Source organism: Anolis carolinensis, chromosome 3, assembly GCF_035594765.1.
Source record: "Anolis carolinensis isolate JA03-04 chromosome 3, rAnoCar3.1.pri, whole genome shotgun sequence".
NCBI classification, from domain to species: Eukaryota; Metazoa; Chordata; class Lepidosauria; order Squamata; family Dactyloidae; genus Anolis; species Anolis carolinensis.
The window spans coordinates 81,727,774-81,871,952 of record NC_085843.1 but is presented as its reverse complement, the minus strand read 5'-3'; the positions used below and the strand labels follow the sequence as shown (position 1 = coordinate 81,871,952).

The window sequence follows — 144,179 nt, the reverse complement described above, 5'->3', positions numbered from 1 at the left end:
TAAAACAATTTTGCAGAAAATTCACTTTATGCTTAGCTGTGCATTTACAAATATTCAGTTACATAGTTTAAACAGCACACACCACATCATCAGATGGGGTTTTCCCCTGTTCTTGTGCTCTGCCGGCACACTGCTGGGACGGAGTCCCCTGGGGCCCACAGGGCTACTTCTAGTGGGGCTCTGTTGGGCTCTGTGCCAGTAGCGTGGCTGCTGCGCACTGAGAGGGAGCCCTGAAGAGATGGATGACTACCCGTATCCTCATTGAAGATGCCGAGAATAGTGGGGAAATGTTATGGGATAGCAGTCCATGACTTATCACGGTAAGAGGATGAAGCTGGGCACTACCCCACAATTTCCCACAACTCTTGGACCTCCATGTGATGAGATCCATTGAGAATCCAGAAGTCATTCATTTACTTAAAGCTACTGCTACCACAGGAAAAAAAACATTCTGTAACAAATAAGTGAACAAAACATAACATAGAGAGAAACGCAGCATTATGGATCATCGTATATGGTTACCCTCCTGTTTCGTGGCACAAAATTCCTGAGGCAGATGTGGTGATTTTATATATTCATTATTTAGCCACTTCAGATAACAAACAATTTGATCTAAATATTAATATATTGTTAAATTTTTATTTCAAAATTATTTTCTTAAGGGAAGTATAGAGAGTACTATGAAACATACTACACAAAATGTTTGTCCTTATAAGTGAAGGATAGGTTAAGTATCTTCCCCCACTTTAACTATAGGGGACTTTGTAAATATGCAAAGTGTTAAATGTTTCCAGACAGATAACTGCAGGAAATAATCTGGTAGGCTAAAGTGTATCTTATCACGATGGTAAAAGGGGAAAAAAATCATGTGTGGCCTCCATACTGCTTGGCTGTAATAAACATTCTGCCCTTTGACTCTGTTTATAACACCTTGCCTTGCAGCTTCTCGGGGACTAGCCATGAATCCATGTTTTAAAAAGAGTATTGCATTTTCTAGCCCAAAATTGTGGTCACAGTGACCTACTAATAGCATGTTCCAAATCATTGTTTACACCTCCTAAGAAGATCACAAGCTCCCCAAATTTAGCTCTGGTACTCATAATAAACTCCTGGCATCAGAATTCTTTATTATTTTTTCATGGGTGTTTTCTCTGCTGGATGGCTGTCAAGGGTCTTGTGCCTGGATTAAAAAGAAAAATGCATTTTCGAGATGGAAGTCTGTCCATCTCTGCTGATCTTATTAAGAAACTGCTACAATAAGACCTCTAGGGAAGATAGAATTCCAGACATAATTAACATTTAGATAGAATGAATGGTCCTAGTTTCACAGTGTGGTCCTATGCATGCCAACTCAGATGTAAACTACTGATTGCTGTGTTTTTATTTAATACAATTTCTAACCATACACGAACTTACAGACCGAAAGGTCCCAGGTTCAAACCCGGGGAGTGGAGTGAGCACCCGCTGTTAGCTCCAGCTTCTGCCAACCTAGCAGTTCGAAAACATGCAAATGTGAGTAGATCAATAGGTATCCCTCCAGCGGGAAGGTAACGGCATTCCATGCAGTCATGCCGGCCACATGACCTTGGAGGTGTCTACGGACAACTCCGGCTCTTTGGCTTAGAAATGGAGATGAGCACCAACCCTCAGAGTCAGACACGACTGGACTTAACGTCAGGGGAAAACCTTTATCTTTACCTAACCATACACAACATTATTATTCAGGCCTCGTTCCTAATCTACTTCTAACCGAGGCTCCTTCTGCATTGTCCCTATATTCCAGGATCTGATCCCAGATTATTTGGCAGTGGAGACTCATACAATCCAGTTTAAACCAGATAATCTGGGATAAGATTCTGGGATAAAGGACAGTGTCAGAAGGGGCCTGAGAAGAGCAAGTGGCGTATGATGAGCAAATTAGCCCAAATGATGAGGTTGTAGATGTGCCTAGGTTTGTATTGCTAATAACTTAAATACTGGGCAGTGGAAAAATGCTGTCTTTAGTGAGGAACATAAGTTGTTGCTCCAAAATGGTTATGTACTTTGGGCTTAATCACTGACAATTGAGAGTTCATAATCTTTGCTGTCAGATGTATCTACATTACAGAATTAATGCAGTTTGATGTATCTACATTATAGAATTAATGCAGTTTGATGTATCTACATTATAGAATTAATGCATGGCACATTCACTGCCATGGCTCAGTTCTATGGGTTCATGGGACCTGTAGCGTTGCCTTCTTTGCCAAATAATGCTGGTGCTTCAGTAAACTACAAAACCCAGAATTCCATAGCATTGAATAATGGCAGTTAAAGTGTTATCAAACTGCATTATTTCTACAGCGTAGATGCAACCATCATTGCCTGTACATCAGCATCCAATCAGGATATGCTCTGTCATAATTTGTTAAGCCTGGAATCAGACTTGAGGTTTGATGAGTGTTTTATGATTTTCACAATGATATGTGCTTGGAAACTAAAATTTTAAATCATACCCAGGGAGTGAATCAGGGGTGTGTGTTTCATTGTTAATTTTACTGTTCTTTTAGAACTCGGGGCCCTTCCACACAGACATATAACCCAGAATATCAAGGCAGACAAAATCCCACAATATCTGCTTTGAACTGGGTTATCGGAGTCCACATTGCCATATATTCCAGTTCAAAGCAGATAATGTGGGATTTTATTCAGCTATGTGGAAAGGAGTTGAGGGCTGAGACACTACTTAGGGATTTATATGGCAATATAGTCAATGAGTCTTCTCTTCTACCTTCCAGCATTTCACAGATGAAAACTGGAAACGTGGCTGAGTCACATCAAAATGTGATTTAAAAGGGCATGGCCAGTCAACAAGAAGTAAACATTTTTACAGGTTGAGTCTCACTTATACAAAATGTTTGGGACCAGAAGTTTTTCAGATTCCTGTTTTTGAGAATACCATATTTGCATATACATGGTGAATGAGGGATGGGGGAAAGGGGGCCGATGATACCTTTAGGGCCTGTGAGTTGTCTTTAAAAAGCAGACGTCCTAGATGCTTCTCCAGCTATAAGCATCACTGTCTACCCTTTTAGCAAAGTAATTAGGAAAAGAGTAGGAAATCCTATCCCTGTGAGTCTTTTTCATTCTCTCTGAACTAGATACAGGCAGCAGGTCCTGCTCTCGGTCCTGCCGCTTTCGTAGGTGCAATTGGTGGGGACAAGAGACAGGATCTTCTCGGTGGCAACTCCTTGGCTGTGAAACTCCCTCCCCAGTGAGATTAGATTGGCCCCCTCCCTCCTGGCATTCAGGAAACGGCTTAAAATTTGACTGTGCAAGCAGGCATTCGACAAACGATATTAATACATAAGCAGCTAAATGAAACCACGGGATCGATGCAATGTTTAAATGCCTTCATGTTTAATGTTTAAATGTTTTATGGTTATGTTTGATTATTTATATAGGTTTTAATGAGGTTGGTTATATGATTGCTTTTAGACTTGTAATGTTTCTTTTATATGGATGTGAGGCATTGAATCCTTGCCATTTACTATGTTGTGGACCGCTTTGAGTCCCCCTAGAGAAGAGAAAAGCATTACAGTAGAGTCTCACTTATCCAACGTTCTGGATTATCCAATGCATTTTTGTAGTCAATGTTTTCAATACATCGTGATATTTTGGTGCTAAATTTGTAAATACAGTAATTACTACATAGTATTACTGCATATTGAACTACTTTTTCTGTCAAATTTGTTGTATAACATGGTGTTTTGGTGCTTACTTTGTAAAATCATAACCTAATTTGATGTGTAATAGGCTTTTCCTTAATCCCTCCTTATTATCCAACATATTCGCTTATCCAACATTCTGCCGGCCCGTTTATGTTGGATAAGTGAGACTCTACTGTATATAAATTAAATAAATAAATAAATTCATTATTTGGCTCCCCTTGCACATCATTGTCTGCTTTGCTCCTAGTGATAAACCTTCTTTTAAAGAAAAACACTACCTGAGACCTTTTCATCATTTTCAGTTTACCACTTTGCATCATTTTTCAAGACAAGTGACACTTTTGCTTAGAGAAGAATTATCTAAAAGCTGAATCATCAAATAGAATAGTTTCTCAACTGTTTTTGAAAAGTTCCAGCAAAAGGTAGAAGTGGGGGATTGCTCCTTTATGTGTTTTTGTTTGTTTGTTGTTTTGCCTTCAAGTCATTTCTGATTTATGGCGACTCTAAGGCCATAAGTGGTTTTCATGGGATTATCTCAGGCTGAGAGTGTGTGACTTACCCAGGGCCGCCCCATAGGTTTCCATGGCTGAGTAGGGAATCTAACCCTAGCCTCCAGAGTCATAGTCCAACACTCAAACCACTACATCATGCTAATTCTCTTCTTTACTACTGGCCTGTTTAAAAGATACACATAAGAAATGGAGCAAACACAAAGGGTTTTGTGATGACTAGAAGGGGAGAAAAACTTCAGTTCTGGAAAACTGCCAGAAGATCTGTTAGCTGTAGGTATGAGCTTTACCTTTGACCATTGCCAGTTACAAAGAGGTGTGTCTTCTCACAGCTTGTGAGAAGCCTGGTGTTTTAAAAAGGTGAACAATGTCAGCAGTGACTAAAACTGGAAAATACCTCGTTAGGTCCCTCTTTTGAATCAAGAGCTACCTGTTTCTATGTGTTCTTGATCTTTGACAGAGCTCGCCCTGCCATTAGGAAGAATGAGGTGGCTGCTTTAGGTAGCAGATACTAAAGAAGGAAGGAGGGAGGGAGCAAGATCTTGGTAGACAACACTCTCTGAGTGGCACATGCAAAAGTGAACTCCATTGACCATGCAGAAGTGAACTCCAACTGTAAAGCCAGTAAGCTTTGCCAAGTGGAGTGTTACACTTGTATATGATGCAAGTGGACATCTTGTCTGTATCAACATGCCTTGGGCATGTTGATCAGAATGCAAAGATACAGAATGGGGGACGCCTAGCTCGACAACAGTACGTGTGAAAAACATCTTGGAGTCCTCGTGGACAAGTTAAACATGAGCCAACAATGTGATGTGGCAGCAAAAAAAGCCAATGGGATTTTGGCCTGCATCAATAGGAGTCTAGTGTCTAGATCCAGGGAAATCATGCTACCTCTCTATTCCGCCTTGGTCAGACCACACCTGGAATCACACTGTGTCCAATTCTGGGCACTGCAATTGAAGGCAGATATTGACAAGCTGGAATGTGCCCAGAGAAGGGTTACTAAAATGATCAAGGGCCTGGAGAACAAGCCCTATGAGGAGCAGCTTAAAGAGCTGGGCATGTTTAGCCTGCAGAAGAGATGGCTGAGAGGAGACATGATGAAGGCCATGTATAACTATGTGAGGGGAAGTCATAGGGAGAAGGGAGCAAGCTTGTTTTCTGCTGCCCTGGAGACTAGGACATGGAACACAAAACAATGGTGTCAAACTACATGAAAGGAGATTCCACCTGAGCATTAGGAAGAACTTCCTCACTGTGAGAGCTGTTCAGCAGTGGAACTCTCTCCCCCAGACTGTGGTGGAGGCTCTTTCTGTGGAGGCTTTTAAGCAAAGGCTGGATGGCCATCTGTCGGGAGTGCTTTGAATGCAATTTTCCTGCTTCTTGGCAGGGGGTTGGGCTGGATGGCCCATGATGTCATTTCCAGCTCTATGATTCTTCAATTCTATCTCAGCAAAATTTATTTGCTCATAGTCTTTTACATTTTTAATAAAAAAATCTACCTAAAAAACCTATTAGGGTATGGAACATAGGGAGTAATTTTCAAATTGGTGATGAGTATAGCATTCATGAACTGTGTTGATTGGCTTTGAACCAGTCTGCTGTGTGAACTAATTATCTGTGTGTGTCCCAATGTAAGGGCATTGTCTTACTCTTCAATAAAAGGCCTATTCTCCCAGTCAGTTTTTCCTCCAGTCTCCTAATTTATAGTATTGAGACAATTCAACAATTCATACCTAGAATTCTTATATTTGCTGTGTTTCCCATCATTGGCTAATTTTGCCTGTTCCTATATTTCTAATGCTCAGTGAAGTTTTAAGTTACTGCAGTGCTTGTAATTTGCAAAATGAAGGAAAATGTCATTGGGAGTAACAGAATTTTTAGTGAAGAGGTAATGTCCCCATATCCCTCTATCACGCCATAGGTACACTCCTGGCCTAGGCACAATCTCCACCCACAGCAGGGATATCTAAAATGCAATTGGATTCTGGAACATGTTCTTGGTGATAACAAGTGATCTGCAAAGAACATGGAAAAAACGGTTGGTAACCTCTGTAGAGCAGAAATAAAAATTGTGAATGTCTGAGTTTGCAAAGCAAAGAGCTATGTTTGGTAGACGTTTTGCTGACAGGACAAGATCCAAGAAAGAGTGCATTACACTCTGGAAAAAAAGAATGATGTAGTATAATGAGCCATAGAACCAAGCCATAGGTAGAAATCGAGTGTGACCCTATATAATGTCTTTCCCGGCCCCTGTGCAATTGCGGCCGGGAAAGGAGTTTGCTGCAGATAGTAGTTCTGAACAGGACTTCTTTCTGGAGGGAGGGGTCTACAGCCGCAGTCTGCCCTCTTCTTCAGTTTGCTGCTGCAAATCATAAAGTTGCAAAGTTTAATTAGATAACGTTAATAAAGTTGCTCATAGTGAACTCATTTGTGTGTGTTGCCTGTTCATTTGCGGGGATTGGGTGGCAAATGCCCCCATTCTTACTGTATTACTTTGTAACTTGGCTCCCAGGATTTCATGGAGCCTTTAGTATGCTTGATGTACAAACTGGATGTACTGTACAGCCAATGCTAATAAGATTCCTAGCTTTGAACCACATGAAACGTAGGTGAATCAATAATAGCAAAAACACTGATGTGGTGATTAGTCTCAGCTAGAGTAGATCCATTAAATTAATTGAAATTTCATAAGTGTTGGCTCACAAAATCTCTATTGATTCAGTTAGTACTTGTGTTTACAAATAAATTCACTGAGCAGTCAAGCATTTCTGGTCTTTAATTATCTGGACTAACTGATGGTTAAAGTAAATTGAAAGATACGTAATTGAGCGATTTTATGTAATTTTTATTTTTGCATCAGCTTGACAGGTGTCTCTGGAAGAGTTCCATCTTGAGGGTGCAAACAGTACAAAAGACTCTACCACGGGCCTGCACAATTGGGCAGATTTTCCCCAGAACCCTTTGGTTCTGAACCCTTTCTCCTCTCCCCAGAACCCTTTCTCCTCTCTTCCCTCCCTCCTTGGACAAGTGTGGTGGGAAGCTGACGCCCACCCTTTCCTCAGCTTCACACTATTCCCATGGGATTGGTGTGAGACTGGGGATGTACCTCAGCTTCTCCCTTGGCAGACATGCAAAGGGCCAAGAGCAAAGTTTCCCAGGCAAATGGCACGAGGCTGGGGAGGGGCCCGAGGTTGCCTAAAGGCCACGAGGAAACCCAGCGTCTGGAGAACAAGCCCTATGAGGAATGGCTTAAAGAGCTGGGCATGTTTAGCCTGCAGAAGAGAAGGCAGAGAGGAGACATTATAGCCATGTATAAATATGTGAGGGGAAGTCTTAGGGAGGAGGGAGCAAGCTTGTTTTCTGCTGCCCTGGAGACTAGGACATGGAACAATGTTTTCAAGCTACAGGAAAGGAGACTCCGTCTAAACATTAGGAACAACTTCTCAATTGTGAGAGCTGTTCAGCAGTGGAACTCTCTGCCCCAGAGTGCGGTGGAAGCTCCTTCTTTGGAGGCTTTTAAGTAGAGGCTGGATGGCCATCTGTCGGGGATGCTGTGAAAACAATTTTCCTGCTTCTTGGCAGGGGGTTGGACTGGATGGCCCATGAGGTTTCTTCCAACTCTATGGTTTTATGATTCTACCCCTTATTCTATAGTGCAATCCACAGAATTTGAAGCAAAGGTCCCTCCAGAGATTTCCGTGTATGAAAGGAAACATCAGTTTGGGAGAAGTGATTCATAATGTAATAGAGGCTAAACTCATATATACCTTTAAAGATTACTGCCCACAGATTGAATTTTGCTTGGAACATAGAAAGCTATAAGCCTGAATGTTATTGGTTAGTCCAAAGTAGAGAAGACCTACAAAGTGTTGAATTTCCAGTAACATTCAGGTAAACTCTATTCTAGATGGGGTAATAAGAAGATTCAACACTTCATAATTCTCTTACCAGAAATTATGTGCTGCTCTTTTGGATTCATCCATAATGCAATGCTGCATAATATTGCATAAACACTCTTCAAAGTCCAACTCATAAAACATAAGAAATGTTCAGAGGTGATTCTCAAGGCATATATGAAGCCACTCTGAGTCCTCTTTGAGGTGAGATAGAGTGGGGTAGAAATGCAGTAAATAAATAAAAAATAAGATGCAAATAATAAAATGAATATAGTTTTCATCTAGCCATGTGGTATCAGCATTGGAAGTTACATGTGTCAGCCATTGCTAAAAACTGTTAGCAATGATAACACATTTACAGAATCATAGTTGGCCATGATTATGGCAATTGGTGGCAAAAGGCCCATCTGGCAACTAGCCGAGCGATAATCACTTGGCAGGATTTCGGTAATGTTTATTGCAGATGTCGAGACAGAATTGGGGGCATGGGAGCAATGATCTTACCCGTGAGTTCATGAATGGCCTGTTATTCGTGCCAATTTCCACATGGACTCAGCGCCTACATTGAGTTATACTTAAGAGCATCAATACAAATGGAAGCAAAAATAATGTAACAGTGTTTAGAATATGGGTAAATTGACACTCTCAACATAATACCTACAGTAATACTGATACATTGATCAGTTCTTTCAACTGATTCTATTTGGCACTGAAGAAAATGGCAGGTCAAATGCAAGGACATGGGTCCTCTCGAATGGCCTACAATCATTGACAAACACTATTCTACCATGCTACATGCTTTTCACTTTTTGAAAGGTACATTTGCTTAAATACACCACTATATAGAGTTGCCCTCAGTGGAAAGGTGAAAACAATGAAATAAATACAAGAATAAACCAATAGTAACAATGGATCAATCTTTATTGGCAGACACAACCACAATCAATAGCCAGAGTAAGTATCAAAACCAAAAGATAATTTCTTAAATTTGATACATGAGCAGACTTCTGTCAAAAACTAACAAATGTGTGAAACAATGTAAAATTACTTTATCGAACACATTGCTTCTCAGCATGTTAAAACTCCATTAGAGGGAGACGTTTTTCTAATTAAGATGTTAGACCTTCAAAGTAACATGACAATTGATTAAAGTTTTCTGATCTAGCTAAGGAGTCTGTAGAAGGCCTGGAAAAATAATTTTGTTCTGCTGTCGTCATGTAGTGAAGTCAATAACCAGGAAACACTTTGAAAGTAATAAAAGTTGGACCCTATTAAGTACATCAAATGAAACCTTCGAACTCAACCATGATGTGATTTACATAAAATAAAAGATAGCAGGGACCTGAAGGAGAGGGAGAAATGGATGATATAACTCTAAGAGCATATGAAGACGAGAACATTGCCACTCTCTAACAATCTTGCCACGTAGTACCAAAGAAGTGGGTTGAATATGTCATTATAAATTATTGTGTCTGTGCTTTCAAGTTACCTGTTCACTTATGGTGATTCCATTAATTCATTTTCTTAAGAGATGGTTTTACTTGTTCCTTCATCTGAAATATTGCCCAAAGCACCTGGCATTTCTTGACAGTCTTTCATCCAAGTACTAATTCAGGCTGGCTGTACTTAGCTTTCAAGATCAGATGAGATCTGGTGGCTTTACAGCAATATGGTTCCCAACTGTTTTTTGACCAGGGACCACTTGGCCAGGGGCCACTCTCCAACATTAGTACCAAAAGGATTACGAATCAGTTTTTGGTCAACTTTATATTCAGTTTGGTTATTTGAGGTGCTGATTCAGACAATTGCATTAGATAGACCACATCAGCTCTAGTTTATGATGCAGAACATATGCCATTTAGCAGTCGTCATCTGCTTGCCCACAGAAAGCCATATTTAATAAGCCTCGGCACTATAAGAGGGTTTCGCAAGACCAGATATTCTTGCTCTTGTTGCAACAGTGTAGCAACTTTGAGGACATGGACGATAGTTTAGTTCTTGAAGACTACTGGTGGTCCACAGACCACAGATTGGGAACCACTACTTTAGAGTATTTAGACTATAGCAGAAATTATGGGGGTTGGAGGTGCGAAAATGGACCAGGAAATTACTTCTAAGACACAGAGCATCATCTTGCTACTATTGTGTTATTGATGGTTTCAGTGTGTCAGTTGTATTGATGTTTTGTTTAAAGGAGCTTTTCAAGTGTCTAAAGGCAGCAGGTCCTATCTGATCCTGGAAGCTAAGGAAGGTCAATTCTGGTTAGTATTTGGATGAGAGACTGTCACTGAATACCAGGTGCTGTGAACTATATTTTAGAACAGTGGTTCTCAACCTGGGGTCCCCAGATGTTTTTGGTCTACAGCTCTCAGAAATCACAGCCAGTTTACCAGCTATTGCGATTTCTGGGGAGGCCAAAAACATCTGGGGACCTCAGGTTGAGAACCACTGTTTTATTCACTGGCAAAATTATCTTTGAGTATTCCTTGTGTATGAGGTTTGCATGTGTTGAAAGGCGACTTGAAGGCATGCCCCTGGGTAATCTTCAGGGGACAAACTTTCCATTTTCTATGATAGAAGGAAGTGGCATACAGGATGTGAGATTCTAAAATAAAGAATGTCTTGCAACCTTGTTTTGGAAACCCTATGAGCTGCAAAATTCTGACATTCCAATCTGGCTGCACTAGAAGATGGTTTAGGTTCAACACCCTTCACATTGCCTCTTATGTCACACAAGGGCTCATTAAAGTCTAAATCCAAGTTTCAGATTATAGTGGTTTACTATCATTTGTTAATCTTCCTTTGTTGTTTTGTGCCTTAGTTCCTGACCGATGGTTACCCTGTCACAGGGTTTTCTTGCCAAGATTTGTTCAAGAGAGGATTGCCATTGCTTTCTGCTGAGGCTGAGAGAGTGTGACTTGTTCAAAGTCATCCAGTGGCCAAGTGAGAATTCAAATCCTGATTTCCATAGTCTTGCCCAATGTTGTTGTTTGTTTGTGTGTGTCAGGAGCGACTTGACAAACTGCAAGTCGCTTCTGGGGTGAGAGAATTGGCCGTCTGCAAGAACGTTGCTCGGGGGACACCCGGATGTTTTCACCATCCTTGTGGAAGGCTTCTCTCATGTCCCCGCATGGAGCTGGAACTGATAGAGGGAGCTCATCCATGCTCTCCCCAGGTTGGATTCAAACTGGCCGCCTTCAGGTCAGCAACCCAGCCTTCAAGTCAGCAGTTCTGCCACCACAAGGGTTTAACCCACTGCTCCACCGGGAGCTCCAGTGTTGAAACTACTACACCACACTGGCTCACATTTTTCTGATACTTAGCTTGCCTTCTTCAAAACGTTATATTAATAAAAAAATTTAAATGTTATCATCCCCATCAATGAACTAGCAGTTAACAATTATAATTAAAAAGGTAACAAATATACCCAAATAATTTAAAAAACATAATGATCATATACTATATAGCAGACTAGATGCATATACTAAATACATCTTGTATCAAAAAATTGTATTTAACAATATGATTATGCCTTAGAATATAATGCAATACAAAAGGCCAACATAGAGTTGCAAGGTCATCAATGAAATTTTATTTTGATAGAAATATACATTGAATCACAACTAATTGCTAATAAAGTTCATTTTAGAGCATTTAATTTGATATGTTATGACTCACCAAAGTTTGCTGATGAACATGATATCTTTCCTATATTCTTATTTTAGCTTATGATGGCTTCTGTTTTCACATCCAACAAAACAATCCGAGTTTGTCCTTTCCTCAATGGAGAAGTGGAAAGCTCGGAAACCAAAACTAACAACACATGGATACGTCCCAATTTGGCCAGCAGATGTACATGGAAACCAGGAAAGTCCATCTCGGAGTCCCCTCATAGCTGTGTGCCTCTGTAAGTAGCTACTATTACTGGCAGTATTAAGCATATGATTTTTCTCTTTCTTCTACCCAGCTTATTCAGTAAGGGGTTTTTCTAAGAGGACTGCAAAAATTACAAACAGGGAGCTCATCAGGGGTCCAGTGAATGTATTCTGCTATAGTTGCCCTCATATGCAAAAGACTGTGGTTTCCAAGTTGCTGAAGTAAATGTTTGTACATTTGCAAATACTCCTGTGTGTAACCATTCAATCAAGCACAATTTAGACATCTGGTCCACATGGCAGCTTCTTATGCTTATCTTGTTCTGTATTTTTGTTATACCTTATCTACAATGCTTGAAACTAGAAGTATTCTGTATTTCAGGTTTTTTTAATTTTAGAAAACTTTCATATGTATAATGAGATATCAGGAGAAGGGATCAATGTCTTAACACTAAATGTACTTTTCATTTTACATCTTTATACACATAGCCTAAGGAAATTCTATTTCTAGAATATGGAATGCTCAACCTATACAACAGCCATCATACGGCAAAAAGACGGCAGTTTTTTACACTGGGAGATTTACATGAGTTCTTCTAGACAGTTTAAAAGAAATGTGACTTCTCATGATACAGGTTGAATAAACCTACTCAAAGGGATTGCAGTTGTGCAGAAGGTTAAAGTGCTGAGCTGCTGAACTTGTTGACCAGGAGGTCGGCGGTTCAAATCTGTGAGGTGGGGTGAGCTCCTGTTGTTAGCCCCAATTTCTGCCAACCTAGTACAGTAGAGTCTCACTAATCCAAGCCTCGCTTATCCAAGCCTCTGGATAATCCAAGCCATTTTTGTAGTCAATGTTTCCAATATATCGTGATATTTTGGTGCTAAATTCGTAAATACAGTAATTACAACATAACATTACTGCGTATTGAACTACTTTTTCTGTCAAATTTGTTGTATAACATGAAGTTTTGGTGCTTAATTTGTACAATCATAACCTAATTTGATGTTTAATAGACTTTTCCTTGATCAGTCCTTATAATCCAAGATATTCGCTTATCCAAGCTTCTGTTGGCCCATTTAGCTTGGATTAGTGAGACTCTACTGTAGTTTGAAAACATGCAAATTTGAGTAGATCAATAGGTTCTGCTTTGGGATGCCTGCCATAGATGTAGGCGAAACATCAGGAGAGAATACTTCTGGATCATAGCCATACAGCCTGAAAAACATACAACAACCCTGTGATCCCGGCCATGAAAGCCTTCGACAACACATTACTTTTAATTCTAAGACATTGAGGTCAGAACAAAATTGGTATTCTTTTATTTCCTTTTCTCTTAATTTCTTTTGTTATTGTGGAAGTACAAAATCCTCTTGCTTCCACCAAGAGGTCGGAACGAATATTAAACTTCATAACATGCATGTCCCAGCCGGCGTTTTAGGCTTTTTGGTTCCCCCAAAATCATTAAACTCTCATTCTTTTCTAAATATATGAGAGCTCTTCTGCAAAACAGGAAAAAATCTACTTGGACTTATGCAAGATGGCATAAATTGGTAACCTAATGCTTCTCATAATAAACTGAGTTAATGATAAGCAGAAAGATTTAGAAGTCATTTGTGAAACCCTGATGACTTTGTCCTTATAATGTTAGCTGTCTTTTAGAAGGGCCCCATGGGTTCAGTACAGTATGTTCCTGATTATAATCCATCATAAACACCCACTCCTGTTTGCCTAATTCCAGGGAAAAACTGTCTTAAGGAAGTGTTTTCTAATTAGTGACTATCACTTTCTCTGAGCATTCAACTTACAATATATTGCAGCTGAGGAAAATAAAGTTTTATTTGCCCAGAGGAGGCAGTGTGTTGAATGAAAATTACAATGATCTGTTGAAAAATTATTCAACAGTGGCCATGTTGGCAATACAGCAAAAGAAAATGTAATGTGGGGGCCTGGACAAGGGGCAATAAAACTGTAATCCCAGTAGTATCAGCAAAGTAACTGCTAATAGAGTTTAATTGTACTGTACTTTGTCACGGTCCCCGAATGGCCAAGAAGGAAGTGGCATTTGCCTTCATTGAGATCCCACTAGACACTTGGAGGACCACAGGTGGTTCAGGCCTAGACTAGCTGAACAATAACAGAAACAACATCTAATACAAAATGTAGACCTGTGACTTCAGCATTGCCACTTTTCTATTTATTTTTTAGCATCTTTTGAAGTCATTGGAGCTTTGAAAACTTGCATAATGTGCTTTGTGCATTTTAGTTGGCCAACTGAAGCATCTGTTGGATGGTATCTGGAATATCACCATCATAGCATCTTGTGAGAGTTCGGTGACAATAGTATTCAACCAGACAGGAAAATTCTGCAGGATTTGAAACTGTACAGTTCAGGATATGATGCAAAGAAATCCTCCTTTAGGCTGCAGGCTCTCAGGCCCCATCTTTACTGTCGTATAAAATCCGTATAATCTGTTTTGAACTGGATTATATGGCAGTATAGACTCATATAATTGAGTTCAAAGCAGATAATCTCGATTATCTACTTTGATAATCTGGATTATATGGCAGTGTAGATCCAGCCTCTGATATTCTTCAAAGGCCCCCTCTACGCTGCCATATTAAATCCAGATTATCTGCTTTGAACTGGATTATATAGCAATGTAGATTCATATATAATCCAGTTCGAAGCAATTATGTGGATTATCTGCATTGATAATCTGGATTATAAAGCAGTGTAGAAGGGGCCTAATAGTTATTTAGGGAAGTGGGGTCCAAAGAAAGCTTTTTCAACAAAGGTTTTACAATTGTTTCTTTTAGAAGCGTTTTTTTCACACCAGGGTTTTCTCTCGTTACAATACTATTGTTTCCAAAAACATTTTAAATGACAGTTTCCACTGACTATACTTTACTTGTGTGTGTAGATAAAATATGTTGGATTTTGTTACTCATGTATGGAGGTTGTTATATTGTTTATGAATTTTCATTTCATTTAATGAATGGGTGTTTTTGACATCTTGAGCCAAAAGTTTTTATAGAGGTTTCTTGTAAAATGTTATTTGTTATATATTCATCAGTACATAGACCACGATGTTTCTAAATCTTACCAGGTTCTCTTTTTGTTCTTTCCCCTACTGCAGTCCAAAAGAACCAAAGATTTTGTCAAATATTTTGGAAAAAATTGGGCACACCCCAATGGTTCGTATCAACAAAATTTCAAAAGCCTATGGGATTCAATGTGAGCTGTGTAAGTATTTTCTTGCCACAACACTTCTCTCAAAGTTTCTGTACTATGCTGTGGAAGCTAATTAAGGTGGAAACGGAGAAGTTAGAACACATATGCACTTTTGTATATTGAATGGGAGTGGGCACTATTATGTGGGCATACTATTATAGGAATGTATATGTGATAAGACTATGATGACTTTCACTTAATTCATACAGTGACATTTCATGGCTCTGAAGGTTCATCCTCATTGTTCATACCTCAGAAAATGTTTCATACATATTCTAACTGGGATTTGACTTGAAATTCTAGTGGCTAAGTGTGAGTATTTCAACGCTGGAGGGAGTGTGAAGGACCGGATCACCTTAAGGATGATAGAAGATGCTGAAAGAGCTGGGACCCTAAAACCAGGAGACACAATCATTGAGCCAACGTCAGGAAACACAGGTATGACAAAAGGATATCAAAAACTTCTGTGGAAGTTTTAAAAAGTTGCCTTTCAATGTGATGAAAGGTTATCTCAATGTTATTTTTATCATTCCACAGTATCTATATTGTGATAATTTACATGATGGAAGAGAAGAATTCTATTGTAGGAAGGTAGTTGAAGTAGATGTTGTACTCATCATTGCCCCTGTTGACCTTTATTTTTATAAAGGTAGTGAAAAGATGTCAGGCAGGGGGGAATCCTTTCAGATCCCACCTCTATCACTAAACTTAAGTGTTACACTAAATCTCTATACGCTGCCAATAATTATATACTGTGTGTGTGATTTATTCAATTAACTGCCACCAACGTGAGGTTTTGGAATTAATACTGATGAAACTTGGTTCCACAGACGTAAATGGAATGAGATGAGACAGATGTTAACAAATAACAACAAATTTATTTGTACAAAGCTTAGTTGAGGGTTTGGTTGATTAACTTATATAACTTTAAATAGACAAGTGGCTTAATAACTCTATAACCGTAGACTTTGGTGTAAATCTTCTTCCACTTTCTTACTGATGTTACCAAATTGTAGTGAACCCTAACCACAGTCGAGTTCCTTCGTGGACAATGTCGCCACTACAATAAGACTAATAATTTGATCCAATACCGATCAAATCCCAGATCCCTAGACTTTTCCCCACTAGAGATCTTACTAGATTCCCTTTAGTCTGTCCTGACTAAAGGTTTCTGTGCCAGGCCTATCTTTTCAGTACTTTCTGACTGAACAAGCCTACAGCCATGCACACACACACCCTCTCCTTCTCTCCCACACACTCTCCCCTCTCAACTCCCAACTCTCAACTCCCAACTGAACTGGCTTCTCTTCTTTTTAAAAACCGCTCTCCTTTCCTTGGCTCCGCCCACTTCTCTCTCATAAGCTAATCAGCTTCGTCTCCATGGCAACCCAACCACTGTGAAATGAAACAAAATGTCCGCTGCTTTACTCATGTTTCAAAATGGCTACTGTTAACTAAAACACAAATACACACTCCAACAGACAAAAATTAAACACAATAACTATGACTTCTCCACAGGTAGCTTTGCCCAGCCACGCGTTGCTGTGGCTTTTGGGAATCATTTGTTGGCCATGTGGAATAGCAGTGAATAGCCTTGCAGCCTCAAAGCCTGGCCGTTTTCTGGAATAGCACCCTCAATCAAAGAGCCGCTTTGAAGCCTGGCTAATTCCTTTGTAGGGGAATCATTGTTTGGCCAGTTTGAATAGCACTGAATAGTCCTGCAGCTTAAAAGCCTGGGACTTTCTACATAAGGCATCCTTGCTAGACCAGGTTGAATGGGACAGAGTAGCCTTGTGGCTTCAAAGCCTGGGGGTTTTTCACCTAGGGAAAATATTGGTTGGCCAGGTTGAATTGCAAGCCTGGCTGCTTTCTACCTTGCAGAATCTTTGGTTGGCCAGTTTGAATAGCAATTAATAGTCTTGGTGTGGCAGGTATGAATGCTGTAATTAGCCACCTTGATTAGCATTTAATGGCCTTGCAGCTTCAAAGCCTATCTGCTTCCTGCCTGGGGGAATCCTTTGTTGGGAAGTGTTAGCTGGCCCTGATTGTTTTCTTTCTGGAATCCCCAATTTCCCTGCTTTCAGAGTGTTGGTCTTTATTTACTGTCCTGGTTTTAGAAATTATATTGTTCTGTATTATTATACCACAGTAATTATTACATATTATATTTATAATCTTATATTATCTGCCAAAGTGCACTCTGCCTGTGCCCTGGGTGCCATCTTGGTTGAGGGAGTTGCTAGGATACAAAGGGGGAGGGGCCTAAAGGCAGCGGGGGGGGGGGGGGCTAAAGGCAGCAGAGCCGACCTTTCAAACTGGCAGTTAGGGGGAGAAAGGCTCTTCCTCATCCTCTGTAATTTGGACTATTTTTCTAGGTTTTTTTGATTGAAAGATATATTTTGGATGACTATGACTTTTGTGGCCAAATTTGGTGTGATTTGGTTCAGTGGTTTTGTTGTTTACTCCATAGTAAAACACACATTACATTTTGCTGTGGCTTAGTCTGGTGGTGTTGGTCAGTCTACATTAGGTTGTATTTATGCTGTGACCTCCACCTCCTTTATACGCACATTAGTAGTAGTATTTGAAGTCTGTTACCTTCTTCATTTTTTGTGTTGATTGATAATTGCTTGAGATCCCTGTTGTCTTTGGTTTGTTGTTAATTGTAAAGTCTGATTCTGCTAAGTGCGGTTTATATTTTTATTGTGGTACAATTGTCTTTTTTTTTTTTGCCTGTGTAGGTGTTTATTATTATTGTTGTTGTAGTGGTCATGAACGTTGGATAAGTTAGATGCTACTGTATTGTTTTTTGGAGGCCCAGTGTAGCACTGACTGGCCTCTCAGCCTCAGTGCCTGGCTGTTTCTTGCCTGTGATGGTGCTGATTCTTATTGTTGTTGTTGTTGTCATTGTTATTATTGTAATTGTTTTTTTGGAGGCCAAGTGTGAATGTAGGGATTGGGGAGGTGGATGAGTTGTGTTGTCAGATTTTGTATTTGTTATAGTCACAATGCGTTGTTGTGAGTTTTGTGGGTGCAGATTGTGGTTTTGTGGTGTGGTTGTGTTGTTACAACTGAGAGGCAAGGCTTTTGTGTTGTGTTGCCAAGTTTTGTATTTCTGGGGCATTTAGTTGTGCTGTTATAGTCATGATGCATTGTTGTGAGTTTTGTGGGTGCAGATTGTGGTTTTGTGGTGTGGTTGTGTTGTTACAATCGGGAGGGAATGCTTTTGTGTTGTGTTGCCAAGTTTCGTATTTCTGGGGCGTTTAGTTGTGTTGTTATAGCGATGATGCTTTCTTGTGAGTTTTGTGGGTCCGGATCGTGGTTTTGTGTTGTGGTTGTGTTCTTACAACTGGGAGGCAAGGCTTTTGCATTGTGTTGTCAAATTTTGTAGTTCTGGGGCGTTTAGTTCTGTTATAGTCACGATGAGTTGTTGTGAGTTTTGTGGGTCCGGATTGCGGTTTTGTGGTGTAGTTGTGTTGTTACAACCGGGAGAAAAGTCTTTTGTGTTGTGTTGTCTAGTTTCGTATTTCTGGGGCGTTTAGTTGTGTTGTTATAGTCACGATGCATTGTTGAGTTTTGTGGGTCCGGATTGTGGTTTTGTGGTGTGGTTGTGTTGTTACAACCGGGAGGCAAGGTTTTTGCGTTGTGTTGTCAAGTTTTATATTTCTGGGGCGTTTAGTTGTGTGCCAAGTTTTGTATTTCTGGGACGTTTAGTTGTGGTGTTATAGTCATGATGCATTGTTGTGAGTTTTGTTGGTCCGGATTGTGGTTTTGTGGTGTGGTTGTGTTGTTACAACCGGGAGGCAAGGCTTTTGCGTTGTGTTGTTAAGTTTTATATTTCTGGGGCGTTTAGTTGTGTGTCAAGTTTCGTATTTCTGGGGCGTTTAGTTGTGTTGTTATAGTCACAATGCGTTGTTGTGAGTTTTATGGGTCCGGATTGTGGTTTTGTGGTGTGGTTGTGTTGTTACAACCTGGAGGGAAGGCTTTTGCGTTGTGTTGCCAAGTTTCGTAGTTCTGGGGCATTTAGTTGTGTTGTTATAGTCACGATGCGTTGTTGCAAGTTTTGTGGGTCCTGTGTGGTTTTGTGGTGTGGTTGTGTTGTTACAACTGAGAGGCAAGGCTTTTGCATTGTGTTGCCAAGTTTTGTATTTCTGGGGCGTTTAGTTGTGTTGTTATCGCATGATGCGTTGTTGTGAGTTTTGTGTGTCTGGATTGTGGTTTTGTGGTGTGGTTGTGTTGTTGTAACCTGGAGGCAAGCCTTTTGCATTGTGTTGCCAAATTTCATATTTCTAGGATGTTTAGTTTTGTTGTTATAATCACTGCGCAAACAACTTTATCATTTTATATATATAGATAATAAAATGTTAAACAATTGTTTTCAAGACAACTATTTTTAAAAAGTGGAAATTCACAAATAGGCATTTGCTTTTACAGAGAATACTGTCCTCTGCATGTATAGATATCACATAGAGGTTGGAAGAGTTACTTCTTTGGTCTCCAACTCTGAAAATGTACAAGTCAGTATTGACTGGGGGGCTTACAGTGCAATGCATTATGTACAAAGTCAGATTCAGTGATTTTGGTTAAGTCAAGTCTTAGGTAATTAGACATAGCATCTCAGCCTTAAAGTACAAACTGTTAGATCTATATATTGAAGAAGAGCTGCTTGCTCACCTTGTCTAGAAGGAAGGAAGGAAGGAAGGAAGGAAGGGGAGGAAGGAAGGAGTAAAATCCTGGACAAATCTTTTGGAACCAGTAAATAAATAAAATGGTTTGAAATTGAGAGCAAACCATTTTAATACCTATTATTAAAAATGGAATTAGGTTGGGTCCATATGAAATTTTCCTAGTTACATCCTTCTGAAATTAATAGAGAAAATTAGTTTAAGGCTCCTAAACACTGAATCACTGGAACTGAAGAACATCCCATTCAGTCTGGATCCAATATACTGCCTTTATTTGTAAGCAACAATATTGTATTAAGATTCTTTGTGTGACTGGAAATATGGTGTCTAGAGAAGGTCTTAGAAGAATCAATCTCTTATTTTAGTAGTCCATAATGTGGGAAGACTCGATCGACAAGGGACTCTTAGTGCATCTCAGAGGATTTATATTCTCAATCCTATTTGTTTCATTCTTACCTGATGTGCTGGATTTTTTTGTTGGGAAAAAGTATGTCAGAGTTTAAAGCAAGGAACATGTCATCTAGATATGGTTAGACTACAACTCCAGCAGCGCTACCCAGCTAAAGAATGGTTGTAGTTGTAGTCTTGGTGGACCTGTATGTCTGTGCATTTCTGCACTCTTTTATCAGCAGTGCTTGCTTTCTAACAAAGATGAGCATTGCTGTTAATCTTCTCTATATTCCTGGATATAGTAGCTACCTTTATTTTAAAAACACCAGTAGAACCAAGAGGGGGCACTGCAGTCATTATTCAGTCATAGCTGGGAAATCAGTAACTCATTTCTCCTCTGCGAAATGCTTCATTCCCACTTAGCCTCCTCATTTAAACTACCAAGAGCATTCTTCATAGTTGTTCCTAAAGAAAGCCGAGAACCCATTGCACCTCCAGCGGCTCCGACAAAAATAGTATGTATAGATGACAAAAATGCAGTCTATTGGCTACAAGCAGCCCCAGCTACTCACCCAATATAAGTCTTGGAGTGATTTTTCACATACATACATAGTTCAAGATTCCCTGAAAATGTTGCAGATTGCTTTTTTTTACCACCTATAATCTCATCAAATTTTGGAGAAATTGACTCAAATAGAAACAAGAAGTGACATTATGTCATTGCAGCCTGTGGGGCATACAGTGGTGAAAACTGGCTTGGTCTTCCTGGTTTTTGTCCTCTCCTGTCCTACATGACTGTGTGCTTTAAGCTATCTGCTGTTAGAGGCTAGCAGAGATGTCTTCCCAGTGTGCCAGGAACCGACACACTTGTATCCATTCATTACTGAAAACCCATTACAGATTGATAGCCAATACTTATAGACTAGCTCCAGTCAAAAAATCCACCACTTGGAGCAGCACTGCTATAGAGCATTCAGTGGCCTAAACCCAACTTTGCACTAATGAAGTGAAATCCTGGTTAGCTCTGTTGCACTAGATGACACCTCTGAGCAAGCAATTAGAGCAACACCAGTTGCACAACCACTTCCTGCAAATGCTTCTGCAATAGAAATGTATTCGATACTATCTTTGGACTATGTGTTGTCAAAGGCTTTCATGGTCGAAATCACAGGGTTGTTGTGTGTTTTCCGGCTGTATGGCCATGTCCCAGAAGTATTCTCTCCTGACGTTCCAGAAGTATTCTTTGCTAATGTCAGGAGAGAATACTTCTGGAACATGGCCATACAGCCCAGAAAACACACAACAATCTTATCTTTGGACTTACTATCACATGCTGACATAATGATATAAACGAAGACATGGCCAACAGTTCTATTTTTCTTTGCTTTGTTAAAAAATGTTATCTTTCTATAAACACAATGCAATACATACTTTATTGTGATCTCATCAACTTGGTTGTTATTGTGTTCCTTCAAGTTGTTCCAAATTATGGCAATCCTAAGGCAAACCTGCCACGGGGTTTGTTTAGCAAGATTTATTCAAAGAGGGGTTTGTTTTTACCTTTCTCTGAGGCTGAAAGAGTACAACTTGCACAAGGTCATTCAGTGGGTTTTTATCACATAGTGGGGGTTCAAAGCCTGCTCTCCAGAGTTAGTCCACCACTTAAACCATCATACCTCACGAGCTCTTCCTCATTAACTTTATTCTCTGCTTACAGTCATGTCAAATTAGGTGATGGCTTTGTGCCTCTAGTTAATTCAGGGATTCTATTTTATCAGATCAAAGACAGATCATTTCTGTCCTCTAGAGAGAAGTGGTGAAGTGCTTGAAAAATCTATACGAGTCCCGCTCAGAACCCCAATTTGCCCTCATGATGTTCTATTGCCATTCATTCTGCATTAACAATGCTTGCTCGCTCTCTTTCTCTTTCTCTTTCTCTCTCTCTCTCTCTCTCTCTCTCTCTCTCTCTCTCTCTCGGGGCTGTTGTTCTCCCTTCCTTGCACTGTCATTGCTTGAGGGCAGCCTGCACCACAAAGTGCTATAATGTTGTACATCATGACCATTCTGCAGTGGCCACATTGCTTGCTCCACTTGGGCAATGTTCTTGATGACCCAGCTATGACAGTGCACAACGCCACAATTCTGAACTGTGTACTCAGAAACTAGTTTACCACACTGTAAGTTCGCAACAGGATGTCAGCCATTGTTTGGTAGTAATATCAATTTTTTATCATGTCAGAAGCAAATTGAGAATACAGTTAAAATGTATAGGAAAACCACAAACAGAGTTAAAACCTTGGCATTACACTAAATTTCCTTTGACCAGAAGTTGGCCACTTCAAGTGCCTCTGGTGTCGCTGTAATAAAGTCTTCCATTGTGCATGTGGCAGGGCTCAGACTGCATTGTAGTAAGTGGTCTGTGGTTTGCTCTTCTCCACACTCGCATATCGTGGACTCCACTTTGTAGCCTGATTTCTTAAGGTTAGCTCTGCATCTCATGGTGCCAGAGCACAGTCTGTTCAGTGCCTTCCAAGTTACTCAGTCTTCTGTGTGGCCAGGAGGGAGTTTCTCATCTGGTATCAGCCACTGGTTGAGGTTCCGGGTTTTAGCCTGCCACTTTTGGACTCTCACTTGCTGAGGTGTTCCTGCGAGTACCTCCGTAGATCTTAGGAAGCTATTTACCAATTTAATACCAATGTAGAAGGCAGAATGCTTTATTATTTATTACATATTCCTTAAAAAGGGTGTACCCTCATAAGTGAAAAACATCATTTTGTTATAGCATGTGGTGCTCCTCAGATATTTATTTTGCATTTAGAAAAAATGTTTGAAATTGATCATTGCAAGGTAAAGATATTTGAAGGTGATTGCTGATGAATATATCTCAAAGCACATCATGTTTGTGGGAGGTAAATGAGTTAATTGTGAAGGGTACAAATTCCCTTTAACATTTGACCCTATAATTATCTTCCCTTTTTGTTCCTTATTCGCTTACTTCCCAGGTATTGGGCTAGCCCTGGCTTCTGCAGTGAAGGGCTATCGCTGTGTCATTGTCATGCCTGAGAAAATGAGCATGGAGAAGGTGAGAGTCCTGTCAAGTTAGATGTCAATAACATGATATACATCTCTTTTACTGTTGATGGCTTCAAGATACTCTACTTCCTCCTTAGCAAAAAACAAAAACCCCCAAACCTTGGGCAGTTGGGTTTGTGACATTGATGAAGGTCACCTGCTAATCTCTAAGTGAACCACACTTTATATATCTTCTTGTGGAAAAGCAAAGATAATTAAATTCATGTCAGTCGACCAGACGTTTGTTTTAAGAGGTGAGCTTGTGGATATTAGAAGCATTATTTCAAGGTCATGTCTGTCAATAAGAGTCCTCTATGGAGTTAGCAAAAGTATTGAAAAGAGTTCAGAAATGGTAACAAAACATACTAAAGGACATATTAAGTCAATCAATAAGAAGCAAAAGCCCTCACTGTGCTTTCATACTGAGTTTATATCTATTTCTTCATAAACCATTGTTTCAATGCAAGGAGCAGCAAACATTCTGGATGCATAATACACGACCAGAGCATGCTTCTATGTAAAGCAGCATCCATGGCTGGCCTAGTTTTGCACCTCCATTGTGCACACACAACTGCTTCCAATGCTGGAATATGTGGCACTTCAAGAAAGAGGCCTCATTGAGCACTGAATCAGGCACACTGATTTATGAACCTGTAACATGCTGAATATCCCCATTTATTTCACTGGTGAAAGCAAGGTGCTCATTCTTTTTTGTGCACAAATGTGGCTCTACCGCCAAATTGAATGAGAACAGGGTGAGGATTTGTAAAAAGGCACCATGATGTAATGGGATGACTGGAAAGGAATGTGTCAGCAGCTGATTGGCTGAGCACGCTAGAAGCCAGAATTCCAATTGGTTACTCACTCTAGCTTGCTGCTGACAGAAACGGTTTAACTACCATTTTAACCTGAGAGAGTGAAGAAAGTGCTGGCTGGGCATGAGATGGCTGCCAACTCTCTAAAGCCTGATTATTTCTGAGGTAAATGAGGCATATTTAAAGACTGTTTATTCCCTCTGTTCTCTGAAGAAATTTAGAGAGACTGCTGTATATATTGTTGCTCTGTTTGATCTTTCGAACTGAAGTAAAGTTACTGTTACTTGTTACACAAACCTGAGTGACATTTTATTACACTGTGGGGTATATTTTGGTTCAGAAACTGTGGTAAAGCTTCTATTTATGTACACCTACAACTTCTAACAAACAGCCCACATAGAAGAACTTCATGATTATCCAGGAAGATGTTTTAAATTCTGTATTAGAATGGTCACTTTCTTTGAGGCTCCTTCTACACTGCCCTATATCCCAGGATCTGATCCCAGATTATCTGCTTTAAACTAGATTATTTGATCTCAACTGCCAGATATTCTAGGATAAGATGATAATCTGGGATCAGATCCTGGTATATAGGTGCAGTATGGAAGGGGCCTGAGAGTGAGGGTCAGGCTAGACCACCCCCAACAGTCAGTGCCACTCTTAACACATCTGAACTCACCTGAATTTGGAACCTATGTAGGCTCAAATCTGGTTTGGAATTGGAAGCAACAGCATCAGGGGATACCTGACTGAAATCCTGGAGAGTTTCTGCCAGTCACAGCTGCCTTCGTGAGCTAGATGGACCAAGGCAGTTTGCAATTTTTTTTTCCTTGTCAGGAGCAACTTGAGTCGCTTCTGGAGTAAGAGAATTGGCATTCTGCAAGGACGTTGCCCAGGGGACGCCTGGATGTTTTGATGTTTTTACCATCCTTGTGGGAGGCTTCTCTCATGTCCCAGCATTGAGCTGGAGCTGATAGAGGGAGCTCATCCGCGCTCTCCTTGGGTGGGATTCGAACCTGGCAGCTTTCAGGTCAGCAACCCAACCTTCAAGTCACAAGGCTTTAGTCCACTACGCCATCGGGGGCTCCTGTGTGTTACAATCATTAGACAAAGTCTAGAATGCAGAAACCTATTGTGAACCATGTCTTCTTCCAGGTGGATATCCTAAGAGCTCTTGGGGCTGAGATTGTAAGAACTCCATGCACAAGGTACGATGCTCCAGAATCCAATGTCCGTGTTGCTTGGAAACTGAAAAATGAAATCCCAAACTCGCACATTTTGGATCAGGTAAGCTGAGAGTGCTTTCTAAATATTATGAAGATAATAGACACTATTAGATTGTGGAAGCTAAGTGGGATCAGTCCCAGTTAATTCGTGGAAAGAACCATCTGGGAATGCCAGGTGCTGCAGGTTATATTCAAAAGAAGGCAGTGGCAAAGCACATCTGAATGGCTCTTTGCAAGAAAGATAGGATTGCCATAAATCAGAATTCATTTGAAAAAGCTAATAATGCTTATACATGTATGTTATTGTTTGTTGGATCATCTGATTTTTTTTAACTTTTATTCATCTGATTTCTTTGCAACAGCCTGAGGTTAGGAGGTGAGGAGTGACATTTGGTAAAGCAATCCTAATCCTCTGATGAGAGCTTACTGCAAAGGGATAGTATGGAGTAGAGTGGTGGGGAATAGCCAAATAGCAATTGATCCTTCATGTGGTTCTGCTGCCTTTCCTTGCCCTTTGCTGCTGCCAAACATATGCAATGATCACTAGCACTGAGAATTCTGCTATTCTCTTTCTGCTACTGATCTAATTGATTTACCAATCTTTATAAGCTAACCATGCAATACAGCAGCAGCAGCAGCAGCAGCAGCAGCAGCAGCAGCAGCAACAACAACAACAACAACAACAACAACAACAACAACAACACATTCACATACACACAAAAATATCCAGATTTGGCTCCAGGATATCCCATGGATGGCAAAAACATGATCGCAGCACCTATTATTAGTGACAACATGTACTCACCTGCATTTTATGGTATGTGCTGTATTGATCTCCAGTTAGTTGAAACTGTGATTTGGGAATTCACAGATTAGGAGGAGTAATTGTGTGTATTCACACACACACACACACACACACACACACAGAGCCAATATTCTACATCAGTTACTGTGAAGTATACTCCTGATGAATAGTGATGATGCATTTTTTTTTGCTAGTCAAATGCAGTACTCTAGATTATATTGAACTACAGTTATTATCATTCATAGCTAGTGGCGAAGAAGGCTGCCCACAACATTTACAGGGCTACTTACTGATTGCCTAGTTCTCTCATCTTTGTTTATGGGCTCTTTACAAGTGCTCTTCAGGTTCTGTGATTTGGGAGAGGTTTGGGCCTTGATCAACCATTGTTTGGCTCCAGCAAAATAATTTTCTTACATTTTGGAAGACAAAATTGTTTAATGCAGCCTTCCTGAACTTGGTACCTTCCAGATCAGTGGTTCTCAACCTATGGGTCCCCAGGTGTTTTGACCTACAACTCCCAGAAATCCCGGCCAGCTTACCAGCTGTGAGGATTTCTGGAAGTTGAAGGCCAAAACATCTGGGGACCCACAGGTTGGGAACCACTATTCTAGATGTTAAAGTATCATCCCTATGCACTGGTTGTTGTTGATGGCATTTGTAGTCCAAGATTCCGGAAGGACAGTAGGTTGGGAAAAGCTATGCCAATTTATCTCACTTTTCTCTAAGAATTTGACCTAGCTTCAATTTTAATAGTAATGTAGCCTTTTCTCTCTGTCTTTTCTACAATAGTACCGAAATCCAAGTAACCCCCTGGCACACTATGACACTACAGCAGAAGAGATTCTGGAACAATGTGATGGTATAATTAAGTCTTCCTCCTCAAATCTATTGTGTGTTATTACATTCTCTTTGACAGAAACCGATGCTACTTAGTTCACTTTGTGATACAAGAATGTCTTTAGAAACTATTGTCGTCAGTTTACTCCTGAATTGTAGATAATCATGGCATTATTTGTAGAAGAAAAAAACCACAAGGTGCACACCACAGGCCTATGGTTATCATCTTTCATATTAGGGCTTCTGTTGCATATTTGCTTGGTTACAATTTAGCATCAGACAATACATATTTAATGCTCATTTTTGTAATCCATACTTTTCATAATTATGATTTGGAATTACTATTAGCATTAAGTAGATCTGTAAATAAACAAGATGTTTGTAGTCCTCCTTATATGTTAGAAATCCCAGACACACATGTTAGGAGACAGCAATGGTATGGTTTGGCCAACATGACTCTTTTGGCCTTTCGCCTCTGATGGAGGGGAATGCTGTGCGTGAAATACAGCCTTTTCTGCATACTTTCTCTGTCCTCTGTGACAAGGAAGAATCCTCTCCCACTTTTGAGATAAGATCATGGTGACAAATTAGTTTGCTTCAAAAGGAATTGGGATATTGTTATTTGGTTGTGTGTCTCAAACAAACAAAAAGCAAAATAATTTTGATTGTGTTCTGCTCATGGTATAGATAAGAATAATACAAAAAGTCAATAGTCTTAATAATAGTAGCCCATTTGCAGCAGTTAGATTACACTGATTTTTCCAATATAGTGTGAAGGAGTGTTGTGCAGATGAAAAACTGATAATCACAGAAGTACATATTTTTAATCATCCCAAATGCCTCTTGTGGAATGAAAATAATACAAAGTTCATGTTTGACCTGTCCACACACTGTCTTGCCACACAAAATATATGCCACACAGGTGATCAGTAAAGAACAAGAAGTTTACTCATTTAAAATGTTTAGCAAATGTTTAGTTGCATTGACACACACAATTACCTTTGAGAGAGATTTAAATGGTCCTTAGGTGTCCATGTAAACGGTCTTCTCCCAGCAGCAAACCTCTCTTGGTAAACTCCTGCACACAAAATTATATGTAACTGTTGCCAAAACTCCCAGACTCAGTTAGCTCCCCAGGTGTAGCTCAGCCAATCAGCTTCATGCTTTGCATTTTCAGTTAGCACACTCACCAACTGATTTAACATGTTCCAACAGTTCTGCGTTTGCAGACATTTTTACCATGGGCACTATTGTCATGATTTCCAAGGAATATTTCCAAGGTATAGTTATAAGCTTTTTTTTCATCTGGAGATTTAGAGAAGCCAAATAATATGTTTGTGGGCTCCTCCCCTCCTTTCTTTTAACCACAGGCAAAGTTGATATGTTTGTGGCCGGAGCTGGCACAGGCGGTACCATCACTGGTATTGCCCGAAAGTTGAAAGAGAAATGTCCTGAATGCAAAGTAAGTGAAAGCCTTCTTGGCCTTGGCCTTGAGTATTTATTGGAAAATACTTCATATAGTCAGGGGCTTCGGGAAACCAGTCACTTAGCATCAGTCTTCCCCAAATTTCATAAACGGCTGGAATCCTGTTGGCTAGTCCCAACTTGATTAGACTCAGTGAATCAATTTGTTAAAGGATGAGTCAAGACATAGGGAAATCGAACTGATTCCATGGGTGTACTCTAGTCATGAGTAGCAATATGATTTGGGCCAATACTGAATGTGCTTAACACATGTTTCTATATGCAGCACCCCTGCTCTCACGCAATAGGATTAATATTCATGTGTAGCCCTGGACATCTAACCCATGGGTTTAATGTGGTGTGTAAAAGTCAAGCCCCACCCCTGAGGATTTCGTGAAGGGAATGTCTCCTCTCTCCAACCACTGAACAGATTATCTCATCACACTAGAGCTTGGATCCACTTTAAATCCATGTTAGGGAGGGGGATTTAAACAGCTCAGCCAGACAGGTCCTTGACCTCAGCAAACTACAAACCCCAGAATTCTGCAGGAGGCAGAAACCAAATTTAAAGTGGATTTATGCTCTAGTGTGATGAGGTGTAGAGAGAGGAAAATTTCTTTCCTTGACTTTGGTTCTCCTTTCTTTTGTCCACACAGAAAACATGTGGGAGGGGGAAGCAAAAGTAGACATTCTGAAATGGCACTTTCTGCAATCTCTTCTCTACACAGAGACCCATATACATTAGCTGGTTTCTGTGTAAAAATGTGGGGGGCACATTTAGCAACATAGGTGAACTCTGCGTAGTTTTATCTTCTTATATTCTGGAATATCTTGGCCTTTTCTTGTTGTTGTTGGTCCTAGTAAATGCCTGTGTTCCTACTTCAGGGTCTTTGGTCGATGTCAAATTCTTAGCAAGGGCAAGAGTCTCATGGACCTTACTTACTCTGGTCTAAAATTAACAATGAAGTGTATGTGGCATCCAAACCCATCTTGTAAGCTGTGGAGCATACCCTCCCCCAAATACAGGCCTTTTCTGCGTTGTCAAAGATCCAAGAAATTAGTGGCAACACATCCAGCTATTTTCCTTTAGCTTGACACACTGTGACAAGTACCTGCAAGGACCTCTGAGGGTCTTTGGACCATCTCTTCAGCTGACATCCTTGCAGCTTTTCCAGCTAAAAGTAAATGGATAGAAACATCACCACTGATTCCTTTGCTCTCTAACAGATGAGAAATTGCTATATTGAAGGGGACTGAATGGCCATCAAGGTGGGCTTTGGGAGTGCTTTGGTTGTTGTGTGGTTGGAATATAATTCCAATTTAATCAATAAACAAAAAGTGACTGTTGCATTATTTGGTAAATAGTAAGCACAAAACCATGTTGATTTTTAGTCAAGGCTGAATTATCAGAAATTTTAGTCTGATTAAATACTTCACCTTCCTCCACAGATTGTCGGGGTCGATCCAGATGGCTCCATTGTTGCTTTGCCCAGCTCCCTGAACACAGTGGCAGCAGAAGATACAACAATGGAAGTAGAAGGAATTGGACATGATTTTATTCCGACGGTCCTTGACCAATCTGTAAGTGGCAATGGGACCAATACCTGGAGACACAGGAATGAAATTCGGCTTGTACTTATTTAATGGACAATCGGCTTTACACTCGACCACAGGATTCATTTGGAATGAGAGCAGTTGATTTTTAACACATGGGGTCATCCAGCAAATGTAAATAGGTGTGGTTGTATAAGATGCAACACCATGAGTGTGATGCTTTGTAAGGTTTGATGCACAGCCTTATGCTGATGGAGCTGTGTCACTAACACATATTGTTATATTGCTTTCTTGATCTTATGTTGTACTGCACATTTTTATTTATTGTATTATTTAATTGTATTATGATATGATTTTTATTTATTTTTAATTTTTATATATTTTGTTATATTGTATTGTCCTGGGCATGGCCCTATGTAAGCCGCCCCGAGTCCCCGTTGGGGAGATGGTGGCAGGGTATAAATAAAGTTTTATTATTATTATTATTATTATTATTATTATTATTATTATTATTATGTAACAGTGTTAAAGAACAGCAACAATGTATAAGACAATGTAGGATGGCACATAATAAGGCTTCTCACAATATGTTCTGTTGCACAATGGGCTCACACAGCAGAATGGAATACTATGAATGGGTTTAGCCAGGGCACCCAGGATTTCCCATTACTCTCTCTTCTGGGTTAGCAGCATCCCATGGCTTCGTTAGGGGCCACCGCCCCACCTTGTGCTGTCAATGTGTAGGGTGATCTGTGCCACAAAGTGTCATGTCGTGTTACATTGGACCATTGTGCAGTAGCTGCACTGCTTTCTCTTCTTATTCGGGAATCTCAATGGCACAGTTACAACACTCCCCTCCTGGGAACAGGGGCATTGTGCAATGCTGTCATTCTAAATGGTGCTCTTGTACATTGGTTTACAACATTGTAAGCTCCCAAAAGGATGCCACCTGCCATGTCTCATCAACTGGTGCAATTTAAAAAACTTAATCAGAGTAGAAAATGGAAATCAGCTGTAGCATCTCATTTAAGTTGGCTTTAAATCTAAAATTCATAGAGAAAGATTGTCTAATGTGGATCACAGCAGCACATCTTTTATCTGAAAGTTCAAAGCAAACATCATGCCATTGCCTTCCTTGGAGGCTGAAAGAATGTGACTTGACCACAGTCACACAGCCAGTTTCCACAAACAAAGATTTGAACCCCGGTTTCCAAGAGCCTTAGTTTGACATTCAGGCCACTAGACTATGGTTAAATTTATATTGACTGGGAACTAAATTTCACATTTTCCCACAGATTTTGCTCCTGAGGACATGCACATAGGATTGCAATATATTACCTTGAGGGACTTCTCATAGTGTACGCTTATATTTCTTTTGTCTCTCTGGTGTGAAAAGTTTTTGCAGATTTTTGAAACAACACAGTTTTGTAAATCCTCTTTAGCAACAAATGGAAGTTTGCTTGTTTTTTGGTTGTTGGACTTCATTTAGACAGTTATATCAAGATGAATAATGACAATTCATTCAAAAATTTACTGAATTCTTAAAGATAACATATTTTATTTTAAATCTTCTGTTAACTCTCTGAAAACACTTTCATTTGTCTCCAATCCCAAGTGTAGCAGATAGACCGAACCCAAGAACTCCATCTAAACGCCTTCTTTTGCCTCCTTCATAGGTGATTGATGAGTGGTGCAAGAGCAATGATACTGAATCCTTTCTCATGGCTCGTAGACTGATTAGAGATGAAGGTTTGCTTTGTGGTAAGCATGGTGTGACAAATAACTTTCATTTGGATGTTTGTAATCCAAAAGAACATTCCTTGTGGCAATGTTAACCATGTGACTTTTGGTCATATTATCTAGGGCAGTGGTTCTCAGCTTGGGGTCCCCAGGTGTTTTGGCCTACAACTCCCAGAAATTCCAGCCAGTTAACCAGCTGTTGGGATTTCTGGGAGTTGAAGACCAAAACATCTGGGGACCTACAGGTTGAGAACCACTGTTCTAGGGGACTGTAGTAGTTAATGGCTATGATTCTATATTTCAAATGGGGCAAAAGCAATTCTGTGCCCTCCTCTTGTCCTGACAGTTGTCAAGGCCCAGGAGAGAGCGCTGCTGTTCATTGATGGGGAGGGAGGGGATTTGAGGGGACAAGAAGAATCTGGTCTCAGCTTGGAAAAGAAACTGATAGATTTCTCACATGAGGCAAACTGCAGTTATAGCAGAACATCAGGATCTTCACCTTGGACTTATAACATGACGTTGCCCCTTTCTTGCTGCAACCATTGGAAGGTGTTTCTTTTACCAAAGGAGGATGTTAACAAATTATTTGTGTCCATAAAAGAAACACCTTTCAGGCTGTTTCCCACAAGAAAGTTTCAGGAAAGGAGAGATAAGCCCAAGGCAAAGATGCTCTTGTCCTTCTGTGATTGCAATTTGCCTGCTTCATGTGATGGGATGACTCCCATCACAGGAATGTAGCCATTGAAGGCTATAACCTCTTCCACAGAAACAGAACAAAGGGGAGAGGAGGGGGAGTAGCCCTATATGTCAAAAACATTTATGTTGCAGAAGAGATTCAAGACAGCAATCCGGAAAACCAGCTTGAAAGCATCTGGATAAGAATCAAGGGAAACGGGACTCAAAAGGATCTTGTTGTGCATGTCTACTACAGACCTCCGAACCAGGATGAAAAACTTGATGAAGCTTTCTGTCAGCAGCTGACCAAACAGGCACAAAGAACAGATATAGTAGTCAACTATCCTGAAATCTGCTGGAAAACAAACTTGGCCAAGAGTACAAAATCCAACAAATTCCTCACTTGCCTTGCAGACAATTTTATGGTCCAGAAGGTAGAAGAGGCAACAAGGGGATTGGCTACTCTTGATCTCATCCTAACAAACACGGAGGACCAGATCAATTCAGTTGAAGTGGTCGGATCCTTAGGGACAAGCGACCATGTGCTCCTGCAGTTTGCGATACAGAGGAAGGCCGAAACAAAGACAAGTCAAATCCGCACTCTGGACTTTAGGAGAGCTGACTTCCAAAAAATGAAGGAAACAGTGAGTGGCATTCCATGGATGCCAATACTAAAAGACAAGGGGGTTAAGGATGGATGGGAGTTTTTCAAAAGTGAAATACTCAAGGTGCAAATGCAAACAGTGCCAACAAAGAATAAAAATAAGACAAGTACAAAGAAGCCAGAATGGATGTTCAAAGAACTTCTAACTGGGCTAAGACTCAGAAAAGACATACACAAGAAGTGGAAAAAGGGAGAAATCACCAAAGAAGAATTCAAACAAATAGCCAACTCCTGCAGGGAGAAGGTTCGCAAGGCTAAAGCGCAAAATGAGCTCAGGCTTGCCAGAGACATTAAAAACAATTAAAAGGGCTTCTTTGCTTACTTTGGTAGAAAAAGGAAGAACAAGGAGGCCATAGGGCCTCTGCAAAAAAAAGATGGGGAAATTCTGACAGGGGATAGGGAAAGGCAAAATTATTTAATGCCTTCTTTGCCTCCGTCTTCTCACAAAAAGAAAGCCAGCCTCAACCTCAGGAACATGGAGTGGATGAAGGATATGGAGAAATCCAACCCCAAATAGGGAAAGAAGTTGTCCAGGAACACCTGGCCGCTCTAAATGAATTCAAGTCTCCAGGGCCGGATCAACTACACTCAAGAGTATTGAAGGAACTAGCGGAAGTTATTTCGGAGCCACTAGCAATCATTTTTGAGAGTTCTTGGAGAACAGGAGAAGTCCCAGCAGATTGGAGGAGGGCGAATGTGGTCCCTATCTTCAAGAAGGGGGAAAAAGGATGACTCAAACAATTACCATCCGGTCACCCTCACGTCGATACCAGGCAAGATTCTGGGAAAGGTCATTAAGGAAGTGGTCTGCGAACATTTAGAAACAAATGTGGTCATTGCTAATAGTCAACACGGATTTACCAAAAACAAAACAGGCCAGACTAATCTAATCTCTTTTTTCGATAGAGTTACAAGCTGGGTAGATGCAGGGAATGCCGTGGATGTAGCCTATCTGGACTTCAGTAAGGCCTTCGACAAAGTCCCCCACGACCTTCTGGCAAATAAGCTAGTCATTTTGGCCTGCATAAATAGGGATATAACGTCTAGATCCAGGGAAGTCATGCTGCCCCTCTATTCTGCCTTGGTCAGACCACACCTGAAAGACTGTTTCCAATTCTGGGCACCTCAGTTGAAGGGAGATGTTGACAAGCTGGAAAGCATCCAGAGGAGAGCGACTAAAATGATCAAGGGTCTGGAGAACAAGCCGTATGAGGAGCGGCTTAAAGAGCTGGGCATGTTTAGCCTGCAGAAGAGAAGGCTGAGAGGAGGCATGATAGCCATGTACAAATATGTGAGGGGAAGTCATAGGGAGGAGGGAGCAAGCTTGTTTTCTGCTGCCCTGCAGACTAGGACGCGGAACAATGGCTTCAAACTACAGGAAAGGAGATTCCACCTGAATATTAGGAAGAACTTCCTCACTGTGAGAGCTGTTCATCAGTGGAACTCTCTGCCCTGGAGTGTGGTGGAGGCTCCTTCTTTGGATGCTTTTAAGCAGAGGCTGGATGGCCATCTGTCGGGGGTGCTTTGAATAAGATTTTCCTGCTTCTTGCAGGGGGTTGGACTGGATGGCCCATGAGGTCTCTTCCAACTCTACGATTCTATGATTCTGTGATGAGCTCCATGCATACTCAGATGGGAGCATCCCTCCTTTTCTTTTCCCTTAGAGCCTGTACCAGCCATGTCTTCAATGTCTGAACATGTTCTCTATCCCTTTCCATCCCATTGGTAAGCAGAAACAATAATGGGTCCTCCTTGGCCTTGAGAGATGCCAGGAGATGGTTTGAGATAAGGTGCAAAGGGCTAGAGAAACAGTCATTCCAAAAGAGACATGTATGCATATAGGAAACAATTACTCATGTGTATTTCCCTAATAGGATGCTGAACAATGTGCATAAATGTGATTTTTAAAAAAGCTGTACACAAATATTTTCTTTTTCAAGGGCCAAGTTCATTTTTGTACCTCTAGCTTGTATCTTGTGTTTGGTGCTCTACTGCAGCTTTCTAAAGTGCATTTTCAATGCACACTGAGTAATGTAGTTGCTCTCTTCTTCATTTGGTAGGAGGCAGTGCGGGCAGTGCAATGTCGGTGGCAGTGAAAGTTGCCAAGGAACTAAAAGAGGGACAGCGCTGTGTTGTCCTCTTACCTGACTCTGTGAGAAATTACATGTAAGACAGTCTTTGTTTTTCTTTTCATATTTGGATATCCCTGACTTTACACCATTTAGTTCAAATGTGAGTGAATGTATTTGTGTTGATTAAAGGGCTAGAGATTTTACATCATATTAAAGGAAAGGTGGAAATTAATTTAAAGGTTGTATCTAGAGCAACAAGAAATTCCTTGGCACTATTCTTACGAGATTGTTTTATCTCTACTTCACCGGGCTGTGGCACAGCTGGTTAGCAGCCAGCTGCAATAAATCACTATGACTGAGAGGTCATGAGTTCAAAGCCAGCCCAGGTCAGATTGAGCATCTGAGAATTAAAAAAAATAGCCCAGCTCGTTGTTGACCTAAGCAACCCGAAAGATAGTTGCATCTATCAAGTAGGAAATTTAAGTACTGCTTAGGCAGGGAGACTAATTTAACTAATTTATGACACCATAAAAATCATCCAGTGTCAGGACCCAGGCTACAGAGCACCAATAACCATACGCAGAGGCCAGATTCAATCTAATATCTTTATTAAGGAAATATATAAGATTAATAAAAATAAATGTAAAAGTTAGTTCAGAAGCAGACCTTTCAGGAAAGGTCAAAATTAGTCCAAAAAAGCAATGTCCAATATGAAATATTATGATCCAAAGTTGTAATCCAATAACCGAAACACTCACTTTGCCAGGCAAAGTGAGGGGAGATGACAAGGTCCTTTAGTCCATAAACTTGAGCAAGGCTAGGAAATAACTTGATACTTGAAGCAAGGCTTAAAACGTGGAACAAGGTAACAAGGAACAAGAACAAGGTCCGTGGAATAACTTGGTAAAATCCGTGATACAAGGCAAGGTATAGTCCCGGGAAACAAGCAAGGTCCGTAGGTAAACAAAGGCTGGAAACTGGAGCGAAGGCTGGAAGGCAGGCAAAGGCTTGAGCGGGAACGAGGCTTGAAACGGAGCGCGCTGTCCAGACACAACTCGCTCCGGAGGCTGACGAATTGACTCCGCGAAGTTACTACGCGGGTAAAACACCTATATAGAGTCTAACTTTCCCGCCAAAGCAGTTCTCTGGGAACCAGAAACGAAAGCTAAACTCTGGGACCAGATGTTTGACTCCCTAAAGGTTCTCACGGAAAGCAGTCTTAATTGGCTACATTCTTAGCTGCAATTCTAGCACTCCTGCGCGAAGCTGCTTCCAAACCCCTCTGTTGTTTACAAAACTCACGGCGCAAGAACACGGGAGATGTGGGCTCTGGGTTTGTTTGACATACTTCTGGGACACAACTTTCTTGCAGGTGCAAGGTTCCCAGATCTGCCTGGGAAAGATCTGGCTGAGAAGATTCCAGTTCTGACTGGGAAGGTAAAAAACCCAAGTTTTCTTCTTCATCAGGGATTACAATGTCCTGAGCAGGACTACAAGGCCCATGGGTCATCACACTATCCCCCTCCTCAAGGCCCCTCCCAAACTGGGACTCTCTCCCCGAGGCGCGAGGTCGCGGCTTGGCGGGATAGGTCTGATGGAAGCGACGGGTTAGATCAGGAGCATGGACTGTGGAGGCGTCTTCCCAAGAGCGTTCCTCAGGGCCAAAACCCACCCAGTCAATGAGATATTGTAGGCGGCGGCGGGGAAAACGAGAATCCAAAATGTCCTCAACCTCGAACTCCTCCTCCCCATTCATCAAAACAGGAGGGGGGGCCGGTTGGTCTGTATCAGGACGCACACCATCCGCCGGAAGGAGCAGGGAACGGTGAAACACTGGGTGGATGCGCATTGAACGCGGAAGTTGGAGTTTGAAAGTCACGGGGTTTAATTGCGCCACCACTGGATAGGGGCCAATGAAACGGGCATCTAACTTCCGGCAAGGGCGGTGGGAGGGCAGAAAGCGAGTGGACAGAAAAACCCGATCTCCTACCTTGATTTCGGGGCCCGGCTGGCGATGTTTGTCAGCGTGGCGTTTATAGTCCTCCTTGGCTTGGTCTAGTTGCTGGAGCAAAAGTTGTTGTACCGCTGTGAGTTCCTGCAGCCAATCCTCTGCTGCGGGAACTTCTGAAGTTTCAATGACAGGGGGAAAGAAACGTGGATGGAAGCCGTAGTTTGCAAAGAACGGCGTTTCTTTTGTAGAAGCTTGAACTCCATTGTTATAGGCAAACTCTGACAGTGGTAACAGAGAAGCCCAATTGTCCTGTTGGTAGTTTACATAACAGCGAAGATACTGCTCCAAAGTGGCATTGGTGCGCTCCGTTTGTCCATCTGTTTGGGGATGATGAGCTGAAGATAAGCGAGAGTCTATGCCCAATAGTTTTTGTAGTGCCTTCCAAAAACGAGAGGTGAATTGAGATCCACGGTCTGTGACTAAACTCTTGGGCAATCCATGTAGTCTGAAAACATGTAGAAGGAATAGATCTGCAGTCTCTTTGGCCGTGGGAAGACCTTCACAGGGAATGAAATGGGCTAACTTGGTGAAAAGGTCCACCACCACTAGGATCGTGGTGAATCCACAGGAAGGTGGTAGGTCAGTGATGAAATCCGCAGAAATTATTTCCCATGGTCGAGATGGGGTAGGAAGGGGATGCAGAAGCCCTGAGGGCTTCTCCCTTCTTATCTTGGAGCGCTGGCATACTGGGCAGGTGTTGACATATTTTTCCACATCTTTGCGGATCTTGGGCCACCAAAAATCCCTTAGGATCAGATGCATGGTTTTAAATAGTCCGAAATGCCCTGCTGGTTTGCAGTCATGACACAGACGAAGCGCTTTTTCCCTGCCCGGTCCGGGTGGGATATAAACATGATTTCTATAGCATAGCAGTCCATCTTTAAGCGAAAAGGGAAAATGCAGACCTTGACGAAGTTGGTCCTGCGCCCAGGCATCTGCTTGCTGACTAGCCCTGATTTCTTGAGCACAGATGGGTCCTGGAGTAGAGGAAGTTGAACCAATGGGAGTGGATTTGGTGTTCCCCACTGTGAGCGTGGCAAAGTTCTCGGGTTGTAGTAATTGGGATTCAAAGGTCTCCTTGCGTCCTGCAGCGTATTCCGGTTTACGTGACAGGGCGTCTGCTTGCTTGGTTTGGGCTGGGGTCACATAATGAATCTGGAAGTTGAAACGTTCAAAGAACAAAGCCCAACGTTGCTGCCTCTGATTTAGTTTGCGGGCAGTTCTTAGATGTTCTAGATTTCTATGATCAGTGTGGACTTCAATGGGAAATTTGGCCCCTTCTAGCCAATGTCTCCAAGTTTCAAAGGCTGCCTTTATGGCCAGTAGTTCCTTTTCCCAAATGGTGTAATTTCTCTCTGGTGTGGTTAGTTGACGGGAGTAAAAGGCACAGGGACGAAGGTGGTCTCCCACCGGTTGTAAGAGTACAGCCCCAATCGCCACATCAGAGGCGTCCGCTTGCACAACAAAAGGGGTTCCAGGATCTGGGTGCTGTAGAATTGGCTGGGACGTGAATAATTTCTTTAGTTGCTGGAACCCTTTCTCTGCTTGATCAGTCCAGCGGAAGGGCTGTTTTCCACGGATGCAGCTAGTGATTGGGTCAGACCAGCGGGCAAAATCTGGAATGAACTTGCGGTAATAGTTCGCGAACCCCAAGAAACGCTGCACCTCTTTCTTGTTAGTTGGCGCCCGCCATTCCAATACTGCTGAAACCTTGGCTGGATCCATGGAGAGCCCTAGAGGCGAGATACGGTAACCAAGGAAATCTACCTCTTGTAGATCAAAAGCGCATTTTTCCAACTTGGCATAAAGTCCATGATCCCGCAATCGTTGTAACACCATTTTGACGTGGTTCTCATGTTCTGATTGTGATCTAGAAAACACCAAAAAATCGTCCAGGTAGATTATCAAGAACCTATCTAGATAGTCCTGAAAAATGTCATTGACAAAATGCTGGAACGTTGCGGGAGCTCCGCATAATCCATAATTCATAACTCGGGACTCGAATAATCCGAATTTGGTCTGGAAGGCGGTCTTCCACTCGTCCCCTTCTCTGATGCGAACTAAGTTGTAAGCCCCCCGAAGATCCAGCTTGGTGTAAACCTTGGCTCCTCGAAGCCGATCCAGTAGATCCGAGATTAAGGGCAGGGGATAGCTGTTCCGCTTGGTGATATTGTTCAATGCTCTGTAGTCCACCACCAAGCGTAGTTCCCCTGACTTCTTCTTCACAAACATCACTGGGGAGGCGGCTGGGGATTGAGAGGGTCTAATGAATCCCTTACGAAGGTTTGTCTCTATGAATTCCCTGAGAGCTTCTTGCTCTGGTTCAGTCAGGGAGTATAGGTGCCCTCGCGGGATCGGGGCCCCCTCCACCAGGTCAATGGCACAGTCATAAGGTCTATGTGGGGGTAATTTCTCGGCTTCTTTTTCATTGAATACATCCCAATACTCGGAGTACTTCTTGGGCAGGGTGATGATGGGCTCGGTGTCTGTGGCATGGCAGACCTTGGCTACAAGGCAATGGTTTTGGCAGTACTGTGAAGCAAACTGCAGTTCTCTGTTGGACCAGGAGATGCTTGGGTCGTGGAGAGTCAGCCATGGAATTCCCAAAATCACAGGGAAATGGGGAACCTCGGTAACAAAGAAAGAAATCTCTTCCATATGTTCCCTTATCCACATCCTGGTGGGTTCCGACCACTGACTTACGGGGCCCGTCTTGAGGGGGCGGCCGTCTATGGCTTGTACCACACGGGCATTCTTGAAATCATGATATTGTAATCCCAGAGAGTCGGCATACTCTCTATCAATGAAATTGTTGGTGGCTCCGGAGTCTATCATGGCGTGGATCATGACGGGTCCCCTTTTTGCTGACCATAAGGTGACCACGAGAAGGAACAGGACCCCGGTTGGCGGCTCTTGAACGGGTTTTTTGACCGGGTTGGCGAGCCTCTCTACGCCCGGTCGTTGGCTTCCCCCGCCGGCTGTGTGCCAGCCGGCTCAGACGCCTTCGTCTCCGTGGAGGACGCCGCCGCAAGACGGGCGGCGGGCTTCCCTTTGGCTGGGCACTCTCTGGCGAAGTGGCCCCCGTTTCCGCAGTACCAACAGAGGTTTAAGCGTTGACGACGGGCCTTCTCGGCGGCATCTAATCTGGGACGCACGTTGCCCAACTGCATCGGCACCTCCTCGCTTCCTCTGGGGTATGGGGTTGGTGGTGGGGGTCTCCACACTGGACGTGGCTGAACGCTGGCGGGAGCGGGGGGTTTTGCCCCAGCTCTACCGCTCTGGCCTCGAACCCACTGTTTCCTGTTGGCAATCATGACTTCAGCCCGTAAACATTGATCAATGAGTGCTTCGAGGGTCTGGGGAGGATCCACCTTGGAGATTTCCTCCAGCATTTCGATGTTGAGACCCTCCCGGAATTGTCCCCTGAGGGCTACATCATTCCAGCCGGTGTTATGGGCCAGCACTCGGAACTCGGCTATGTACTGAGACATAGGTCTGTCTCCTTGGAAGAGGCGACGGAGTTTGTGACCGGCTGCCTCCAAATTGTCCTCGATTGCCCAAGTCTCTTTAAGGTGGTCCAGGAAGCGTTGCGCGGACCTTAGGTGTGGAGAGGCTTGGTCGAACAGTGCCGTCGCCCAGTTGGCCGCTGGCCCGTCTAGAAGACTGTAAACCCATGCCACCTTGATGTCTTCTTGGGGAAATTCGGCAGCACGGGCCTCTAGATAAGCTTGGCATTGGCGACGGAAAACATGAACCTTAGAAGCTTCTCCAGTAAACTTGGTTGGCAACGCCATGGCCGGTAGACGGATTCCGCGCTCCTTCAAACCTTTTATTTCTCCATCCTGGGCATTAAGCTTATCACGGATTCGATCCACCTCATCTTTGTCGATGGTGTAGGTAATCGGCTGGCCGCTCGGCCCAGGTACGGTTCCGGTAGACATTCTGGCCGAGGTTAATTGGTGCTTAGGGTGGCGGAGTCAAACTGTCAGGACCCAGGCTACAGAGCACCAATAACCATACGCAGAGGCCAGATTCAATCTAATATCTTTATTAAGGAAATATATAAGATTAATAAAAATAAATGTAAAAGTTAGTTCAGAAGCAGACCTTTCAGGAAAGGTCAAAATTAGTCCAAAAAAGCAATGTCCAATATGAAATATTATGATCCAAAGTTGTAATCCAATAACCGAAACACTCACTTTGCCAGGCAAAGTGAGGGGAGATGACAAGGTCCTTTAGTCCATAAACTTGAGCAAGGCTAGGAAATAACTTGATACTTGAAGCAAGGCTTAAAACGTGGAACAAGGTAACAAGGAACAAGAACAAGGTCCGTGGAATAACTTGGTAAAATCCGTGATACAAGGCAAGGTATAGTCCCGGGAAACAAGCAAGGTCCGTAGGTAAACAAAGGCTGGAAACTGGAGCGAAGGCTGGAAGGCAGGCAAAGGCTTGAGCGGGAACGAGGCTTGAAACGGAGCGCGCTGTCCAGACACAACTCGCTCCGGAGGCTGACGAATTGACTCCGCGAAGTTACTACGCGGGTAAAACACCTATATAGAGTCTAACTTTCCCGCCGAAGCAGTTCTCTGGGAACCAGAAACGAAAGCTAAACTCTGGGACCAGATGTTTGACTCCCTAAAGGTTCTCACGGAAAGCAGTCTTAATTGGCTACATTCTTAGCTGCAATTCTAGCACTCCTGCGCGAAGCTGCTTCCAAACCCCTCTGTTGTTTACAAAACTCACGGCGCAAGAACACGGGAGATGTGGGCTCTGGGTTTGTTTGACATACTTCTGGGACACAACTTTCTTGCAGGTGCAAGGTTCCCAGATCTGCCTGGGAAAGATCTGGCTGAGAAGATTCCAGTTCTGACTGGGAAGGTAAAAAACCCAAGTTTTCTTCTTCATCAGGGATTACAATGTCCTGAGCAGGACTACAAGGCCCATGGGTCATCACATCCAGCAGCATTTGGAATAAGTAATCCACCAAGGACTCGGTGTCACAATGGATAATGAAGCAGTTGCTTCCCCTGTAGCCAGATTCGAACATACCCTCATGAAGCCGGAAGCTGGAAAATGTTAAATTGTCTCTGTCTATATGTCGTATGGTATTGAATGTTTGCCATGTATAATGTGATCCGCTCTGTGTCCCCTTCGGGGTGAGAAAGGCGGAATAAAAATACTGTAAATAAATAAAATAAATTCTACTTTTAGGGCCAAATAGAATAGACTCGGTGAATAAATAAGATTTATGTTGACTTACAATTCAGTAATTGATTCTGTGGACTCACAATTCAGTAATGAATTCAGTGGATTTGTTCTCGTTGGGATTCAAACTATAACTGCCACTCTTCAATGACCCAATTAAGAAAGTTAAAAGTGCCTAAAAGAATCCAGACTCTGGAAACCAGAAACTAAAGTATTCATGCAAACATTGAAGTGATGAGAAAAGTATAAAGATAATAAAAGGCCTAGAATGGAGGGAACATATGTACTTTTCCTTTCATTCTATTTTGTCAATCACAAAAATCTCTATAGATTGTGTATTTTTGCTAGTGCCTCTGTGGGTTCAGCTAACAAAACAGGCTGATTCAGAAAGAGAAATAATGAAATGCCATTGACCACAGGGGGATTCTGTCTTCAAACACAGGTTGGCTTCTAATTCCCTAAAAGTCTTATTTATCAGTCTGGCTTTAGCAGGTAAATCATCTTATTATAAAATTCCGCAATAGAGTTCATTTATTAAAGCTATATAATATGCTTTTTTACCCGCTATCATTTCTTTTTGTAATTAAATTTAAATACTGTGGGTGTCCTGTAGGCTAGAAAATTACAGTTAGAATAGTCCAGTAGTAGTGTGATGGATCTTAAAGTTAGACTAAGGTCTGACACCATTTATTTTTCTTTGTTCCTCACCTATAGGTCTAAGTATTTAAATGACAAATGGATGATCAAGAATGGATTTCTAAAAGAAGATGTTCCAGAACAATATCCTTGGTATGACTCAGAATTTCAGACTTGACTCTATGAATGCATATTACCAATGACTGGTCCATTTTGCCTCCTGTATTTTCTTAGAGATAACTGTCTTGGCAATCAGACATGTAAATTAAGCCTGTATTTGCCTTGTAATCACTTTTTGATGAATGCAAAATGCAAAGTTACAGAAAATCAATGCTGATAGAAACAGATATTTTTACCACTTGAGGGAGCTTATGTTTTGAAAATGGCATAAACATGTCATCTAGTTTGACACTATCACTTCAACACTTATGTTTGTTGAAAAGTAATTAGAATGGTGGGGCACAGAAAGGTCAACTGATCGTTGATCTATTTATTTGTGCCACTCTTACTCCTTTTGTTTTTTAAAACAGGAATGAATTTAGTTGATAAAATCCAGAGATGCACTTAAGAGGAATGCACCTGGACTGGCCATAGTTTATAGAATTCATTGCATGTATTTGTGAGCAGTTGCATCACAGTCCATGCCAAATTCTGTGCTCAATCACTTGTGTTTTTGAGTAGTTTGTAACTCATTTTACAGAATATGTATATTTTGTATTCCAGGAATAGTTACACAGATCCATATTTTTCCCAATATAACATTCTTGTAGAGTTACTTATGCTTGAGAAAGTAACATAATGATCTTCTCTACTATTCTTGTAGGACTAACTTCTATAGGTGTGTTATAATAATAATAATAATAATAATAATAATAATAATAATAATAATAATAATAACTTTATTTTTATACCCCGCCCCATCTCCCCGAAGGGACTCGGGGCAGCTTACATGGGGCCTGGCCCGATAAAACAAACAAATAACAGTAACAAAGCAATAAAACAATTATCCCAGTAAAAAACATCAACATCAATAAAAACAATTATTAAAATCAACACGCATTATATTAAACTGCAAACAGACTTAATCTCCATTTCTATCTTTTCCCCCTTGCCTTCTACCTGTAGATTCTACACCCAAAGCCCTACAGAGAAAGACTTTGTAACTCCCTCCTGAGAGAGAATAGGCAATCCCGCACACTGTCCCCCTTTCATACGAAACTGGAAACCTGGATGTTCCAACAAGCTTTCCAGAAGGATTAGTCTCTAACTGGCCCAGTCCCTAGGTCTCCAGATAGTACTCTGTTCAGCACTTCACCCACTTCCCCAGCCCAATGATACGCTGCGCCCAGTCCTTTTATAGTTGAGTAGGTCCATTTTAGTACTCCTGGCCATTGGACTCCTGAACCTTGCCTGATGGAGTTTCAATGTACTCAGTTTTATATATATTTTACTTTTACTGTGTATGTTTTATCAGGGTTACTGTATTTTATGGTGTTTTTTATTTTTATTTTCATTTTTTAGTCTTTTTTTAATTTGCCATCATTTTGTTTATTAGTCACAGTTAGGTTTTTTACATTGTTTAATGTGTCCTGTCCTTATGTAAACTGTTTGTATGGTTTTTGTTTGGCATTGGATAGTTGCCATATTGTTGGAAACCGCTGTGAGTCCCTTCAGGGAGATAGGGCAGTCTATAAATAAAGATGATGATGATGATTTAAGGATTATTCATCATCAACTCAAAAACTCCTGTTTTCATCAGAATCCTTCTCAAAATGGTGACAAGAAGTGATTGTTCCAGCAACAATTTTGGGAAGGACTCAGATGAAGATAGGGGGATGTATGATCATTGCCAGTGGGTGCAACCAATAAGAGATATGTCAGGAATGGCAAATTGGCCCCTGTGCTCCTTATATTTGCCCAATCCTGGTCCAGACCAACATTTCAAATAAGATGCATGGCAGCCTCTATTTAGCTAGCTGAACCCATAACATGTGATGCTCTTTTTGCTTGACAGGTGGTGGAATATCAAGGTACAGAAGCTGAACCTGCAGGCCCCTCTGACTCTTCTTCCAGATGTGAACTGTCGGAAGGCCATTGAAATTCTCCGTGAAAAGACATATGACCAGGCACCAATTGTCGCTGAATCAGGGTAACTCTCTTCCTAACTAAGAACGTGCTTCAGCAAAGAATAGCTTTCTAGAGAACACTTCAGTCCTGTAACTGAAAGCGGGAAAGAGGATCAGCCTATGATCTGCACAATGGCCGATATCTTCAAATAAATATTCAAAATGTCTAGTTTATCAAAGACTCGGTGCCCATACACGGAGGATTCCTATATATTAGGAGAAACATGTTCCTATCCCACTGCCCAATTTGTGACCATCACATTACATTACATTGCAGAGACATGGAAGCAGGGGGGAAGCAGTTTTCCAAGATGAAGGGAGAAGTACATAGCTGTCATATTTAATAGGAACTTACAAGCCTCACTTGCAGAGAGACTGCAAAGCCTCATGAAGCTTATAGAAGGACTGCAAACATGAAGTGAAGCTTACAAGCCCTTAAAGATGGCAGCAGAGGCAGGAGCAAATTCCAGCTACCAGATAAGATCATTCTTGGCACATCTGAGGTGGCGGAAAGACCCACCAGTCACCCACTTTTGCTTTAGGAAGGAAGCCTGTCGATCAAAGACAGAAACAAGTGGTGTTCCCCACCGTGGATTTAAATGTACAGTATGATGTACGTTCCAATCTGCAGTGGGTTGAATCCATGGATTGTGATGGATGTGGAGGGCCCACTGTATTTAGATGTTTGAATAGATGTACAACATATATGTGCATTATTTTCCATGGGAACAGACAGTGGAACAAAACAAGGTGGACTCATCTGACTGCTTGCTTTGTCAGAAAAGTCTGTTGGTTTGTTCACTTGTGCCTGACAGTTTTTTAATTCCCTCTAAACATGTGAACACACAAGAGGCATGATAAAGCATAGTACACATTACACTTGGTCAACAGTGTTCAGAAAATTGCATTACAATGAAAAGAGTGTATAGGGGTTGTTTTTAGATTTCTGGCTTATTGTGAATTTGTCAGCAGCATGCTAATGAATATTGGGTTGCAGGGAGTTTTCCAGGCTGTATGGCCATGTTCTGGAAGCATTCTCTCCTGACGTTTCACCCACATCTATGGCAGGCATCCTCAGAGGTGGTGTTATTGGTTGACTGCTCCCATTTGCCTACAATTTGTTTATAAAGATTTCCAGAATAGGAAATCAGATTTGTCTTTTCCCAGATAAGTCAGAATCATACAACAGGTTTAATTCTATGTTTTTTAGGTTGGCTACCCTAATTTATTGACTTTTGCTTTTCAAATTCCTTTTCAGATTCGTTTCGTTTTTATACAGCCTGCATATATTTTGTGCTGATAATTTAAAACCATGTTTGTTAGGATCTTCTGTCCATCTGAACATTAAACTAGATATTAACGTAGTGTGTATATTCCCAATGATTAATACATGAAAAAGGGTAATGCTTCTCCCAAGATGGACACAACTGGCAGGAAAAACTGATCAATTTTTGTTAGACAGCAATAAAGATTATATGAACTAGTCTATTTGAAAACATGACAATCATGTCTTCTATTGTAGAGAAAGTGAGTTCTCTGACTCATTATTTTGTTCTGTGTGCATTCCTAACTATTTTGTTTCTGGGGTGGGAAATTCAAATGCATTTAATTTACTTTTCTCATGAATGTGAGTAATGACAGTGCAAAAATCTGTTTCCCCCCCCTGAAGACTCATTTTGGGAATGGTAACCCTCAGCAACATCCTCTCCTCAATCCTAGCAGGAAATGCCCAGTTCTCAGATCCAGTCATGAAAGTCATTTACCAACAATTTTCAAAGGTATTTAACTTTTAAAATTCAAGAGAAATCTGTGAGCAGCCTCAGAAAGGCTGGCATCTTAATTAGTAGCATACATGTGCATCTGTTGATCCTATGCTTACATTTTCTAATCATATGTCTGCATATGTCTTTTTTTTTAGGGTGGAGGTTTTTCTATTTTTGCAGTAACCAAACCCTTATCTGGACCATAAAGTCCCCATGCACAGCCATTCATTCATGGAAAGCAGGGGTGTAATCATGGATTGTGTATGTCCCTGGTACAAGATGTACAGTGGCAATATAACATGATTTTTGTTCCTAGGTTATAAATGTCATTTCCTTATTGGTTCTATCATAAAAACACGGAAAAGGTTTATTAAACTGCGAGAACTATTCTAACTGTAGGACATCCTGCAGCACATTTTACTATACATTTTCAATGAATATCACATTGAGTCTCAAGCAATTAAACATAGTTTGTGGCAGACATAAAAATGAAGTTTCTTGAATACAATAACTATTTTCAAAGTAAATATCACACAATTAAACAGAAATAACACTTTCAAACCAGGAATAGAACTTTTCCAACTTTTGTTACATAGTGTTATCTTCTGGGATGTCCAGAAAACTCCTGTGGAGAATGTAACCACATTGGTCTGGCTAATGGTTCTGGCTAATATCCCACTTCCAGGCACATAGGAGTGGCTTCAGTGGCTCTCCAGTAGGGCCAGAGGCCATAAGTAGCTTGGTGTATAACAGTTCCACATGTGGAACTACTGTGTTATGCTAACCATGACTTTCTTTTTATCTGGAAACCCTCTACAGGTTAGCCTGGATGATACCCTTGGAAAGCTTTCACGCATCTTGGAAAATGATCACTTTGCTATTGTTGTGCATGAACTGGAGCAATGTAAGTAATAATATAAGAATAAATAAAACTTTATTTATATCCTGCCCTATCTGGAGACTCAGGGCAATTCATAACAAATAGCAGCAACCATTCAATGCCATAAAGTGCAACCAAAGAATGGCAACATAAATCAAACAAAACATATTAAACAAGAGCATACAATAATAGTGAGATAATACACCAAATTAGACATCACATAGCTAAAATGGCATCTTAACAAATAAGCATTTAAGACAACACTTAAAAATTAGGGGCTAGGAACAATTAAAACATAACATTTAGAAGCCAGAAAAAAAAAACCCAATTCTATATTCCATTCCATTCTTTACCCCTAAGATGCATACCTGTGTCTTTAGAGGGAGCGTAACCCCATTCAACACAGCTTGTATCCCAATACCTTGATCTGTCTTCCGACTGACCAGGAGTACCTCTGTCTTCTCAGGATTTAGTTTCAATTTATTAGCCCTCATCCAGTCCATTACTGATGACAGTTGGTCATCATTACTGATGACAGGTAGTTCAATAAGGATTATTTTAAAGTCAACATCTCTTAACTTCTTGCATCCTATCAAATGGAGGGGCTCTCTACAGGATGGGGCTGTCAGATACCATGATGGCCCTATCCTTCATATCACATGATGCCATTGGCCTCGTCACCAAAATCAATGTGGGCATCTGTGAAAGAAAGCCTGTGCGTTCTGCCTCTTATTTTCATATGTCTTCTAAGCATCCTAAGAATAGTGGCAAAGGGCCAGACAAATTCTTCTATCACTCCTCGGGTGGTGCTGCCCCATTGGTATCTCCAGGTGGTAGAGCTGTCTGAATCCTGCAAAGTGAATGTTGGGTGGGTGCCTCAAAGATCTAAGGTCTCATTGCATGAGGAATTACTCCTTGTGAAATATCCAAAAACAGATGTAAACACATACAGTGTCAGGTTCTGCATGTCACTAAGGGGATTCCAGCCAATGTTCCAAAGTCTCATTTGGGGACATCAGCAATATGTAACCTCCTTCATTTCTGGGCACTTCTAGACAATGCAGATGGCACATCCTTCATGAAACAGATGGTTTTTGGTGTGGCCACAGCTGTTGATCTCCTTAGTTTCGTCACTACACAGGGCAAAAGTCATGAGTCAAGTGATGCAGCATCCAAATCAGCTTCTTCTGGAAGAACTTTCTCTGCAGCAGAATTTTAAAAGAAATAACTGAAAATGTTAAGTATAACATTCTGGATTTGTTTGCCAGTATGGTTAATTTATTGTTTTAATTTGTTTAACATACTCTGTTTAATGTCATCTTAATGCCATCAGTGGAAATAATCTGGGATTGGGATGATCTGATGAGAGCTTTTAAAATTAAAATAAGCAGTTACTATGATGACCTGTGAAAAATGAGATTCTCAGAAGATAACAGTAGACATAATGCTCCTGCGAAGGCTTGCGGAATCACTTTCTAGTTTATGTTTTGCTGTTTGTATTAATAGTGACTGAAAAATATTTCAAAATCTGCTGGCAGAGGAATTAACATTGCACATGCAAAAGCTTCCTGAAATAAATGTACAATTACCTATAATTCAGTTTATTTATACCAAGGAAATCTGAATCAACACTATTTCTGCTGGCAGAGGTGTAAGCAGAGGTGTAAGAACTATTCACCTATCTTTTTTGTTATGGCTGATCATAATATGGATAGATTACTACACTTAGAGTAATTTCCCAAAACATTTCAGTCACAAAATTCCCTTATGCTGGGCTAAGAATTATGTGGTCCTCCATGTACTGTTATATTGTGAATTCCAATGGTTTTCATCGCCATAGCCAATAGTGAGGAATTGTGGGTGTTTCAGTTCATCTACAAGGAAAAGCAACACTGAGCATATGAGCTTCATGTGGTTCCCAGACCACACAAAACCCTGAAAGGTGTGAAAACATGCAAACACACTTCCACCTATCCCCAAAAGCATCCCAGAACAACAAACATCCCAGTTTCCCTCTGCAGTCCACCTCAAAAAGGTGATAGGAGGTGACACACATTTGGTCTTGCTGGAGAGGGTACAACCTTTGAGAGGGATCTGGTTGAAAATGGTCCCCGGCCATCATACTGTTGCCAACTCCTACCTTAGACATTAGAAAGTCATGCAGATATCCACTTCGTTTTGGTTTCTACCCAGAAGAGACTAATGCCAGTGCTAGAGCTGCAAATTTGAGAGCAAAGCTTGAAAAGATCTACCGTAATCCCAATACAGCAACTATGGACAATCTGTGCCCAGCAGGTTGTATGAAGCTCACAAGAGTCTCCCCTGTGACTCAGCAGTGTGCTAACTGCTGTTCCATGAAACCTCCCTCCATCTGTTACTCTACTTCCTAGGACTTTGAAACGCCCTTTTTGCTGCTGTAGTTCTCACTACCTTACGACTCCACTCTCAAAACATTTTTGAGAGGAAAACTGCAAAGTATGGAGAGTTAGAACATCATGGGCTGCTGTAGCCCATAATACTCAATGGTTCTGCTCATGAGAATAACCAGGTTACATATTTGCCAGTACTCTTTTTAGCTTTGATACATACTTTTCTTAATCATTGATTGATTCTATGATGTCAGCATGTCAAGATGTCTTGAACGTTGTGCAAACTGACAATGAAGCTCTTTGTGCTGGAAACAAGAAAATCCAGTAATCCATTGGAAGATGTAATTGTAGATGAGTAAAAAAAAAACTAAACAAACCTGTAGTTAGAGATGCCATTAGCCAAGACTGTTAAACTTTGAATCTGTATGAGTTATTATAGAGTAAATAAAGGTTAACTTTCTTCTCATTATGTCAATGTCGCCACAAATGTCAAAGGATTGTTCATTGTGCACTGCGTGAAAATGCACTTCTATTTGGCTTTTAAAAATTATTACTATTATTTGTTGCCTCTTGATTTGAAATGGATTTTTTTGTTAAAATAAATTACTGCTCTGCATCTAACAAGACTACCCTTGAAATTCATTCTTCCTTTGCCAGAGACCTATATCCAAACAATGCAAGGTTTTTACAGCTGCTATTTGAACAAAATACAACCTTACTATCTTGTTTTGTTAACCAGTGCTCTTTTAGATTATATCATTATAGGATGGAGTTGACAACTTGTGGACCCTCATCCTTCAACCATTAAGTATTTTGGGCAGAGCTGGTGAGAATTGCAGTTTGTTATCAGGCATAATGCCTGATCTTGTTACAACATTTCTGATAAGACAGAAGGATCACTGTGGCTCTCTGGATGCCATTGAATTTTAACGCACATCAGCCCTAGCCAGCAGTCACTGTTGCAGTTTCATGGGATTTATGGTCTGGTCTCACTAGAAATACTGCATCCAGTTCTGGATACATTATATCAGGAAGGATAGGTCTGGAAGCAAAGCCCTTTGAGGAGTGGCTTAGGAAGCTGGGTATAAACACTGGAAGAAGAAAAGGTTAAGTGGTGACATGAAGATTGCCGGTTCAAATCCAATCCAGGGAGAGTGCGGATGAGCTCCCTCTGTCAGCTCCAGCTCCATGCAGGGACATGAGAGAAGCCTCCCACAAGGATGGTGAAACATCAAATTATCCAATGTCCCTGTGCAACGTCACTAATTATTGACAGCTTCATCGCAGGGCGGTGATAGGCTGGCAGTGAGTATTTCATGGCATCATGTGATAAAGGCGCTCAAAAGAGGAGACAGTCCTGCTATATACCTCACAACCTCTGAGGATACTTGCCATAGATGTGGGCAAAACATCAAAATAATACTTCTGGAACATGGCCATGCAGCCCAGAAAACACACAACAACCTAGTCCTACTATTGTGCCAATTTTCCACCTCTGTGCAATGAAATCAACTGTTGAATAGTAATCCAACATATAGGTAAATCCAACATATAGGTAAATACAAGGATCAAATAGATCTACTTTAGTTGGCACTAAAACAGAATTTAGACTTATAGGGAAAATATCCTATCTAAGTTTTGCCTGAGTTCATGGGAATGTCTCAATACTTCCTCATCCTTATAATCTTTCAGTGATTCTCCTACTCTCAATCACAGTATGGGGACAGCCATAAAAAGTGAAATCTCTTAAAGGCATATAATTCTTTGGTTAAACAAGCTGAACCAGTTTCACAAGTCAACGTGGCACAGGATTGCTATCAACGTTTTTATGAAGACTTAAGAAATCATTGCGCAACTGTCCTCAAGATCTGGTTAGCATTCAGTAACTATCTGATGTTCCATTAACCTTCCGCTTCTTTCTTCCTTATTTTGAATCTCCAATAAACTTGGTTTTTAAAGCTAGCACACAAGTAGGTCTTCATTTTTTATTGTTGCCACGTGTCTTCAAGTCATTCGAGCTTACGGTGTCTTTAAGGAAAATCAATGAGGTTTGGTTGACCAGATTTGTTTAGAGGAGGGTTGTTTTTGCCTTTCTTGGAGGCTGGGAAAGTGTGACATGCCATCCAGTGAGTTTCTGTGGCTGAGTGAGGATTTGAACCCTGGTCTCCCGAGTCCTTGTCCAATACGCAAACCACTCAAATAATTTTTTGAGCTACAAACTTGATAAATGAAGTGAATGCAGTGGATGTTACATGTATTGTATTTCAGTAAAGTCTTGAACAAAGTCCCATGATATTCTTGCAAATAAGCTAGTAAAATGTGAACTAGACAATGTTAGGTGGATTGGGAAATGGCTGACTGTCTGAACCTATGAGGTGCTTACCAATAGTTCCTCCTCATATCCTGGAGAGAAGTGACCAGTGGGGTGACACAGGGTTCTGTCCTTGGCCCAGTACTAGTCAACATCTTTATCAATGACTTGGACAATGGAACAAAAGGCTTGCTTATCAAATGTGCAAATGACTCCAGATTAGGAGGGATAGCTAATACCCTAGAGGACAGGAACAGAATCCAAACTGATTTTAACAGGTTAGAGAACTGGGCCAAAACTAACAAAATCAAATGCAACAGGGAGAAATTTAAGGGCAAAAAACCCCCAAATGCACAGGTATAGGATGTGTGACACCACTCTTGAAAACAGTCCATGTGAAAGTGATCTAGGAGTCTTAGGTTGCATCTACACTGTAGAATTTATTTGCTTTTAATTGTCATGGCTCAATGCTATGGAATCATGGGAAGTTGTAGTTTGGTGAAGCTCCAGCAATATTGACAGAGAAGGTTAAATACCTTGTAAAACTAAAACTCTCATGATTCCATAGCATTGGATCAACAGTTTAATGCACCCTATGGTCACTCAGTAGCCAGGAAGATGTCTTGTCTAGTTGGCATTGCCCTGGTAAATAATCAGCAGTCTTTCTTTCCATACCTTCATAGTAGGTACATAGATGGAGATTTACACTCTGATAGATCTTGAGGGAGCTGAGATTCTAACTCTGGTATTAAGAATTATCATGCATTGCTGAAAGCACTACACCTCACTGACTCTCAGGCAAGATATCACATTACTGAAATATTAAGAATTCAGTGTTCAATGGGGAAATCCGTAAGGAGAGATACAATTATCATTTAGGAAGCCACAGCATTTTTTTGCACATAAAAATATTGTCCCAGTGGAAAAAATGAAAATAAAATAAAGGCACAATTTGTCTTTGTTAGTGTATTTTTTTAAGATTAAAAGTGTATTGTTGTCAAGAGTTCATTTCATTCTTTTCTAGAACCAGATTGGCAATGGTAACTGGTTTCTGTTGAGATATATGTAACATACCTTTCCAGCTTTTAGCCCCACCTAGCAGCTTACTTTAGGAGCTTTCCTTCCACTTCACTGGTATAAATAGAGCACTTTCAAGCTTGAAGCAGCATCCAGCTACTCAGGAATAAGCACAGACTGTGGATCAAACCATCTGTAGCACCAACACCAGAAATATATCCAGGTAAATATTGTGCTTTTCATGATAGAAGGGGATTTGACTATGTCAAATTCTTATTGCTGTCATGAAATAAGACTGAGATATTGTGGTTTTATTTATTTTTTTACGAAAAATCAAGTGGCAGAGATGAAAGAATTGGGTTGATGATTCCATTTATCCATATTTGTACTGTAAATTATCCTACAAATTTGAACTGAATAGAACCATAGGGTTGGAAGAGACCACAAGGGCAATCCAGTCCAAAATAGCAGTTTAGAAACATTTTAGAAAACAGAGGAGAAAGTTGGTAAAAAGGGGAGGAAAGAAACTTCCATTGTATATGAATTGCAAATCTTGGAGAGATGAACCATAAATGGGAAACTACAGATGAACTTCAGGTCTAAGTGACCTGTACCTAGTTGAGACAGATTGCTGAAAATTTGAAACAGGATTTATAATCTGCCTTCCTTCTTGCATGTTATTTGGTGTACACACTGAAATAAGAAATGAAAAAAGTAAGTAGCAGTGCTGACACTGAAACAAATAAAAATCTGTGGAGGACGAATGCCTTTATTACTAAATGATTTTTATTGTTTACCAAATTTGTGAACAGCAGACATAGACATAAACTTAAGCAAACCAAGCAAATTTAAAAGCAAAAACACCAACATTAACTGTGACAAGCAGGTGGAGATGAGAGAGAATAGAAGAAGGGTGGGGGGCTAGGGCGGGAGGGGAATGGGGAAGAATAGGGTAAAAGTTGGGATGGGGGTAACATATACTATAAAAGGTGAAAGGAAAGGGAAAAGAGAAAAAAAGAAAAAAGATTATATAAATAAAAAGAAAAAAGGAGAGCAAAAGATAAAAAAACCATGTATATAGAGGATATATATTTATATCCCTTATTATAGCAAAGAAAAAAATAGAAAAAAATAATAAAAAGACTTCTATCCATTTGCATGTTGTAAGTGTATAAAGTTCAGTTCATCTCATGTTAATTCTTCTATCTTTATTATCACAGGCATTGCCTTCTTTCTCATATCGGAGTTGTTGTTCTTCCCGGAGTTCTTCTGTTAAGCCTTCAAATTAGAATTTTAAATTTCTTATCTTTTAAATAATTTTTAACAGGTTCCCAATTTGTTTTTGTTTTTTTGTCTGCCCTGATCGTTTGATAGTAAATATGTTAATTTGTCCATATTCATAATTTCTAAGACCTTATTTATCCAAGAGTCAGTCTCTGGTATTCCTTTCTCTCTCCATTGTCTGGCATAGATCATCCGGGCAGCTGTTACTAAGTAGTAGAATAAAGTTTCCTTGTTCTTATCATTTTCCATATCCATCATACCTAGAAGGAAGTATTTAGGGTCTAATTTAATGCTAATTTGTAGGTTTTTTGTATCTCTTGGTAGATTTCTTTCCAAAATGCTTTAGCTTTCGCACAAGTCCACCAACTGTGGAAGAAGGGACCTTCTTCGACTAATGCCTTTATTAGACCAAATCAAACTTCCATTTTCTTGAGAATTTTTCATCAGAAAAAATAATAAACAATGCAACACAGCAAAGGGGTGGGTGTGTGATATTCATCCCACTGAGTATTAAGTCATAAACTTGATCAAAGTAATTTAAAGACTTCTTTGTTTTTCACATATATGGGATATAAATTAAGTTTATTATTATGCACTCAAAATCAGAAAAGACACTGAAAAACACATCAAATGGCACTTGTGAAATTGGTAGGTATAATAAATCTCTTAATCAGGCTGGCCTCCAAACCCTAGGAATCCTGCCAGTCATCTAGCCAAAAGCGCCAAAACAGGCTATTTTGCCCCATGTGAAGAGGTTCTTAGTCTACTGAAGCCTATGCTACTAGCTTCAGACTTTCAATAAGTCACAAAAGTGCTACAAAATCCCTTGGCATACTGATATTCCAGACCAGTGGCTCCCAACCTGTAGGCCACAAGAACGAAAATCTGGTCTGTGAACCTCCTTCCTCTTTATTTTATTTTATTTCTGCTCCTTTCCGCAGACCTGACCAGCTCTGCCCCTTTTGGTACTAATGTTGCAGAGTGGCCCTGGTCAAAGTGATCCCCTGTCAAGTGGTCCCCGGTCAAGTGGTCCCTGGTCAAAGTGGTCCCTGGTCAAGGTGGTCCCTGGTCAAAGTAGTCCCTGGTCAAGTGGGACCTGGTCAAAAAGAGTTGGGAACCACTCTTCCAGACTAACATTGCCCTGTCTTTGAATTGTACTAGGGATTAGTAAGAACCACATAACTATATAGGGTTTACTTTTAGTTGCCATGTACAAGATTATACAGTAAGCAATCCAAAGACTTACACTGTGCTAAATAATCAGCATTTCTTCCTGTAAGAAAATAGAAATGGTAAGTAAACCAATGATGTTCCGTTAGAAGTTTGGTAATTGTTTTTATTTGAAAAGGAAAAGCCAAATGAAAGATTGTGATGAAAAAACTTACGATGCTATTGACGAACATTGTTGCATTGGATACAGAATCATGAAACCTGAGGTCTTCCTTTGCCTGCTGCTGAGCTGCTGCTTCCTTCATGATGCTGACTGCAAAAGCCCAATCCCTCGGTGTCTCTGTCCTCCCCACTTGCAACTTGGTTGTCCCAAGAATGGATACCTTCTCCTGGGAGAGTCCGTGTACATTGACTTTGCCACCCAAAAATGTACTTGCATATCTCATGACAAGATTCAATGCGCTTCAACTTGCCCTGAAATTCCTCCAACATGCAAGTATATAGGAAGGCCTATGGATGGCTGCGGTGTTTGTGCTTGTCCCATTGACAAATATAATCATGTAGAAGCCGGTGGAAAGATTGAAAAGAAATGTGAAATTTGCATATGTCCTCCAGATGGTGGAAAATTAAAGTGCCAAGCCACCTGCAAGACATAGTGTAAAAGATGTTTTACATGCTAAATCGGGGGGGGGGGGGGGAGAGATACTGGGTAGAAGGGATCTATAAATTGTAAGCTGATTTGAATTCTTTCTTAGGAGAAAGATATGATACAAAATGAATGAATGAATGACTGAATGAATAAACCAATTGCATTATTAAAGAACCCTTTTGGTATTGTAGTTATTATATCTGACCTGGACCTTTATTGATTATTAATGTATTTTATGCAACTCCTGACCTATTTTTTAAAACTATATTGGTAGACCACAGTGCCAGCTTTAGCTGCTAGGTGGCAGACCTCTCTAATCAGAAGTCTTCAAAACTGAGGACGTCGTGGCCTAGAACAGTGGTTCTCAACCTGGGGTCCCCAGATGTTTTTGGCCTTCAACTCCCAGACTTCCTAACTGCTGGTGAAGTGGCTGGAATTTCTGGAAGCTGTAGGCCGAAAACATCTGAGGACCCCAGGTTGAGAACCACTGGCCTAGAAGCAAATAAAATCATGGCCTATTTGGCTGTAGCATATGTAAAGGTGATCATCTTGCTTTGTATCCTATTGAACTAGTGATTCTGTTGACCCTAAATACACAGCCAGAATAGCCTCTGTTTCCCTTGATTATTGTAGGAAAGGGAGCTAGGGCTTGAACATGTCTGAATCATCCATGGCAATGCAAAATAATTTGTGGTGCTAGGTAGCTTGGCGAGAAGTTTCTCCTGGGTACTGATTCTTGGACTTCTTGTGAAATAGGGAAATGCTTACTCATTCACCATGATCCAGACAGTTACTGTATGCACAGTCTCACTTGTGAAGTCATCACTCAGGACTGCATGTTTGCAACTCTATTTCAAAAATCCAGCATCCCAGTAAGATGTTTTAGCTCCACCCTCAAGACATTAACTGACAGAATAATGAATTTTTGAAAGGGCTACTACATGTTTAACTCAACATTTTTTTCCCATACAGACCTGTAAATGCTTCCAAATTCCTATCTGCAACTGCTATGCCTCATTTGAGGACTGGGGGGTTTCCAGACAATATATTTTACTTACAACTCTCCTGTTTTGATTCCATTGCTGGTTTTCTCCCATATTCTTTTCCAAAACCAAGTCTATTAAGGAGGAAAAGTTGGAATAAATACACAATGAGTAGTAGTACTTTTGACTCATTAGCTTTCTGCCTAAGTACCCACAGCATAATGTACATTCTCTATATAACAAGAATACAACTTTAAAATGTTCTTAGAAGTTAAAATAAAAGCCATAACAAACCATTACCTTGGGCAGGCTACACTTCTTGTCAGCGTCACAGGCAGGCAACAGCAAACTCTTTCTGAAGAAATACTGCCAAGAAAATCCTGTGATAGGATTGCTATACATCACAGTTGAATTATGCAGATTTCTTCATGTGTGTTGAAAGTGCCCTAAGGTATCAAGATTGGAAATGGGATTGGTTTCTATGCTAGGTAAAGGTAAAGGTTTTCCCCTGACATTAAGTCTAGTCGTGTCTGACTGTGGAGGTTGGTGCTCATCTCCATTTCTAAGCCAAAGAGCTGGCGTTGTCCATAAACACCTCCAAGGTCATGTGGCTGACATGACTGCATGGAGTACCATTACCTTCCTGCTGGAGCGATACCTATTGATCTACTCACATTTACATGTTTTCAAACTGCTAGGTTGGCAGAAGCTGGGGCTAACAGCGGGAGCAAACCCCACTCCCCGGATTCAAACTGCCAACCTTTTGAACAGCAAGTTCAGCAGCTCAGTGGTTTAACCCGCTGCGTCACTGGGGGCCCTATAGTATTTCTATCCAAAATGTTACGTCAGTTTGTCCAGTGATGCAGAGCATTATTAATGCTATCCATAGTTAAGGGTCCTCAATGCCTTGTAAGAAATTTATATAAATTGGAATTCCACAAGCTGGAATGGCAACTTCCAACCATTTGAGAGAGACAGATCGAACTTTGAAAAGCTGGTTAAACAGGACTTAGATATTGATGCGAAGGGACAAAGTGATGTATAACTGAGATCTACTTGTGAGAAACTCTGCTATGCAGAACTGTTGGCCCCATTTTAGGAGGCAACCCCTGGCAGTGAGACCAGGGAGAAGCCTGTTGGCAGAAACCCAGGAAAATGATCAGCCTGAGCTGCCCATTGTGAGTCTTTCCTGTGGTGAGCATACAGATCAGGCCCAATTGAAATCAGCCAGCAAGCAAGGAGAGAAGGTGATTTTCAGCCAAGGAAGATTCTATTATCTGCAAATAAGATGCTAGCTAGTGATTCATTCACAAAGTAGCTAGCATCCAGAATACAGTTTCACAGCCCTTTTTATACACAAGCTCGCATAGGCTGCAGCCAAGCCTCTAATTCTGACCAATCACGGAGAGAGGCTTGCCTTTGCCGGCCTGCATGGCTGTTTACAATGGGTGATTTGAGTGGCAATAGGTGAAGTTTCTCTTTGTTGACAGGAAAAACAATAAAATGATTGCAGGCTCACTGGCCTGGTCCATTAAGAGGGCTGACCTGGCGATTCCAGACTCCAGAGAAACAAAACATCATATATTAATATAATCATGCAAAAATGACAGAGGATGGGGTTTGGCTGTAGAAATGCTGATTCCTTCCGATGTGAGTGGTCCCAGGCGTCAAAAGCGTGGGTGGTGAATTGCTCTTTCCCAAGGGGCAAGGGAGATGTTTTCCCCTGCCTGAATAGAAGTATTGTGTTGCAATGTCCAGGTAAAGTCTAAAAATATAGGTGAAACTGGGAACTTGATGAGGAAGTTCCCAGCTTAGTTTCTTTCCCCCAGGCTATACAATTGTGTGGGATGCAAGACATCTTTGGGTTCAGGAACACGGTTTCGCTCAAAGGGAAGGAATGGGGATCTCAGGAGCATAAAACATTAACACAACATGTAGGCAAAATAGGAACACATAAGAAAAAACATGGAGTATTTAGGGCAAATTATATACATGAGAGTACCTTTAACAAGCCAGGCTCCCCAGTAAGTCATGGCCAGGGATAATCTACCCCTGGTTGTCATGCACATCATATAGACCAGGGGTCCCCAAACTAAGGCCCAGGGGCCGGATGTGGCCCATCGAATCCATTTATCCAGCCCCCATGGCACAAGGGCAGAAGGGGGTTAGACTAAATGACCCAAGGGGTCTCTTCTTCTCTTACAACCATTATTATTATTATTATTTTTATTATTATTATTATTATTATTATTATTATTATTATTATTATTATTATTCTATTTTATGACACAGCAAACAAGATAGATATGCTGGATTTCGTATCACAAAATCACATTATTATTATTATTATTAACATTGAGGCTGGGTGGCCATCTGTCAGGGGTGCTTTGCTTGTGCTTTCGGTGCTTAAAGGCAGAAGGGGATTGGACTCAATGGCCCAAAGGGTCTTCCAACCCTCTTTATTATTATTATTATTATTATTATTATTATTATTATTATTATTATTATTATTATTATTATTAACATTGAGGCTGGGAGGCCATCTGTCAGGGGTGCTTTGCTTGTGCTTTCGGTGCACAAAGGCAGAAGGGGATTGGACTCAATGGCCCAAAGGGTCTTCCAACCCTCTTTATTATTATTATTATTATTATTATTATTATTATTATTATTATTATTATTATTATTTTAATGTATGACACAGCAAACAAGATAGATATGCTGGAATTATTATTATTATTATTATTATTATTATTATTATTATTATTGCTCGGTGGCCAACTATAGTCCGGCCCTCCAACGGTCCAAAGGATCGTGAACCGGCCCCCTGTTTAGGGACCCTTGATATAGACCTTCAGAGGAAGACGATGGCAAGGCATCTAAGGAGTGCTCTTTGCCTTTCACTGGGTTAGTGCTCCAGCAGACGCCAGAGAGAGAAAAAGAGAGAGAAAAGGGAGACTTCAGTGAGCTGTGACCTGGCCCAGGTAAACTAGATGTCCCAAGGACCTGGGGCTGGTTGTCTCATGCAACAGACCTGTATTGACACATGGTACCTGTTTCTTGCGTTTGCTGGGAAACAATTATCTCCATATGGCCGTGTCAGAACTTTTGCAATTCTTGAAAAGGCTATTTTGGGGCTATTTATTGATGGCCTTAGCAAGTTATCTGGAAAAACAAGTCTCTTTTCAGCTGATACGTTTCATTTGAAGCATGATACTTTTTATGTTGCTTAAATAGGTAACGGTAAAGGTTTCCCCCTGACATCAAGTCTAGTCGTGTCTGACTGTGGAGGTTGGTGCTCATCTCCATTCTAAGCCGAAGAGTCAGAATTGTCTGTAGATGCCTCCAAGGTCATGTGGCCGGTATGACTACATGGAGCGCTGTTACCTTCCCACCAGTGTTGGTTGAATATAAATAAATATTTCATCGACCTGAGAGATATTGTCATACAATACCAAGGACATTGGTATCACCAATCTGTTTTGCTCATCAAAGTTCATCATCTTTGCTAATACAAGTTCATCATCTACTTTGCTCAGGTTTGTTGCAATTCCTACATGTATTAAAAATGGAGCAAAAAAAATCACAATAGTGACATCTAGTGACAATAAGCCACCAAAATATCACCAATGAAAAGAAAGAAAAATTCCTTAAATAAATGAACAAAAATGGCTTTCCCCAAAAGTAGTTAAAGTACAGCAAAACAACTGCAACATTGATTATATACACTTGGTCATCTTGAGATGGATGTTTATGCTTCAAAGTAATGAACTGAGTCCATACTCAGGAAGGATGCTTCTGTTTCTAATATGAGTTGATCCTGAAAAACTGAATTGATGAACTTCATTGTAGCATTGTCAAAATTAGTGATGAAATGCCAACACTGTTGAGTTATAATTAAGCCAACATGATGGAGAAATAAAAATACAAGAATCTAAATTCTTAACTGGAACTCAGCAGATGAAAAGGAGACTAAGTGGGGCAGTAATGAGCTACAATTTTGCCCTCTAACAGAATATTAAATGGAAGTTATTTTAAAAATTCAGTTAAAGCTTGCAGCTTTCTTGCAGATGGGCTGAAGAACAGGAAAGGAGGATATGGATGAGCTGAAATGCTATTTGTGCATGTCACTCCAGACCAATGTATGTCTCTTTGCACCATGTGAAATTGACAATGAAATATTTTGATTGGGTTGTTGTGCATTTTCCGGGTTATATGGCCATGTTCCAGAAGCATTTTCTCCTGACGTTTCGCCCACATCTATGGCAGGCATCCTCAGAAATTGTGAGGTAAATTGTAATTTCTATATGTCACTCAATGTGATGACAAAAATCAGTGTATGCTTATAGCATGTGCAGGGAAAACATGATTTGAAGTATCATTGAAACTGGGTAATAATGACACTTTTGCCTGGAACACATGTTCATTAGAAGGTTAAAAAAAACAAATTAGCATAGGGTTTTAGCATTGTAGTCATACTGAAACAGCACCTATAAAATTTTGTGGTTATCTAGTTATGGGGATATTTTTATAACAACAACAACAACAAGGCACAACAAAACATTGCATGGAAAGTTCCTTGACAAAATTGAAGGAAAAGCTGATAAGGAGAAGACCTGGCTATGGCTCACAAATGGGACCCTGAAGAAGGAGACAGAAGGCCTGATCCTTGCAGCCCAGGAGCAAGCCATCAGAACAAATGCAATTAAGGCCAAGATTGAAAAATCAGCTGATGACCGAAAATGCAGACTGTGCAAGGAAATCGACGAAACCATTGATCATATCCTCAGCTGCTGTAAGAAAATCGCACAGACAGACTACAAACAGAGGCACAACTATGTGGCCCTAATGATTCATTGGAACTTATGCCTCAAGTACCATCTCCCAGCAGCAAAGAACTGGTGGGATCACAAACCTGCAAAAGTATTGGAAAATGAGCACGCAAAGATACTGTGGGACTTTTGAATCCAGACTGACAAGGTTTTGGAACACAACACGCCAGACATCACGGCTGTGGAAAAGAAAAGAAGTTTGGATTATTGACGTCGCCATACCAGGTGACAGTCGCATTGACGAAAAACAATAGGAAAAACTCAGCCGCTATCAGGACCTCAAGATTGAACTTCAAAAACTCTGGCAGAAACCAGTGCAGGTGGTCCCGGTGGTGATGGGCACACTGGGTGCTGTGCCAAAAGATCTCACCCGGCATTTGGAAACAATAGACATTGACAAAATTACGATCTGTCAACTGCAAAAGGCCACCCTACTGGGATCTGCACGCATCATCCGAAAATACATCACATAGTCCTAGACACTTGGGAAGTGTTCGACTTGCGATTTGGTAAAACGAAATCCAGCATATCTATCTTGTTTGCTGTGTCATACAATAAAATAATAATAATAATAATAATAATAATAATAATAATAATAATAATAATAAATATTTTGCTGAAACACTGCACAAAAATGCTGTAGACAATAATTTTGATGTCACCCTATCTGATGGTGTCACCTGTTGTAGTCCGTGACACCATTATGTCAAAATGGTAAACACCTGAATGGGAAGCAACATTTCATTGTTCAAAACATAACTAAGGGGTAACCAAAGTACTGCCCCAAAACACATGTGGTTCTCCAAAGCTATTTTTCTCCAAGTGATGTTTTTCTTCTGAAGTTTTCAAGCGCAGCAACTCATTTTTAAATAGCTTGTAGCTCTCCCCATTTCACATTGTAAAAAACACCTTTTTGCAAAACACTTCCACCCCACTTTTTTGCCACTGTGGTCTCCAGAACAGAAAATTGGTTCCTAAACCTATAGCAATTGTTCTCCTGTACTATATCCTATGGATCTGAAGGCACAACACTTTCCCTTTTACCTCCTAAATCAGCAAACATTCATGCACCATTAAAGTTTACAGAAATTGTACATTATGGTGCTATTGCAGGTGCACATATCTCTGCATAGATGTTATGGAACAAAAACAACTACAGTAAACTAGCATTCTCTCTCTCTTTCATTCATGGTCACTTACGTGCTCACTCATACACATACATAAGATGGAATCAGTGAATGACTTGTTCTAAAAAAAATGTCTAAAGCAACAACCTCATGAAAGTTTAAATGAGCTTGAAAAAATGTTAACTTGGATTTAGTAAACAATATATGATCAAGTTCAAATTGTAATACGGTTCCAGTGTAAGTTTTTCCAAAGAGAAATCTGAAATGAGTATTTTAAACTATTTTCTTAGTATATGTTTCCACCAAATGTAACCGAACATAAATTATCTATAATTCCTGGTGGTTTGTATTTGTCATAAATTCTGTTTTTGATTAGTGCATGACTCCTCTGGGTTCCTTGTTGAGCCAGTGCATCATTAAACCTTCCCTCAAATTGTTTGGAAATCTGATAAAATGAACTTTTGACATCCTCCGCTCAGTTTTTTTTCCATGTCAGGAGCAACCTGAGAAACTGCAAGTCCCTTCTGGTGTAACAGAACTGGCCATCTGCAAGGACGTTGCCCAGGGAATGCCCAGATGTTTGATGTTTTACCATACTGTGGGAGGCTTCTCTCATGTCCCCGCATGGGGAGCTAAAGCTGACAGACAGAAGCACACCCTGCTCCCCAGATTTGAACCACCAACCTATTGGTTAGCAGACCTGCTGGCACAAGGGTTTAACCCATTGTGCTACCGGGGGCTCCCCCCACTCAGTGATTTTATATGATTGAAGCATGCTGAAGACCTCACTCCACATTTAGGAATAAGGCCACATTACCAGTCAGTGCTGTACATCCACAATAATTAACTGTTTTGGTGTGTCTGTTTGCCAAATGGGAATTTGCCATTGCCTTCTTTTGAGGCTGAGTGACTGTAAAATGTATTTTATCAAAATATGTTTTAATATGTATCTTTTATAGAAGTACATTTTAATATGTGTATTTGTGGTATTTTTACAATGTTTATGTGTTTTAATTATTCTGTAACCTGCCGAGCTATTAGGAGAGGCGGGTAAGAAATAAAATTATTATTATTTACCTAAAATCAAACTCCCATAATTGGAAGCCTGGTCTCCCAGAGTTCTAATCTAATACTTAAAAGTAATATATTGCTTATGATTTTAATTTATAGATCACAAGATATGGGAAGGAGTGTTTATAATTTTAGTTCTAATCTTGGATTTATGTTGCATCCAAAACACATTCAAATAAAAACAATGCAAAATATAATAGATTGCATAGGTAACATCTCAACTAGGAATAGTTATGCTGAAGCTAATTTTATAGAATTCCAATGATAAGGGTTACTTTTTCTGAATAGGCTCATCTATATAATGTGCGGAGAGTGTGTTCCTAAAGATGTTGCTTTTGGAAAATTCGCAGTGCACAAAATGTAACTTAATTCAATTTAAATGCATTGTGTGAATAGTCCTCGTGGCTCTAAGTGCAGTTGCTGCTGCTGCTGCTCAGTCGTTTAGTCGTCTCTGACTCTTTGTGACCTCATGGACCAGTCCACGCCAGAGCTCCCTGTCGGCCGTTGCTGCCCCCAGTTCCTTCAAGGTCAAGCCAGTCACTTCAAGGATACCGTCCATCCATCTTGCCCTTGGTCGGCCTCTCTTCCTTTTTCCTTCCATTTTCCCCAGCATCATGATATTTTCCAAGCTTTCCTGTCTCCTCATGATGTGGTAAAGAATCCAAAATTGCCATCCTGCTGCCAGTCTTTTGTTTTGTATTTGTAAAAACACCTTAAAGGTGGGAAAACATAGGATTTCCTTCTCAACTTTTCCAAGGTTACAGCCATCATGGTAGTCTATCTCTGTTGTTTTTCCAATGCGGCAATCAGACACACACCTGGGGATTTATAAATCCAAAGAGCTTGCACTTTTGTGGATCATTGAAATATTAATTTATTTAAAACTTCTTCTAGAGTAAGAGGTACATATGGCTGTCATAACACATCAAAACTGATTTGATTTGCAAGCCAGCTTTCTCTCAACATGAGACTTAAGGTGGCTCACAGTAGATGTTTTGATGCTGCACCTTCTTAGAAGTGAAAAATTGTACTGTATTGATGTCACTCGCCTTAATTAATGTCATATCTTAAAAGATGTCACAGGGAAACTTTATGATATAAAAACTTTTTTGCCAGAACACATGGTGCAGCAATTATATTTGATTTGGGTCTGATATAGTCTAAAAACAGATGAAAAATAGGGGAGGGCCAAGAGATAGCAGCCCTCTTTGAATTCCTACTGAAAACTAGAGGAAGCAAAGGGGAGCTCTGGTTTTGCGTCAAAGCTTCTTTATCGCATTCCGATGGAATTCAATCTTAATTTCATTAGTGCAGAGAAAAAAGTACTGTACCTCTTCCAGTTATTACATCCAATGTATTATGAAGCCTTAGAGGTCCATTATTTAAAGCAACCAACTTTCAATAGAGTTAGCAGGAGATTCTGGAAATCATGAACAATCTCACAATGTAGGAAGAAGGGAGAAATGATAATAGCATTCATGGTGTTTTTGAATGAGTTGAATGATACACAGTTTGCTGAAATAATGAAATCTTGCTGGGATAATCTGAATACTGTTATGCTTGAGAAACTTATTTTTTATCTTACCTTTATCTCATACTATAGCTATAAATCCGCTTTTCAGTATCTTGGATGCAATGATGCGGAAAGGTTCAAAGGGTGTACTGCTAAATATAATATTTGGAAATAAACTTAATCTCTTAATTTCTTTAGAAATAAACTTAAATATGAACTGAAATGTTAGTTTACATGAAATAAAGACAATGTGTAACAAAATTCAATTTCTGGTTAAGGAATCAGTTGTTATAGAACTATAGGATAGCAGAGATCGGTAGAATATAGCATAGTCTTGTTTATTCAATTTGGACTGTTTTCATAACCTTCCAAATAGAAGTACTAAACATTTTTTCTCATGCTCAATACAGTCATCGTCCCAATTCTTAGAGAATTTATAAAAATATTTTTAATCCAATAATCCTGATAAAGGTAAAAATAAGTGTTTTATAGCAAATGACGAGCAGACTCACTGGCTAGGAATAGGGCTGCTAGGCTGGAATCCGGATGTGCCTGTGTCTTTAAATGTGCCACTGAAGTGAGAGAAAAGACCACCACCACTTATTCTGTCCCTCCCATTATCCTCTTGTGCCTCTGGCTATGCCCCTCCTCATCTCCACTGGCTCAAAGAGATCCTAACTATGCCATAGGGCAGGTTAGTGAAATGACAAGAGGAAGAAACTGTAGCCAATTTAAAAGATGCACAGGAAATCTGGAGGATTCCACCTAGCAGCTCTAGGAGAAATTAAGTTTCTTTTAAATTTCATACATTCGTTACAGAATCACAAATCTCTGCTTCCTGCCGCGTGTTTTGCTGCCCACTTGAAACTGGCTGGGTTTTATTTTTAAGGTGCAGAAGCATCTTTCAAATCTACATGGCTAACTTCAGAAACAAATTCCATACACTAAGTTTGACATGCTTTACATTTTACATTGTTAAACCACCAAGAGTAATCTTAAAAACGACAGGACTAAGTGAATGCATAACTCTCAAGGAGATAAGTGTTTTCAAGTCTTCCACCAGGGCAATTTTCATGTGTCACAAAACTGCAATGTGTTGAACATTATAGAAGAGCAAACCGTAAGTAAAATAGGGATGGTGTGGTGAGGGCAGGTTTAGATCCATGCTGATGCAAAACTGGTTCCTCCATTGTATTTCCCCATGACTACAGCCCCATCACCCCAATGCCCTCATCAGGTTCATCTGAGATCAATGTTGTGAATAATTTACCCTAAGAAAATAATGGGGTGATGATGATGATGTATTCTTTCTTAAATTACTAGGTTTTCCAAATTAAACCAAAAACAACACGTTTGAAAGAAGTTGCTGCACCTGCAAAGACACTCTTTAAGCTTACTATGAAATACAAAAAGTGCACTCTTCTATATCTACATATAAAACATATTAGAAATAAAACTTGTGTAAAATGTTTGCTGTGCAAACTATAAAAAGTCAGTCAGTCAATAGGGTCTCCTAAACATTTAGGCCTGGTTCTCTGGTTTCCTACTGCAGAGAATCACTGTTATCCAAGACCAGCCCGCTGATGTTAGTAGTCGAGAGGTCTGTTCCGTCATCTTCAGTGCTGTCCAAAGATTCATCCTCGCTTTGACCTGCCATCATGACTTGCTGGACAGCCAAGGTCGTACCATCAGAGGAAAGGGACTGGAGACTGTCTACATTCATATTGACAGGAGCTGTAATGGTTACAACGGCTCCTGGAAATGAAGAAAAACACAAGCTCAACTGCAATTATTTGACTGAAATAGACAACTGCCCCTATTTCAAATCAAGGAACTTTTAAATTAAGGAAATAAATATTTTAGGATGAAAAACCAAGAATCTAAAAATTAGAAGTGTATTAAGCTGTACCTATCTGAACCCTGTTCTTGCTACTTCTCCTCCTTTTCCTCCTCCATCTCCTCCTTCTGTTTTGTTTTAACAAAATATGCTGCAAATTTTGGGATACTATCATCTTAATGCAGATCTCTACATGTAAAAATGGGCTGCCAGTGAAATGCAGATTCTAAACAGTTTCTCTGTATTCTTAAAATGGGAATAACTCCCATTCAATAATGTGGAATTTATTTCTGAATAAACATGCATTTGATCTATCGGCAACCTTATTCCAAGTATAAGTACATTTAGCCTTAAGTGAATCCTAAGGCTAAATGTACCTATACTTGGCATAAAGTTGCCAACAGATCAAATGGATGTTTATTCAGAAATAAATTCTACATTATTGAATGGGAGTTATTCCCATTTTAAGGATACAGAGAAATAGTTTTGAGTCTGCATTTCAGAGAAACGCTTCAATGTGAAGTCTGATATATTTGTGGGTGGGTGTGACAATTTGACACATACAAATCTTCTTTTACTATTGGGAATAATCCACAAGAAACTGTTTCTACGTTGTTCATTAATTTCACAAGTGGGAGAGTATGGATACTGTGCCAAATTCCCCTCAATCAATTAAATAATGCAGCTTTCTTAAAACATTCAACAAGTTGGGAAGAGAACTACTTACCATCTGCCATAGTAAGTTCATTTGACTGATGCTGAGCTACTCCTGATGCAATGGAGTCTGGCCAGAACCGCTGAACTGGCCGGTTTTGAGCTGTTTTCTTCTTTGTTTTTGGAGTTTCAGAACAGCTGGAATCCAACATAGGCTGGAGAATTCGTCTTCTAGCATTGATAAACCTGAATATGACCAAAATTAAATCTTATAAATACATTCATGTAGATTAGATTGTTCCTAGACTTGGACCTGAGCAGGTGAAGGAACAAAATAGCTTAATCTCAGAAGGAATTATTGAGGCAAGGAGATTCTTAGCCACATCTACACTGACCGCTTAATGCAGTTCAATGCCAGCTTCAAATTGAAGCATCCAGGCAAAAAAAAATCCCACACAAACGTGCAAAAGAAGGTGTTTAATGTGCATCAGTACTCTGTAGTTTGTAAAATCACCATCCAGGATTCAAAGTGGTTCCAAACATTTCCTATGTATTCAACTGCACAGTGAAACCACTTTCTTCAATACTGCATTAAATAGTCAGTGTAGATGGGGTTTTGACTCCTTAAATCTATTTTATAATAGATTTTCAACCGTTTCTTCCCTGAGGTCCTTCTATCTTCTGCAATTACAGATATGTTCCATGCTAAAACAGACTGTAAATCACTACTATTTTTATGTTTTCATGAACATAAAATCTTGTGTCATGCCAATGTATTTGAATTCTTTTTCTTTTTGGTTTCATATCCATGCTATTGATGAACAAAAGTCACCATAAGACAGCAGTCTTATACTCATGTACCCCAAAGCATGACCTCTTAAATTCAAATTTACTTCTGAATAAGCATGTACAGGTTGAAAGTATTAGAATGTTTGCAAAATTATATAGTTCATGTTCATGTACCTTTAACTGGTAGTATGCTTGTACCTTGAGCTTTGTCAATTAAATACAGGTGGAGCTATGTTTGTCATTTATATATTCTTTGCACTCTGCCTGTATTCTCTCTCTGAGTTTTTGTTTTGTTCCTGTATTATGGTTTCTGTTATAGCATTAAAGTAAGTTGCCTTTATGCTACAATGTAGTTTTTATTTTTAACCACATTACTTCGGGGCTTTGTTTCTGCTGACTCTGCAACTTAAGGTTTTTACCTTTGCGAACAATTATGTTGTTCATGAATTAAAATCTTGAAGCTAGAATGCCAGCTTGTTTACATTACATTTATTGTTATCTTTTACTGTCTCTGAATAAACATCTGTGCATTTCCTGCACATACACACTTAATTTTCCTTAATGAATTTTTAGAATGCAAAGCACTGAAATTTTTGAACTAAATTATCTCCCTGCAAGGCATCATTGCAAAGATATCTACAAGATAGCAACTGCTCACTTCATATAATCGTAGAATTCACGGGCAATCCAACCCACTGCCATGCATACTATACATGATCAGCTTCCTCATCATAATTACCTATTTCTCATACTTGGATGGAAAAGAAAATTATTTGGGGCTTTGATGCAGAGGACTTCTGCTTAATACTCATGAGGAAATTATCAGAACAAACAGTGGGTCCATCTTCCTGCCAGCATCAAGAGGACTGCTTGCAGCATTACCCAATATTAATTTGGTTACCAGCATGGCCAAAAAAGGTATAGCGGGGTCCACAGTCACATGCAGTCCCTTCCAACATCAAAGATACCTTTCAAGATCCCACATGTTTCCTGCTCCTTCCCAAAACAACATCCCTGAAAGCTTTTGCCTAGCAGCCCTATTCCTAGTCAGCTTTTGGGCTCAAAATATATACTTTCCCCTCTAGGGACCAGGGGATTCTGCTCCATTTCTGTTTTGAAAAAAAATCTCACTGAGTCTAAAAAAAAGGACTGAAACTGCTCTATTGCACACCTGCAATGGCACTATTAATCCCAATTTTTAAGAGTTGAAGAACAGTGTATGTGGGGCGGGAGGGACATGGTCCAATAGCTCCTTGACCTCTAGAAGTTACTTGCTAGCAATACAAGCTATTATTATTAACTTTATTTATACCCTACCTTTCTACCCATGGTGACTCAAAGCAGCTAACAATCCCCATTTACTCAAGTTTAAAAGGTGCAATACAAAAGTTAAAAAAATAAATAGTAAAGTGTGGTTAAAACAGATTAAAATATAATAAATACAATTTAAAATAGCCTTTAAAACTCACAGCCCCCCCCATCCCATCCACAACTTCCCCCAAAACCTGCAACAACACTTGCTATGCAAAATGAGTACAACAATCCCTACACCCTATCACATCAACTCTGTGATATACATAGCTTATCTCAGCAAGTCTGTAAACTACATAATGTTTGCATGTCAATGAAATAATATGTAACTCTTCCAAAGAAATGAGCATATAATGCCACCCTTAAAAGGATTGCACTGGCTCCCAATATATTTCTGGCCTCAATTCAAGGTACTTGGGATGGCATTTAAATCCCTAGCCTAAACAGCTTGTCATTTGAAGGAGTGCTATTCCTTATATATGCCTGCCTGAGGATTAATATATTCCTATGTGTCCCACTAGTGAAGTCAATATACTGAGTCAGGACACCGGGGGGTGGTTCTTAGCTGTGGTATCCCAACTCTCCCCCTGGAGGCATGACTGGCCCAAGAATCATCAAAGCTTGATGGTTCACCAAGGCTTTGGGCTTCATTAACTTGAACCCAAAGACTGTTATATATAATTTTTAAAACTTTAAAAATGTTAAATCTTTTAAAAACTCATTATATTCTTTAGTAAATGTTATTTACACTTTCTTATTGTTTTTAACTTGTTTTAAATGCTTTTGTAAGCTGCCCTGGGACACATGATATATAAATATTTTATTAAATAAATAAAATGTATATTACCAGTTGTTAACCTGGAGTAGTGTAAGATTTGTTTGTGCTGCTATCTGTTTTTTCTCATCTTCCGTGGGATACGGATGCTAGAGGGAGGAAACATAAACAAACATGCTGATTTTATCTTCTGATTTTTTAAACATATTATGCCAGTAGATATAACACAAACATCTACAGATACAGCACAAAATTACACTATAGCAGATACATTAAATTACAGCAGATAATCTTCTCCCAGTAATTAGTTTCTGATCAGATAAATCGACTTCTCCTATAATAATATCGAATGTTTGCATGCCTCTGAATATATGTTTTAAAACTTTTCTGAGATCTACAAAACATAAAATCATAATGTTATCACAAAAATGACAGCTTTAATTGGATAATTTACTTATTAATCTAATGATTAATAAGTAAATGTGGAGGCTTTTAAACAGAGGCTGGGTGGCCATCTATCGGGCTGCTTTGAATGCAATTTTTCTGCTTCTTGGCAGGTGGTTGGACTGGATGGCCAACAAGATCTCTTTCAAATCTATGATTCTATGATGAAGCAAGAAAATTATGGACAGCTGCAACAAATCACTCTGACCAAGAAGTCATGAGTTCGAGGCCAGCTCGGAGCCTGTGTTTGTCTCTGTTTCTGTTCTATGTTAAGGCATTGAATGTTTGCCTTATATGTGTGCAATGTGATCCGCCGAGTCCCCTTCGGGGTGAGAAGGGCGGAATATAAATACTGTAAATAAATAAATAAAATAAATTTGTATTTTAATTAATAAATTAATTTTCTCACAATTGGTACCAAGTTACCTATTCAAAAGAAAGCCCTGTAACTGATAGATCAGTGGGGACTTCATATTTTAAGTTTCTTATTAGTTCTCAAACACCTTTTATGTATGCATAAAAACAAAAAAACCCTAATGCACAAGGGTTCCATTGTCTTCTTTGATGCCTGTCCCTTTAAAAATATGAACTTGAATTTAATGCAATATTACTTTACTTTGCTTATTAACCCAGAAAGGCAAAGTATTCTGTTTGCCCTCATCATCTTCTTATTTATTTGGAGCAGTGGTTCTCAACCTGGGGTCCCCAGATGTTTTTGGCCTTCAACTCCCAGAAATCCTAACAGCTTGTAAACTGGCTGGGATTTCTGGGAGTTGTAGGCCAAAAACATCTGGGGACCCCAGGTTGAGAACCACTGATTTAGAGGTTAAAGCATTTCTTTTTTCATATGAAGGATGGATTCTGTGTTGTTTTCCAAGTACTGGGAAGATTTCCTTGTGTTAGCATACAATCTAACTATTTTTATAGATACTTCCAGCTTAATTCTATTAAATTCAATGAGATTTTCCCATCAAATCTACTTCACTATATTCTGATTAAAATTATGAAATGGATTAAGATATTTTTCCTGGGTTAATTCTCTAAGACAAGAGTGGGCAACTGTGGAAGACTAGTGGGTGTATTAGCCCCCTAGAAGACATTGGAGGGCTGTACCTGTTTTGCCCCCTAACACTTCTAGACCTCTCTATCTTTGATTGCCCATGGGAAGGGGGTGTGGAGGTCTCCAAATGTGGTGGAAAACGCTGTCCACATTCCTTTGAGTGTATTTGGAGCAAATCTGGAACAAATCTCTATACCCCCAAACAAACATATATATCCCTCCCAAAGGACCCCTGCTATAAAGGGGATGCCAAATGGAAGCTGTTACAATTGTTTTAACACAAAAGATAATCTCAGTGATTTTTTTCTACATACTCACTACTCTGTTGCGCCATTGTGTTATAGAAAGGTCCCTGGGTTCTGGAAGGCTACATCAATTGAGCATAACCTCTAGCTGGACAGGTTTGGAATACAGTTGCTTGTGACAGAGCATATATGTGCCATCCAAGGGACTGTCTAGCTTTGTGTGGCCACCAGAGGGCGAACCAGCCACAGTAACTCATGAACACAATGGCCATTAAATACTTGCCATCTGTATAGATGGAGGATGAAAATGATGGATCTTCAAGACTCTCAACATACAAGCAGTTGGTATATTTTTTATTATTATTTATGCTTATACATTAATCTGAAATAACCCAAAATCCAAAACAGTCAACATGGGTGGCACTGATATATATTTGCCCTGATTAAAATCAGATCTGAAAGATGCTCAATATATAATAGGCATATTTTATAATTTATGGTTATACAGATTTAATATCTTTTATTCAGAAATTTGAAATAATCTAAAATCTAAAATAGTTGACAAGGATGGCTGAGACAGTGTTACACATTTGTAATTTGATGGTTCAAAGTCCACACATTTCTGATGCACAAAATTATTTAAAATATTGTACTATACAGTATCACCTTCATGTTATGTGCGTAAAATATACATATATGAATTTTGTGTTTAAACCTGGGTCCCATCCCCAAGATATTTCTTTATGTATGGAAAGAATGGTTGCTTACCTGTAACCATGTTTCTTCGAGTGGTCATCTGTGAAATTAGCACCTGTGATAGTTGATGCACCTTTGCAGCAATTAACTGGAAACCTCTGGAAAGCTATAGGCTGTGGCCCCACCCAGCCTCCAAAGGAGGCAATATAGGCCATGGAAGGGGCTGCAGCCTCAGTTCGCTTTCACCGCCGTACTGCGGCTTGAGGACTGAGCATGAAATGCAGGGAGAATGTGCGGGGAGGTGATAATTTCACAGATGACCACTCAAAGAAATATGGTTACAGGTAAGCAACCATTCTTTCTCCTTCATGGTTTCTGCTGAAATCAGCATCTGTGATAGAATAACAAGCCACAAACCTTGGATGGTGGGCATCATGCCAGTGCTGAGAAGAGTATTGCTCTGCCAAAGGCGGCGTGCCTCCTCGACTGGACATCCATCTTGTAGTGGGTGGCAAATGTGAGCGGAGTGGCCCAGATCTCCGCCCGGCAGATGTCTTGCAAAGAGACTCCGTGGAGGTACGCTGCCGATATGGCAACAGCCCTTGTCGAGTGGCCTCGAAGGTGGGGAGGCGGATCTCTGCCTGCCATTCGATAGGCCAGCTTAATTGTCGAAACCACCCATGCCAATTGTCGAAACCACCCATGCATCATTCCGATACTTTAGGAAGAGTCTTGGGGATTTCTGAAACTCCGTTGTCCTGTCCAAGTAGAAGGCCAATGCCCTACATGCATCAAGGAGATGCAATGCCTGTTCCACATCTGTTGACGGCTCTTGGAAAAAGGGAGGAAGAACTATATCCTGTTCTATATGGAAAGCAGTTGTAACTTTCGGGAGGAAGACAATATCCCTTCTGAGGACCACTTTATCCTGGTGAAAGTGAAGATATGGTTCATCAGCACGCAGTGCACAGAGTTCGCGGATCTTTGTGCTGATGTGACTGCTACCAAAAAAGCAACCTTCCATGATAGGTAGGAAAGATCAACAGTAGCCATGGGCTCGAATGGTGGTTTGGTAAGTGCAGAGAGCAATACATCAAGCTGCCATGAGGGCAGTGGAGGGGAGACTGGTGGTCGGAGATTCCGGTATCCTCTGAGGAAGGGGATACAAGAGGATCCTGGAACCAGAAGGTACCGCCTTTCCTGCGATGGTAAGCAGAAAGAGCAGCTAGGTAACACTTCAATGACAAAAGCACCAAGCCGTCTTGAATCAGCGTTGCTAGGAAATCAAGTAGGAGGCAGGTAGGGGCCTGCAGAGGATCCACTCCTCGTGTGTGGACAAACTGAGCGAAATGGTTCCATTTCGCCACATAGGAGCGCTGCGTGGATGGGCGATTTGCAGCGTTGATGATGTCTGCTACTGAGCGAGAAAGTGGCGGGGTCGGATTCACCATGCCATGAGGCGAAGAAGGCCGAGGTCTGGGTGGCGTATGAGACCTTCCTGGATCGTTAGCAAGTCTGGCATGTTGCCCAGAGGAAAACACTCTCCCTCCACCATCGAGCTCAGGAACGAGAACCAAGGCTGTTGTGGCCACTTCGGTGTTATCACAATGGCATCGACATTGTCCGCGTCCATCTTGACAATCACTCTGTTAAGCAGAAGGATGGGCAGGAAGCTGTACAACAGGGGGCTTTTCCAGATGCAGAGGAAGGTGTCGCCTAGACAGCCCTGTCGTTCACCCTGCAGCATCCTGGAACAGTAGAGGTCGCATTTGGTGTTCTCGGGGGCTGTGAACAAGTCTATGTCCGGCTGACCCCACCTCTGAAATAGCAGTGCTGCTGTGTTGAGGACAAAGCAACCACTTGTGAGTGTCGAGACCCACTCTGCTGAGCTCATCCGCCATGCTGTTGTCCTGGCCGGGGAGATGAATGGCGACAAGTGTTATCCCCCTGGGGAGGCCCCAATTCCAAATGTCCAGCGCAAGGCAGAGGACGGTCCGAGATCGAGTGCTGCCCTGCTTGTTCAGATACCAGACTGCTGTCATATTGTCTGTACGAATCTGAACGACGCGACCAAGGATGGAGTGCTCGAATGCATGCAGAGCCTTCTGGATTACCATGAGCTCCAGAGCATTTACGTGGAGTTTGGTGTCAGCTGCTGACCAGCACCCATGGGCTATTTTGGAGCCGAAGTGGGCTCCCCATCCCTAGAGGGAGGCGTCAGTCGTAATGACTGTCGAGGGCCCTGGGGCCCGGAACAGCCTGGCAACACAAGCGTTGCTGCGCTTTGTCCACCAATGCAAAGAGCGGCATACCGCTGGAGGGGCAGACAACATCTGGCTCTGTCTGTGTTGAAGAGGATCGAACAAACACAGAAACCATGTCTGAAGTGGGCGGAAGTGCAGCTGGGCGAACGGAGTGACCGCTGTTGTTGAAGCCATGTGCCCAAGTGTGGACTGCACATGCTTGGCTTCCACAGATGGTGATTGGATAATCCGCAAAATGGTAGATCGAAGATTGCAGAAACACTCCTCGGGAAGATACACCTTGCGGTCGAGGGAGTTGATCCAGGCATCGATGAACCATATATTCTGCGTTGGCTCCAAGTGGGATTTTTGGAGATTGACGATGAGACCCAGACACGGCAAGAGGGAAAGGGTGAATTTGATGCGGTCCAAAAGTTGTGAGCGGGAATTTCCGACGAGCAACCAATCGTCGATGTAGGGGAACACCGTGATACCCTGGAGATGAAAGTGAGCTACCACCACCACCATGCATTTAGTGAAGACACGAGGCGCCGTGGATATTCCAAAGGGCAGAACCCCGAAAGAGAAGGCCGTGTAGCCTATCTTGAAGGACAAGTACTTGTGATGGCGTGAATTGATGGCTACGTGGAAATACGTGTCCTTCAAATCAATTGTGGCGAACCAAGCGTGTCATGGGAGGAGGGGAAAAATTGTCTGAAGCATGACCATACGAAACTTGCATGCCCAGATGTAAAAAATTCAGCCCTCGTAGGTCCAAGATTGGTCTCTGGCCTCCATCCTTTTTGGGGACCAAAAAGTAGGTAGAGAAAAAAACTGAAGAAAACATCGAAGGGTGGAGCGGCACAATAGCCCCTTTCTCGAGAAGAGTGCGAACCTTGTCCCACAAGACAGAAGAGGGAGATGTTGTCCGAACAGCTCCTAACTGTGGTGGGCTTCTGAATTCAATGGCGTAACCATTCCAAATAATTTCCAGCACCCACTTGTCAGTGGTGATGCTACACCATGCAGCGTAAAAGTTGGTGAGCCTTGTACCAAATCGAACAGTCGGAGTGCTGTGTTGAGAGGGTAAGTGTGAGGGATTCAAGTGAGTACTGTGTATCCCGTGATGAGTTGAGTAATCACCGTGAGAAGGCAGAGAGGACACACATGCAGAAGAAGGGAGAGTGGTGTCGCTAAAAGCGATGCTTCGTTTTAGCCTGAGCCTTCTCTTTACCTTGCTGACACGAGGCAGCCTGCATCTGCTGCTTTGGTGAGCATGGTGGCCAGGTTTGGGAGGAGGCTCGCAAGGAAAGGAAGAATGGCCTACGAGTGTAGGAAGACAACTGCTGGCTCCTCGATCGTTGATGAGAAGAAGATTGGGGAAAACCAAATTTATTGGCAGCCTGTCTTACTTCTTGTGTGTCCTTCAGGTGGGTATTTGTTTCAGGATTAAAGAGGCCGTCATCATGCGCCGGAAGATCCTCTGCCAGCAACTTGCCCTCCTCTGAAAGGGTTGAGGTACGTAAGCAGGCATGCCGTCGGAGGGAGGTGGATAATGCAAACAGTTTCCCCGCATTATCTGCAAGATGCTGGTTTAAATCCTTCTGGGCTCTTATCAACAACTGGGCCACATGGTAATAAGCCTTAGCCATAAGTTGCTTATCAGATGGTAGGAAGTTTAAGTATGATGCCAGCTTCTCCCACAAAAAAGCATTGTAGGAAGCCATGTATGCATCATAATGTGCCATATGAGTTGTTAGGCCAGCATTAGCATGAGCCTTCTTGCAAATTCCTTCTAGCTTTTTACTCTCTTTATCAGATGGAGTCAGATGAGATCTACTAGATCTTCTACATTTTGCCATATCAACCACTACTGAATTTGGTTTGCGAGGGTGGGAAACCCAATTTGCCAATGCCAAATCAATGCGGTATCTTGTATCCCATCTTTTTGACACAGCTGGAACCAAAGATGGAGGTTGATCAGAGTTCTTAGTTAACTGGAGCAAGTATGGCAAAGATGGCAGAGCTGCCAGAGATGCTTGCCTGCTGAACTTGCTGGTCAGGAGGATACATAGGATCGTCTACTGGCTATTGGGTCTTTTTTGTGGAGAGATTTAAAGACTTAGCCATGTGCACCATTAAAGCCGCAAAGGCTGAGGCCTCCTCTAGGCTTGTTGCTGTTGAAGCATCAGCCTGATCAGAGTCTTTAGGCATATCCACTGAGGAGCCTGAGTCAGATGAAGTGCCTCCACCCCCATGATGCCGTGAAGATGGTGGGTCCTGTGGCAATGGACGTACTTGAGGTGACAATACTGGCGGGGGTGGCGTGGCTTTAGAAGTACATGCAGGCCGTGTCTCTTGGACAGGCATAAAATGGTATGCCTTACATCCAAGAGAGTAGTGCACATAGTCAGCAGAGTAAACATGGGGAGTACAATTCCGTAAGAGGAACAGCGTCCAGGACTCCAGCCTTGAGAATAGTAACTCCGCTAACCGGTGAGGGGCTCCGTGAACGGGAGCGGCAAGAGCCTGCTGAGCGCCAAGAGGGAGATAGCGTTGCACGCAACTCCCTTGGCGAACATGGCTGCCGCTGGTAAGGCGGATGTTGGGGACTTAGGAATTGGTTAACCTGGCTCGGCCCAGTCACTTCTAGTGCGCCCAGCAAGGCCAAAGCCTGCTGCAAAGCGGCGAGGGTGGTGCTGGTGGAGGAAGCTCCAAGGACACTTGCCGGAAGCTCCAAGGACACTTGCTTTGACTCCATGAGGGAGGCTGGCAAGGAAGATGGCGCCGCCGAGGCCTGGGCCGCCAGAGCAGCAAGGAGAATCTCCTGGGAAAGTGGCAAGGGCCACTGGGCATGAACAACGCCGTGCGTCTTCTGCTTCCTTTTACCTCCCTTCTTCTCTGGGGAGGGAGTTTTTGCCGCGTGAACCGCTCTGCGCTTCCTCTCAGCGCTAGCAGTGTCGGCATCCTTCTGAGACTCATTGGGTCCCTGCATGGGTACCGGAGGTTGGGAGGGTGCTGCAGCTTGAGAAGCTCCCTCGGGGAGGAGAGCTTTCTCATGGAGAAGAGCCTTGAGCCAACGCTCCCGACTTCTCCTTGTCTTTGGCATAAAAGCCTTACAAAAAACGTAGGTTTGAACAGAATGTGTCTCCCCTAGGCAGACAAGACACATAGTATGTCCATCTGTCTCTGGGAGAGCCCCCCCCCCCCCGCCACAGGACACATACTTCTTAATAGGAAGCAAAGACATTATACAGACCAGGATCAGACGAAAGAATGGTCAGAAAGCAGTCCAAGTCAGGAATGGAGATAGCAACACGTCCTTAAACAGACCAAGTCGTTACCAAAGTATCTTATTGAATTGTAAATTCGAGAGGTTCCTTATCCTTGCTGCAAAGGCGGCTGGAAAAAGGGAATTGAGGCTGCAGCCCCTTCAATGGCCTATATTGCCTCCTTTGGAGGCTGGGCAAGGCCACAGCCACAAGCCTATAGCTTTCCAGAGGTCTCCAGTTAATTGCTGCACAGGTGCATCAACTATCACAGGTGCTGATTTCAGCAGAGACCACGAAGGAGAAATACAGGTATCACAAAATACAAAAAACCCTAAATCCCAAACCCTTCTGATCACAATTATTTTGAATATGGGATATTCAGCCTGCATTAGTGCTTATAACAAGTGGGCAAACTATTTAAAGTGGTTTTTACCCTACATTTAGCTGCATACAGCATATCATGCACACATACTAATAACATCTGTGTATCCTACATTTTAATAGCAAATTCCAATAGTAATTGGTTTGGGAAAAGGGGGGCATGAATTATTGGAAAAACCAGAAATTAATTGGCATTCACACTATTGGGAATAATCATAACCTTTTGGAAATGCATGACTTTGTTAGAGATCGTAACCTTTTGTAAAGTATGATCTTCCTGAGAAGAGTTAAAAACTCACTTGAATCAATCTTCTCCTTTGTGGTAAATATTCACTAGTATTCATGCAAGGCAATTTAGGCTTCTCGGCCTTAGACTGATATACCTCTCTGAACTGTTAGGAACAAAGATATGCCAATGCACAAAATATATAGCAAATCTTCGGATGTGTTATTTCAGTTGCCCAAAAATATATCTACTCTCCCATAAAATATATTGCTTTTAAATCATGCTCTCAAGAGACCAAAAATAAGCAGTCTTCCTTAAACATTAACATAGTCAATTTACTTACAACTTCATGTATTTAACATACAGATACATTGTTTATTGGTTTCACGTTAACCAAATTATACTTAAAACTGTACTATACTATACTATAAATCTGCTGCAAACAAACTCATATATTAACTGCAGCATACTGACTATACTCCTGCTCTAAGTGACACCTACCAATTCAACTAACTTCTAACTCAAACTGACACAAGCCTCAACTGACTTCTAACTGACTACAACTGACTTCTGATTCAAACACAGTCAAAAATAGAGTCTCACTTTGAACATTCTAAGATCATGGTCATATGGTCTATAGTCCCTCCCACAACCTCAAAACAACATAGAGTTAAGGGAAAAACTGCATACCAATACACACACACAATATAGTCAGTAATCACAATTATATACATAACAAATAACTAGTATAGGAGGCTTGTAGAAGGTGGCTATTTCTAACACGAATCACTAATACAGTAGAGTCTCACTTACCCAAGCTAAACGGGCCGGCAGAAGCTTGGATAAGCGAATATCTTGGATAATATGGAGGGATTAAGGAAAAGCCTATTAAACATCAAATTAGGTTATGATTTTACAAATTAAGTACCAAAACATCATGTTTTACAACAAATTTGACAGAAAAAGCAGTTCAATACACAGTAATGTTATCTTGTAATTACTGTATTACGAATTTAGCACCAAAATATCACAATATATTTAAAACATTGACTACAAAAATGGCTTGGATAATCCAGAAACTTGGATAAGCGAGGCTTGGATAAGTAAGACTCTACTGTATATACATTTCTACCATCTTGCTCACATAAAATTGAAGAAAGCATAAAGAAAAAAAACACCCCAATGAAAACTGCATTCTCAGTCATTTTTCTACCAATCATGAAATGCAGAGTACTTCTTTGAGCTGACTGCTAAATGATGCCTGTTTATTTTAATAAGTTGTTAAAGGAAAAAAATCATGTCTTCTTCAAACCATGTCTAATTGAGAAAATACATATCCTCACAGCTGCCAGAATTCCTATTAGACAGTGTGATCCTTAGTGAGTCCAACATGTGATAAAACTAGATTAATGATACTGTATCATATGAGAGGGATAAAATACCTTGAGGTATAAAATAAACTTCTTGTGTATTTTAAGACTACAGGACAAATCTCACATGTAATGACTGTAATTAACTAATCACAGTAACATTAATGAATGATCATTAATATTTTGATATACAGTAAACAGCATTATGTTGATTAAAAAAACAGAAACAAAGATGGAAATGGCCTCAAATGTGACATCTCTGATAGATCCAACATGCTGCAGCTTGAAAACGTCTAACAATTGCACATTAATGCAGTTACTCTTTTTTTCCACTGAAAAAGTGATAGTTTATGTTCAGTATTCAGTGGTGGACTTTCCATAGATGAAACAGAAGAATCTAGAAAAACCAGAGCGGGGGTCATTCCCTTTCCTACCTCAGTCCTTCATGAAACCCTAATGTTCTGGATGGTTGAAGAAACTCTTAGAATTAGTTTTTGGATGGCATAGAGGATGTATTTTATTTATTTATTTATTTACAGCATTGATATTCTGCCCTTCTCACCCCGAAGGGGACTCAGGGCGGATCACATTGCACACATAAAGGCAAACATTCAGTGCCATGACATAGAACAGAGACAGAGACAAGACGCAGGCACCGGGCTGGCCTCGAACTCATGACCTCTTGGTCAGAGTGATTTGTTGATTTGTTGCAGCTGGCTTGCTTTCCAGCCTGCGCCACAGCCCGGTCCTCCCCGGTAGGGAGTAAAGCAGAAGAAAGTTGATTTATAACTACTAGGACAACATAGCGCACAGCCACTTTACATTGGAGCAACAAGAAAGTTCTATCTGTTTCAATTTTCTTAGATGACATGACCAGTACTGAAAACATATTATCTATACTGATCAATCTCTTTAAACCTGAAAAATCTTACACCAAATTATATATCTTCACAGGTAGCACAATAGTATTTCCATAATAAATTTGAATATTAGTAACAGCAATTATGGATGTAACAAAGTATTCTCTCAGCAGGTTTAGCATACAATTTATGAACTGAATTTAGAAATATTTATGTACACATTTATGAATATTCTCATACATCTAGCACGTAAGGATAGAAAACAGAAAATCTGTACCAATATTTGATTGACCTTTCCAATAATTAATAAGCTCAATAACATATAGCCATAAAAGATTATAGAGAAAATCCTAATGCAGAGGTCCCCAACCTTGGCTCTCTAGATGTGTTATATTTAACTTCCAGAAACAACAGCTATGTGAGCTCTATGTTCAGGAACCAAATCCCTGATGTTCAGGCATAATAGACAACCTTTTTGTGTTCGGAACTGGATATAAAGCAATGGACAAAAAATCTAGTATCTGTATGAAGATTGTCTGCCGTGCCTAATCAACATCTTCCATCTCCCTAGGAAATAATATAATGATAGAGACATAAATAAAGCCTTCAAAAGACTATTGATCAAGGGAACACACCATTTAAAAACAATCACAGGGAAATAACTAAAAAACAAAAACAAAAAAATAAGGTAGTATTTAAGAAGATCATAAACACCTACTGAATTTGGGTCTGATTCAATACTGACTATATATTTTGAATATGTTTATGAAACGACTGATTTATATAAAAAGTTTCATGTAATAAGCAAAACATTTTATTTCCTTTTTGTAGTAAATAAAAATATGTCAACAAAAATTTTCAGGATATAAATTGAGAGCCTTACCCCTATGTGCTGGAAAAGCCAAGATCTCATCACATTTGTGGCATGCTTCGGAAGAACTCCTCTTTTATTTTTTGATGACCCATCATCTTGATGCAAGATGCTTAAATCTTGATTTAATTGTAACTGGAGCTGCACACAGATTTGACAAATAGCAAAGTTACTAAAACTCCATAATCTCTGATTCCTTTATAATCCACAAATACAGTTTTATGTGAAAAGATGCATTCAATTGCAGGGAGGAACACATTTTTATTGCAAGCAGCAATAGTACTACATAGGAGTCTTACAGTATGACCCCCGTACCTATGGTGCTGAACTCACAGGATATCTCTCTAGGAATTTTTGAGGTCCTCCAGGGCATCTCTATGGTAAGTTCCAGTGGAAATTATTTATTTAAATGAGGTTCAATGTTATCACAGTTTTCTTTTCCACACTAATTTCAGGAATGTATCCTTTGTGGATACAGGGGTCAAACTGCATTCAGAGCAGACCTATGCATCTACTATTCCAGACTGCATATAGGAAATGGCATGTCTAAATGTGCACCCATATATCAAATAAACTTTCTTGCCCTCATTAGCATGCCAGATCTAAGTTAGCCTTCCCATTAATCGCTTTCTTTATGCACAGGGGAGAATTCGAGCATACTATCCATAAACCACTAGCTGAAATGGCTATGTGAATTTGGCAGAGACATATTGTTGCCTCCTCCTCCTCTACAACCCTGAAACTGTGTTCAGCACAGCAAGGAGATGAATCCTCACCCTGGTGCAATCTCTGTTGGTGATGGTCATTCTGAGCTGCAGAAAGTGGTGGAAACTTTCCCCCCCCCCCCACATTGCAATGTTGTCCCAAAGCTCAACACTTTAGTTTTCACCTGTAGCCCTTCACTTCTATGGAAAAAGGTAAAAGCAGGTACTCAGGGACAATGTTAGCAGAGGGCTAAGATAACCCCAGGATTTGTAACAATAAGCACACTTTCCCTTCCAAACTGCTTCAGGGAGCACTGCTCATTTACTTTCTTCTATGGAGTATAAAGTGAGCCAGAAAGAATCATGGCACCAGTCTACTTGATATAAGACAGACTTTGCTTCCATCAAAACAGTAACCTCCAACATAACATTTTATATTTCTCTTTAGGAACAAATGGGCACTATTTGCTTCTCCAAGTCAGTCAATGAAGAGGCATTAACTTTCCCCCATCCTTATCCATTTCAGTTATCTGGGGCAAAAATATGGTTTGCATCTCAGTCATTTCTCAGATTGTAGCTATTTTATTTTGCTTGTAGAGACAAGATTCTTGTTCTTGGTCACTTGAGAGAGATGGAATATTAGGAGTTGATATATAGGTCAAAGGTATTGCTTTCATCCACTGCTTGCTGTTTCCTTCTCTGATTTTCAACCACCTATTTCTACTACTGTCTCAAATTCCCTGAGAACTCCCTCCTGCAGATTTGGCAATTCTCTGGAATGGACTGCAGATCTGTAGACTTTTAAACAGGATTATTTCCTAATCCTGTTTGGAGATTCCTGGTATTGGTCTCAGTTTTAAACCCAGGCCAAACCCTTATTTCTATGAGACTTTGTTCACTTGTGCTTCTCAAGCTCCAAACCATGCTTTGTAAGTTAAAAATCATTTGTTATGCAGCCTTGAATGACTATGCATCATTTCTACATCTTGCTACTGACATACAGGTTTCCTCTACTGTATCAAACCATTCTGGAAGTTATTTTGAACAAACCTGTGAATTCTGGATCCTGATGGTTCCAGGTGACAGTGCTACTTGACCTTGAGGTGTGACCACAGTCACTGGCTGATATACTGCCCCACCTTAAAGAATAAATAGTCTTAATGTTGCAGAGTAAGCAATCAATCCCAAGGGGGAAATTATAATACCATTGAACAAACAAGATGGCAAAAACTAAACACAATTTTTAACATAATGAGAATAGTACTAGAATATTTTGAATGTTTTTTACTTCACTGGGCCTTTACACTGATGATGAGAATTAGAAATTCTACTGAGAACATTTTTACTAGATTGCAGATTAATATTATACAAATCAAATATAATGCCTTGTTAGTTTGTTAGAAATTTTATGTAATAGTAGTTGATTTACATTTATTTTTTACTCGACCACATAATCCTATATATTAAATTATAAAGATGTTGAACATTGAAAACAATGTTTGAACAAATGGATTTATTTTGTGTCAGAAGAGATTCATCTATCTAGTTTCCAGGATTATGATGAAGATGTTTAAATTATTAGCATACACTATCTAAATACATTCATACATTAATTGATTCAGAAAACTATTACCAGATGCCTTGACAATTAATTGCATAACATCTGGGAATTATTAAGCTAAATAATAATTTATATTTTAAATAATTTCAAAGAACCTTTCTATAAGCAGTTATTCTATGTGTGAGAATTGAGAGACCACAAGGTCCACATTATTGATTCAACTGCAACTAACCCTATTTAGCTCCTTTGCTCCTCCATAATTGTCCACTCCATAATTGTTCACTCCACTTGGCTACAAAAATAATCAAAGAAAAATTGTATCTAGTTTGCTTATTTTCTCCCCATCACAGATCCCTTTTTAGTTCATATGCTACTGTTTACGATTTATGATTGCCCTGCATACATTGGCAAAACAATGTAATATGGCAGAAGATTGTACCACATCAATCAAACCAATCAGCTCTAGAATTCACATCCTCACAATTTTTAACAGTCACAAGACATTTTTTAAGAAGTACATTTTTTTAATTTGGTGCATCTTACCTGCAATAGTTGCCATGGTGACATTTCCCTGCTGCAATGCTGATGCAGGTACCATAACCCCCTGGGGACTTAGTGTTCCTGTGATGGCACTTTGAATTGGCTACATATAGGAAAAATAAACAAATAAACAAGATTGGTAGGTTCTCATATGGAAGGATGTTCTTTTCATTTTAGTTGCAGCAGTTTAAAAATATGTAATATAATAAATAAAATATATTATAATAAATACACCACATAACAATGATGAAAATGAAGATGAGAAAGCCATCCCTACAGCCAAGATGATCCAAGGCAGTGATGGAGTTCACGTAGGAATGAAATTCAATGAAAGAAGTAAACAACTAGAAATGTTGGTTTGGCATTAAGTTGGATTTATATGTTGCTTCTCAAATGTAGTATTTCTTTCCCAGTTTGAACTATTCTAAAGAAGTATGGGAGAGATATGTAAATTCTGGAGCATAATTAATCCAAACAGTGTCTGTGCTAGTTAATTCTGGACTACTCGCATCCTATCAGAATCAAAGGGATAATATTAATGTGAAAGATTCTGAATTAATTCAGGATTTAGAATTATTTATCCTAGAGTAATTCAGCAGTATCTACAGTTTAAAAAAACACAAAATAAGTGAGAAAGATCAAGACTGAAAATTTGATATATACTGGGATTTATCTGAGAATAAGTCTCATTGAATTAATGGGACTTACTTCAGAGTAGGCACTCATAAGATTGTTCTGTAAATAAGACATTAGGAAACAACAAACATATTCATAAGCATATTTTCATTAGCGAAATTGTAGCCTAATGTAATTGTAGTGAAATTGTTATTTGCATAAATCCTCAATTGTGGATTATATTCAAAAACATCTATACTTTGAAGTTTAAAGGTTATTTCATACCTTCTCTAATACATTTACTGAATTATTGTAGCTTTGTCCAAAAACTCAGTTAAATCAAATGGTTGGATGACAGCAATGCAATTTACAATTAGCACGCTGACATGGGGCTGGCATGAAGAGTGCAATGAAAAGAGTGAACAAATCTTCTAACTATAATTCTAAATATATATGGTAATATTTTAATTCTATTCATGGTCAATTTAGTTTATACTATGGAACTGGTGGGCACTTTATTTAACTGGTTTCTGAGAGAGCTCCTGGAGTATTAGGGTAGCAAACTTAGCCATGTCCTCAAGTATTGAAAGTATGTGCTCTGACATTATGGCAATATTGATATCAAGAAAAAGGTCAACCAATTATTGTTTCCCCTGGTTATCTTTACTAGTAATGAATCTGTCAGTTGGGACACATTTTTCAAACACAAGCAGTCCCCAAGTTACAAACATCCGATTTACATATGATTCATAGTTAAGAACGAGGATGAGACAACAAGAAGTGAGAAAAATCTACCCCTGGGAAGGGAAATTCACTCCTGAAAGAATTATCATAGGGGAAAGGTGTCTCCACTGGAGCTTTATCACCAATCCTTGTTTCCATAACAAACCACATTTTTCAAAATCCAGTTCTAACAGGGACAGAAATTGAGGTGAAATCTTCTGAGCAAGGGCACAGACAGCAAAACAAACACCACACGGGTGCTATCCAAAGATAGATAGATAGATAGATAGATAGATAGATAGATAGATAGATAGATAGATAGATAGATAGATAGATGGCTGCAGCTCCACTTAAAACATGTACCTATTCTGACTTACATACAAGTTCAACGTAAAACTACAGAACCTATTTTGTTTGTAACTTGGGGACTGCCTGTATTAGAAATGGCACATACAAGAGAGGGAACACAGTTCAGTGAAAGAGCACATACTTTCCAAAAACGCAAAGTTTCATTTCCAGCATCTCCCATGAAAGGATGTCAGGAAACAGTGCCTGAGACCTTTAAATAGTCACTGTAGACAAAACTGTATTGGGAAAGATGGACCAGCAGTTAAATTTCATGTAATACAACTTTGTGTGTCTTTAATTTTTGTCTCCCCTAATAAGTGGAGACAACAAGGCTTTCCATAACTGAGCAGCAGGCACATAGACCATTAATCTTCACATGAATACATCATCTGCCCCAGGATGAATGTGAAATCCTGAATACTGGATATAAGGTGCTTCATATCCTCAGTGTTGTGTATGTAATGAGGAGCAACCACAGTGGCCTATTTCTGCATATATATCACCCTTTGCTTTGATGGGGCCATTTATCTATAATGAAATGAGCAAAAACCCCAAATTAGGCTAAGGAGATAGTGCCAAAAAGGTACAATGATAATTGTGTCAATTTTGCTCTGCTGCTCACATTTTCTGGTGACTCTTTCCATGAAGACAGCTGCTCCAGCAAATCCAAGCTATCTTTATCATGTTTAAAGTGGCTGGACTGCAGACAAAGAGTTGACAAATTATGGTCACACTTAAGAATTACATTTCCATGTTCCTGATTAATAAGAAATTTCACAAGGGAGAGCTGGTAACCTTAACAATATCACAAAGCCATCAAAAAACTACCAGTTTGCCAGTCACAGATCATCTATTTGTAAATTGCATGGTTTACAAATTTAACCAAGTTATTAACACAGTTTTTTATATTGCTAAAAAAAATCTACTTTTACCTACCCTGAAACTTTGGGGAGGATAGATATAAAAGAAATAAAGATAATATAATCCAGTCAGAGTGAAAGGTACCTGGGGCTGCACAGGCGAATAAGGACTCCCAGATTCTCCACTTAGCAGAGTTTCACTGTTCATTTTAGTTTTCAGACATGCAATATAGCGACTACAGAAATCCTTACAGAGTTCATTAACCTTTTCTAACTCAAGCAGATGAATTCGTAGAACCTGAATTGCCTTTACCATCTAAAAGAAGGAAAACAGAAGATTTTGAAACATTTTAAACAAAATATGAGGACAAATAAAAAAGTGTTATTATTTTAAAAGTGTTAGCCGCAAGTTGCTTTTTATACGTATTTCAGCTAGTATTTTTCAAATGCTGTGAAATGTAACTGAAATGTTTTGAGGATGTTTTGGCATTAGTCTATGTCTAGAGGAGGCCTTTTTTCCCAACCACAAAGGTCACAAGCACTCTGCAGATGACATATTACCAACTCTTGATTGAAAGGGCAGAGGCATCCTATGCCTATGAAAGGCAAATGAGGGTCTAAAGAATCAGAAACTCAACATCTACAATTCTATAGATCTCTATGAAAATCTTAAAATGTATGACTTGATTTTGTTCTTTGGTAGATGCTTAGGTCTTAATTTTAATAACATAGAATCATAAGTTGGAAGAGACCTCACGGGCCATCCAGCCCAACCCCCTGCCAAGAAGCAGGAAAATTGCATTCAAAGCACCCCCGACAGATGGCCATCCAGCATCTGCTTAAAAGCCTCCAAAGAAGGATCCTCCACCACATAGTTGTTTGTTGATACTTGATTTTCTACTGAAGTAGTGAAAGCAGTGAAGGTGAGGCCCATGGGCCACAAGAACTGTCAAACCTCACTTTTGTGCACCCTCTCCCAAATCCAATAACAGTTCTCCCAAAGCTCCCCTTTTTAAAAAACATGGCACAATTTGCAGGCACTTCAAAAACCTATTTTAGTAGATACTAGCTGTGCCCGGCCACGCGTTGCTGTGGTTTTGTCTGATGGTGTTGATGAGAACTAGTTGAAGTAGTGGTGGAATTGAATGTCTGTTGTATGGTTGTCTTTATGTTTAGTATGCATTTGGTTGTTTGTGTACTGTGAAAGTGGTGAGGGTAGAGGGGGTCTATGTCCCTGTGTAGTATTGTATAGTATTTATATTTTGTCCATGTGTTGTGAATGCTTGGATTGTGTCCTGCTGCATGGTAGAAAGGGTTGGGCTGGATGGCCCTTCGGGGTCTCTTCAAACTCTTGGATTCTATGCTTCTATTATTATTATTATTATTATTATTAATAATAATAATAATATTATCATCATCTTCATCATCATTATTATGTAGAGGGTGGATGGCCATCTGTCAGGAGTGCTTGGATTGTGTCCTCCTGCATGGTAGAAGGAAGTTGATCTGGATGATCCTTAGGGGCCACTCCAAACCTTAGGATTGTATGATGTTGTTGTTATTATTATTATTATTATTAGTAGTAGTAGTAGTATTGAGAGGCTAGGTGGCCATCTGTTGGGAGTGCTTGGATTGTTTCCTGCATGGCAGAATTGGGTTGGACTGGATGGCCTTTAGGGGTGTCTGCTAACTGTCTGATGCTATGATTCGATGTGTATTATTATTGTGCAGATATTGGATGGCCATCTGTCAGGAGTGGTTCAATTGTGTCCTCCTGCATGATATAAGGAAGTTGAACTGGATGATCCTTAGGGGTATCTGCTAACCTTAGGATTGTGTGATATTCTTCTTCTTCTTCTTCTTCTTATTATTATTATTATTATTGAGAGGCTGGCTGGCCATCTGTTGGGAGTGCTTGGATTGTATCGTCCAATGGCAGAGTTGGGTTGGACTGGATGGCCTTTAGGGATCTCTTCTAACTGTCTGATTGTATGATTCGATTTGTATTATTACTGTGCAGATCTTGGATGGCCATCTGTCAGGAGTGCTTGGTTTGTGTCGTCCTGCATGGTAGAAGGAAGTTGAACTGGATGATCCTTTGGGGTGTCTCTGAACCTTATGATTGTATGATCTTCTTCTTCTTCTTCTTCTTCTTCTTATTATTATTATTATTATTATTGAGAGGCTGGGTGGCCATCTGTTGGGCGTGCTTGGATTGTGTCCTCCATGGCAGAATTGGGTTGGACTGGATTACCACTGTAATTATTTCATATTAAAGTAGAATCTCACTTATCCAACATTCGCTTATCCAGTGTTCTGGATTATCCAACGCAGTCTGCCTTTTAGTAGTCAATGTTTTAAATTCATTGAGATATTTTGGTGGTAAATTTGTAAATACGGTAATTACAACATAGCATTACTGAGCATTGAACTACTTTTTCTGTCAAATTTGTTGTATAACATGATGTTTGGTGCTTAATTTGTATAATCATTACCTAATTTGATGTTTAATCGGCTTTTCCTGAATCCCCTTTTATTATCCAACATATTCACTTATCCAACGTTCTGCCAGCCTGTTTAAGTACTGTATATTTATAATCTTATATTATCTGCTTAGAACTGGATTATTTATTTATTCACATCACTTTCACCCCGCCTTTCTCCCCAAGGGGACTCAAAGCGGCTTACAATAAATAGGCAAAAATTCAATGCGTAAAAACAATGTGTAATGAAGTGTGGTTTTTTTAGTTATAGAAGCCATGTTTAACTGTGTTTTAAAAAGGGTTAATATTTCAGTTACTCTGCACCATGAGTTGGTTGCCATGGAGAAGGGGGCGGAGCCAACTGGGTTAGCTGAAGAGAGAGCAGAATTTGGAGGGAAAACTCAGTCAGTCAATCTGTGGTCAGAGAACTACAGGGAAGGTTGATTTTAGTCTGGGCTCTGGTGAAGCTCAGGGAAGGCTGATCCTAAGTTAGGGGATCAGGGATAAAATAAGTTTGGTGACTTATTTTAAGGTAGTCTGTAATCGGATGAATTACAGTGAAGACTGATTCTGAGTTGGAGAATCAGGGAGGCTCAAGAGCTTATTTGAGTCAGTTTAAAATAAGTTTGGTGGCTTATTTTAAGGTAGTCTGTTTCCAGTTAAGGAACAGATAGTCTGTGACACAGGGTGACTGCAGGTTTAGGCAGTAGACAGGGCCGTAGCCAGAAAAAAAATTCGGGAAGGGTTTTGAAAATTTCGGGGGGGGGGGGGGACCCCTAGCACATACCCCTCCCCGCTACAAACCTGTCAATATCTGCTTGAGATAGTGCCTGGAGGGACTCTTAATGTTTTGCATCTCATAGACTTAGCATGGGGATTTGGTTAACCAGTTAAAATTCATGAGTAAACGATATTTTTTTTATAACTTGAAAAATTTCGGGAGGGGGGGGGGTTGAACCCCTAAAAAAAAACCCTCGCTACAGGCCTGGCAGTAGAGAAAGAACTGGCGTTTTAAGAAGTTTGGAACACCTCAATATAGTTTTGCAACTGTTCAATAACATGCCTCAAACAAGAAGAAAAGTTATTGTAACCATCAAGCTTGTGCCTAAATAAATGTGTTATTATTCCTTCAAACATCTCAGTTTCTGTCATACATACACACATCAAGAATAAACAAGAAGAAAGAAGGAAAATAAAAGTCTCCTCTCTAAGTAGCTAGTGGCTAAATCTTCCAATAGTGGTGGCAAGAGTTGATAATCCCCTTAACATCTGGTGGCAGTGTTTAAACAAGACATCTTTAATAACTGGTGGAAGCGGATATAGTTCTATATATAATATAATATAATATAATATAATTAATTAATAAAAACAACCTCCACTTTCACATCTCCACAAATTGGTGGCAAGAGGTGGGATTTCAAAAGGATTACCCCCTGCATGAGTTCTTTACACAATGTAAAAACAACAATTCATGTAAAACAATCTACAAAACAACAATTCATATAAAACAGGTACCATTGCAAAATAAAATCACATTATATAAAATTTTAAGCATGTCCAAGATTAAAATCAATTCATCCAGAATCCTCAATAAATCTTCGTACAGGTCATGTAAAGTCCATGTTCTCATTCATTAAAAGCTTGCATGCACAACCATGTCTTTAAGGCTTTCCTGAAGCCTAGGAGAGTTGGTATCTGCCGTATGTTGCTGGGGAAGGTGTTCCACAGCCGAGGAGCCAACACCGAGAAGGCCCTGTCCCTCGCTCCCACCATCCGTGCCTGTGAGGCTGGTGGGGCCGAGAGCAGGGCCTCCCCCGATGATCTAAGAGTTCTAGAAGGCTCATAGGGAGAGATACGTTCAGACAGGTAAGATGGGCCAGAACTATTTAGGGTTTTGTAGGTCAAAACCAGCACTTTGAATTGGGCTCGGTAGCATATTGGCAGCCAGTGGAGCTGACTCAACATGGGAGTAGTACGCTCCCTGTAAGCCACTCCTGTTATTAGTCTGGCTGCCGCCTGTTGTACTAGTTGGAGCTTCTGAGCCGTCTTCAAAGGCAGCCCCACATAGAGCGCATTGCAGTAATCCAAACGGGATGTAACCAAAGCGTGGACCACTGTGGCCAAGTCAGACCTCCCAAGGTACGAGCACAGTTGGCGCACAAGTCTTCGTTGCGCGAAAGCTCCCCTGGCCACCACTGAGACCTGGGGCTCCAGGCTCAGCGATGAGTCTAGGATCACTCCCAGACTGCGAACCTGTGTCTTCAGGGGGAGTGTGACCCCATCCAACACAGGCTGTAACCCTATACCGTTTTCAGCCTTACGACTGACCAGGAGGACCTCTGTCTTGTCTGGATTAAGTTTCAATTTGTTCGCCCTCATCCAAACGACACAGCGGCCAGACACCGGTTCAGGACCTGAACAGCCTCCTTAGTGACAGGTGGAAAGGAGTGACAGAGCTGGACATCATCTGCGTACAGATGACACTGCACCCCGAAACTCCAGATGATCTCTTCATGTATATGTTGAACAACATGGGGGAGAATACTGACCCCTACGGGACCCCACAAGTCAATGGTTGTGGGGCCGAGCAGGCGTCCCCCAATGACACCATCTGGGAACGACCTTCCAGAAAGGATCGGAGCCACTGCAAAACAGTACCTCCGAGACCCATCCCGGCAAGGCGTCCTAGAAGGATACCGTGATCGACGGTATCGAAGGCCGCTGAGAGGTCCAGCAGAACCAGCAGGGACACACTCCCCCTGTCCAGCTTGCGGCGTAGATCATCGACTAAGGTGACCAAGACTGTCTCGGTACCATGACCCGGCCTGAAGCCAGACTGTGCCGGATCCAGAAAATCGGTATCTACCAATAATGCCTGGAGTTGTGTGGCCACCACACATTCCATGACCTTGCCCAAAAAGGGGAGATTGGAAATAGGCCGATAGTTCTCCAATTGAGTGGGGTCCAGTGATGGCTTCTTCAACAGCGGTTTGATCACAGCCAATTTAAGGCTCGCTGGAAATATGCCATCCCGAAGGGAGGCATTCACCACTACCTTCACCCACTCGGCCAATCCCCCTCTGGCTTCTCTCACCAGCCAGGATGGGCAGGGGTCTAGGATGCATGTGGTAGCCCTCACCTCTCCAAGCGCCTTGTCCACGTCCTCAGGCTGAACCAATTGAAATGAATCCATCAAAATAGGACAAGCAGGTGCACTTGTTACATCCTTGGAGACTGCCGTTAATATGGTGTCAAATCCAGAGTGGATCAAAGCAACTTTGTCCGCAAAGAACCGAGCAAATGCTTCACAGCGGGCTGCCGAGTTGTCAGGGATCCCGTCCCAAGGGACGGGATATAACAAACCTCTTACAACTAGGAACAGCTCCGCCGGACAGTTCTGTACGGATGCAATATTAGCTGCAAAGAAAGAGTTCTTTGCAGCGTCTATTGCCACGGCATAAGCCTTAAGATAAGAGCCCACCCGTGTTCGGTTTGACTCGTTCGGTTTTGAACGCCACACACACTCTAGTCCCCTCTTCCTTCGCTTCACTGCTGCCAGCTCCTCAGTAAACCAAGGAGATGGTTTAGCTCGGGTACTCGAGAGGGGACGTTCCGGAGCGATCGTGCCTATTGCCCTAGTCATCTCCCTATTCCAGAGAGCAACAAGGGCATCGACAGAATCATCAGCCGAGGTGGCAGGAAACTCCCCAAGAGCCATCAGGAAACCGTCTCGATCCATGAGCCTCCTGGGGCGGACCATTGGTCCTCCACCCCTGCGGAGGTTAGGGGGCGCAGCAAGTCTAAACCTGATCAGGTGATGGTTGGTCGATGGCAATGGAGCGATGGTAAGCTCCTCCACACCGCCATTTTCCTCCCATTCCTGACAGAAAACCTAGTTAAGCGTGTGCCCAGCTCTGTGGGTGGGACCAGATACTCGTTGGGACAGCCCCATGGTTGCCACGGAGACCATGAAGTCCTGAGCCACACCTGAAAGGTTGGTCTCGGCATGGACATTGAAGTCCCCCAGCACTATGAGCTGTTGGGGCTCCAATGGCAGGCCAGAGAACACCCCAGCTAGCTCAGGCAGGGAGACTGTAGTGCAGCGGGGTGGTCGGTACACTAGTAGAATCCCCAGTCTGTCCCGGTCACCTATCCTCAGGTGGACACATTCGAACAAGGTTGACTGTGGGATGACACACCTGGTCAGGGGGATGGACTCCTAATAGATTACTGCGACACCACCTCCCCTCCCTCCAGATCTTGGTTGGTGCTGCACGGTGTAACCTGGCAGACAAAGCTGGGTGAGGTTAACCCCCCCCCCCCCCCGCCTCGTCCAGCCAGGTCTCTGTTATGCACGCCAGGTCTGCCTGTTCATCCAGGATAAGATCCTGGATGATAGCAGTTTTTCCACTGACAGACCTGGCGTTCAACAGCACCACCTTTAACTTGGAGGGAACCCAAGTTTACCATATCAGGAGGCCATTTTAAATCTATAAGAACTCTTATGAGGCCCCTTCTACACAGCTGTATAAAATGCACACTGAAGTGGATTATATGGCAGTGTGGACTCAATATAATCCAGTTCAAAGCAGATAATATGATATTATAAATGGGTAATATAGCTGTGTGGAAGGGCCTTGAGTCTACACTGCCATATAATCCAGATAAAATCAGATAATCTGTATCTTATAGGCAGTGTGGAAGAGGCCTGTGCCTGTCCCCTGGGCTGAGTGGGTTGCTAGGAGACCAAGTGGGCAGAGTTTAGCCTTGTAACTGGCAGCAATGGGATAAAAAACAATTATTCCTTTCCCTCTAATTAGGACTTTATTTTTCTTTTCTTTTTGTTGTATGAACGTAGAGGCATGGATGAGGTGTTGTGTTGCCAAGTTTAGTGTTTCTGGGATGTATAGTTTTGTTGTTTAGTCCTAGGCCGAAATTTTTTTATCCTTTTATATATACAGATCAGGCCTGGCCCAACACGGGACGCCGACCACGCCCCCGCGTTGGGCGCCATGTTGCGGGGGCGCTATCGAGCCCCACGAGAGGTGGGGCCAGATGTGGGGCTCGATAGCGCCCCGTGGGGCTCGATAGCGCCCCGCAACATGGCGCCCAAAGCGGGGGCGTGGTCGGTGCCCTGGCCCCACCTCCTGCGCTGCACTCCCTGGCCCCGCCCCCCGCACAGCGCGAGAGGCGGGGCCAGGGAGCGCAGCGCAGGAGGCGGGGCCAGGGAGTGCAGCGTGGGAGGTGGGGCCAAGTTTGGCCCCGCCTCCCACGCTGCGCACCCTGGCCCAGCCACCCTGGGGCAGCCAGGCTGTGGCAGAGGCCTTCCAGGCCGCAGCAAAGCCTTTGCTGTGGCCTGGAGAGACTCCCGCCGCAGCCTCGCTGGCCCAGGCTGGCTGGAATGTGTTCAGAACATTGTTGTGTTCTGATCCTGCCTGTGGGACTCCTACAAACTATCTTATTGGCACTATGGGAAAGAATGCTGGGCTACACTTGTATCAAACACAGTTCTTATCTTCTTACTTGGTCATCTTTTGGAAAACTTCAGTAGCCTCTTGGCTATTTTAAAAGAAATATTTTTTTAAAAGGGCAAAAAATCAAATCCCGGAGTCAGAAACAATCCCTGATTTCTAAGCAATATTTTCCAACTGAAGTTTTGCAGTTCAGCTTTGCCAATTCCAATAGTTTTTTTCTTCTTCTAAAAGGCAGACTGCGTTGGATAATACAGAACCTTGGATAAGTGAAGCTTGGATAAGTGAGACTCTACTGTACCTTAATATTATCAAAAAGGAACTGTCCCTTTCTCTGAGTTGTGAAAGGCCTTTTTGAATGCCTGGGCAGGAAAATGGAAGTGGCTCCCATAGGCACCTGCCTCCCTGAGACAGTGCTTGCACTTTCACCTCTCTCCAGATTACCCCTCAATTTATCCATAAGCCATATCAAAATCCATAACTCTGCCCCTCAACCTTCCCTAAACTTTTACATAATGTTGACTTAAACATATATATTCAGTGATTTAGCACCACTTTAGGAATTATGTACTATTAAATGAATTTTATTCTGTTTAATAACTTTAGTAATTCACTTACTAAATTATCTGTTTCAGGATCTTCACAAAAAAAGGGTTTTCCTTCCTTCTCCTGTTTCCTAACGAAGTTTTCTATATCTACATCAAAACTTGCAGATGTTGTGCCTTCTGATCCTTGTGTAGATTGTTCACATTTTTCAAATAACAGTGCTAATAAGGGGAAAAGAGGATGTCTGGAAAAAAAGAGAAAAAACAAACAAACATTAATACTGTGGAAGTTTATGTATGTATGTTCATACGATAAAAACAAACATTTGATACACATGTAAAGAAAACTAAAAAGAAAATAAATGAAAGTTAGCAACATATTGACTAAGGATGAATATTAACTACACAATGTAATCCTTCCCACTCACTCTAATACAAGTACTAGCACACTGTGAAATCACTGGAATTTGCAGGACAGTTCTGTGCTTGTCCTCTCAGATGTTAAGTCCTACTGTGTTCAATAAGGCTAACTCTCATGTTTGCAGAGCATTGTAGTTTTATACATATAAAGAAAATGTTACCCAGAAGAAATAGAATTGAAGGTATTTAAGTTTTCTGATAAGATACAAGATACTGTATATTTACTTCATTTTATTCTTCTTCACATATATGGTCTATCTTTTAGGTGCCCCTTCTGCAGCACTAAGTATCTGTCCTGCAAAAGAATTTGCAGATGTCCCCAAATACTGCTTTGTGTGTGAGACGGAGGCAAACTGGAATGGGTACAAATTCAACACAAAATACAAAACCCCAAAACATAACCTTATGAAAATGTATTTGAATAAATTTTCCCAAGTCAGGCCTGGATGACAGTAGAAAAGCGATTGTACCCATAAATCTAATGGGAATCAATGAGGATGTTCGAAATGGCATTAGTTTTAATGTCTGTCTGATAGGGGGAGAAAGGCACCACGTATCTCAATATCTTACCTTCCCCAGAATTCTGTATGCCCACTTGGTCCAGATGTTGTCTGCATGTCTACACCCCCATACTAGATGCAGCACCTCGCAAATGAACATATCCACTCCAGAGAGAACATTGTAGCTTAATAATTTAATAATTCATTTTGTCAACACTGCTACCTGTAAATAGCCTGCTTGTCCGCATCCATCGGTGTCTGGGACTCGACTGGGGAAGGACTCAGTCCTCCTGCATCTGTTTCCAAGCAGTTTGGATCTTGCTCAGTTTTTAACTCTGTTACTACTTGCATTTGCTGGAAAAGAAAGATGCTTTATATTGCCAATTGCCTAGATTCACCACTAAAGGCTCTGTTTCTAAGCTAAGAGAAAGGCAAAGAAGGCCTACTAACTTGCCAGAAAGCTGGTATGACTTGGCAACTATACAAAAAGCACAGTTAACAAAAACTCATTTAATCTTTGTAACATTTGGAGGTAGGGGAGCAGTGTAAAGTTCAGTATAAGTCTGACTTATTAGATTTCTTTTAGTGTATTGACTATTACAGACTGCTGTATTTCAGTACCCAGCTATTTTTGGATAAAGCTATGCACACATCGCTCCAAAAATCAATCTGAGAAAGCAAAGCTTGAAAACAACTGCTTGAGTGTCTTACTTGTCCTTTTTTCTTGCATATTGTGTAGCTTAGAGGAAAACACTCTTTCCAATAATTTGTTTTAAAATAATGCATATAGGTCCCTTCATTATTATTATTATTCATTATTGAGGGTTTATTCCCCCCTTCCAAATCCATCCTATGCCTGCACTTAGAAATTACAAAATATAACTTAGGAGTAATTTTTAAGTATAGAAATAGAAACAACTATTGCATTTGGGATGAAAATATTTTAGGTGGGAATTTCAAAAGACTACAATTTCAGTCACTAAGTTCCATGACAACCATGGGTCTGTCCCAAATAATATCTGGTGCCAACCATGCTATATATAGGACACACACTAGACATAATTTTCTGTGGAGGGTAGCATGATGGTGATGATCTGAGAGTGGAGGAACTTTCTATAGTTCTGTTGCCATGGGCATACATCACTACTTGATAGGTTTTTAGACTCACTGGAACTCAGATCCCCTGGGGTACTGATTAAGATGTTCTGCCCCATGAGGCTTATGAACTAGGTGGATTCCTGATTACTCTTGGGGAGTTTCTCTTGCCTTAGCAGGTGATCCTACCAAAATTTGGGCGAATTTTTGTAATAGAGAAATGGCCAGTGAAGTGAATACCATAGTTTCTAAGGATCCCCTCACAAAGCATAGTCAAACATCCCAGTACACCAGAGCTGACAATAGTGAAACAATTGAGATAGAAACTAGAGCAATGGTGGCAGAAAACTGAGAGTGAGTCTGATCAAACACAAGTTACAGCTCATTGGAAAGTCTATGCCATGGTGATGGTGACAGTGAAGAAATATTTCTTTGCTGCCATCGCTGCATCCAAATAGTGTTTTTGGCTGATTTGGACCTCTCAGAAGTTCTCAATACTGGATTCTTTTGGGCTGCCTCTCTGGGATAGCTCATGGGCACTGTCTTTAAAGTGGCTCCAGTCTTTTTTTTTTTTTAATAGAGGGACTCAGAAAATGCTGCGGGGAAATGCCTGTTTAGCACCCTGATTACAATCTTTGGTTCTGTCCTCCCAGCAGTTTAACATCTAATGAAACCACTGGGAGAGATTATCTGGAGTTTTGGGGTTCAAAACTCAAAATGACCAGTATGCTGATGGCATACAATTCTATCTTTCCTTTCCATACGATTCTAATAAAATATTTTTCTATACTAAACCAGCATCTGCTATCGTAACAGACAGGATTAGGGTGAATATCCTGAATCTTCTTCCAGACAAAAGTGCTCCTGGTCAGTTGGAAGGCTGATCATGGAATAATTAAAGCTGTGTGGAATGGGATATACTCTACTAAAAATCTCAAATTAACGGGTTGGGTATGTTCCTGGACTCAAATTTGAAACTGGAAGCTCAAGGTTTGCATGTAGTCAGGAGTGTATTTGCACCTATTTCTTGAAAAGCTAGATCTGATTGCATCCCATTTGGATTACTGTAATGTATGTGGGGCTACGGTTTGAAAATGTCAATGGGTCCAAAATGCTGTGGCCAGGCCTCAACCCGAGCTGGCTATAGAGATTTGTGACTCTCCTGTTTAAACAGTTGCATTGGCTACTGGTCTATTTCTGTGCATAATTCAAAGTGCTGGTTTTGACCTTTAAATTCCTAAATGTCTTGGGTCCAGACTATCTGAAAGACACTATCTCCCGATGTGAGCCAATGTGAGTGTTAAGATCTGCAGGGGAAGACATTCTCTTAGTCCATGACCTTTGTAGGCTAGTGACGCTTCCGAAGAATTTTCGCTGTGGTTGCTTTCAGACTATGGAACTCTCCCTGTTCTCTTTCTGATGGCTGGTTTTTATTTATGCAAAATTCTGTAGCGTGAGCTAAATAGTTGGCTGTTTTTAATTTTATTTTTTTGTTGAAACTATGTTTTAAATAAGTTTCAAATGTTTTAAATGTCTTTAAGCATGTTTTAATAATGCTAATTTAATTCATCCTTAACTTTCTAAAATTCATGTTTTAACAAAATCTTCTTAAATTCTTGTAAAATCACCCTTAATTCCAGTTTGAGAGAAAAATAGGATGCAAATTCAATACATACATAATTAAACTTTACTTCATAAATGAAACAGAACAAACCATCCTTAGGCCTGACATTTGAGTTTGTCAGTAAAACAAGAAGTGAGCAAGCTTGGGTTAAAATCTGGTGTGGCAACTATATTCTGCTCTTATACTACAGCACTAGTAAAATTTCAGTACAAGGATGCTTGGCAGAGGTAGGAAAGTAGTGGTGGAAAAGCACTATATTAACTACAAACAAAGGTATTTCAAGTGCCAAGCCCCTTCACTAAAGAAAACTCGCAGTACCTGTAACAACACTGTGCCAAAATCCTAACTGGGTAACAGATAGCCACACAGTGATCTCTTCCTATTAGTAGTCTTAGGTTATGCATCACAAAAAACAGCAGCGAAGGAGATGACAAATGGTTAGCAGTAACAATGAATAACATGTGAGATCACACATTAAAATTATATATTCATTCTTAGGTTGAATTGCTGTAATGCACTCTATATGGGGTTGCCTTTGAAGACAGCCAGGAAACTGCAGTTAGTACAAAGGTCAGCGGTCATGTTGCTAACTGGAGCGAATTACAGGAAGCGGTCAACCTTCCTGTTCAAACAGCTCCACTGGCTGCCGCTAAGTTTCTGGTTCCAATTCAAGGTGTAGGTTATCACCTATAAAGCCCTAAACTGTTTGGGACTTGCCTATCTTCGCGATTGCATCTTTCCCTACGTACCTGCATGATCTTTAAGATCTTCAGGGGAGGCTCTCCTCTCGCTCCCACCTCCGTCACAAGCGCGATTGGTGGGGACGAGAGAGAGGGCCTTCTCTTCAGTGGCCCCCTGGCTCTGGAACTCCACCTTCTTGCAAAGAGCTAAAAACATGGATCTTCCATTGTGCTTTTGATTAGACGATTGCTATGATCCAAATTCTAGTCCTTGCATTTTATTACTGTTTCCTACCTGGAGCTATACTTATATTGCCTGATCCCTACTGATATTGCACTTTATCCATCAGCCCTGCCCCATAATTGATTTTTACTACCCCGCCTGCAGAGCCCAGAAACTGTTTACTATTTTAGAATACTGGTTGATGTTGTCATTTTATACTGTGTTGTATTGTTGTTTTATATTGTTTATGATGCTTTTATTGAATATTAATATGTTCATTATAACTATGTTCTTGGGTTTTCACATGTGCGCCACCCCGAGTCCCTTTGGGGAAATGGATGCGGGATACAAAAATAAAGTTATTGTTGTTGTTGTTGTTATTATTATTGTTGTTGTTATTATTATTTCAGATTGCCTCTGGTATACCTTTTAGAAATTGAAAAAAATTGTTTCATAAATGCATCATAAAATCTGAAAGTAGTTATTTGGGTGCAATAACAGCACTCTGTAGCTACATCAGACTTTAACATTACTAATGTTTAATCTGTAATATGAAATCTTGAATTTTTAAAAATGCTATTGGTTGATTGAGTTCTGTTCAAAGACGGATCTGAGTAAGTGAAAGATGCAATATTACATGAAGGAAATAGCTCTGTTTAATGGTATAAAATCAAAACTAATTAGTATAAAGATATTACTAAATAAAAAGCCTGTAAGATCTGAACGATTTTTCCACAATCAGTTTATCAAATACTAATGTTCAATTTTAACAGGAATTCTTTAACCCCATTAATTCGGTTTTCAAAGGTAACAGCGGAGGGGGCAAATGTGGAAAATTCAAAAATAGTATTTGCATATTTCGTTACCACTACATTTTACACTATAATTTTAATACACTCGTGATATGTCTGTTTTTACTGCTGCTATGACCTTAAAGATAATTCCATTTTCAGCTTGCATTTTAGTAGTGCTTGCTTCTGTTTTGGGTAGTCCTCTAGATGTTCTTGGAGTTAATCTTACCAGTGGCTATGTTAGCCAGGACTGGGAGGTGCAATGCAACTGCCACACAGTTCCCTCCTGGGTTTATAGGTTGCGTTAACTTCAGGCAGGATCTACTTGTTTCTTCTCCAACAAACTAGATAGCAGGGGTCCCCAAACTAAGGCTCATGGGCTGGATGCGGCCCTCCAAAGTCAATGATCTGGCCCCTACTCTAAACTTGTGTACTTGAAGGCACACAACAATTCTCATTAACTTGTCTATCTTATCAGTCAAAAGCAGATCCCATTGAAATACTGGTAAATTTATGTTGGTTCAAATTGTTCTTCCATTTTAAATATTGTATTGCTCTTTCATGGTTTTTTGCACTACAAATAAGATATGTGTAATGAGCATAGGAATTCATTCATTTTTTTTCAAACTATAGTCCCCGTCCCCCCCTCCCAAACTGACTGGGCGACCATGAACCGGCCCTTCGCTTAAAACGTTTGAGAACCCCTGTTAGATAGGATTCACAAACAAATAAAAATGTAAATCTAACCTAATCATGGATTCTAATGTAAAACGAATTACTGAGTTTTGTTTTAAGTAAAAGCTATTGAAAAATGTAACCTAGTTTAATGCTTGTAACCAATGTACAGTTATTGCTGTTTTATGGCTTATTATTACACGTGAACAGGGTCAACAGGACTGATGTCCAAACAAACACACTAGGATTATGTTGCCATTACAAAAATGCTTGGTTCCCAGCAGAGTAAAAAGAATCTTAAAACACCCAACAAATATAATCTAACGTTGTGCATCAATGAAAATTAACATCATTTCTTTCTCAGCAGTAAACATTTTAAAAATGAAGAAGACTCAAGATGCAGTATCACACACTTAAAATTTAAATCCCACAAATGCGATAGAAACAAATTATCACTACATGTCTCTCTGTGTGTTACCAATTTACCAAAACGTTAAGTGGAACTTTCTGAGTGAGTTATAAGACAAAAACGGAGGAATACACACAGTTTTTTAGTACACTGCAAAGAAAAGAGCTACAGAAATCATAGTTTCATTTTTAGGTGTTTAATTATTTAATACAGATTTTTTCACTTAGCTTGTTTTTGTGCTGAATATAAATAATGGCTTTCTTATATATGATAAAGAGCTTTTGATACAGATACGTCTGAGCCAAAAATTATTATCACAGTTTAGTCGTAGGATTATTATCATGTGATATCTTCTCCCCCCTCTGCTGCCTGGGGATACATAAGAATATCTAATGTAGATCTGTACCATATTTTTGTCTGCTCTGAAAGAACATGTATAGCTTGAAGGACTATTGCCTTCTCCTTGAAAATTACACATTTTCACTCATAATTCACGCTCTCAAAAAATACTACATCCGCTAACCTAAAAATATAAAAGGCCAAAATAACAGCTATACCTTGAATCCCAATATAAATTTATGTAAGTTATTTTATGGAAGAAAATTGTATTAACCTCTTTCCCCCCAATCGCCTCCTGTGCACTCCCGAGAGTCTTTTGGAAGGGAGAGAAGTCCTACACAATATGAGATGGATCGCAGGGTGTTTGCTGGAGCCAGAGGGAGGGGAAGACATAAGAAACATTGATTTTGTGAAGTGCTTAAATTAAATTCTGTTAGGATGCTAGCCAACACAGAAAATGGAAGCATTAAAGACAATACAAAATGAATGGGCAGTTAGCCATTTACACACATGCTGTCTGTGGGATTTCTGAAGAATCTGAGTCTAAACAAACTGAACTTGAAGTGCAGCTCCATACAACTAACTTAGGAGTAAGTGCAACTGAGCTTAATAAAAATGGAGTAGATGTGCAGAGGATGGCACTGCAAATAGTTTCCAGATGTCCAAAAATACCACAAAAATCATCTGCACTGGAAAATCAACAGGCCTTCACTAGTTAATGTAAACACTTGAAATAGCAAGCACATTACACTAGCATATTTTCAACAGATCCCAAACACAAGCTATCCACTAAAATTCATCTATGGCCACAGGTATTCAAACATTTTTATGGTTGCTACAAGATATTGGAATTAACTTAATCAATTATCAATTCATTAATATTATAGGGATTTTGATAATTATCTAGATTCCCAAATTAACACCAAAGTTTTTAAAATGCTTTAATGATTGAGTATGGTAGAAATTTTTAGAGTTTGGGTCTCTCTTTCTCTGTCACAGTCACTAAAACTGAAAGGTCTGCTGACTCAGAAGAAATTCTAGTATGGAAGGAAGGAACCTTTTTGTAATTCTTTAGTGTATTATACAGTGCTAGATTACTGAATAATTACTACTCAAACCTATTGCCTCATTTTTTCTCTTTTGGTTTCTCTTCTTCCTTCTCCTCCTCCACTCATTTTTATTATACAGGTAAGGGAAGATAGATGCACAGGGGAGTGGACTTGGTGGGGTTTTTTTTGGGGTTTTTTTGGGGGGGGGGTATTTTTGGTCATAGAATATATTTGGGATCCTGACTCCTGCATGCAAAACTTCTGCTCTACCACTGATCTTCTTGATTGGGAGTGGGTAGGCAGAAAACTAATGTTCTACATATGCTCAAAGACTTGAAAAAAACAGATTAAAATTCCTCCACTCTTTATTCACTGATCAACCTTACTAACTATCTGTTTATTGTTGAGCTTGCAGCATTGCCTAGTTTGGAAGTCAGCAAAGCCATCAGGCAATTAAAAAACAACAAAGGCAGCAGACCTGAAGGAATCCCTGTTGAAATCTTTAAAGAAGGGCAGACCTGAGCTGAAACAACAACACCACCAGTCCATTGAAAAAGTGTGGGTGACCAAGAATATCCCAGGGGACTTCAAGGATGACACTATTTGCAAAAACATACAAAAATCTTGGTCTCTCACTAAACATGGAGAAAACCGAAGTGCTCTACAGCAGGCACTAACCAATCCTTCCGCAATGCTAGAAATTCAGCTTAATGGTGTAATGTTAGAAAACGTTGACCATTTTCCGCTACCTTGACAGTCACCTATCCACAAAAGTCAACATTGACAGCAAAATACAACACCGTCTCAGCTCTGCGGGTCCAGCATTTTTCAAATGAAGCAGAGAGTGCTTAAGGATTGGGACATTCGTAGGAATACCAAGATGCTTGTTTATATAGCTAGCGTCTTCCCATCTCTTTTCTACGCCTGTGCAATGTGGTCCGTCTACAGACATTACTCTCAACTTCTGGAAATATTCAATCAGCATTGCCTCCGAAAAATCCTGCAAATCTCTTGGGAAGATAGAAGGACAAATGTCAGCGTTATGGAAGAAGCAAAGACCACCAGTACTGAAGCGATTATCCTCTGCCATCAACTTTGCTGGACTGGCCACGTTGTCCAAATGCTCCATCACCATCTCTTAAAGTAGTTACTCTACTCTCAACTCAAGAATGGAAAACAGAATGTTGGTGGACAGCAAAAAAGATTTAAAGATGGGCTTAAAGCTAACCTTAAAAATTGTGGCATAGACACCGAGAACTGGGAAGTTCTAGCCCTAGAGTGTTCTAACTGGGGGTCAACTGTAACAGTGTTGTGGAATTTGAAGAGCCATGAATGAAGGACAGAAGGGAGAAACGTGTCAAGAAGAAGATGCACCAAGCCTTCCATCACGAAATCGATGGTCTCACTGCAAAGGAATATGTGGTTCCAGAATAGATCTCTACAGTCACCTATGGACCCACCACCAAGACTACACTTGGAAGGCAATCATACTCAGCCATGAGGGATCGTCTATGATGTTGACTGTTGTATTTGAAATGGATCAGTGCTCCGAAAAAATCACTCCTTACTAATCTCTAACAAATAAGGCATTTAAAGAGTTATTGAAGTACATGTGTTGGTGGGACTGGAAAGGAAAAGTGATGTAGATGAGGGACAAACTGAACTAAGGCAACTGGTAAAATGAAATTCTATGGTTTTAAAAAGCCTTTCCAACCTGGTAGTTTAAAGGAACCGATAACAAAGTACAAGGTAGGGGTAAAGCTTTTCCTCTGACATTAAGTCTAGTTGTGTCCGACTCTGAGGGTTGGTGCTCATCTCCATTTCTAAGCTGACATCTCCAAGGTCATGTGTCCAGCATGACTGTATGGAGCATCGTTACCTTCTCGCCGGAGCAGTATCTATTGATCTACTCACATTTGCACGCTTTCAAACTGCTAGGTTGGAAGAAGCTGGGGATAACAGCGGGAGCCCACCACGCTCCCCAGATTCGAACCGCAGACCTTTCGGTCAGCAAGTTCAGCAGTTCAGCAGTTTAACCTACTGCGGCACCAGGGGCATATAACAAAGTAGATACTTCTAAAATCAACAGTGGCAAGCTCCAAGCTATTTTCTGTAAATCCCATAGCTTATTTGTGACAGATCCCTTCTCCCAGGTTGGCCCTATAGTTCCAGCCCTTTGAATCCTGCCACTCCCCATGTCCTTGTTTCCCAACTTAATCTCTTTCTGAATTGAGTTTCAGGGCATCATCCCTTAACTGTGGACCTGTAGCCATGTTGTTGTTATGTGAGTTCTTTATCATAGGTATGTATGGGCTGACTCTTTATGATGCTTGATAGAGCCAACCAGAGACATTTTAAAAAGGGAATAACAAATGTCAGTTTATTAAAACACAGTAAGACAGCACATGAACCTTTAGAAATTATTTAATTGCTCCACAATACAAGAATCAGTTTTCCCTTCTGATTAACAGTTCTGTCTCTGAAATCCAAAATCCCACTGTGTCAAATGTCTCTTTCTCTATCAAAACCACATTGTGGCTGTCAAAGCCAAACCCTATCTGTTTCAAATTTAAACCCTGTCTGACTCGCCCAGAGACAAGCCTCTGGTTTTGCCACATTTTGTTAACCTGTAGCCCAATTCAAAGCCTTCCTGAGCTGCATTTGACCGCCTTCAGCCAGAATCATCCAGCGCCAGTGCCTCCTTTACCTCATACAATACTAATGTTTTAATGAGCAAATTACATAATTAATGATAAATGTTTTCATTTAGTATTTTATTTAGTATTTATGTTGCAGAAAGAATTTTCTCATATCCAGTGTTTAACATTGACATAATTGTCAACCCCAATATTCTAAAGACAAGAAAACATGGTTTTAAGACTAACAATAGAAAGCATTTTTGATATTCGGGCTATCTTTAGAACTAAATTTAGCAATAAAATATTGGAAACAAAGCTCTGTGCAAAAAATAGTATGTGTGATGTATAGAGACCATAATTAAGAATGCATCGTTTATTCAACAAATTATAGGGTTTGTGAGGGAAAAAGTAGGAGCCAAAGATATGGTTAGTTGGAGGTAATGTGTGAAAACAAAAATACAGCCCACTTAATTCAATAATGTTCAGAAGGGGTCATAGCGTAGTGAAAGAATATAAGTTTCATGTGTAGTGGATTATTTCTTGCATCTAAGGTTAAAATGACCAAGTAACAGATAATGGAAAAGAACTTTGGTTGAGAACCTAGAAAGGTGTAACTATTCACAGTAAATAGTGTTGAGCTAGAATGGATAAACTGTCTCACTTCCTATATTCCAAACTAATCGACCTCAAATGCGCCCTACTGCTTTAAAATCAGTTACTCCAGATTTCTACAAAAGGCATTAAAAAGGAACTGGTACATGCAACCTATTGGCATGGCTCGTGTGCCATATAAAAATAACAGCCACCAACTGGTTCTATAAACAAGGTGTACGTAGACTAAAATCTCGTGTACTATAGTTAATTAAAAGATTTGTGCTATTATAAAATGGTGCATTTAAAAAAGAAAATGTTCATACTTGCTGCCCATCTTGATAGTTGTCAATGCTTAATGTCTGCGTTGCCATCATGGTTACTGAGGATTCTTACAAAGTTAAATCTTCACATCTTAGTTCAATTTTTCTATAGGAAAAAGCAAAAAGGTTAAACACATTATAGAATGAGAACTTTGTTTAAAACTCTTTTTTGCTGCTGCAGAAATAATGTAAATATGCTTAAGATATATTTTCTACATCACCTGTATGATTTCAAGCACGCCCCTTCCAGAACTTTTGGACAAACACTGATAATATTTAAATCTCATTTGAAAAAAGGAACTTAAGATTCTCATGACCAACATCTGCAGAAATTGCCAATATAATACACAACTTAATTACACAGATTATTGGCACAATTTGTATATAAAGTGTATGTGATTTCATTCATAAAAATAAAACAGCAAAAAAAACCCAGAAAAGCCAAAATTACCAAATGAATAGGACATTGAAAAGTATTAAGACAAACCTTTATGTGATCAAGATAATATTTTGGTTTTTTTTTCACAATATACCTACTGAAAAATAGCTATTTGGTGCTCACATAGCACACAAGGGGATTTTGAATGCAACTTTAACATTGGTGGTCGCAAAACAAAATAAAATTGCCCAATGGATATATCAGTGAATAATAACAATAAATTAACTGAGCATCTCACATAGAACGCAGTCTTCTGTGTATGTTACCACATTCATAGTTTATACACACAGCTTTCTGCGTTATACCTCACATATACATGGACATTCTCTTTTATTACTTAAAGCAGTGGTTCTTAACCTGTGGGTCCCCAGATGTTTTGGCCTACAACTCCCAGAAATCCCAGCCAGTTTAACAGCTGTTAGCATTTCTGAGAGTTGAAGGCCAAACATCTGGGGACCCACAGGTTGAGAACCACTGACTTAAAGGGTTGATTAATCCGTGAGTCATGATCTGCTCATTGTTTCACATTGTCCATTTCGTATATATGCAGAGTAAAGTAAGAGCATTTTAGAAACTATTATAGAGTGTGTCTGTGTACAACACATTTCACACAGAAGGACTTTTATGGATGAAACATGCAGGTAGTTTACATGTGCAAGTCAATCCACAGATGCAAGCATACACTTCTTCTGAAGATACATTAAGAAAATAAGTACTTCATACGAGAAAATAATTTCAGAAAACACAGGAATTATACAAGAGGACGTAAATGGAGATTCTTTATACATGAAAAATTTAATTTGGTCCTAATCCAGTTTATGTCTACTTATTTATCATGTCAGAAGTAAATTGAGAACACAACTATAATGCATAAAAAACCACAAAGTTAAAAACTTGTCATTATGCTAAATTTCCTTTGACCAGAAGCTGACCACTTTGAGTGCCTCTGGTGTTGCTATAAGAAGATCTAAACTGCTAGGTGAAGTTCCATCTGATGAACAATATTTGAGGTGTTTTGCCTTGTAATCATTTATCTTTTCCGATACAAGCATAGAAAAGTCTGATTTGCTTGACTACACAATCAAAACTGTATAGGAAGAACTCCTAGGAACAAAAAAAGATCCAGCAATATATTCTCATCTTTCAATTATAGACAGATTTCACACACTTATTTTAATTAAATCCTAATCTATTTACTGCAAAACACAGCAAACACAAGTACAGTATTTATTATAAGAAGATATACCTTTATACTTTTCCATCTTTAAAACCTCTTTAATTCCAAAATTATAGTAGAGTTTGAGAATATTCAAACTCTAGATCAACTGATCAACAGTTGGCATCAAAGAATAATGACTGGTCTTCATGTAGCCAATTTGCTTCTTCCAAGTCTTCCGAGTGCTTCCAAGTTTCAGGTTCTTCAGCTTCCCTTGAAGATATGAGATGTCTTGCTATTTTCATGGACTGCAATTCTAAGATTGAAAGCAATAAGGCTTACTTCCAAGTCAACATGATTAGGACCAGATTCTGTTCCCACAACGTAATATTCAGATGATTGTGGATAAAATCACAACTGTATCTCTGTAACAACTCTCCCAGAAGTATGCTGCATCCCTCTGTAGTTACTGATATTTTGGAAATCTCAGTGGACATACTCATCATATGAACAGTTAAATAAGTCATTTAGATTTGAAGGGGAAAGGGAAAGACCATGCTGATACCAAAATAACACATAGCAAAAGAATTGGCTGATTGTGTTCATGGGACACTGGGAAGGAGGGGGGGGTTATCAGGAAAAAATGCAGGAGGTCTAAAAAATAAACTAAGAAAGGGCCCCTAAATATAACATGCCCAAATAATACTTGAACCAATTGTCTAAATATGACAATTTTCAGCCATATCTCCAAAACCTAGAACACTTTTGTAATCCAACAGGGAATAACCATATTTACTTGAGTTTAATGTCTTTGAATCTAATGCGCACCCCAATTTTCAAAATCCTGAAACCAAAAAAAGTATTTAGCTCACTAATGTGACACGCAGCAGCAAATAAGGAACTGTTAGTCATTTGGCAAAAAAAGTATGCATTACAGTTGCTGCCTGATTAGAACTCCTTCTTTAAAAACAAAAGTGTTAAGGGCACCAAAGCTTGGGATGTAACTCTGCTGTAGAATGAATCCACTTTAACTGCTTTGGTGCAATGCTATGGAGTCGTGGGGGGTGTAGTTTTATAAGGACTTGAGCCTTATTTGCCAAAGAATATAGGTGCCTCACTAAACTACAATTCCCAGGATCGCGTAGTATTGAGCCATGGCCCTTAAATGAGATGAGATGCCTCAAAGAGAGCAGTTCATAAAGAAGCTTGCCCTTTTCCTTCAGCTCAACACTAGGATTACCATATGGTGTGAATCTAATGTGCACCCCAATTTTGATGAGGTCATTTTGCCCAAAAAGGTGAGCATTAGATTCGAGTAAATAGGAAATATTTTTTATCCTATAACAGAATTATTCAACTTATTTCATCATTTGCAACCTTAATTTTAAGTAATGCAGGTAACTTCAGTGACACGTAAGTTGAGGTGTGGAGCTTTAGCTTTAGTAAAACCTTGAAACAACTTGCATAATTAGAATTATCACAATTTCAATTATATTTCTGATTACACTATGTTGATAACAGACATTTGCATGTAATGAATATGTATGTAATAGCAGACTAACAGAAAAACTATACTGCAAGTGATTTCTTACCAATAAGGAATGCCTTCCTCCCACCTGATAGGCACAGAGGTTGAGGGGAGCTGCCACTGCCCTGGCCTGGCCTCAGAAGAAGAAAAAGAGGCATCATCTGCTGGACTTAAGTACCACCACCCCCCACCTCGATGGCCATTCCCTTTTCCTTGGGGGTCACATTTATTAGGATTGTAAACCTGAGGATAGAGAACTGTCAAATTAACAATTTGTAAGCTGTTCTGGGAGAATGTGGTATAAATACCCTATGTACTCATGTATAAGTCTAGGAATTTTAGATAAAAAAAATCAAGCCAAAAAACTTGGGTCGACTTATCAACGGGTCAATGTGACTACCATCCCTTAACCTTATGAAAAAAAGGAACCATCTCATTTTCTGAGTACAGCAGTGAAAGCAACAGTTTAGTTCATCCCGGGAGAACCTAAAAGAAGCACTGATCCATACTACTTTCAGCATTGCCTCTGAAAAATCCTGCAAATCTCTTGGGAAGACAGAAGAACAAATGTCAGTGTTCTGGAAGAAGCAATGAACACTACCATCAAAGTGATGCTCCTACGCCATCAACTCCACTGGACTGGTCACTTTGTCTGAATGCCCAATCACAGTCTCCCAAAGCAGTTACTATACTCCCAACTCAAGAATGGAAAATGGAATGTTGGTGGACAGAAAAAGAGATTTAAAGATGGGCTTAAAGCTAACCTTAAAAACTGTGGCATAGACATCGAGAACTGGGAAGCCCTGGCCCTTGAGCACTCCAGCTGGAGGTCAGCTGTGACCAGCAGTGCTGTGGAATTTGAAGAGGCACGAATGGAGGGCAAAAGGGAGAAACGTGCCAAGAGGAAGGCGTGTCAAGCCAACTCTGACTGGGACCACCTCCCACCTGGAAACCGACGTCCTAACAGTGGAAGAACATGCGGGTCAAAAATAAGGCTCTACAGTCACCTATGTGTCCACCGGCAAAACACTACACTTGGAGGACCATCATACTCGGACAACAAAGGATCATCTGAGTCGCTTCACGACATGATACCACTTCTGCTTTTTTTGAATGCTGGGCAGGGAAATGGCAGCAGCAACAGCCAGGGGGAGACCGACTCCCCAAGGCAGCATGGGTGTCTTCCTTTCTTCACAAAATGACCTCGGCTTATCCATGGATCATATCAAAAGCCTGGCACCAAAAACCTACCCTTGTCATATACATGAGCATATATGGTAAATAAAACTCGGATAAGCTATATCCCGGGATCTGATCCCAGGTTTTCTGCTTTAAACTGGATTTTTTGAGTCTGCATTGCCAGATAATCTAGCATAAACAGAAAACCTGGGTTCAGATCCTGGGCTATAGGGCCTGTCTGGAAGGACCCTAAGATAGCCTTTCTCAACCTTTCAGAGTAAACCACCCTGAAAACCTGTGACCAAAGAGCAGAATATAAATACTCTAAATAAAATAATAATAATAAGCAATAAGCAAATAATAAATAAGAAGCCATACTTTTACCTTTTATTGATGACCCTGATTCACTTTTTATTGGTAGTGATTTGAGCACTGGACTATGGGTGCATCTACTCTGTAAAAAATAATGCAGTTTGCCACCACTTTAACTGCCATCAGTCAATGTTATGGAATTACGGAGCTATCGTTTTAAAAGGTCTTTAGCCTTCTCTGCCAGAATGTTAGTACCACACAAAATTATAACTCCCAGGATTCCATAGCACTGTGCCATGGCAGTTAAAAGTATTGTAAAAATGCATTAATTCTATGGTGTAGATGCACTCTATGACTGGAGATCAGGGTTTCAATCCCTACTGGCCATGGAAGTCCACTGGGTGACCTTGGGAAGACCGCATTCTTTCATTCTGAGAAGAGGGCAACAGCAAACCCACTCTGAAGAAATCTTACCAAGAAAACCCTATGATAGGGTTGCCCTATGGTCACAATAAATCAGAAATAACCCTAAGGCACACAATAAAGAAAAACACTTGATCGCAATGAATCTTGACCAGACCAGTATAGTATGTCTCAGTATCCAAAGGAGGTACATTCTTAGACCTTCTGTATATACCATATCTGTGGATAATAGTGAACCCTATCTTTTGACTAAACTTGGGCTGGAAGCATACCACAGTTCACACTGGAAGACCAAGAGAGGAACCCAAACACTTCAGGGAAGATATTTTTGGGGCATGGGTAAGTAAAAGCATAGATATCGAATATGTAGATATGGGGATCACACTGTATTCTTATTGTCATCTACTCACAGTGAATCTTAACCTTACCTATAATTCTACAGTGTAGACGCACCCTGAGTCCCAGAAATATCAACACAGAACAGTTTTAGAATTGTTTCATACTTTCTGTATATATTCCAGATTTCATTATTAATATCAAAATATGTAGTACGATTTTATATCTGAAACTTTGAGACGAAGAAACAATGGCAGTCCAAATTAGGGGTCATTTCAAGTCAGTTATAATATAAAATGACACTGCCTCAAATACTTATGAGATGAGTTTCTGTTTATCTGCAATTAAACGTGCTTTGAAAAAAATGAGGACAAATCCTGAATAAAGGATACATTTTAATAAACAGGAAACTAGGACATTGAAATCAGCCTATGGACAAATTGTTTTTGAATCATTACTGAATAAATCAGTAATTGAATAAGCAATTTGAATACTTATTTAACATGACTCCCGTTGTGCTGAACTAGTTCCTTGTTTCTTTTGTCTTCTTTCTAGAATTTTAATCTTGCAAACCTATATTTGTTTGATGTAAAAGGCACAATTATGCACTTACTGCTTACTGAACACCAGAAATAAAGTCCAAGAGACAATCATTTAACCATTAATGTTCCTAATGAATTCTGCATTACTGACCTTAAGACAAAAAGATGTGAAAATCTAATAATGATACTTTTTGTGTCATTAAACCTATGAGCATGTCAGCAATAGTAGTATGACACTAATTCCTAAGTATCACAGAAATATACTTTCAAGTATTTCCCCCGATTGTCTGCCAGGCTGAATTGAGCTAGATTTGCATACCAATTCTTAGACGCTCAGACTTCTGACATTTTGGACTTCAACTTCTAAAATCCCTGACCAATGGCCAGTCTTATTGGGGGCAAAGTCTGAGTTTTAGACTCCATGTATCAAGAACAGAAATTTCAAAGTTTAGTAAACCTATAGCCAGGACTCCATATACTGTACTTCCTGTTACACCTTATAAAGAATTCTATTACCAGTATGTATTAAATTTATAATCTACTATTTTCCCATGTTTGGATTTAAGGCAGCTATTTGACATCCTAAGAATCTTCACTCTCCTATAAAATTACATGAATCTTGTTTTCAGGTTTGCAGATATGCATGAAAAGTGTGTAGCTCATTTTTTCTGAGACTTTGACAGTTATGGGAGAACTGATGAACAATATTTATGTGGTAGAGGGTCGAGATTCAATATTTTGCATAGTTCTTTTCCCTTCTGTGTAACCAAAACAAATAATACAAAATTAGCAAAGTCATGCAAGTTTGTTACATTACTGTGATTAAAAATGTGAAAGTTCTACCTTTCTTGTCTTTGCTTCCAAATCAAATTGGTTTCATACAATATTCTTCACCTTTTTGATTTAGTTTGGAACAACTGTACCTCCAAGACATGATCGATACGAAAATTATTCTGAGCACTGAATGTTTAGATTTCTGCATAGCTTTGAAATATCTGTGCTTTCTTGAAATTCTGGCATTGCAGAATTTACATCATGGATTGTTCCCTTGGTTTCTCAAAAAGAAGTGAACAAAGGAACAGGAAAATTTCTTAATTTCACAGGTTTTTAAAGTTTAACAAGGTAGTTGAGCTTTATAATTTACTAGCATATATACCCAGCATTGCCTGGGTTCCCATTTTGTTTATGGATCCTTTCCTTCCTTCCTCTCACACACCTTGTCCTTTTCTCTTTCCTTTCATTTATCTTCTTTCTTTTCTCTTGTGTTCTTTCGTTCCTCAATTTTTTTGTCCTCCCCCTACAATTTTCTTCATTTGTTTCTTAATTCCAGTCCCTCATAATTTCCACCCTTTTCCTGTGTTTTCTTTCACCCAACCTTTTCTTGGAAGTCACAGTCTCTCAACCACAGAGCAAGGCACAGTCAACACTTTTCGAAATACAAATCCTTATGGGGTTGATAACCCAACTGTGGCCTTGAAGGCTGTGTTGTAGCCCCCATTGTGTGGATGCCATCTTGTCTGTCAGTAGCTAATGCTTTCTATCTATATATATTGTCCTCATGCAGTTGCATCTAAGCACTACGTGCATACATACCTATAGACCAATAGCAAATTCTTTCAATCTATATACTTCATTTTATATTATTTTACAGTTGAAATACCTCAATTATTTTATTTTGGGTAATGATGGACATGTGTGCCAAGTTTGGTCCAGATCCATTCAGCTACATAGGAGCCTTTGTGGTACAAACATACAAATTTTGATTTTTATATACTGTATGTATACAAGCAAGTTACAAACAAGATAAGTTCTGTAGGTTTTTTCTTAAGTTGAATTTGTTTGTAAGTCAGAAGTGGTACATTGTGTAAGTGTAAATCCCTCCAAAATATGTATTTCTTAGCTTTGGATAACATAGGGAAGGGTTAACACTCCTGTGATGTTTGTTTTGCTGTCTGTGCTCCTATTCAGAAGATTTAACCTGATTTTCTGTTCCTGTGAGAATTGGATTTTGAAAAAAATGGCTTGTTGTGGAAACAAGGATTGGTGATAAAGCTTTAGTGGGGACACCATTTTCTCATGATAACTCTTTCAGGGTGAATTTCCCTTCCAAGGGGTAGATTTCTCTCACTTCTTGTTGTCTCACTCCCGTTTGTAACTAGGAGTCATTTATAAGTCAGAAGTTTGTAACTCGGAGACTGCCTGTTTGGATTTTTTGGTTTTATTCCATGGGATTTTTTAAACCAAATCTGAACACTAAAACTTGGAAAGTATTACAAGAGATAATCTGTTCTGAGATGAGTTGTTAACATGTTGCTTGCATCAGCTCAAATCTCCCTTATCAGAAATGCTTGGGACCAGAATTTGGAATACAGTAGAGTCTCACTTATCCAAGCCTCGCTTATCCAAGTTTCTGGATTATCCAAGCCATTTTTGTAGTCAATGTTTTCAATATATCATGATATTTTGGTGCTAAATTCGTAAATACAGTAATTACAACATAACATCACTGCGTATTGAACTACTTTTTCTATCAAATTTGTTGTATAACATGAAGTTTTGGTGCTTAATTTGTAAAATCATAACCTAATTTGATGTTTAATAGGCTTTTCCTTAATCCCTCCTTATTATCCAAGATATTTGCTTATCCAAGCTTCTGCCGTCCCGTTTAGCTTGGATAAGTGAGACTCTACTGTACTTACATAAACTACAAAATTCATTTATGTTTCATATACACCACATACCCATAGGCTGAATACAGTAGACTCCCAGTTAACCAGTACCCATGACGACTAGTAGATGCTGAATGTAGTTTCTAGTTGCTTGTGGGTCACTGTTAAAAATAAGGTAAACTAATACTGCACTCCATACTATACCATAATCTCGGTATTAACTTGACATTAATATTGAAATACAGTAATCAAAAGCAAATGAAGACAAGTGAAGACAAACCTAACTTAATCTAACTAACCTGATGTAACAATTTTACTGTTTTATAAAAATAGTTTAAAAGTTTTTAAAATGTACAGTATTATTTCTTCAATTTTTTTGCCAGTTGCTTGAATTCTGGATATCTGAGAGTATATTGTATGATGTTCTTAATAATTTTATGTATGAAACAAAATCAATGTACGTTATACTATCAGAAAGCAAAAATGGTCCTATATCAGCCACCCATTTGGACAATTGTGATTTCTGACTCGTGGGCCATGAGACCTAAAAATAAGGTCCATGAGACATGCAGGGAAAATTGGCTTTGAGGGTGTGTGCCGCCATTGGAGAGCGAAAAAGAGAAGGAGAGGGAGAGAAGGAAGGAGATGCCAGCGCATTTCCATCACCAGTGCTTTCTCAGCCATGGGAGGCTTCCCAGGCCAGGACCTAGCAGCACGTGTGAGGGAAAGAAAGAAGGCAGTTGCACTCGCCAGCGCTTTCTTGGCCTTAGGAGGCTTCCCAAAGTAACTATTATTTTTATTAGCTCCCATTGCCTCACATCAGTTGTAATGGGAAAGCAGCCCTTTGTAAGACCCTGTTTAGTCCCACAAAGTTATTATTATTAATAGCTCCCATTGCCACACATCAGTTGTAATGGGAAAGCAGCCCTTTGTAAGACCCTGTTTAGTTTCCGAAAGTAACTATTATGATTATCGGCTCCCACTGCCACATCAGTTTATAGAATCATAGAATAGTAGAGTTGGAAGAGACCTCATGGGCCATCCAGTCCAACCCCCTGCCAAGAAGCAGGAAAACGCATTCAAAGCACTCCCGACAGATGGCCATCCAGCCTCTGATTAAAAGCCTCCAAAGAAGGAGCCTCCACCACAGTTCGGTGGAGAGAGTTCCACTGCCAAACAGCTCTCACAGTGAGGAAGTTCTTCCTGATGTTCAGGTGTAATCTCCTTTCCTGTAGTTTGAAGCCAATGTTTCAGTTGTAACGGGAATGCAGCCCTTTGTAAGACCCTGTTTAATCCCCCAAAGTTGTTATTATTATTAGCTCCCATTGCCAGACACAAGAGTTGTAATGGGAAAGCAGCCCTTTGTAAGACCCTGTTTAGTCCCCCAAAGTAATTATATTATTATTATTGGCACAAAGACATAGTATGACACAGCAAACGAGATATATATGCTGGATTTCGTATCACAAAATCACAAGTGTTTAGGACTGTCTGATATATTTTTGGATGATGCGTGCTGATCCCAGTAAGGTGGCCTTTTGCAGTTAACAGATCGTAATTTTGTCAATGTTTATTGTTTCCAAATGCCAGCTGAGGTCTTTTGGCACAGCACCCAGTGTGCCGATTACCACCAGGACTACCTGTACTGGTTTATGCCAGAGCCTTTGCAGTTCGATTTTGAGGTCCTGATAACGGCTGAGTTTTTTCTGTTGTTTTTTGTTAATTCGACTGTCACCTGGTATGGTGACATCAATAATCAAAACTTTTTTTCTTTTCCACAACTGTGATGTCTGGCGTGTTGTTCCAAAACCTTGTCAGTCTGGATTCAAAAGTCCCACAGTATCTTTGCGTGTTCATTTTCCACTATCTTTGAAGGTTTCTGATCCCACCAGTTCTTTACTGCTGGCAGGTGGTACTTGTGACATAAGTTCCAATGAATCACTTGGGCCACATAGTTGTGCCTCTGTTTGTAGTCTGTCTGTGCGATTCTTTTACAATAGCTGAGGATATGATCAATAGTTTTGGCGGCATCCTTGCACAGTCTGCATTTTGGATCATTAGCTGATTTTTCTATCTTGGCCTTAATTGCATTTGTTCTGATTGCTTGCTCCTGGGCTGCAAGAATCAGGCCTTCTGTCTTCTTCTTCAGTGTTGCATTCGTGAGCCATAGCCTGGTCTTCTTATCAATTTTGTCAAGGAACTGTCCATATAAGGCTGTTGCGCCAGCTGTCAGCTCTAGTTTGTAGTGCAGTTTTCTTGTACTGATTCTTTCTGTTGTGCTTTGAGGAGTTTCTGATTTTTGACTTCAATCAAAGCAGGTTCTTCACTTTCCTTTACATATTCTCCCAGGGCATGTTCTTCTTCTTTGACTGCTTGTTTTACTTGTAAGAGTCCTCTGCCACCAGATCTTCTAGGCAGATATAGCCAGTCAACATCACTATGAGGATGCAGTGAATGATGAATGGTCATGAGTTTTCTTGTTTTTCTGTCCAAATTGTCCAGTTCCACCTGCATCCAATTTATAATGCCAATTTATGACAGGTATGGCCCTGATGGTATTGTCTCCATTGAGCTTGCTTTTGAGATTTTTTCTAACTCTTTGAGTGTATTCTTTGCTGATCAGTTTTTACATGTTCATGTTTGATGTTGTCCAACTGTAGTATGCCCAGACATTTATAGGCCTCTGGCTGGTGACGCTTTATCATTTGGCCATATTTATGCCCTCACTTTCAATTATTTTTCCCTTCTACAATGCCACTGTCGAACATTTTTCCAGACCAAATTCCATGCTGATATCAGCGCTAAAGATTCAGACAGTGTTAGTCATAATATTACTATTATTATTATTAGGTCCCATTGCCACACCTCAGTTGTAATGGGAAAGCAGCCCTTTGTAAGACCCTGTTTACAGTGTTCCCTCACTTATCGCTGGGGTAAGGTTCTAGGACCACCCGCAATGTGAAAATCCGCGAAGTAGAGACCTATATTTATTTTAATATTTATACATTATTTTAGTAGTTATACACTATTTTAAGTCTTTATCAATCAATCGTGTGTTGATAAATCGCCTCCTTCTCCTCCCGTTGCCACTTGGGCTCCTTTTCTCTCCATTTGGCTTCTCCTTCCTCCCTTCCTTAGGCTGTCAATTGTAATTTTTTATAAGTCTTTGAGTTTATTGAAAAACCACAAAACACCGAATCCGCGAAAAGTGAACCGCGTAGTGAGGGAACACTGTAGTCCCCTCAATTTTTTATTATTATTATTATTTCCCATTTCCAAACACAAGAGTTATGGGAAAGCAGCCCTTAGTAAGACCCTGTTTATTTCCCCAAAGTTGTTGTTATTAAAGCCGTCAGGGATAATTTCTTGGGTCTTGCACTCTGCTTTTTGTATTTTTTTCAACCTCAACCCCTCCCTGCTATTTTACACGAGTGTCAACAAAATCCACAAATCCACACAGTCCAACCAAAAGGTTTTTTTTCTTGGTGTCTTCATTTTTAGGCACATCCCTGGGGTTATTTGGTGTGCTGATTCAGAAAATTGCATTGGCTAGACCACATCAGCTCTATATTATTAAATATGGCTTTCTATGGGTGAGCAAATGGTGACTACTGGATGTCATATGTTCTGTATCAGAAACTAGAGCTGATGTGGTCTATTCAATGCAATTTTCTGAATCAGCACCGAATCTAAAGTTGACCTAAAACCGATTCGTAATCCTTTTGGTAGTAATGTTAGAGTGGTCCCTGGTCAAAAAAAGGTTGGGAACCAGTGGTCTACTGTACAATGTTTTTAAATAATTTTACGTATGAAACAAAATCAATGTACATTAAACCATCAGAATGTTCTTATCTCGGCCAGCCATTTGGACAACTGTGATTTCTGATATCCTGATAAGGGATGCTCGACCTGTTATTTAGAATCGCGCCTTTTCTTCCTGTCAGAGGGTGGTAGTGCGACGTTACAGGCTGCCTCCAATATAAATATATACAAATATATATTATTTATGATCACTCACAGCTAGCCTCGCAAAAATCATTACAAAGGAATAATAATAATAATGCTTGGTGGATTATCTCCAGAATCCTTCACCATTTAATCCGTTTTGAGAGGAGTTTTACGTGAGACACAAATATTCCTAATAGATGTTAAAGGGGGCGGAAAGGAGGCGAAACACCTCATGTTTTATTGTTCACAACCACATTATGTAAGACTTGGCACGTCTCAAATTCATAATGTCTTGTTTACACGTGAAAATGGGAATCTGAAACAACGGGAAGGCAATGAGAAGGAGGAAGGGCCTTTCCCTCAGGGTTGGCTTCCTTTCCTTGCTGGCTGAGGGAAAAAGGAGCCCAAGGAAGGCGCACTCGGGGAAGGGGACAGAGGAGCAGCAGCTGCTGTCTCTTTCCCCGCTGCTCCAGGTCTATCGGAATGTCCCTGAGAGCGGCCCCTTTAAATATCGCTCTCCTCTCCCCCCCCCCCCCCGCGTCGGCTCGCGCCACAAACAGCTGTTGCCCTTTTCTCTTTCCTCCTCCTCCCCTCCTCCAACCTCTACCCCGAGGCGCGCGACACCTTCGTTCCACGCCGCGCGCGCGCGCCCGCCGACTCCCCCTCCCCCTCCCTCAAGAGCAACGGCTGTTCCAGAAATTTCCTCCCTCCCCCTCCCTCCTTTCCTTTCCTCGCGCCTGCCTGCCTGCCGACGCCCCTCAGCCAACCCCCCCCCCCGTCCTGCTGTTCCGTATGTCGGCCTCTCCTCCCCCCGACTTCCCCGCCCCACATCCCCGGGTCCGTTTCCGCGGCTGGGCCAAGACAGCCCACAGTAGCGGCGGCGGCGTCGGGCGCGCCGTGATGGATGGCTGGCTGGCTGCTTGGCTGGCTGGCTAGGAGCAGGTTTGAGTGACAGCGCTTACCTTGGGTGCCAATCTTCGTCACACTGACAAGCGGCTGCAGCAATCGGGACCCGCACCGCCGCGACGCGCGTCACCGCGCACACACGACTTCGGCCAATCGGGAGGCGCGCCGGGCTGACACGACAGCACGCTCCGCGAGGCGCCTCATCAATATTCAGCGAGGGAGTGGGCGACGCTCGCGCTTCGAGGTACGCCCACCTCGGCGCCGGCCTGGGCTGGAAGGGGCGGGGCCTTCCTCTCGACGCCCCGCCCCCATCGGGGCCTCGGCGCGCGGCAGCCTCGGGCTTATGCTCATAAGGTTGGCGGATTGGCCACGCCCCCTCTCTACTCCGGCCTTTAATAGGGAGGACCGCCGGAGGTTCCTTTGGCCTGAGGGAAGCCGCGCGTGACGCTATGCGGCTTTGGTGGAGGGGTCGCAGGGCCCATTGTTGTCGTTACCCAGTGCTCGCATTCTGTTTAGAGGAATGTTCAGGCAAAAAAGAAAAGGTGGAACAAGGGACCGTTAGCGGGTTAGGGTTCCTCTGCTCCTCTCTCTCTTTATCAGGCACGGGAAAACTTAGGCCCTTCGGGTGTTTTGGACTTCAACTCACACTACTATGGGAGTTGAAGTCCAAAACACCCGGAGGGCCCAAGTTTGCCCGTGCCTGCTCTATATTAACACTGTTTTTTAAAAAATGATTTGACATCAAGGGTAATGTGTTTTTATTTCCTACATAAAAACAGACAAGCCTCTCCAGCTCTGAGGATTACCTGGGAAGGAATCCCACTGGAGCACTGCAGCACATCAAAATACTTGGGAGTTACCGTGGACTGTGCCCTGACTTAGAAAAAGCACTTTTTTCATGTCAGGAGCAACTTGAGAATATGCAAGTTGCTTCTGAAGTGAGAGAATTCACCGTCTGCAAGGACGTTGCCCAGGGGATGCCTGGATATTTTGATGTTTTACCTCTCCCTGGGTGGGATTCGAACCTGGAAGCTTGCAGATCAGCAGCCCAACCTTCAAGTCACAAGGCTTTAACCCACTACTCCACTGGTGGCACCACAAGAAGCACTGCTTTACTATCAAGCAAAAAGTGAGTGCTAGAAATAACATTGTACGAAAGCTGACTGGCACAACCTGGGGATCGCAACCAGACACAGTGAAGACATCTGCCCTTGTGGTTTGCTACTCTGAGGCTGAATACACATGCCCAGTGTGGAATACATCTCACCACGTTAAAACAGTGGATGTGGATCTTAATGAGACATGTTGCATCATCACAGGATGTCTACACACCACATTTCCTCCCTCCCCTCCCTCCCTGTTTAGTCGGCATTGAACCACCTGACATCCGCTAGGCATTGATATCTCTGGCCCATCTCCGTTCTGGTACCAGCCAGCATGCCAACACCTTAAATCCAAAAATAGTTTTCTAAGGTCTACAGAGATTCTCTCAGGAACACCTCAGCAAGCGAGAGTCCAAAAGTGGCAGGCTAAAACCCCGAACCTCAATCAGTGGCTGACGTCAGATGAGAGATTCCCTCCTCGGCACACAGAAGGCTGGGCGACTTGGAAGGCGCTGAACAGACTGTGCTCTCGCACCACGAGATGCAGAGCCAACCTTAAGAAATGAGGCAACAAAGTGTAGTCCACAACATGCGAGTGTGGAGAAGAGCAAACCACAGACCACTTACTACAAGGCAGTCTGAGCCCTGCCACATGCACAATGGAGGACCTTCTTACAGCAACACCAGAGGCACTCCAAGTCATAGAATCATAGAATAGTAGAGTTGGAAGAGACCTCATGGGCCATCTAGTCCAACCACCCGCTAAGAAGCAGGAAATCACATTCAAAGCACCCCCGACAGATGGCCATCCAGCCTCTGCTTAAAAGCTTCCAAAGAAGGAGCCTCCACCACAGTCCACCACAGTCTGGGGGAGAGAGTTCCACTGCCGAACAGCCCTCACAGTGAGGAAGTTCTTCCTATGGTTCAGGTGGAATCTCCTTTCCTGTAGTTTGAAGCCATTGTTCCGTGTCCTAGTCTGCAGGGCAGCAGAAAATAAGCTTGCTCCCTCCTCCCTATGAGTTCCCCAAAGTGGCCAGCTACTGGTCAAAGGACATTTAGTATAATACTATGTTGTTGTTGTTTTTTTTTAAAAAAAAAAAAACCAAAACTTTGTGTTTTCAAGTACATTACAACTTGTATCCTCGGTTCGCTTCTGAGTCACTACATATTGAAACTTTGTGACTTTTGGCCTACCTGGCCATACACGCACTTATATAAACCATATATACATTGATACATATACACATACACACACATATATATATAACATATATAATACACACGTGTGTGTGTGTGTATGTGTGTGTGTGTGTGTGTGTGTGTATATATATATATATATATATATATATATATATATATATATATAATAGGCATATACAAACCCATATTTTTTATGCATGTTTATATATATTTGCATATATATTTATTTAGATATCGATAAGGGTAATTGAGAGGGTCTTAGAGCAACCCTTTCCTGGTTGCCTAAATTAGCTGTTGAAATAAAATGAGATCTGTAACAATGTGATTTTTTTCAGAGGGAAAAAAGTGAAAATCATTATAACTGTGGTTTTAAATCTTCAAATCACTATTGGTGGGAAAAATATTGATGCCTTATATGTAGGCTTATTTGAAATTCAGGTCACAGAGTTTAGTGGGAGGCCTGTGCGAAGAATTTCAGCTGCCAGTTTGCTAAGTAGGGAGCCTTTCCCCGTGTGTGTTTATGGATAAGTGTGTGTGTATACAGTGGGGGGGGGGGAGTATTTAGTCAGATACCAATTGTACAAATTCTCCCACTTAAAAAGATGAGAGAGGCCTGTAATTGACATCATAGATAGACCTCAACTATGAGAGACAACATGAGAAAACACATCCAGAAAATCACATTGTCAGATTTTTCACGAATTTATTTGCCATCATAAAATGTTGGAGCTGTTTTTATATCCTCAGAGTCCACTTTGACAAATGGATGGATGAAACAGTAGTAGTAGGTGCTTTTCTTATTAACTTTCTGGGCTTTCAGTTATTTTACTGGAGGAGGGTGCCATAACTGCAAATCAGAAAATCCCAATATGAATAACTAAGAAGTGTAATGTGATAAAAATGACTCTGCACTCATTTCTAAGCAAATGGATCAAAAGGGATTTTTTTTTGTAAAAAGCTAGAGACTTGTTAAAATAAAAACTGAAAAACAAAAAGAGATGTGGAACATTTGTTTTTTAGTTGTTAAATTCTTTGTATTTATAGAATCCTCTATATTTGGCTATGAAGTATAAAAAGATAAGAATAAAAGAGAATTCAGTCATTTTGTGTTTTGTATCCTGACTTTTGGATTTAACTGCTGTTTTATTTTCCAATACACTAATAACCTGTATCTGTGAATACTTCCCTAATCTGATATAGACTGCTGTCTATGAAAACCTATTCATAGCAAACTAGTTCATGTCCTAAATATTGCAGCAACGTTCCTGTGCTTCACAAAAACATGTAATCTATTAATTGGAAAAAGTGGCCTGAATTCAGCAACACCCAATGGTAAATAACACTCTGGTTACTTGGCTCACACTTAAGTGAATGTGAAAGGCCACTTTCCATTTTAGAAAAATCATTGTATTTTTTACACAATTTGTGAGTGGTACCATAATTTGTTTTGGTAACTTGCATGAAATCCTATACATGCCTACTTCAGATTATGCTCAACTATGTCCATGGGACTTACTCCCAGAAAAAGATATATACTAAAAAGTGCATACGAGCAAAGAAGAAACCAGCTGCCAATGTTTCTGTATCCATATGCTGGCAGTTTCCATAGTTTGATGGTTCTTGGGACTCAATGGGGGAAATTCAATATGGCAGCCAGCAAACAGGCAGAGCAGATTTGGCAGCTGAGTTCATTCTGATGTTCTTTTTCTGAGATTTGTGATGGCATGCTTTCCTCTAAGTCCTCTACATTTGAGTCTCCTAGGTTTCTCGCCCAGCCCGAAACAAGCGAAGAGCATATTTACAACAAAGACTGAAAAATGAGGGCATAGAGGAAAGACATGGCCAATTTTAAAATAACTCCCTATTGGCTTAACTCCCAGTCATCCAATGCCAGTCGAAATGAAAAAGGGCTGGCATTGCCTTTGGAAAATGCTTAGGCTTTGGCGGATCTCCAGAGGGAAGGGGATCAGAGCCAGTTGCTGTGATTAACTCTCCCAGAGCCCTTGACCTTCATAGGTTTTTTTGTACAACTGTTGTTGCAATAAGATTGTCTTGGTAAATCCTAATGGTCAAAAGGAAGCTAGGAGGAACTAACGGCAGCATGCTTTCCATTTGTGTAGTAGTTGCAACATTTCCCATGATTAAAATAAGTACTCAATATGGTTTTAAACTTCTTGTAAGCCTTCCTGAACCCAGAGATAAGTAAAGAAGCAGCTTTAAATCACACATTCTCTCTTGCTTCCAGGCTCCTTTAACTACACTATGCCTACGTTTAATCAAAAACTATAAGCCCCAATATTTGTAAAGTTTTATAGCACTGCTTAACAGATGGTCCCACCAGCTGCGGTTCACTAATGCCAGCGTGATCTTAATGTGCACGTTTCCAGTGATGGGCTGGAGTCAAGGGTGCGCCTTTCTATATGCAAATATATATTACTCACAGAAAAATGCCACTATTCTAAAGCTTTTGTAGCTCTATGCCAGAAAGTTAATGAACATCCCAATAGATTTTTGTTTGTGCAACCTCACTTTTGAGTAGAATCCCATAGATTACTTTGGAACTTATTCCAGCGCTGACTTTCATAAGGATCCTACATTTCTTTGTATGCCACTCAAAATGCAACAAAGAGATTACCTTTTTAATACTGATGTTGAAAAGTGGAAGGCACTACTAGTTATTGGGAAAAGTGAAAAGTTATTCCTCAGTTTTCTCCCCTTTCATCTCCCTACTCTTAAGAGTTTCAGTAGGATGTAAAAACAGGGTGTCAATCACACTACCATTTCAGCCAATATAACATACAAGCTGGCAAGGTTTATTCTTAAAATCGGGCCAGGTTAAGGCTGGAATAACAATAACCTGGAAGGTCCTCTCAACATACAGTATTCATCCCATTCTTTTTGCGGGAGAGAAGAGTAATGGAGCACAGAATCTCAATAAAGGAGCTTTATTCCTCCCTACTCCATACTACTGCTATGGCAGCTTCTTTAGCAGCTGTTATCATAGCACTTCTTTAAAGCACATTGGCTTATTGAAAAAAAGGCTCAAATGAAATGAAATACATTTTACACTTAATGTTTTTACCTCTTTCAATGCTTATGCTCATAATACTTTCTTCTGCCCAAACCTATTCTCTTGATGAAGGACTGCCTCTTTTGTTGACAGTGCTAAAAGGCCCCTGCACTGTTCTTCTGGTATGCTATGCGAAGCATTTCATCAAGCCCTTAAATTGTCCAATTGAGGGCCATTTGAGTAATCTTTCTTGCAGGCAGCTTGATTACAAAGGAACTTTCTCCTGCACTAGGTGAATGGCCTTTCTTCCTGTTTGTTTGATCTCTTCCAAAGCTGAAGACCAGAATGTACATTCCAAATGAGCAGTAGTCTTTGTTTCTTTGCATTATATTTAAGGAAGCTTGAATGTCATTTCCTGGACAGCAAAGGAAACTCATAATGGCATGATGTTAAGAATGCTGTTCCCAATAATCATAAAAGGGGTTTGAACCTCACTTGCTTACTCCTGTATCCACATGACTAAAGAAATGTCATTCTCTGCATAATTTACCACTACTGTGCTATCCTGTGCCTTCAAGTCATTTCTGACATGTTCACTCATCTATGCTTTCTTGGCAAGATCTGTTCAGAAGGAGTTCGCCTTTGAGGCTGAGAACATTGATTTACCCAAGGTCACACAAAGTCATTGGGCACATCTACACTGTGGAATTAATGCAGTTTGACACCACTTGAACTACCATGGCTAATGTAGGAAATCCTAAGATTTGTAGTTTGGTGAGGCACCAGCACTTTGCAAAGAAGGCTAGAAACCTTGAAAAGCTACATTTTCCAGGATTTCATAGCATTGAGCCATGGCTGTTGAAGTGGTGTCAAACTGCATTAATTCTACAGTGTAAAAAGTTAACACACCCCTAGTCCAATACTCTTAATCACTACACTACATTTGCTCTGTCACTGTCCTTGTTACTATATAAAGTAACTGGTTAGGATCTACCAGAAATACTCCCCCAACCTTTTTCCAAGAGACTGACAAGAATTTCATATACCGTATATGTTAATTTTAAATGAAAGGGGTTTTTTAACAACTGCACGAGTGATAGCAATTAGCTATCAAAACATCTTGGAAGAATGTAATGGTTGCTTGCAAATTTAATGGCCACATAATGCTTATGGCAGGTCTTTGTGCAGACTTCCACTGAAATAAATTCATTTCTGGAATTCTGGTCACAAAGAAGGCCATCGGCATAATGTGTTTTCCTTTATGTTCGCTTTCTCACTTAAGATGTTAACTGCTAGCATTCTATTATTTTGAATGCAACAGAATAGCACTGGTGAGATTTATTTGCTGGCTGTTGACACTATGGGACTGAAATACAAGAAATGTCCTTGGCCTTTCTATATTCTACTCCTAAATAAGAGCACTGTTGTGTTAATTTGAACTAGAGCTCTAAAAAAGGGGCTTTTCAGAAACAAAACATCCTTTTCTGTGCATAATGAAAAATAATTTGAGGTCATGGATGAAGGTAATCTTGACCCACTGAAACATCCAAATTTGTGTTAAAATTAATGTTGATGAAGTACTATAAATAATAATATAAACATTAAGTTAATAATAATAATGAAATTTAATGTGGCAGTAGAGAGGGGTTTGCTGTGTAGATTCAGGTTAATTGATTTAGCTAAAAGATTTTCATTGAGAATATTTACCATATATACCTTTATGATGTCCTTGGAAATATCTTTGGAAATAGACATAATATATTGTGTTCCCTGTTCCCTATAACAGACATAGTCTTCAGGATGCTAAGTTATTGGGAAGCCTGTACGCATCCATATGCAGATGACATTCAACTCTATTACTCCGTTTCACCAGATGCAAAGAGGCTGTCCAGGTTGTGAACCGATGCCTGGCTGCTGTGACAGTCTGGATGAGGGCGAAAAAATTGAAGTTGTATCCAGACAGACAGAGGTCCTCCTGGACTCATCACTGAGCCTGGAACCTCAGGTTTCGGCAGTGGCTAGGGGGGCTTTCACACAATTAAAACTTGTGTGCCAGCTGCTCCAGTACCTTGGGAAGTCAGACTTGGCCATGGTGGTCCACGCTCTCGTTACATCTAGGGTAGACTACTGCAACACATTCTACGTGGGTTGCCTTTGAAGACTGTTCGTAAGCTTCAAATAGTTCATGAGAGGCAGCCAGGTTAATAACTGGGGCGGCGTACAGGGAGCATGCAACTCCCATGTTGCATCAGTTCTATTGGCTGCCAGTTACCTACCGAACACCATTTAAAGTGCTGGCTTTGGCCTATAAAGCCCTAAATGGCCTTGGTCCAGTTTACCTGTCCAAACACATCTCCCTTTACAAACCACTATGGAGATTAAGTTCTTCCAGGGAGGCCCTGCTCTTGGTCTCGCCACCGTCACAGGCGTGATTGGTGGGGATGAGAGACAGGGCCTTTTTCATGATTGCCCCTCATCTATGGAACTCCCTCCCTGGCGAGATTAGATCAGCCCCCTCCCTCCTGTACTTTAGAAAAATGGTCAAGACCTGGCTGTGGGACCAAGCTTTTGAGGCAAGGCAATAATGGCAGCAATAGGAAATTTCACAGCTGACTTGTGATGGTTTTAAATAATGGTTTTAATGTGAAGATAACTAATTTTAGTGTTTATGTATATTTATGGTTTATTTTATGTTTTGGTATTGAATGTTTGCTGTATATATGTTGTGCTCTGCCCTGAATCTCCTTTGGGGTGAGAAGGGCGAAATATAAATGTTTTAAATAAATAAATAAGCCCCTTCTACACTTGCATATAATCCAGTATCTGATCCCAGATTATCTACTTTGAACTGGATTATATGAGTTTACAGTGCTATATAATCCAGTTCAAAACAGATAATCTGGGATCAGAAACTGGATTATAGATCAATTTTTCCCATCTTGGTACTCTTGGTATTTCCTGACCTATGACAACCCTAAGATGACCCTATTATGGGGCTTCCTTGGCAAGATTTGTTCAATTGCCAAATTGCCCGGGGCCGGGCTGTGGCGCAGGCTGGTAAACAGCTGCTGTAATAAATCACTTTGACCATGAGATCATGAGTTCAAGGCCAGCCTATGGCGGGGTGAGCACCCATCAATTAAAAATAAAATATAGCCCCTGCTCGTTGCTGACCTAGCAACCCGAAAGAAAGTTGCATCTATCAAACAGGAAATAAGATACCACTTATAAAAGTGGGGAGGCAAGTTTAACTAATTTACAACGTTGGAATGAGGAAGTGAGGAAGTGCCATCAGAGTGGATGATGAAGCAGCTGCTCCCCCCTGTGGCCAGAATCGAACATCCCCTCAGGAGAAGGTTAAATTGCCTCTGCGTCTGTCTGTCTGTTGTCTCTGTCTCGGTTCGATGTGTTTATGGGCATTGAATGTTTGCCCTATATGTACATAATGTGATCCGCCCTGAGTCCCTGTCAGGGTGAGAAGGGCGGAATATAAATACTGTAAATAAATAAATAAATAAATAATTGGTTTTGTCTTTGCCTTCCTCAAGCTGAGAGTGACATGCCCAAGGTTTTCAGGGCTGAGTGGAGATTGGAACCATGTTCTCCAGAGTATTAGTCCAAAACTCAAACCACTATACCGCTGGAGGCATGGTGGTGCAATGGGTTAAACCTTTATGCCGGTTGAACTGCTGACTTGAAGGTTAGTGGTTTGAATCTGCAAGACAGGGTGAGCTCCAGTCTGTCAGCCCTAGCTTCCCATGTAGGGACATGAGAGAAGCCCACTTCAGGATGGTAACACATCTAGGCGTCACCTGGGCAACGTTTCTGAAGATGGCCGATTCTCTCACACCAGAAGCAATTTGCCTCAATTCGCATCTGACACGATTTTTTAAAAAAGAAAACGACTATGTCATGCTGGCTCTCTGGCAGACTCCTAATTTATGTTTAATGAATGTCTCATATGTGAACAGATCAGATACCATTCTGTGTTAATATTACTGAGCCTATGCTTTGACTGTTCAGAGCAGTGCCTGATATTATACTATTTGTTCTTAGTTGGTCACAACTGTAGTATTAGAAATAATGCAAGAATGGGGAAAAGGCAATTGCCATCTACATCCTGAGATTGTCCTTTCAGAAGGAAGGAATTGCAATGCAGGAAGAAATAGTCTCTTAAAAGTGGAACAGAGATACAACGGATTTTATCTTTGCCTGTTTTTGGGGAATGCTCTTCTCCTGTTCCACAGCCAATGAAATTGAGCAGGGTCTCCTGACCTTCTGAATCATTTTCAGTGAGACTGAGAGAGCTATTTCAGAGAGGAATGGGAGGTCTGCCTCCACCAGCCTAGTTGCGGACACACAAATCTAGATTCAGTTTTTTGAACAGGCTATGGTGGGGGGGGTTTTCTTTTGCCGGGGTGTGTGTGTCAAAAACTGGAATAGCCGTATAGCAAATAAAGTAAAAGCTTAATTTCAAACACTTTCTATATAGAAGAATCACCCTTTGGGTTGCTGTTGTTGGTCATTTGTTAAATTATAATTGAAAATTTTGTGGATGCCTAATAAGCAGCAAAAGTTTTTTAGTATCTAAAGTTAGATACTAAAGTTAGATACTTTGCTCTGGTTAAAAAGCTAACTTGTTTGTAACTTGGATGTGATTAAAATAACTGGTAACATGCCAGAAAGCAGTATCTATTCATAGGATTTTGCAGTAGTTGCACAGACTGCACACATTTTCTGAGCAGCTGTAAACTGGGTTCATTTTGTCAACTGTAACCAATATGTTCCATAAATATTCTAAAATATCTGAAGTTATAGTAATAAAATACTCTGCATGTTCCATCTTGTGTTGCACACAGTAGAGAATTTGGAGGTCTGTTATGCTGCGTCTGTCTCTAGGGTTTATTTCACATTATCTGGCTTTATGAGCAATATAAGTGAAAACAGTCGATTTCTCTCTTGTCCCCCCCCCCTTGTTGCTCCTTGTAACTGGAATGTCTCTGCTCATAAAAATAAATGTGTTTCTGCTTCCTGATGTATTTTATACATGAGAGGATTGAAACAAGCTCATTCGCAATGCCGTGTATTTAATATTAAATTACAGAATTACAGAAAATGCCTTAATTTTTTATTTAAGCAGGCTTTAAAAGCAAAACACACAAACACACACGAAATATGACTGTAGAGACAGTGGGTACTTCTGCCTCAGAGGTGGGAAGTGGATTTTCAAGTCTGTCCAATCTAGATCCATTATATATCCAGTGTTTCTTCAGAAGACAAATATTCAGTATGTGGTAATTTTGGTATTTTTCATATAAACATACGCACTTGAGCCCAGCTCCAGAACACCTTTGTAATCAGGAATGGCCATGTATTTTGTCTAGCAAACATAGTAAATTAGTTTTGCATAGCGTGACAAGGCAAACATATCAAGCACGACATTAAGAGAGAGCATTTCTATTTTAATAGAATCAGAAGGTAAAAATGATGTATGTGTGTACTGTTCAAACACAGATTGTTGTACACTCCTACTGGGTTTTCTCCTTTTGCTTCCCCCCTTCCTTCCAACTCCCATTTAAAAATTAAGTTGCTTTCATGGTTGGAGTCAAACTTCTTGCTTATCATATCTTGTTCTAGTTTCTCTCTGCCTCCTCTTCATGCTTGCCTATAGTTTCCTCCTTGGGAATATCAAAACACATTACGCTGCCAAAATTCATTGGCACTAAATGACTGAGTCAGAGCCTAATGCTATTACAAGGCCTGCAACAGCTGCAACAGCAATACATCTGCAAGTCATTTGGAAATGGAATAGAAACTATCAATTACATTGAACTTTACCTTATATATTAGTGTATTACCACTAGTATTATTCCAATGACAGTATAAAAAGACACCTCTCCCTTTCTAACAAATCACATGTAGTTGAGTAAATTCCTGGATTATCCAGTTGTTAGCATGTAAGACATCTTTAGTTTACATATCCTTTAATGATAAGATTTTAGATATATTCCAGACAGTTGAGAACATAAAGTTAAATTGGCATAAAAAGAGGCCACACTTCTAGAAAGAGCCTCAGCCATGGATGAGTCCCCTCTTGTAGGATTTAATCAGACAGCTCCATTTTAATCCGTTACTCCCTCTTTGTGCCAGGTTCAATCTGATGCCCAAAGACGATAAGCAATGGTTGCTTACCTGTAACCAGGTTTCTTCGAGTGGTGATCTGTGAAATTAGCACATGTGGTAGTAATTGCCCCCAGCAATGCTCTCGGAACCTTAAAACAGCTGTTTGAAGTACTTTGGCTAAAGCCCCGCCCATCTTCCCCAGAAGGCATATATGCAGAGGTGGGGATGTAGCTTCAGTTCCCCGCCGCCGAAAGCGGCTAGAGAAAAAAGTCATGATGATCAGTGGGGAGGATGGGTGGGGATGTGCTAATTTCACAGATCACCACTCGAAGAAACCTGGTTACAGGTAAGCAACCATTGCTTCTTCGTGGTGTCTGGTGAAATAAGCACATGTGGTAGACTAGCAAGCTACTCACCATGGTCGGTGGGCGTCATGACAGTGCTGATCCAAGAACCGCTCTGCCAAATGCTGCTTGCTTCCTGGAGAGCAGATCCACTTTGTAATGGGCCACAAAGGTGAGTGGAGTGGCCCAGGTGGCTGCTCTACACACTTTGTGGAGCGGTATGCCACGGCTGTATGCTGTGGAAGTCGCCACCGCTCTAGTAGTGTCCTTTGATGACAAATGGAGGCTGCTGATGAGCTAGCTCATATGCTAGCTGAATGGTGGCCACAATCCATCCTGATAACCTCTGGGAGGAAACAGGTAGACCTTTTGATTGAGAAGCATACTTCAGGAAAAGTCTGGGTGAAGCTCTGAACTCTTTAGTCCTTTCCACATAATATGCAAGTGCCCTCCTGGCATCCAGTAGATGCAGAGAGTGTTCAAGTGGAGTGGAAGGGTTCTGAAAAAATGAGGGTATCACAATATCCTCAGTCAGATGGAATGCAGAGACTACTTTAGGAAGGAATGAGATATCAGTGCGCATGATAACCTTGTTAGCATGGAATCTCATATAAGGATGATCTACTCTCAATGCACAAAGCTCGCTTGCTCTTCGAGCTGTGGTAATAGCTAGCAGAAATGCCACTTTCCATGAGAGATATGAGAGGTCCACCTGGGCCAATGGCTCAAAGGGTGGTTTCTGTAATGCAGAGAGAACCAATTGAAGGCTCCATGCCGGTATAGGAGGTGTTACTGGAGGTCGCATGTTTCTGTACCCCTGCAGAAACCGTTGTATAAGAGGGTCTTGGAAACAAGACTGGCGTCCTGTTTCTTTCCAATTTGCTGAGATTGCTGCTAAGTAACACTTGAGGGATGACAAATGTAAGCCTTGAGTTGCTAGTGATGCAAGAAATTCCAACACTATTGATGTTGGAGCTGTCAACAGTTCTATGTCTTGTCGCCGGACAAAGTCAGTAAACTTTTTCCATTTGTAAGCATATGATCGCTTTGTTGATGGTTTATGTGCTGCATCCAATATGTCTCTCACTGCTTGAGACAATGGTCGGGATGAATCCTCCATGCCGTGAGCCTGAGACATGTGATGTCTGGGTGGCAGAGGCGTCCCTGGTCTGCTGTGAGCAAGTCCAGGCGAAGTGGAAGGGGAAGATACTGCCCTTGCGACATCATCCGAAGGAGAGCAAACCAGGGCTGCCTGGGCCACCACGGCGTGAGGAGTATGCAGTTGGCTCTGTCGTGATACAGTTTTGATACTACTCTGTTGAGAAGGGGTATCGGTGGAAACACGTACAGAAGTGGACCCGACCAGTGGAACATGAAGGCATCTCCCAGGCACCCTCGTGTCTGGTCTTCCTGCCGTCTGGCACAGAACAGATCGCATTTTGCATTGTGTGGTGCTGCAAACAGATCTATCAGGGGACTGCCCCACCTCTGGAAAAGAGAAGTCGCTTCGGCAGGATGAAGGGACCACTCGTGAGTCGAGTCTTGTTCCCTGCTCAATGTATCTGCGATGCTGTTGTCTTCTCCCGGAACATGCACAGCTATCAAATGGGTGCGGTTGGCTAAGCACCAATGCCATATATCCATGGTCCTCTTTAGGAGGGAGCGTGATTTTGTGCCTCCTTGTTTGTTGATATACCACGCTACCGTGGTATTGTCGGTGCATAGTTGGACTACCTTGCCATGGCACAAGTCCTGAAATGCATGGAGGCTCCGCTGTACTGCCATGAGCTCGAGGAGATTGATATGATGTTGGGCCTCCTGCTGTGTCCATTTGCCTTTGACAATAAGGGAGCCGGAATGTGCACCCCATCCATACAGGGATGCATCCGTTGTCAGAGTCACTGTTGCTTGTGGCTGCTGAAATGGAACACCCATGCACACATGGTCCCGGGACAACCACCAGTGTAGGGACTGGCTGACATAAGCCGGAACAGGGAGATGGATGTTTTGGCTTTGGGTCAGCGGGTCGAAGACACGCAAGAACCACATCTGAAGAGGTCTCATTCTGAGCCTTGCATAACGTGTTACTACTGTTGTGGATGCTAGATGTCCCAAGGCTGACTGGACATCCCTGGCTCGTGGCAATGGACCTTGCAGGAGGGTAAGTAGCGCTGTACGAAGAGATCGAAACCAATCGTCCGGGAGATATGCTCTGCCAGTGGTAGAGTCTATGTCTGCTCCGATAAATCGTATCCTCTGTGTAGGGAAAAGATGAGATTTTTTCTGATTCACAACTAAACCAAGGTTTTCTAATAATGATAAAGTAAAACGAAGATCACGCAACAGTGACTGTCTAGAATGTGCCACCAACAACCAGTCGTCTATATACGGGTAGACAGTTATCCCTTGAAGGCGGAGATGTGCCGCTACCACGGCCATGACCTTGGTAAAAACCCGTGGAGCAGTTGATATCCCAAAGGGAAGCACCCGGAAGCAAAAAGCCTTTTGTGCCACCATAAAAGCAAGATACCTGTGGTGCTGAGGTGCAATCGCGACATGGAAATACGCATCCTTAAGGTCAATGGATGCAAACCATGCTCCATCTGGCAGCAGAGGCAAAATGGTTGACAGTGTCACCATTCGAAATTTTTTAGGGTTAATATAGTTATTCAATCCTCTGAGGTCCAACACTGGCCTCTGGCCTCCATCCTTTTTAGGAACTAAAAAGTATCTCGAAAAGAAAGCTTGTGAAAACATTGATGGATGGAGTTGAACGATTGCTCCCTTGTCTAACAAGGTGCGAATTTCCTCTTGTAAAACTTTAGATGGTGGCGTAGCTTTTATACAGCCTGTATGCAGCTGCTGGAAAAACTCAATAGAGTAACCAGAACTTATAATCTGTAATACCCACTTATCAGTGGTGATCGCTCTCCATGCGGGAGCAAATTGCGCCAAACGATCTCCAAACTTGACAAAAGGTGTATCTGCTGCCGGAGCATGTCCTATGTCGTGATCCGAAAGAGGAGAGTGTTCACCTGTGCAATTTGTGAGGGATAGGGTAGGGAAAGAAACCAAAGTCTTGCTAAAAACGTTGCTTTCCCCTTGGTTGGGATTTGTTCTTACCCTGTCCTCTGGACCGGGATGTTGAGGTTTGTTTGGTGGATGTGGATGCCGTTGCCTGAGGCAAAGGTCTTGTTGGTGCCTCGTATGGTTTACAATTATAAGATGTGGGCATATAAGATTTCCCCCGGTATCTAGATGTTGATTGGGTAGGAAATCCATACTTGTTTGCAGCTTGACACACCTCCTGTGCGCTCTTGAGCTGTGTGTCAGTTTCAGGGTTGAACAGTCCCTTATCATGGACTGGAAGGTCTTCTGCCAAGACCTTGCCCTCTTCTGACAAGGTTGAAGTTCTCAACCATGCATGTCTACGTATCACTGTAGCTGCTGCGAACATCCTGCCTGCTGCCTCTGCAGAGTGCTTTGCCATCTCTTTTTGGGCTTTAGCTAGCGCCACTCCTTCCTGTTGTACTATCTTATCCAAGGTCTGTTTGTCCTGTGGCAAACTTTCCAAATGTGGGGCTATCTTTTTCCACAGATAGTCTTGATAAGCTGCCATGTAGGCGCCATAGTGGGCCATACGTGTGGATATGCCTGCTCCAAGATGGGCCTTTTTACCGACAGCTTCTAGTTTCCTTCCCTCCTTATCAGTTGGTGTGATATGTGTTCTAGCTGAACGTTTGTTCTGTATCATGTTGACCACAACCGAGTTGGGTTTTGGAGGTTTCGAAACCCAGGGAGCTGTTGCGAGGTCCACTTTATATAGAGCATCACATTTTCGTGGTATTGCCCCAAGCAGAGTCGGAGCAATATCAGGAGTGGTGGCCAATTGCAGTAAATAGGGAACTGCTGGGAGAGCGGAGGCTGTCTTTGCTGATGGCTGCTGCTCATCTGTCAGAAACAAGTGACAATCAACTGTCTTTTCAGTTTTTGGAACAGGTAGATTCAGGGCTCTATGAAGCCTTGACATTAGGGCAACAAACCCAGCCGTCTCTGATGGTACTGGTTGGTCCAGTGCCAAATCAACCTCATCTTCTGCTTCAGAATGGTGAGAGGTATCAGATTCTGAGCCTGACTGAGACTGAGGGTTTTCAGGTGGCAATGAAGGCACAGGATTAACAATAGGCTGAACTGCAGCCTGAACTGATTGTTGCTGTTGCATAGGTACCAATGGCAGCTGCGGTGGCTGCTGGTCCTGAACTAATATAGGCCCAAAAAAATAGGCACGACCACCTGGTGATCTATGAATATAATCAGATCTGGCTGGTATTGAAGTGCTGCACTATAGCAGCAGCATACCTTTGCCTGTGTGGAGGCAATGGGAAGGCTGGTGCACTATGAGGCATAGGGCTGAGGTACCTTAAAGACCCAGACGGTAAGTCTGGAGACATTACAAGTCTCCCATCCCTGGGAGTGAGCATAGAGTAGACAGGGGCTGCAGAAGCAGACGTGCTACATGCTCCAATAGCCTCTTGAGAGAAGGAAGGGCTCGCCATAGGCTGAGCTGCATCTCCTCGCACCCCAGTTGTCTCTACCGCACAAGCGGGAGGTGGGGGCTGGTCCTGGGCGCCTGCCTCCGGTGGGTGGGCTGTCTCCGCCAAGGGGAGCAGGGCCGCACCCATGACCGGGGCCTGTAGCAGAGGCACGGTGTTTGAAGCCGCACTGCCTCTGAAGTCTTCCAAAGGCTGCAGAAGCCTCAAGCCAACTGGCGTTTGGACCGCTGTGCTCCATGGCGTAGACCTCGGAGGAGGCGTGGCCTGCACGCAGAGAGTGGAGCGCCCTGGAAGCATGGCCGCGCTGCGCGTTTCTGAAGCAGAACGCTTCTTCTTCTTCTTTTGAGCCTCTCCTCCATCTCCCAGAGCCTTTGAAGTTATGGGAGTAGCTGGAGGGTTAGACTTGGCCCTCTTTGGAAGGGAAGAGGCCACCTTGGAAGGGGTAAGTGGACGCCGCTGCCCTTTAAATTTCTGTGGCGTTTGGGAGCCAGCTAGGGAAGGAGGGGGAAACAAGGCCCGCTCATGAAGAATGGCTTTTAACTTTTTAAACCCAGGGGTAGACATACCAATGCCGAAGACAGACAGTCCAGGGTCAGAAATCCAGAATAGCGAAAAATCCAATTTGAAGCCAAAGTACTTGTAAGAATCGTCAAAATACAGTCCAGGTCAATGAAACTTGAAATCACAGTCAGAGAGGTTCCCAAAGAGCTGCTCTAAGGCGGCGGAAAAAAAAGGAACTGAAGCTACATCCCCACCTCTGCATATATGCCTTCTGGGGAAGATGGGCGGGGCTGTAGCCAAAGTACTTCAAACAGCTGTTTTAAGGTTCCGAGAGCATTGCTGGGGGCAATTACTACCACATGTGCTTATTTCACCAGACACCACGAAGAAGAACCAAAAACAATGTAAATTTAAATTAGTGTAGTTTCACAAAAGACAAAATAGACTGGGAAAACCAAGGTTGCTCTAGAACGCTGGTTCCTAGCCTTGGGTCCTCTTGGTGGTTTGGACATCTACTCTCAAAAAACCCTTATTATTACCTTTACCAATAACCAGGAACCCTGGGAATTGGAAGGTCAATGTTTGAAAAACATGGCTCTGGAAGATTGGTTTTCAAATTCTGCTTCTCTAGATGTTTTGGAGCAATTATATGTTTACAAAGAACATAAACCATGAAGGACAAAAACCTAACAAAACTTCTAAGGGATCAGACACTATGTCACCATGTGTGTACAGGCTTCTGTGTCATAGCCAGCACTTCTGAATTGTCCTGGTACTGGAATCTTGCATGTGCTATCTATCATTACAAGACACCTTTTATGTTACAAATATATGACAGCTGAATATATTTTTAACCTGACTATTTGTACAAAGATTGGCAAATATAGTTGAGTGCAGTTACCAAAATGCTTTGTACTAGACAGCTTTAAAAACTGCCCTCCCGGTTTTTTATTTTTACTTTTTTTGTTTGGGGTATAATCCAATTTTCAGAAAACAAATCTCATGATTGGCTATTTGTGCAGAATTTTAGGTTTCCATTAGGGCTGAATGCTTCAGTTTTATTTTCTTAATTTATTTCATTTTTTATTTTCCAATGCTATGTACGTATGTGTCTTGGTGTATAAATTACACTCATCTCTAGAAGTCTCAAACATTGCACTGCATTTATTACAATCGAATTCAATGTGAGGTTTCCTTCCCTAAAGAGCTTCTATTTAGTGGGATAAAGAAAGAGCCATCAGGGGAGAGACAAAATGAGGGTAGAAAACCAGATTGTCATTGTAACAGCTGTAACATTATTCTTTACTTCTTCTGTCACACTTTGACAATTTTTAAAGTGTTATAACTAGGTATCATTTTATCACTTTCAAAATAAGGAAAATTTTAGGTGTTAGCTGTCTGTACTTCAACACGGCTTTCTATTCACTGTAATTCAGAACAACATTCATCGGCTTTGTTCATCAGCTGCCACTGCAACATTACAAAACATTTTCAGGTCTATTTCCACAGAAGGCAATTAAAGGCTGCTGGCAATTGAAAAAGTTAAGTCTGGGAAATTGTTTTCCTCCTCACTAATCTTCCTGTGTGCATTTAGAGCCTTGCTTTCACAGGCAATTCATTTTCTTTGGTGTGATATAAAACCAATGCATATATCAATTCCCTCTAATCCCAAACCCTAATGGCAAAATGGGCATGCATGCGGTGAAAAAGAAAAGCACATTAATGTTATGAATGGCTGGTTATAACAGGAGATCTTCACCTTGACTTGTGATCAATTTACTTCTAAATAGAATTGTTGCACAGTGAGAAAAAGAAGTATTCTCTGGGTGAAGTATGTTAGTTTGAAATTCAAAATGATAAAGATAGCATTGCTTTTCAGTAATGAGGAGCAATCTGAATACCCATCTTATCAGCATGCTTTTTAAAAAAGTTAAAAATTTGAAATGTCACTATTCTGAGTTAGGAGTTATGATTAGGAAAGATAATATTACCACATTGTATGGATAAGGGTTTAATGAAGAGAGATATTATTTCTTTATTTATTTATTTACGGCTCTTTTATCCCGCCTTTCTCAACCCCGGAGGGGACTCAAGGTGGCTTCACAATATAGGCAATGCACTGAGTTGCTGAACTTGCAGACCGAAAGGTCTCAGGTTCATACCCCGGGAGTGGCGTGAGCAGCCGCTGTTAGCTCCAGCTTCTGCTAACCTAGCAGTTTGAAAACATGCCTATGTGAGTAGACCAATAGGTACCGCTCCGGCGGGAAGGTAACGGCGCTCCATGCAGTCATGCTGACCACATGACCTTGGAGGTGTCTATGGACAACGGCGGCTCTTTGGCTTAGAAATGGAGATGAGCACCAACCCCCAGAGTCAGACATGACTGGACTTAACATCAGGGGAAACCTTTACCTTTTTAACCATTAAAACAATTAAAGTATTAGGCTTGAAGACAGAGCCGGTCTAACAATGAGGCGAATTATATGGTCGCTTTGGGCGCCAAACATATGGGGGCGCAGTCAAGACTGCGTTTTCTGTTGATTTCTTGTAAAACATGATGTTTTGGTGCTTAATTTGTAAAATCTTAATGTAATTTGATGTTTAATAGGCATTTCCTTAATCCCTCTTTATTATCCAACATTTTCGCTTATCCAACGCTTTTATTTTTCAGTGATTTTGGGGGGGGGGGGGGGAGGCGCCAAAATTCTGTTCGCCTACACTTGAAAAATACCTAGGGCCGGCTCTGCTTGAAGACCCAAAAAGATTAAAAATTACTAGAGATTATTTTACAGAAAGGCATAAATGTACATGTGTTAGGAAGGTAGATGGCAGGAAATGGTGGTGCCATATTCATTCTTAAAACTTCCCATTTGCTTTCAGTACATTAAAATGACAATACTTTCACCAATCTCTTCAATTTGGCAATTCCCATTCATTTTGACTTCCACCGATTTCGGTGGCAGACCCAGGAGCATACTGCTTCTGCCTCTTTGGTTTTTCCATCCACACTGCATTTAGTATATTTTAAAGCATTGTTATCTCCAAAGAATCAGACCTGCCAGATTTTGACAAGGAAAAATACATGTTTTATAAGCCATTTCAAAAGGTATAGTGACACTAGTCTAACTGATATATCAAATGCCATCTATATTTAGGTCAAATTCCTGGGCATTAACAGGTGGTCACATGGCATAAAAAGGGAACTCCAGGGACCAACAGAAAATATATAGCTTCAAGGTTTGTCTAGCTAGGTTTTTGGCAGACTCCCAGCTTAATCTAAAACATGATGTCTATTATAGATCCTAGGAAGCTCACCTTGTTCCTTATCTATTATTGAGCTCTTCGGCATTTTGTGAGACTCAGGTGTCAGTATAAATACAAGTATCAAATTGAAGTCCAAGAGTTGGAATAAAAACAGGCAAAAGTGAATTGTGTTTGCCCCACCTTCATTTCCCCTTATACCCTCAAATTGTCCCACCTACTGGTAAAGTAAATCAAACTTGTACACAGATGTCCATTCTGAATTCTTTTCTTCTTGTGTCATTTATTTTCTGGTGAAGAATGCAAACCTCTCCTATCCTGAGCTGCTCTAGTGTTATTAAACACTTGAATGTGCAGCCCACTGCCTAAAATGTTCTTTAAGAAGGCTGAACACTTTTCAGACTTTGGCAAGCATTCACATCGCTCAGATAAACATTCAGTATTATTAGATCTGCACAATCTGGCTATTGCTGTATTGCAGCAGTGTGTTGAGCTTTGTTTATTTTTAGATAGCCGATAAAGAGCCTGTTTGGCCTCTGCTGAGGCTACTTTCTTAAGAATTTTTGAGAACATTTGAAGAAGAATTATGGACACAGAACCAGACTATTTTTGGTCTTTGTCAGTTTGACATTCTGTTTCATTTTAACATCAATCTACTAACTGTGTTAAAAATCACATTTTAACACAATTTGTTAAGGAAGGAAATGTTTACAGAATTGCTTCTATTTTCCTCTTTACTGCATAAAAAATGACAGCAAATATGTAGGGGGGAAATGTTTACAATCATCCCATCATAATTGATAGAAAGTGAAATCAAACATTAATCTCCTTGTGCTTGCTCTCCTGTTTCAAACATTTCAATGCTCTATATTGATAAGCTTCAAAGATACAAACCCCATGCTTCTTCTTAACATGATTTCCTCGAAGATAACTAAGATCTTGCAAGCAATGCTGTCTATTGTCCGAGGTCGTCTTGCACAGAAGGTCTTTGAAAAGGAATTACTGTATGGAACTCTTTTTTATCCAGCTTCAATGATTCTCAAAATACTTAATAAGATTTAAGATGAAATCAAGAGTTATCCTCATTGCAATTAGCATTGTTCAAAACTACTACAAAACTGATGAAGCTATCAAGAAAGAAAACACATATATATTAGATTTTAATGGGAGAGAGCTCACCTCCAGGTTCATGTTCATCTCAATGAACACTACATCTTATGTTTATTTGCTGGCAAAAAAAACCTATAAACAGTTGACCAGTTATGAAACACTTTCACAATTAGTCTCTATTGGCCAGTTATAACTAACCCAGGTAATATGTGACTAACAGAGAACCAACTGACTTAATATCCAAGTTTCACTATCATAACATTATTTAAAAGAAAAAATAAGCAGTGTAGAAATAAAGTAAAATGTGTACCAGCTAACAGATGAAAATAGGCTTCCAAAAATACAGGAACAAATCAACACACGGTGGCACATTTCATGTAGGCTAGTAAAGGAAAATAGGAGCATATTATTCTTTTCTGTCAGTAGTCTCTTGCAAAATTAATTAATCATGTAACTTGTTATTCACAAGTAATCATTAAAATACCCTGTTATTAAGACAACATTGCTGATGACTTTAAATAATTGCTTGCAAATATTACTATAAAATTCAACCCAGCCATAACAAAGGTTGTTCATTTTGGTATGGGATAGCTAGCAATGGCTTTGGTTGGCCTGACAGAAGCTGCTCTGTGGGTGAACTACAAAGGCCGTATGGCCCTGTTGATCCTCCTGGATGTGTCAGTGGCTTTGGATATCACTGACCATAGGCTTCTACTGGAACAATTCCACTTCTATCTAATAAGAGCAAAATTGAGAGATTCCAGCTTAATTCATAGGTATTAAGGTGTACCACAAGTATCCAAAGTATCACCAATGACTTTAAACCATCCAAAGCCACTGTGTAATGCCATTAGAAGTTTTGAGGTGGGTGCTATCAGTATGCTGACATTCAGCTCTACTTGTCCTTGTTGGAGTTCACTGGGAAAGAGGTGGACTGTGTCTAGATGCTGTAATGAGTTGAATAAAGACCCTCCAAGGTCTAACTGCCATTCTGGAACAGAATGAAGAAGGCGGGGCTAGGAAGACATCTTTCCACCATGTCTCCTTTACCATCAGATGGGAGCACCCCCCCCCCCCCCTCCAAGGTCTAACTGCCATTCTGGAACAGAATGAAGAAGGCGG

The 144,179-nt window shown here is 40.7% G+C and overlaps 2 protein-coding genes and 1 long non-coding RNA gene across 11 annotated transcripts in view; 2 read left to right on the top strand and 1 right to left on the bottom strand.

Annotated features, from left to right (window-relative positions):
• Positions 1-50,844, top strand: part of LOC100566739 (cystathionine beta-synthase) — a 51,858-nt gene extending 1,014 nt beyond the window's left edge. The window contains exons 2-18 of one of the 4 annotated variants that reach the window (XM_062975157.1): positions 2,778-2,872; positions 10,943-11,064; positions 11,847-12,028; positions 15,135-15,241; positions 15,533-15,667; positions 23,307-23,386; positions 25,347-25,478; positions 27,012-27,081; positions 28,430-28,521; positions 29,973-30,104; positions 31,754-31,838; positions 35,217-35,322; positions 43,159-43,233; positions 45,095-45,229; positions 46,876-46,984; positions 47,789-47,873; positions 48,905-50,844. In XM_062975157.1, coding sequence (XP_062831227.1) covers positions 11,850-12,028; positions 15,135-15,241; positions 15,533-15,667; positions 23,307-23,386; positions 25,347-25,478; positions 27,012-27,081; positions 28,430-28,521; positions 29,973-30,104; positions 31,754-31,838; positions 35,217-35,322; positions 43,159-43,233; positions 45,095-45,229; positions 46,876-46,984; positions 47,789-47,873; positions 48,905-49,068 — 1,686 coding nt within the window. In that variant the 5' untranslated portion in view covers positions 2,778-2,872; positions 10,943-11,064; positions 11,847-11,849 and the 3' untranslated portion in view covers positions 49,069-50,844. The remainder of the gene's footprint in view (positions 1-2,777; positions 2,873-10,942; positions 11,065-11,846; positions 12,029-15,134; positions 15,242-15,532; positions 15,668-23,306; positions 23,387-25,346; positions 25,479-27,011; positions 27,082-28,429; positions 28,522-29,972; positions 30,105-31,753; positions 31,839-35,216; positions 35,323-43,158; positions 43,234-45,094; positions 45,230-46,875; positions 46,985-47,788; positions 47,874-48,904) is intronic. The other 3 variants (XM_062975158.1, XM_008107464.2, XM_008107463.2) reach the window with 3 other exon arrangements.
• A 2,570-nt stretch (positions 50,845-53,414) lies between these two features.
• Positions 53,415-56,823, top strand: LOC134297478 (uncharacterized). Its single transcript, XR_010004233.1, has 2 exons — positions 53,415-53,769; positions 56,251-56,823. It is a non-coding gene; the product is annotated as an uncharacterized LOC134297478 (long non-coding RNA).
• A 9,671-nt stretch (positions 56,824-66,494) lies between these two features.
• Positions 66,495-122,117, bottom strand: pknox1 (PBX/knotted 1 homeobox 1). 6 transcript variants are annotated; one of them, XM_062975151.1, is made up of 13 exons: positions 121,909-122,117; positions 110,100-110,325; positions 108,418-108,520; positions 98,200-98,330; positions 97,130-97,301; positions 88,703-88,873; positions 88,320-88,397; positions 86,015-86,114; positions 84,961-85,049; positions 83,219-83,347; positions 71,611-71,687; positions 68,737-68,909; positions 66,495-67,927 (listed from the first exon to the last, which is right to left on the bottom strand). In XM_062975151.1, the coding sequence occupies exons 3-13, from the start codon at positions 108,466-108,468 to the stop codon at positions 67,716-67,718; spliced, it is 1,383 nt and encodes a 460-aa protein (XP_062831221.1). In that variant the 5' UTR covers positions 108,469-108,520; positions 110,100-110,325; positions 121,909-122,117; the 3' UTR covers positions 66,495-67,715. The 6 variants fall into 6 exon arrangements, with proteins under 6 accessions (XP_062831221.1, XP_062831223.1, XP_062831224.1 ...); XM_062975153.1 differs by lacking the exon at positions 121,909-122,117 and adding an exon at positions 111,602-112,969; XM_062975154.1 differs by lacking the exon at positions 110,100-110,325.
• Between the last annotated feature and the right edge of the window lie 22,062 nt (positions 122,118-144,179).

What these genes read in the sequence shown, in the direction of transcription:
- pknox1 (XM_062975151.1), bottom strand. Translation starts at nt 108,468, where the DNA reads ATGATGGCAACGCAGACATTAAGCATTGACAACTATCAAGATGGGCAG. An exon ending in ATTCGCCTGTGCAGCCCCAG is followed by an intron (nt 88,398 to 88,702) that starts GTACCTTTCACT and finishes CTTTGTCTGCAG; the next exon opens with TCCAGCCACTTTAAACATGA. An exon ending in GGAAAGAGTCACCAGAAAAT is followed by an intron (nt 86,115 to 88,319) that starts GTGAGCAGCAGA and finishes TCCTATATGTAG; the next exon opens with CCAATTCAAAGTGCCATCAC.